Source organism: Podarcis vaucheri, assembly GCF_965113315.1.
Source record: "Podarcis vaucheri genome assembly, chromosome: 7".
NCBI lineage: Eukaryota > Metazoa > Chordata > Lepidosauria > Squamata > Lacertidae > Podarcis > Podarcis vaucheri.
Window position 1 is genome coordinate 22,837,361 of NC_138765.1, and position 144,179 is coordinate 22,981,539.

Below are 144,179 nucleotides of genomic sequence, written 5' to 3' on the forward strand. Positions count from 1 at the left end.
AGTCAATGCAGTTCTCTGTACTTAGAGCTGTTGCCAAAACACTGTGGGTGGGGTATGCAAAATTGGCTTTATTCTTCTTCACAAGAAGCTAAAGGTTCTTTCCATCTCAAAGCAATTCACACATTTGAGTAACATACAAATAGTTTTATTGATTAAGTACTGTAGAACAGACAGCATTAGTCAGAAGATAACATGCAGACAAATGTTTGCATTTAAACATAGCATGCAGACTTGTTGCTCTGTGACTAGCAGGCTAGCACCACCTGCTGTCCCGTGTGCAGGCAGATTTGGGAGGTGAAAGAGCAGGGCCTTTCCCCAGCTGAACATACTAGCACCACAGTGCTTCCTTTTGAGTCAGGAGTGGAGTGATTGGGACAGTGCTGGTAGCTTCCTGGGTTCTGGAGGGCTGGCAAATGAGGCTCTCTGAACACATTTTGCTAAAAATTGCACTTGCTTTCTCTTAACCTGAAAGCGAGGGAATGTTAAGGCAGGAGATGCTCATCTGCCTGCAAGCACACCATGTCAGGATTCGACAATCCCTTTCCACCCAGTCTTTAACATTAGCAAGTAGAAAAAATATATTTTCATCTCTTAAAAATACATTCCACACAATCTGAAGGATTCTCAAGTGTTTATAAATGGCAGGAAGACCGGCGTGCCTTCCCCCTTGTGCAGACGTGGAAGGAGTAGACTGTACTCCCAACAGCCACAGAAAGGTTGAGCAAATCCTTTGGTCTCTAGCCAAGAGGAAAGAGAAAGGGGAGGAAGGATGTGGGCCCTGCACTGCAGTACCTTCACCACTTTATCCCTCTTTGGATATAAAGTTGGGGTTTCAACTGAAGCAGCAAGATCTTTTGTGGGGTTGTCTTCTACTGATGCCCAGGGTAGAGGGGTGGCATCATGTAAGCCTCTCTCATCTCATATACACATTTTGAGAAGGGGAAATGTCAATTCCAAAAAGCCTGTGAGACAATAAATGTCGTGGCTGCTTGCATACGTATGTGTCCCTTCTGAAAAATCTATGGCTAAAACTCTAGGTTCTTGGCACTCTTGACATCTTGTCGTAAAACCAGAGATGCACTAATGGCCTGAGGAAGTATGGCGTTAACCCTACACTGGGCTGGCCTACCCAAGTATTGTCAGTGGACTGTCTGCATGCAAATCATCTGCTCTACCACTGAGCTATGGTCTCTCTCTGGCTTTTCATCGGAGAAGCGGTTCTGCTTTTTGCAATGAAGGGAGGTGAAGGAGCAGATCTTACTAGGCTATGCAACGTTGTACATGAGGGCAATTCTGACCTCCAGGTGGAAGAAGTTGCTTTTTTTTGTTGTTTCTTGACATAAAAAGGAATAATCACATGCAGCACATATAATTACAACACTGGAATTGTTTTTTGTTTTGTTTTTTTACACACAAATTTTCAGCATTAGAAAGTCCCTGGGGGATTCCTACTGTATTTATATGCTACAGTTAAAACAAAAATTAACTTGCCAAAATGCTGGCAAATATTTACAAATACACTTTACAGTTGTTTATTTTCAAAGTGTGCAACTTGAGCCAAACCGTCTCTTGTTTCCTGAACTCACCACTGCTAGTTCAATAATACAATCAGCTCCTATTGCACTCAGGGTTAAGGTCTCCTTAGGGTTTTGTCATCCTTTTTTTATGGGGCCATCAATAAAATAACCCCCAACCGATACTGTGACGGATATTTACATTCATTCCTTATGCTTAGTGAAATGTAAGACTATCAACAGACCCCAGGCCTGAAAAACATAAAAAGGGGGGGGGTGTCCTCTGCCCTGAAGCAATAAACTAGCTAAAATAACTCAGGGCAAATTCATTTCTCTTTTATGGGTAGGTGGGGGATCCATAACGTGCCTTCAGAAAGGAGGCAGCAACCTCATCCATCAAGCCCTATTGCCGAAGCTGAGGCAGATTCCTTGGTTAAGCAAGGCCAGGTGTTACGGTTATAAAAGCTTCCTATCTAATCTGAAGGGGGGGGGGGGACTTGTATTCTTCCTCTTCCCAGCTGCTCAAGTATGTTCTAGGAATGTGGAACCTGTGGCCTTCCAGCAATAGTTGACTCGCAATTCCCCATCAGCCACACCCAGGATGGTGGTCAAACTCTAGCTGGAGGGCTCACAAGGCTCCCCATCTAGGGAACAAAGGCCTAAGACACAGATAACTGGTTCCTTTTAAGTTTTCCCTTTTTGTAAAAATCTGGACTGCCACTGGGTCATTTCTTCCCCAGCAAAGATGAAGAGGACTTTGCTATGTCCACTTGGCAAGGGAAAGGTATCAGTGCAGCTTTCAGAGGTGCTATCAGCCTAGGAACAAGGGACACTTGCCCTCATCCTTCTGTGTATGGCTCAAATGCCCAAACCCTTTATTCTTGGGCGACTTTTACTTGGACCCAGATACCTAGCTTTCTGACCCTGAGCACTCAGTCCTAGAGAAAGCGTTCAGAACGATCTTTTGCGCCAGTGCGTGTATGGTTAAATTTGTGAACGCATTAGTCATGCAGAAAATAGTTTCAAATTCAAGTGAATAATCTCTAGCTCTTATGGTAAATGGAGTGCTCAGAGGGGGTGGAGCATTTTCCAGGTCCTGTGAGAAGTTTGCAGTGTTGAATGTGGACAAGCCAGCTTTCCAACAGGGGGGGAAATTACCTGGGTTGTCGTATGCATGGTGTGGCTTCTTTTGCACCAGAAAATCAGGCAGGCGTTCTAAGGGCCCTCAAAGTGTCACTGCTTTGAACAGGCACAATGAAAATGGCTCCGATTTCATCATGCAGAGGAAGAGAAATGTCCATTAAGGCTGCATTCCCAAGTATAATTACAGACAAACAAGTCCAAGAGGAACTTATTTTCATATAAATAAGTTTCAGTAAGGGGCTATTTTATCACTTTATGAACTAGTGGTCTTGGAGCTGGTGCACGTCACAGGAAATTCTAAGCATTTATGACCCAGCCAAACAAATGGCTCAGATAGCAACACCCCCCTCCCCGTTGGTTGGTGGCTTGCTTTAATTTTCAAGTAGGCTGAGATCCAACATCAGCGTTGAATCGAACTTTTCAGGTGCTAAAGTGCTTTCTTGAATCAACTACGTCATGGCTTTAATTTTTTTTTTTAGCAAAAACAATCACCATCCTACTTTGGATTAAATCACAGCCCCCCGTTGAACGCTAGACAGGCACCATCTGAGCATAACGGGGTGCGCCAGTTCAAAATGGCTGCTTACAGATCAGTTATTGCTGAGACCTTTATGTAAACAGACTACCCATCAATGGAAGCAAGCTAAAATCTGTGAATTGGCCCCCCAGTGAGAGGCCTGTAATTGGTGAATGAAAGTGGGACCACAGATATGCTGTGATTACATCACAAAGAGACGGGAGCATGAAACACAAGGTTCTAGACCTCAACACTGAAAATATGCGTGAAAGAGCATGGGCAATACTTGAGATGATCTCATTGTTTGGCTTCTGTGCCTTCCCCAGTCCACTGACCAGCAGGAGAGCACGTGAAAATGTGAATGATGCATACAAGTTGCAGAAGTTAACTTTTGTTAGCACAGTTCGGGTAATAATTATTTTTAAAAGATGGTGCAAACCCTTCTGCCCACCTCTGCGAGAAATCAGTACGGAACAATGGTGCCTTTTATAGCATTGCTAGCCAAAACCAGGGGCATGTAAACTTATTCTTAGAACACTCATGCTTCAAGGTCCTCCTGAAGCTTGTGAACACTTAACCACTTGGTCCGAAAAATGGCACCATTGTCCGCGTTCTGTGCCTCTCACATCTGAATCAGTTAAAATACGTTTTTTAAAACCTTATCTGAATTAAAAACTGTCGGGTAAAGGATAGAGTAGGAACCACAGCAAACCTCAGTTATTTCTAAAGGTTCACAATGTGTGTGTGTGTGTTTTTAAAAAAAGGCAAAGTAGCGAATTTGGGGTGTTTTTTTCCTAAGCCAGGTTTTCCATCTGAAACCCTGGAAGCCTAGCCTGATGCTCTTGGCTTTTCAACAGTCATAGGCCTCACCTAACTGTGCATGTGTGAACTCCGGACAGAATGAATGCACTTCATGCACCAAACCCATGTGGCGATGCATTGCTAATGCACATTAAACTCTATCTAACTTTTAAAACATTGTTTTGTTCCCAATTCATTTTCACGGGGAGTGAAACTGAGCTGCCTCCTTCTTAAGTCTGAATGGATTACCTCTGCTTGGAGAGTGGCGGGGGCACTGTTCCTTGTGGGAACAGTGCTGTCCAATCTGCCACCAAATGGATACCTAGAAAGGCCTGGCAGGGGAGGTGGGTACAAAACACTTACGTTTACAGCAGCATCTAAGCCTTATGTGCCAAATGCATGGGGGAAGACTGGGAAGACTAGGCCAAGGTGAGCAGCTGCCGTGGCACTGGTGGGGTCCAACGTTCTGTCTGCTGACTCGGGTGCAGAAGAGCGCAAGCGCTGTGTCTCTGGATGAGTCTCCGCTGGTCCCTTTGCCCATGCAAGTGAAGAGTGAGGTAGCAGAAATAAAGGAATAACACACACCCCCCAAGATATGTTGAGGTGCTGAACAAAGGAGCCTCTTCCTCCCCACTTCTCTGAGCAGGCTGTGCCAAATGCCCAGTGGCTGCCCCAGTCCTGAGATGTGGTGCAGCCCACACTGAGGCCTCAGGCTGTTAGTTCAAGTAATGCGCCACAGGCTCTTCCAAGCAAGCAAGGCCCCACGGAGCACTCCGCCTCCTTTGGCTGGGATGACATTGGGCTCGGGGTGTCGGCGAGGTTTCTTGCTCCGCCTGATTTTAGTCTAGCCAGAGTTTGGATCCTGCGAGGCTTGCGGGTGAGGAAGGAAGCGAAGGCAAGAACTCAAGCGTTTGGGGAGGGAAGGGGCTGCTTCCTCAGCACCCGGCCTGCAGAGCGGGAGATGGGTGAAAATCTTGGATGTCATGCTTATTGCTTATGTGTCAGGCTCAGGCAGAAGTACTTGCAAATGGCCAAGCCACTGCAGTGCAGGTATGCTGCAAGAGAGCTATGGCTGGTGGGAAGCAATGGCCTTGGAGTGGGGTTCCTGGAACTGCGTCATTCCCCTCCCCGCACCATCCTTTCCGGAGCGGCATCTCAGAGAGTACTTGCGGCACACGGAAACCAGCTTCAATGTAAACTTCTTTCAGAAGATGGAACAGCAAAAATCCGGCAAGGAATGGAAATTCTCAACGTGCCGTTCTGGGCTCTTGAGATCCGGCAAGCAGGTGTGTCTGGGGCAGTTCTCGCTTCTTGCCGTGGTTACCAACACCCACCCGCACACACAAAAACACCTCTTGCTTCTCCAGGAAAAAGCACGGCAGATGGCAGAGGTCAAGGCTGTTCGCCTCAAAGGTTTGTCCAACCTGATCCAAAGTTATTGGGTACCTCCTAGAGAGATGCAGAGCCATTCACCAGCCATAGGTTACCATTGATTCAAGCTCAATAAGATTTCAGAGTGGGATTCCCCTGAGCGAAGTGTCTGCGGCCTCCTCCAGGGAGGAGAAGGAAAACACAAAGCCACCTTTTAAAAAATAATAAAATCCACCCAAGGCTAGTGGGCAGAAAGGACCTTGAGCACTGAAGGGGTTAAAAGTCAGGCACTGTACATGTCCCTGTGTTGGACTGGCTGCAGGGAAGAGACCAGTGTAGGGATGAAGAATGAAGCTCAGCTTCTGGAGGTCATGCAACTGGAGGGGGAAAGACCCTAGGAAGAGAGAGAAGAAGAAAAGGTCACCACATTAAGCCATCAGACAATAATTCTTTTTCACAGATCACTACTGCTTTGCTCTTCCTCGTCTGCGCAGTCACACCTACGGGCGTCAGAAGAAGAGTACTGCAGGGTCAGATCAAATCCCCATCTAGTGCATCTAGTGTCGTTTTCACAATGGCCAACCAGAAGGGAAACCTGGAAGCAGGACCTGAACACAACAGCACTCTCCACACTTGTGACTCCCAGTAAATATGGGTCGTGGGTGGTACTGTGGTCTATACCACTGAGCCTCTTGGGCTTGCTGATCAGAAGGTCAGCGGTTCAAATCCCTCGACAGGGTGAGCTCCCATTGCTCTGTCCCAGCTCCTGCCAACCTGGCAGTTTGAAAGCACACCAGTGCAAGTAGATAAATAGGTGGGAAGATAAACGGTGTTTCCATGCACTCTGGTTTCCATCATGGTGTTCTGTTGCGCCAGAAGCGGTTTAGTCATGCTGGCCACATGACCTGAAAAGCTGTCTGTGGACAAACGACGGCTCCCACGGCCTGAAAGCGAGAGGAGCGCTGCAACCCCATAGTTGCCTTTGACTGGACTTAACTGTCCAGGGGTCCTTTACCTCCTCCCCCTTTTTTTTACTCCCAGTAAATGTTATACATAGACAGAATGCATACATTTGCAGACCCAATTCAAAGTTCCAGTTCTAAACTACAAAGCCTTTTTACAGATTGGGATCCCAATATGCATCAACCTCTTGGACCCTTATGTTATCTGAGCCTTCCTCTTCATGTCTACTCCAGGAGAAGTACAGAAGGCTGCCAAGAAAGAGGGTCTTGCCAGGAGTGGCCCCTCTGACTGTGGATTGCTCTCCCCCGGAGGCCCACCTGGCATCAACCTTGTAATTCTTTTCAGTGGTAGGTTAAGATTTACCTCTAGGTGGTTTGCTAGTTTTTGTTACTAGCTGTTTTGATGGTGATTATGCTAATGTTTGTGTGGGTGGTTGGAGGTTTTCAGTAATTTGAAGTTGTGGTCAGTTTGTTCTTGGTTTCCTGAAATGGAATCCATTTTTATACACCTTCTGTCCTACACAAACCACCTTGAGATCGTACGGCATGAAGCCATACATGGAGCAATACATTATCATTCATTATCGTCACCATTCATGGAAAGCCTGTGACATTTTTGCACATGCAGGGAGACTTCGATCAGATGCTTTCAAGCAAGTGATTTGCACGTTGCTCCGTCCAACTTAAGCACATGGCTGAGATGGGCACTACCCATAAGATGACAAAGTGGGAACAAGGACCTCTTGTTTAAAACAACACAAACATACCTCAACATCAGCAGGCTCAGTTGTCTTCTGAGCAGCCTTTGGTCCAACGCCTCCGCTCCTCGGCCTTGCTGTCCGACAGCTGGCGTGTCGCCTCCAGCCTGGCGTCTGGCCTCTTCCTCGGTGTGTCGGCCCGGGCAAGCTGCTCAGAGGAGCCAAACGGTTTTCTTCTGGAACTGGGAACAAAATCTTTGTTTTCCTCCTGTACCAGAACCGGGAAAAAGGTTGGGTGCTTTAATATGATGGAGCCCCGCAGGAGATGCTTCCAGACACAGAGCCCTGCCCTCTCACTTCCCCCCAGGGTGAGTTTTCCCTCCCCAAAGCGCGACTCCATGGCTTGGTAGGAAGGCTGTGAGCTTTCTAAAAACATAAGCCACACAGTCCCCAAGTCTCCCTCTCCAGCCCTGCTTTCCCTTTCGGTCAGCCACAGGGCTCTCTCATTTCCTTTCTTCTCCTTGCAGCTAGGATATCAATAGTGGGAAAGTGAGAAACATCCTCAGCCCCCTCCACCGAAAACTGGTACCAGCCGTATTTGATGTCTGGCTTTGATGGAGAAATTACTCATAATTTGAGACTGGCCAAAGGCCAAGCTAAACCAGACACGTTGGAAAATGTGCAGTTTCCATTTCTGACTTTTATTAATTCCACCTCCAAAGGTCTGAAGCCCTCTGCTCTGTATGCTGGCTTTGCGAGAGACTCTGTGCATTTGCATGACTGGTTCACCCTTTTTCTTGTTCTGTATTTGGCACACTGGCTTTGTAGCCCCACCTGCCATGTATCTTAATTCACCGGGGGGGGGGGGAGAATGATATGAGATCTGCATTTGTTCAATTGTACTTTACTGTTCTTTTGTTGATCTTGGATGAAAAATTGCTAAAATGCCTTAAAAAGAAAAAGAAACAAAGAAGGGTAGCTGTGGCCAGTAAGCAGCCCTCCTCTCATTGCCTCCAGTGGATTTAGAAATGCCTATCTGCGCAAATGCAATGTTGAGACACGGAAGTTAAGAACTGCTGCAGCACTCACAAAGTCCTGGGCCAGCAAATAGGAGAGAAATAGGAAGATCAAAACATAATAATAATAATAATAATAATAATAATAATAATAATAATTCTCAACACTGGCTCCGGCCTGGTGGAACGCTCTGTCTCATGAGACCAGGGCCCTGCAGGATCTGATTTCTTTCCGCAGGGCCTGTAAGACAGTGTTGTTCCGCCTGGCCTTTGGCTTAGAATCAGTTTGATTCCCTCCCCCTCTTTCTTTTTCCTTTCTCCTCCTGTGAAGAGGCTGCATCCTAATGTTTTAATGTTGTATTTTAATCTTTTTTAAAAAATTGTATTTTAATCAACATGTTTTTATTATCGGTTGTTAGCTGCCCTGAGCCTGGTCTTGGTTGGGGAGGGCGGGGTATAAATTAAAGTTGTTGTTGTTGCTGCTGTTGTTGTTGCGTGTATATCCCACTTTTTTCTCCAAGGTGCTGAAGGTGGCAAACTTTTTTCTCCCCTCACCTCATTTAATCAACCAGAACCCTGTGAGGCTGGTTGGGTTGGGAGGTAGTGACTGGCCCCAAATCACCCAGCCAGTTTCATGGCCGCATGGGGATTTGAACCCTAGTCTCTCAGGCACTAGTCCAACCAGCGTACCAATGAACCACTCTGGGCATAACAGTCTGACAACTTACAATTTATTAGGTGGTCCAATATTTCCCTCCCTCCCTCTCTTTCTTTTTTCTAAATCATCTTCAACTTCCTTGGAGCACCACATGCAGAAAATGCCTTTTAAAATGCTCTAGGAAGCCAAAATTTTCCAAAGTTTTGAAATTTTGGAATCTAAAGGGGTATAATTATATGTTTTTATTGGATAGGTTGCTTGGTAATAATTATAAAAATTGGGAAACTCGTGAAAGGGAACTTGGGTCGACCTTAGAAAAAGGGGTAAATGTTATGTATTAAAATGAGGTTTAGAAGTCTAAATTCGGTTAATTAAGATGATCTAAGTAAAATGTTAATAAGGGATAATTTGGGGATAAGAACTTGCTGAGTTAATTATTGGAATAGGGATGCAAGAAGGGGAGGTGGGGGAAGTCTGGGAAAGTGGTTAAGAAATTAAGGATTTAAAATTATACTTGTTATTTGTGTGTTGTGTCTGTATGTGGTTGTTTATGTTTTTGTGTTTGTCTAAAAAAAATTCTGAAAACCCTAATAAAATTTTTATAAAAAAAATAAACACAATGCTCTAGGAAGCAACCGCACATCATATTAGGCAGGCCCCCTCCTGGGGTATCATAAGGAGAAAAAGATGTACAGTACCTTTTAGGGGCATTGTATTGAGGGGGAAAGGTGGCTGCCTCCATAAGTTCAAAAGGGGCAGCAATCTTTTTCTCAGGAGGGGACTGCACTTTTGACATCTGCCAGGAGGGCATTCTGCAGGGTGGGTAACAACAAGCAAAATTTCCCTGCAATTTCGCTTCTCACAAAAGACAGAACTGCCAGAAGGCCCTCAAAGCTAGTGCCCAGGCTGAATGATGGAGGTAGAGATGCACCTTCAGGTATACTGGCCCAAAGCCATTTAGGGCTTTAAAGGTCAGCACCAGCACTTTGAATTGAGCTCGGAAATGTACTGGGAGCCAATGTAGATCTTGTAGCACTGGTGTTAGATGGTTCCAGCAGCCACTCCCAGTCACCTGTCTAGCAGCCACATTCTGGATTAGCTGTAGTTTCCAAATCACCTTCAAAGGCAGCCTCATGTAGAGCGCACTGCAGTAATCCAAATGGGACTTCATTGGCGTGTGTGTTTAAAAATAATAATAATAATAATACTGCACTTGCAGGCTACCACCAGCAGAGGGAACTACAGCACAAGGCCGAGCTTTAATTTCAAGCTGGTATTATTCAAGTAGGGGCAGTAGCCAAACCCAGAAACGTTCAAAAATCATTCCGTATGCGTCCCTCAGAATCACATGTCCTTTAAAACAAAAAGTGCATGCACGCACGCACTTTTAATTGTTGCCTTCTGCTTCCTCGAGCATTCGGAAGGCTGTGCGCTTGAGGTCTGCTAAGTCTTCCCTCTACCTGAAATGTTATGAATGTTTCGCTGATTATATTATTTGAACAAATGGCTATCACCAGAAAGGGAAGACCCTCCCTAATGTCAGGGCTTTCCCATTTCCAATTTTTCCTGCACACACGCACACAGGTGGGCAAAATCAACAGGATTTGATTCTCATCTTCCAAGTGTTCAAGAGACAGCTGTGAAACAAGAGATCGTCACTTACGAACACAGGAAGCTGCCTGATACTGATTCAGGCCAGTATCCCCAGGTTTTTAGGGGAAGCGGACATTCTCAGCAGTACCTGGAGGTGCTGGGGACTGAACCCGGGACCTTCTGCATGCAAAGCATGTGTTCTACCACTGAGCTATGGCTCCTCTGCTAAAAGCTTTTGTTTAGGGAAATGGCATAGGAGTGAGTGGAACTACGCGGCCTTTTGATTACAATCAAACTATTTCACTGGAATGTGATTTGTCAAGCTGCCTGGTCTTAGTACTCTGCGCTACCTGTGACAGTACTTTAAAAGGTCATGATTTCCACCAAAGCATCTTGAGAGCTGTAGTTTGTTTAGGATGGAGGGGGTTCTTAAAAGGTAAAGGGACCCCTGACCATTAGGTCCAGTCGCGGACGACTCTGGGGTTGCGGTGCTCATCTTGCTTTATTGGCTGAGGGAGCCGGCGTACAGCTTCCGGATCATGTGGCCAGCATGACTAATCTGCTTCTGGCAAACCAGAGCAGTGCACGGAAATTACGTTTACCTTCCCGCCGGAGTGGTACCTATTTATCTACTTGCACTTTGACGTGCTTTCAAACTGCTAGGTTGGCAGGAGCAGGGACCGAGCAACGGGAGCTCACCCCGTCATGGGGATTTGAACCGCCAACCTTCTGATTGGCAAGCCCTAGGCTCTGTGGTTTAACCCACAGTGCCACCTGTGTTCTTAGGAGACCTCTATTCCCCTCCCTCATAGAGCTACAATTCCCAGAGTTCCCTGGGAAGAGGGACTGTTAAACCACACTGAAAATTGTAGCTTTGTGAAGGGAAAAGGGATATTTCCTAACAAGGGAGTCAGCAAGAGATTCCCCTGCTTCTTAAGATCTTCCAAAAAAACTTTTGGCATATCTCAGTGTCTTCTGCAGCTCCTAAGATACAAATTTCTTAAAAAGTGATAAAACTCAACAAATAAATCCCAGGGCATGACTCTGGTACGGAAGCTGTACTACCCAGGACAGGATGGGGTTGTGCAGGGTTGTTAAGGCAGCAGAGAGCATTGTTGGCTGCCCACTCTCCACCTTAGAGCAGATTTATGCCACAAGGTGCCATAGGAAGGCACTGGACATAGTAAAAGATCCATCGCATCCTGGTCACTGTCTCTTCGAGCTCTTGCCGTCAGGACGGAGATACAGGACGATGAAGACAAGAACGAGCCGTCTTAAGAACAGCTTCTTCTCCAGAGCGATCTCGGCCCTGAATGGGAAGCCCGGACTTTGAAAGTCATCTAATCTCCCTTGATGTATTATACTGTATTATTTAATTAGTGTTTTTATGGAGCAGTCAAGTAATTTCATTGTCCCCAAAGGGGGCAATGACAATAAAGATATTATTATTATTATTATTATTATTATTATTATTATTATTATTATTATTATTGGATACGATGCAGCAACTTCGCTGGTGCTAAGCAGGGCTGGGTCTGGATGAAAGACCGCCGTGGATCACAGAATCGTGGATCACAGAATCGTGGCGTTGGAAGGGACCCTAAGGGTAATCTAGTTCAGCTCCCTGCAGTGCAGGAATCTCAACACAAGCATCCGTGGCAGAAAGAAAGGAAAGCTATAAATGAAATACCGTATTGGCCCGAATATAAGCTGCTCCCGAATGTAAGCCGCACCTTTAAAATTGGAGGGGGGGGGGAGAAAAAAATAAAAAATACCCGTAAGGTTGTGAAAGAAGCCACACTTTAACTTTTCAGTGTTGGAATTTGAGGGAAAAGTGAGGCTTATATTCAGGCCAATATGGTAAATGAAATCCTTCAGTAGCCAATGCTGATTGCGCTTTATGCTCATGATTCAAGCTGTTCTGAGATTGATCAGTTTCCTGTCGAGCTATATAATGCACTGTCGTTAGACCCATTTTCCTATCGTTGATTAATCCGCAGATAACGCCCTTGTAAGCCGGGCGATTAAGACTCTTGTTACACTGTATTTGCTAATGATTTTGAAATACATTTACTTTTGTATCAGTGTATCCTTAATGCATTTATATTTGTGTGCACTTTTTTTTTTGTCCATGCATTATGTATATATGAGGTGTCACTGTGGTTGTTTTTCATTTCCACTGTCAGCAGGTGTTTAAGTCTGAGAAACGATATATATCTCCTACCTGTGACAGTATTGGGGCAATGGAAGGAACTGCCTAGGAGAGTCACAGGATATTTATAGCGCAGGTGTAAAAGAGCACAGAGAGGCAGCAGAGCTGATTTGGGTGGAATAAGTGCTTCCTGCCTTGCTGCATTCTAAATTTAAGGTGCCAAAAGTGTAAGAAGGGTTTAAAATTTCATTTCTCACTGACATGGTTCCTATTAGCACTGTAAATACTGCCTACATAATTTATTTTTAACAGATGGGATGGGAAGTGCTGCAGTCTGGAATGCTCTGTACAGTTACGCCCTCTTCCAGGAAACTCCATTCCACACACAAACACACCCCCAGTTTTGTGTGAACACCCAACAAACAGCCGGTCGTTATTCTGTGCCCAGTGGTGGGGTGTTTTTTTTTCATTCTTTTCTTCTTCAATTAAACTTATAACCCCAAGGCCCATTGATTTCAGTGAAACCTAGGCACACTTTGGGCTGGTTAAGACAAGCCTGCCTTCACACATTAGTCACATGATGGGAGATCACGTGATTACAGGGCCTTGGGACTGCACTGCCACCACTGCTGAAGCAAGGCTCCCCTTGGGTCTACCTGGCTGAAGCAAGAAAGCCTATATGAATAAAAGTCTACATTTTGAATACCATTCTGATCGCCTCGCCTCAAAAAGGATATATTTAGAGTTGGAAAAGGTTCAGGAAAGAGCAACTAGAATTATCAAGGGGATGGAGCAACTCTTCTGGGCTGCATCAACAGAAGTATAGTGTCCAGATCAAAAGAAGTAAGAGTCCCACTCTATTCTGCCTTGGTCAGACCACACCTGGAATACTGTGTCCAGTTCTAGGCACCACAATTGAAGAAGGATGTTGACAAGCTGCAACGTGTGCAGACGAGGGCAACCAAGATGACCAAGGGTCTGGAAACCATGCCTTATGAGGAACGGTTGAAGGAGCTGGGTATGTTTAGCCCGGAGAAGAGGAGACTAGGAGGAGATATGATAGTCATCTTCAAATATATTAAGGACTGCCATATGGAGGAGGGAGCATGCTTGTTTTCTCCTGCTCTGGAGGGTAGGACTTGAACCAATGGCTTCAGGTTGCAAGAAAGGAGATTCTGACTAAACATTCGGGGGGAAATTTCTGATGGGAAGAGCTGTTTGGCAGGGGAACAGACTCCCACGAGAGGTGGTAGACTCTCCTTCCTTGGAGGTTTTTAAACAGAGGTTGGATGGCCATCTGTCAGAGATGCTTTAGCTGAGTTTCCTGCAGTGCAGGGGTTGGACTAGATGACCATTGGGTCTGGGTCAAAAACACTACCAAGCTGGAGTTCCCACGAGTGAAAGGAAAATATGAAGAGGAGCTGCGAAAGGGACATGGAAGAGATTTGAAGGCCTCGGATATAAGATCACCAGGTTAATGTGCCAGACTAATGGGATAAAAAAAAAGGACTGACAATCCTGGGACTGGGGGGAGGGGACGCTGGAAGAAGATTGGATTGTTTTTATTTTCTCTTTTTTTATCATCAGAAATGTTTTATAAATGTTGGAAAAATGTTGAAATGAAATTACTTGGCTCTTGTAAAAATGTTTAAAGAATCAAGTAAAAAGGTTATGGTTATGAGAAGCTGGTAAAAATAAGACTTAAGTTTTAAGGTTTTTTATAAGATAAGATGAAAATAGAGTAAGGTAATGCAATGACAGAATACTATGAATTATGGAAAGGATTTGCTGTGACAATTATTAATCAAGATACAAGAGATGGGAGGAGGAGGAGGTCATGGAAAGAAGGTAATGAAATTGGAGAATTTGAAAATGATGGTCTTATTTTTTCTTTTTCTTTTTCTATTTTTGTCTTTTTTCTTTGTAATTTTGTCTTTTTATTCTTTTGTAATTTTAAAAAAATTCTTTTTTCAATAAATATCATTAAAAAAAAAAGATGACCATTGGGTCTAAGATTCTATGCTCCTATGCATTTGGGCGAGGGGTTTTTTCCCCATTTAGCAGCGGTTCTCAACCTGTGGGTCCCCAGATGTTGTTGGACTGCAACTCCCATCATCCCTGAGCTCTGCCCTTGCTAGCTAGGGGTGATGGGAGTTGTAGTTCAACAACATCTGGGGACCCACAGCTTGAGAAAGGCTGATATAGAGGAAAGGCAAGCAAGAGGTGACACGATAGAATTTTATAAAAATTATGCATACTGTGGAGAAAGTGGGCAGAGGAGAGTTTACTTTGCTCCCTCCTAACACTAGAACTCAAGCGCCAATTAGTTATCTAAATATCGACAAGAATCTCTCCACTAGATTAGATGCTACGCTGATACCACATCCCCAATGAACTGCACACAGAGAATATAAAGCAACTGACTGGATAGGGAGGGCCTGGGGTATTTTGGTGCCTGAGATAAACAATCTGAGTAGAGCTCATTCCCCACCTCCTCCACAGAGCACAATCACTGTATGATGAAGAAAACAACTCATTTCAGTTCATCAAATAAATGTGAAACTCTGTGAAATAGTAAGAATTATTTAAAAGTGCACCCATCTCTCTCTCTCTCTCTCTCTCATTAGCATGGATTATGCTGGAAAGTTCCCCAAGGACCGTGCCCCAACAGGTCAGACATGTTAAGAGTACAGTTCTATAAATGTCTATGCAGAAGAAAATCTCACAAGAATTCACTGAAGCTTAGTCTCAGGTGAATTGGTACAAAACTGTGGCCACAGTCTCTCTCACTTGGCCATCGATGATGACATCCTGGGTTTGTGCTTAGCCAGGCTTCCTCAAACTCGGCCCTCCAGATGTTCTGAGACTACCATTCCCATCATCCCTGACCACTGGTCCTGCTAGCTAGGGATCATGGGAGTTGTAGGCCCAAAACATATGGAGGGCCAAGGCTGAGGAAGCCTGTGCTTAGCTAAGGGATGGGGACAGGTCAGTACAGCACCTGATCCAATGAAGAGGTATGGGTTGCTGGTACTTAAATACATATTTGGTGTTTATTAGAATCTGGGTGACTCTGCTGTTTGGGGTGAGGTAAGGTGGGTAGTGACAGGGCAGGGGGCCTTTTTCAGACGTGGCAACCCATTTACAGAATTCTGTAGCCAAACAGGCTTGCCTTACACACACTTTGTTGTCTTTTGAGAACCAGGCAAACCCAAGAAGTTTCCTTTCCACTGGATTTTTTTTTTTGCGCAAGAAAGGAACAACAGGGCTCCCTTCCGAGCAGTGGGAGCAACTCCCTCTATTTCTTTCATCTCCCATATCCCACGGAAATGAGAAAAGCCCCCGTCTCCCCGATGCCAAATAATGCAGGGAAGGAAAATTACGACAAACACAAGTGACAGCTGGCTCATAAGCCAAGTCAAGATTTGCGGAGCCCTGCCCAAGGTCATGTACAGTGGTACCTCGGGTTACATACGCTTCAGGTTACAGACAGAAACAGTGCTTAAGGTTAAGAACTTTGCTTCAGGATAAGAACAGAAATCAGGCTCCGGTGGCGCGGCGGCAGCAGGAGGCCCCATTAGCTAAAGTGGTGCTTCAGGTTAAAAACAGTTTCAGGTTAAGTACAGACCTCCGGAACAAATTAAGTACCGTATTTTTCGCTCTATAACACGCATCTGACCATAACACGCATGTAGTTTTTAGAGGAGGAAAACAAGGAAAAAATATTCTAAATGAAACAGTGGATGTATGATTTTTATGGTTCATGCTGTGGCCACAGACATGTGATCTGACAGTGAGTTTGGGGTAGCCCAATGCAAAAATCCTGAGGATCCATGTGGATCCGTGCTTTATAACCACGTTTTAAGTGGGGAGGGAAGGAAAAGAACTCAAGGGACAAGGAGCTTTTCCGCGGGGAGGAGGGAGGGAGGGAAAGAGCACTGTTGCTTTAAAGGTATACTTAAGGTATTTGCCCTGTGCCTGTGTTTTTTTTCCATGTAACAGTTTGCAGCCTTTTCCTTCCGCTCCTTGTTTTGAGGCGGAATAGATTTGAGCAAGTGAGGAGGACTTGGATTGCAGGGGATTCGCCATTAGCTGTGTAAAAAGCGCTCCTCCTTGCAGCCTGAACGATAAGCAGCCACCAGCAGCAATAGAATGGAGCACAAAAAAGCGGTAGGGGCACTAGGACCCAGACAATGCTCAAATCTATCCTGCCTGAAAACAAGCTGCTCCATCCCAGCCGATCAGCTGAGACACGGGGATTTGCGAAGTTTTCCCCTCTCCCTCATGCCCTCCCCAGCCTTTTTTTTTACTTCCTGGTTTTCACTGCGCTGGCTCAGAGCTCGAGGTTGGTTTTATTTTGCTGCTGGTTGCTTAAATTTTATCTTTCCTGCCGTCTCTCTGCAGCCTCATTGCTCTGTTTAGAGAGCGCGCAGACCTTTGCTAGCGTCTGTCCCTCCTCCCGTGTAAGCGGCTGCTGCCGGCTTTGCTGCTATGGCTCTCCTTCCCTCCCTCCTTCCTGGCTCCAGGTCGCTTTAAAGAAAGCAAAGTGAGAGCCTCGTAGAGCGTGTAAGTGGCTCCCGCTTTGCCTGACTGACGGCAGCCATGGCTCTGATCCGTGCATTCGCTCCTTAACACGCACAGGCATTTTCCCTTACTTTCTCGGAGCAAAAAAGTGCGTGTTTTGGAGCGAAATTTACGGTACTTAACTTGAGGTACCACTGTATTTTATATTTTACTATTTGACCGTTTTTATAATATAAAAAGAACTCTGCAAGCGGCCTTCTATGAAGCTGCAAAAGGCAAATATATTATACAAATAAACACATACATAAAATATGCCAATGTTATTATTGTATTATTACATATCGAGGGAGGTGGGGAGGCCAAGACTGAGACAGATTCCGACTTTCCTAGCAAGTGTAGCCCATGCCCTCAAAAATGTTTCATCTTCCCCTTGATTTTTTTTTAAAAAGATATTTCCCCACCTGTCTTGATTTAGGAATGCAAAAGTTTTACAGTAAAAGTTCGGAGCACACTTACCGGTAATACTGTGCAGCTCCAAGGGGAAGCAGTCGCAGGATCACTAATGCTGCTCTTCTGGCCAAGCATCTCGGATGCAGTTAAGCTACTTTTGGTCCTTCTAGAGTCTAATTCCAGAGCATTCCAAGAGTTTATACCAGCGCTGGCCCTTCTGGAATTCTGCTCAATTGCATATATGCGTGCACTAGTCCCTTCTGGTTTGTGGGGGTCCGTAGATGACCTATATGGATTTCGAGGGGTTGCATTTGCAACCGCCTTCGTCGCAGAGTCCTCCGAAGATTGCAAGCCCCGTCGCGTTCGCCACGCACTTCTCACCGTGACGTGTTTGGTGTCGGGTGAGTTGGCCTCTGAAGCCCCGTGGCTCTTCCAGTTGATTGTCTCCATGGGCGGCTCGCTGTTCTTCTCGCCGAATTCAGAAGGTTTTATCGTGATGCTGCTTTTCGAGACGACCGTTTCCACCCTGCTCCTAGGAGCAGGGTCCCCGTTCTTCTCAGCCTCGGGTAACTTCAGGGTTATATTGCTCTTGTTAATCGGTATCTCGTAAGGTGTGCTGGTTGCGCTTGTCCCCGGTGAAAGCTCGTTCGGAAGCACTCGGATGTTGCTGGCAGATATGTGCTGCTGCTCTTTTGTGGCATCGCTCACGCTGGTCCTTTGAGTCACAGGCTCAGATGGGTAAATGGTGATGCTGCTCGTCATTTTGTGCGACACCGTCTTAAAGACAGGCTGCTGCTTTTCAGAGCTGGCTTCTGGCCCTGTGCCACCCATGATTTCCTTCACGTCCTTTTCCACAATTGCAGGCTTGATGACGGCTTTAGACCTCAGTGCTTCTCTGGGACTGAACTGCCTTCTCGATTTCGTCCCTGTAAGGGCAGTGGCTGAAGAAGCCCGGGAGGACCTGCTGAGCTCTTCCTCGCTGCTAGTACTTTTATCGTTTTCAAAAGGAGATGTTCGAATACCCCTCTTGGAGCTCGCGAACTCTCTAGATGCAGGTTCCCTTTTCAGCCCTATGTCAGCAATAGCAGAAGCGGTTGCCATTTTACTTGTCTCTTCACTGGTGCTAAATTTTTCATGGCTGTTGGTGTTGATAGCTCTGGCCCTTGCAGAAGTGGGTTTTAGGCCCCCATTGTTAGAGTTTGTGGCTGAGGCGGCGGCCTGATCCATTTCTTCCTTCTGAGGATCTGAGGGACTCTGCAAGAGATCTTCCTGACTTCTTGAAATGAGCCAAGATTTTGCTAAAGGTGAGGGCTTTACCATTTCGTGCGGAGGGTCTCTTTCCTGGGAGTTGACTGCCTTCGGAGAGCTCTCTTCCAAGTGCTGCCTGCGAGATGAGACCAAAGCGGTTTCCATCTTTGAGGTGGTAGGTTCAGCAGCTAACGTTTCCGTAGAGAGGTAATTCCTATAGGACAAAGCAGCTCCATTGGAGGCCCCGCGGTGTGTTTTTGAGATGCGAGTCTCTGTCGAAAGAGCGGGTTGCTCTGCAATGTGCGTCTTAATTCCCTTTTCAGAAGGCAATGTGGAGGTTTCTGTTTTGCTGGGCTTCTCTTCAAGTTCGTCAGACTTACAGTGATGAGCGTCGTTTGGTGATTGGGAGATTTTTTCCGCTTTGCTCCTCAACGCACTCTCGTTCTTGGGTTTCGAAGAGGCTTTCCAAGACTTGTGCTCCTGTGCTGCAGGTGGGTAACGACTAAGCACAGATGGCTGCTCTCTAGATTTCTTTACTTCCGCTGGTGGGTTTCCACTGTCTTTCTGCGAGGAAAAGTGCGTGCCCAGCGTGGATTTGTCTTCTGTCCGTTTAGCATCGGTTGCTAAGGTGTCCAATAACGCTGATGTGCTCGATGCTTTGGCTGCTCTCCTGCTATTCAGGTTAGGGCTTGTGACCCTCTTGCCGCCTTGGCTCTCGCTATTAAATGAGAATTCTCGGTTGCGTATTCTCTCCCGCCTGTGCTGAGGAGAAAGTTCCCGAGACTTATGCTTAGAAATAGCTGACTCCGCTGTGACAGCTCTGTGTTTGGGTCTGTCGTGCTTCACTCGGCTAGGTAAGTTAATTTCCTCTGTTTCTGCCTCACCGTTCTCCAGCTCTTTCTGCTTCTTCATCTGCGCTTTTATTTCTTCAAGTTGGCCTATGAGGAGCTTGTTTTTGTTTTGCTCGCTCAAGTAGCTGTCATGCAGGTCATTATTCTTTGCTCTCAGGGTTTTGAGCTCCTCTTCTAAAGACTCAAAGTGTTTGATTTGAGTCTTTAGCTTCTCAATTTCTTGGTTGAGGTCCTTCACTTTGTTGTCTTCTTGATTCTTATTCTTCTGATTTTCTGATTTATTCCGAGTTTCGTTTTCCACAAGCTTCAGGTATTCCAAACTCCCTTTTCTCCTCGTTTCCTTTGAGGACAGCGCCGAAGTTGTCAAGTCAACTTCAATCCTCAGGTCATTTCTGTCCAGAATACTATTGGATGATCTTTCCAGCAGGTTAGATGTGTTTCGCGTTTGATCTGCCCGGTTCAGTTTATTATTTTGCTCAAGCTTTTGTGTCAGCTCTTGTATTATTTTCTCATTCTGCTTCTCCTTCTCAGTGAAGTGTTTCTTTTCGTTAACGAACGTGAGAGCTAGCGACTTAAGCTTTTCCAGTTCACTCACTAAGCTCTGCTCAGTTTTATCCAGCCTGTCTTCAGATTGCTCAAGTTCTTTCACTTTTGCCCTAAGAACTTCCAGTTCCGTCGAGATTTTCTTCGTCAAGTTTTTCTCCTCGTTGAGGCTGAGGCAGAGCTGAGTACAGTCATTCTTACTTCTGCCAAAAGCTTCCTCCAGTTTCTCCAGCTCTGCCATTCGCTTCTGAAGACGCTCGATTTCGGATTTCAGCTCCCGAGTGAGACTTTCCTCCTCCTCCAGTTTCTCCTTCATCAGCTGGCAAAGCTCTTCCGCTTTCCTGATCTCCTCATCCTTCCCTTCAATTTTCAAGACTCTTTTGCGCAAAACTTCCACATCGGCCAGCATGCTCGAGTTGCTGCCTTCTGCCTGGATAACTTTGTCCTGCAAGTCCAGCAACTCATCCTCAGCTTTCTGGAGGTTTTTCGTCGCTTCCTCTAATTCATCGAGACGGCGGCCGAGACTCTGGAGCTTGAAACGTAAGTGACGATTCGACGTCTCTTTATAAGCTGAATAGTCCGCCATGTTTGTTCTACCCCTCTGCTTTCAGTTTTTTTTTTTCCAAATGGGAGCGAGGAAATGGATTTTTATAGCTCTTTATTCTTCTACTTGTTTCATTAAGTTCCTTGGGATGATGACCAGCACCTGGAAAGAGAAAGCAGGTGGTAAGTATAATGGAAAGGATATTTCTAACTGCTTTTCTTTTCAAGAGCTGTGATTCAAATTGATCTGATTGGTAGAGGAAGGGCTCTTGCACAGTGGCAGAACCCAAGCTTTGCATGCAAAAGGACCCACGTCCAGTCCCTGCCATTTCGAGGCAGGACTGGGAAAGACTAATGTACACCCCCCCCCCAAAAACTGCTGCCGGTCAGTGTGTAGACAATGCCAAGCTAAGTAACAGTTTTCTGTCGCACATGCAGAACAGGTCCCGACGAGCCTGGATAGCTCAGTTGGTTAGAGCGTGGTGCTGATAATGCCAAGGTCACAGGTTTGATCCCTGTAAGCGGCATATTCCTGCATTGCAGGGGCTTAGACAAGATCCTCAGGGTCCCTTCTAAACCAGCAATTCTATGATTCAAGGTTTGCTATATTGTCACCAAGGATGCTGAACAAGGGCGATGCAGAAGCAGCCATCCCTTATGTGTTTATCCTCACAAGAGAAGACTGTCATGAGGCGCATTAAAGGCCATTGCGGCCCCTTTCTGCGAAGCCTGTTTAGAAATGACTCACATCCCGCAGGCAGAAGGTCATTTAGCAGCAACTTGGCCACCTGCGGCCTCTGCGAAAGCAGGCCACGCTCTTTTCCTGAAGTTGCCACTTTGAGCAGAAGGCATAGGCAGTGTTCCATGTCCAGAATTTAAAGATATAATGCAGCCCCTCGCCTCCCCAACTCAGCCTTGAAGGGGTGGGGTGGGCTATGTATTTGCAAAGGGATGCAACATTCTCAGCTCTGATTAATGAGTCCCGTTATGCCAAGGGGAAGGAGGAAAACAACAGAGAAAGCCCCCACAAAAGTGACAAAGGTGGGGGGAGAAGGGAATGCCCAATTTTATGATGACACAACATATACGAGCAAGCCAAAAATATACTCCTGTATCCTCCTTTTATCTGGCAGCAACCTTCCTTTCCAACGGTATCCTGATGCCATCTGTTTGCAAGGGCAGAAGTCTCTGTCCCAATTCCCACCTCAGGTGTGAGTCACAAGGTTATAATGCAGTTCTACAGTTTTTCAAAGGGGAGCTGCTGTTCTTCTCCCAAAAGGGTCGGGAATTTCCTCTTCTCTGCCCGTCACTCAGTACCTGGGGGCTGAGGAAGGTGCAAAAAGGGGGCCTGGAGGAAACGAGAAAGGGGTTGGAGCAATTTGCCTATTGGGAAAGGTTCCTTTTTAGTTTTAGGAACATGGGGAATGTGCTAGAGGTGCATATCATTACAGAAACGAACAGTGGTCTTTGATAGTCCAACTTGGCAGAAGACAACTCCCTATGTCCGTATGTCAGAAGGTGTGCAGCAGTCTTCTGTGACAGCTGAAACTTCCAAGTCATCTTCATGGGTAGCCCCATGTGAAACCAACTGCAGTAATCAAGGCTCAAAGTTTCAGAAGCATGGATTGGCACATAGCAAGGTCTCGCCTTGCCATAAAATGGCCTCCTAATTAGCCCAAGATGGGGGGGGGGGACACACACCTCCTGGCAACAGCTCTTAACGTGAAAACCAAGGATCACAAAAACTGTACTGGTCACCGGTAGGCTGATCCCCTCCAGACTAAGGCTATTTCTCAACTATCCCCACCTCTAGCTTGTCTAGGTTCAATTTTAACTTATTCACCCTCAGCCATTTGAACATGACATTCAGACCCTGGTTCAGGACAAAGATAAAGCTTGTTCACACATTACACTGAACCCAGGTACAAGCTGTCTCTGTACATGTTCAAGTCGTTGTGTGATAGAGTGTAGCTTGTTCATTTGTGCATTTCAACTATTTGTGTACAGTGGTACATCATGTTATGTACCATACTCCTTACGAATGCTTTGGGTTACGCCCTCCACTAACCCGGAAGTAGATGCCCCTTGTTGCGAACTTTGCCCCGGGATGCAAGCGGAAGTCGCGCTCCGGCAGTGCGGCAGGCGCCATTAGCGAAAGCGTACCTCATGTTACGAGCGTTTTCTGGTTACGAACGGACCTCCGGAACTAATTAAGTTCGTAACCAGAGGTACCAATGTACACAGATTGTGCACTCACTATCAGCTGTAAAACAACCCTGTAACTTGATCCTGAATGTTCTGTTATTTTTAACTGTTTCATTTATGGGTCACTTTACACATGAACAGTCCCAAAGCAAACTCAAAATATATTTAGAGTGAGGTCTCATCAGTGTAGCACTATATATTGATCACCCTCCTATCAATGTACATTGACAGATGAAATAAATTGGATAGTTCGGTTGAACTGCTAAAGCAAATCATTTGGAAGGCGTTCCCCTAAACACTTGTCAAATGTAGAAGGCAACGCAACAGAAGATCACGGTCTATGGTACCAAAAGCTACAGGCAGATCCAGCAAGACCAGAAAGGAAGGAATTTCCCTTAACAAGTTCATAGAATCATGAAACTGTAGAGTTGGAAGGGACTCCAAGGGTCATCTAGTCCAACCCCCTGAAATGCAGGAAACTCAGCTAAAGCACCCATGACAGATGGCCACCCAACCTCTGCTTAAAAACTTCCAAGGAGAGTCCACCGCCTCTCGTGGGAGTCTGTTCCACTGCCGAACAGCTCTTACTGTCAGAAAGTTTTTTTCTGAATCTCCTTTCTTCGAACTTGAAGCCATTGGTTCAAAACAAAGCTCAATACAAAGACCATACACTGGGTCAACTAACATCTTCTCCATCTCACAGACGGTGCAGAAACTACATGGGAAAGAATGACTTTCAAATGTGACCTAGAAGGACTCAGCACTTAACAGACACCATGGGGAATGTAACTGCAAGGACCTTTACTCCTAATGTGCTTCTTGACTGAACGCTCCTTCACACAGCTATCCCAGAGGGATCTACCAGGACTAGTCCTCTGCAGCAAATCCCCATTCATTCCTACATAATAAAAGGGGCCATGGCTAGCCTTGTGGTCTGATTAGCCCTGCTGAGATAGCCTTGCAACATTTTGCCTTCAGTTGCCAAAGAGCCAAGTGATGCTATCCCAATGAGCAATCTTGTGGCGCAAATGGCTATTTGTTGTTATTCACAGAGTTCCTTGTCTTTAAGCCGTATGACTACTCAAAATCATTGAGAGCAATTACTGTGTTTATCTTAAGAAACATGGGTAATGATGGCTGGCACCTGTGATTTTAGTAGGAGCCTGTCACAAGTCCATTGCTGTCTGGGCTGTTGTTTCCTTAGGACCTTTGATCTCTTCAAGTGCCAGACAGGGAAAATTCACAGCCAATGAAGGGAAGAAGAACAGAGGGAGAGGGGGCAGGTGATGGACTTGTGACATGCCCCCACTGACATCACCGCCTCTGGTAGAAGAAGAAGAAGAGGAGGAGGAGTTTGGATTTGATATCCTGCCTTTCACTCCCTTTAAGGAGTCTCAAAGCGGCTAACATTCTCCTTTCCCTTCCTCCCCCAAAACACTCTGTGAGGTGAGTGGGGCTGAGAGACTTCAGAGAAGTGTGACTGGCCCAAAGTCACCCAGCAGCTGCATGTGGAGGAGCGGAGACGCGAACCCGGTTCCCCAGATTACGAAACTACCGCTCTTAACCACCACACCACACTGACTCTCGCCAGTGGTACTTTAGGTTTGTGCATTTAAAGTAGATTGAAGCACGACAAATCCACTTTTAAAAAAAAAATACAAAGTGTGGTTTGGAAAGTGACATGGAAATGCATTGAACTAATGATTAACAGGATGGTATATAAACACCCCACAAGCAAATCAGGATGAATGAAAGATTGTAGAGTTGGAATAGAGACCCCAAGGGTCATCTAGTCCAACCCCCCTGCAAAGCAGGAATTTCAGCATGAGGTCTTGCATCCAATTTGAAACCATATCGGACCCTGCTTAAATTTGCAAATGCGCTAGCAGTTTTTGAATGCTTATTGTTATGTAAGTGCCCTGTAAACAAATCAGAACAAATGCTCAATAAAGACCAGACATAATCTAACCGCCATGTAAGCCTTGTGCAAGCAAACTAGGAGGAATACTAAATAAACAGGTCATCTTGAGAAGCCCTCTAAAAATAACCACCATCTGCACACCAACTCCACATTAGTTGAAGGCAGCGACTGATGTTTACACTCTATGAAGCATGAATGCTTTTTAGTGGTAAGAATTATTTCCAACTAAGTTTTACTCAAAGAAGTTCCATTGAAATTAATATGCCTTAGTCGTTAATTAATTTCAGTAGGTCTATGCAGACAAGGACTACCATTAAATATAACCCTAATATTCCCTCTCAAAAGGATCCCAGGATCATCAACATTGGGCTGCTCCCGTCAATATAAGTCACAGTTCTCCGGGGAAAAGGACAGAGTCTGGAAAGGCCCCCTGCACTAGGAAATCAGTGGCGGCAGCAGAACCGTCTTCCATTAGCCACACACCCAATTTCACTTGGAATATCCAGGGAATAAGCATATACTGTATTTTTCGCTCTATAAGACACACCAGACCACAAGATGCACCTAGTTTTTGGAGGAGGAAAACAAGAAAAAAAATATTCTGAATCTCAGAAGCCAGAACAGCAAGAGGGATCGCTGCGCATTGAAAGCAGCAATCCCTTTTGCTGTTCTGGCTTCTGTGGTAGCTGCACAGCCTGCATTCGCTCTGTAAGACGCACACACATATCCCTTTACCTTTTAGGAGGGAAAAGGTGAGTCTTATAGAGCAAAAAATATGGTATATATAGGCTTTGCAGCCACTTTTTTTGTTTGTAGTTCCTTTCACCCAAACAGCATTCTACCAATATTGATCTGCAAATTCTGCGCAATTGTGCAATATGCATCCCTGCAAATTTCGGTTTAATTACTCTTCTGGCCCCTTTTGAATTGATCAGGCACACCTTTCAAAGTTACCTATGCACCCTTAAAGGACAGAAAATAGACAATAATGCTGAGGATGCTGAATTCTTCACTAGCATGGTGTGGTCCCAGAACTGTGGAATACACACAGAGCCCCAATTTCTATAGAAAACTGTAGTGTTAAAGACGGTAGAACAGAGGTAGGGAAATGGGCCTTGGCTGCTCCCCTGTCAATCACCTGGCCACATAATAATGCCAGGTGAGTGTGCAGCTTGAAATCAAACCGTGTTGGCAGAACAGTGGGCAAAACACCAACCATCAACTAGCTGGCGGTGTGTGCAAAGCCCTTTGAGCAGCAGGTCTTCTTCAATGTCGAAGATCAGCTGACTGTCAGTGCGTGAGTAGCCTTACATTGCTTCCCAAGTTCTGAATGTCAGCTTATGCCTAAGGCAGTGTTGGCCAAACTTTGCCCTCCAGCAGTTTTTGGACTACAACTCCCATCTTCCCTAGCTAACAGGACCAGTGGTCAGGCATGATGGGAATTGTAGTCCCAAAACACTGGAGGGCCAAGTTTAGCCAACACTGGCCTAAGGAGTCTTTCAGGCACCGCCAATCAGCTGATTGGTGGTGCCTACAAAGTTCCTCTTGTCCAAGCCTCTTGTTACCTGCCCCACACCTACCGTCATATATGACACTAGGTGTTGTGCAGGTGGGAATGACTTGGTCATAGGACCATCTCAATTCTATGTAAAATACCTATTTGCTGTTTCTCTGTCCAGCAGCTGGTCTTTAAAGTAGCTGATGATAGCTCAGTTGGTTAGAGCATGGTGCTGATAAAGCTAAGGTTGTGTGTCTGATCTCCATCTGGGTCAGCTGCATATTCTGGCATTGCAGGGGGTTGGACTAGATGATCCTCAGGATCCCTTCCAACTCTACAAGTCTATGAGTCTAAGACACAATAAACTTAGCAAGATTTAAATTAAATATAAGGCAACAGTGATTGATGAAGGCAGGGGCGGGAATGGTAAAAAATGTCTTTCTCCCCAGCCCTTAGATGTTACTGCTGCTGCTCTTTAAAGATTCCATGAATTCCAGGGGGAAACAGACTTGGAAGGGTTCTATTTAACAATCCGGGCCATGTACCACCTGATCTTGTCATCCATGGAAGGTGGGGCTTCCCCTCACGAGTCTATGGCTCTTCCCTTAAGTTAAAGGCAGCTAGCAGAGACACCCCCAGCCCAATATTCCTTGTCTAGCTTTCTCTCTTATCCTGAGAACACCAGGAAAATTTGCAGTCACTTATGTCCTGCAAAGGGTGGCACTGTGGGTTAAACCACTGAGCCTAGGACTTGCCAATCAGAAGGTCGGCGGTTCAAATCCCCGCAACGTGGTGAGCTCCCGTTGCTCAGTCCCTGCTTCTGCCAACCTAGCAGTTCGGACGCATGTCAAAGTGCAAGTAGATAAATAGGTACCGTTCTGGCGGGAAGGTAAACGGCGTTTCCGTGCGCTGCTCTGGTTCGCCAGAAGCGGCTTAGTCATGCTGGCCACATGATTCGGAAGCTGTACGCTGGCTCCCTCGGCCAATAAAGTGAGATGAGCGCGCAACCCCCGAGTCGGTCACAACTGGACCTAATGTTCAGGGGTCCCTTTACCTTTATGTCCTGCAAACATAGGCTTAATTGCAGCAGCTTACAGATGATCCACGAAAAGCTAAGTTTTCCTGCTGATCTGATGCCGTTGTAAGGGGTGGGGGTGGGGAATAATAACTGCACCCAAGTTTTTTTTCCCCCAGCTATATGCACACAGCTGCAGCCAACATGGCTGGCTGCAGGAAGAATTTTGGTTAGGCATGTCAAGGTAAGCCAGACGTTTAAAAAGAGAAGGTACTTTCCCGACAATGGAAATAGCCAAGAGATATGCATCCAATCAAACGAAATTGACTGGGATGTTTCACAATGTCATCTCCTCTTAGCACATTCCTCCCATTGCTAAATATATTTCTTGTAAACACACACACACACACACACACACACACACACGGACTAGGAACTTGTTTACAAAACCAGCTTCCCTGCGATAACCTCTTCAATCTTCATTAGAAGGCAAAAGAGTTCAAAGGACTTTAAGGGCTATTTAGTCCAACCTGTGTCGCAAGCATAGCTATTGTCTTGTCTCACACCCCATAAAATCGCCCTTGCAGTGCAGGCTAGAGTATACAGTGGTACCTCGGGTTACATACGCTTCAGGTTACATACGCTTCAGGTTATAGACTCTGCTAACTCAGAAATAATGCTTCAGGTTAATGAGATGAGATGAGAACAGGATGAGAACAGAAATCGTGCTCCAGCGGCGCGGCAGCAGCAGGAGGCCCCATTAGCTAAAGTGTATCTCAGGTTAAGAACAGTTTCAGGTTAAGAAAGGACCTCCGGAACGAATTAAGTACTGTACTTAACCCGAGGTACCACTGTATCTAACACGAGCAGAGAGCAAGCACACCAGCAAAGAGAGGTTAACGGCTCCGCACACATTAAAACCAAGTGAGCTAAGCCAGTTTCCAAAGCAGTGAACTGCCTTGTGCTGACTCACTGGTCCACCTAGCTCAGTACTGTCCACACTAACTGGCAGCAACTGCCCAGTTTGAGGCAGCAGCTTTTCCCCTGCTCTCCCTGGGCTTGAACCGGGGACCTTCTAATACAAGGCAGACTCTCTGCCACTGAACTACACTATAACCAAGGAGAAGGGGGTTTACCAATCTGAGCGGCCAAAAACTGTGAGCGCGCACAGCACTCAGAATGGCTGGCAATGGTTGAAGAGGAGTGAGGGAGATAACCCAAGATGACCTCTAAACACAGAGCCAGCTCCTCTTTGTATGCCAAGTGCAAGCTCTGGGAGCTCGTAGCAGTAGAAGCGACAGAGCAGGTTGCTACTGACTTAAAAAGATGAGCCCAAGCAGCTTGAGAAAGGTGCCGGGGCAAAGAGAGCACCTGCTGGATCAGATTCAGGGCTCATCTAGCTGAGCCATGCACTTCCAACATGGCCAACCACAAACAGGGCACAGAGACAAAACATTTATGTTTGCTTTAGAAGCCACTTAATCTTTTTCAAAAACTCTCCAATGCTGTCCTCCCCGCCCCCGAGTATTCAGATGCTGACAGCAATTCAACATGGAAGTTCCATTAAGGGATCTAACAGCTGTTGACAAACCAATTCTACTCCATGGATAAGCAAACTAAGGCCCAGGGGCCGGATACAGCCCAATCGCCTTCTAAATCCGGCCCACAAGACAGTTCGAGAATCAGCGTGTTTTTACATGAGTAGAATGTGTCCTTTTATTTAAAATGCATCTCTGGGTTATTTGTGGGGCATAGGAATTCGTTCACTTTTTTCCCCCTCCAAAATATAGTCCGGCCCCCCACAAGGTCTGAGGGACAGTGGACCGGCCCCCTGCTGAAAAAGTTTGCTGACCCCTGGTCACTAATCCCTCAGTAAAGCCATCAAATGAATCAGGGTCCATTTTCACATCTCGGGGCACTTCAGCAAGCAATACATTATTCCGTCACCGGTCCAGCCTGGAACCTGAGACAGCCCTGACTTAGCCTAGAAGCCAAGTCAGGCACAGGCCGGTGTACTATGGTCTGGCCTTGAAGGATGTTGTTCTGTACTTTATGTGTTTGCACAGTGACTGGGTTGAAGCAGCCTTCCCCCTTCATGGCAGAGTGTGCTTTATGGCCGAGCTGGGATTTGAAGTCAGGTCTCCCCACTCCTAGTCCACCCCTGAAACAGGTGGGGGTGGGGAACCTGCCTCAGCTCGAGGGCCACATTTCCTTCTGGGAAACTTTCCGGGGGCCACATGCCAATGCTTAAAGTTGAACGCAGCAGCAAATGTGCATTTTACTCTTGCATTGTAGGCCTGTTTCTACACACATTCCCACAGCCCTCTCTATCCACCATTAAGGCAAGCAAGAGGTACGATCAGAGTTCAAGGACATATTCCCGCCAGGCAAAAACACTCAAGGAGCGTGTGAAGCAGGGCTTGTGAGGAAGCTGGCCTGAGGAGAAGGGGTGTGGTCTGAGGAAGGTCCTGGAGGCCAGATAGAGAAGCTTGGGGGCCACATTTGGCCCCTAGGCCTGAGGTTCCCTACTTCTGGTCTAATTCAACTTCAATTTTTGCTCTGTGTGATCCCAACTGCACAGAAGAAACACTTACAACGGGATCCTAGGCTTGCTGACTGAAAAGGGGGTTATACTGCATCTATTGGGGCTCATTCCCAAGTAAGCATGCATAAGACTGCAGCCTTTTGACAGAAACATGGGCTGTTAGCAAGAAGCGGTGTCAGGGTTTTTTGTCTTCAGAGAAAGCAGGACATTCAACAAATAGCGTTTGTCTCTGTGATGGATCATAAGTAGTTAATGCACCAGCTTTGAAAGATGAGGATGGAAGACGCTGGCTATTTGAGGTTTCTCAAACCTGAACTTTGATTTGTTCACATATTATCATCACTTTGGACTGGGCTCCATTGGCAACCTTCGTTCATTGGCTGCAGCCAATGAACGAAGGCCTATTGTCTATTGGCCTATTGTCACCTTACATTTCCCCTAAACCCAAAATATACTTTCAGAAAAGGGAAATACCCCGGTTTGTAACTGTAGTGATCTCACAACATTAAGCATGAGTCTTTCCTGTCCTCCAGGCCCAATTTGCATGTTCAGCCCCTCTGCAGGCTGTTTGAGAGGGCCCTTTGGCCCCTTATCTTTCTCCCCTCTAAAGTTTGTTGTGCTTCCGCAAAGCTTGGAGTTCCCCCCACAGCATGCTAATGCCTACTTTCTTCTGCAAGATAGTGTTTTGGCTACATAAGGATCCACACTTGGGGAAAGAACACATTGCTGGGATGGGGAAGCTGTGGCCTCCCCATCAGCCCTAACCGGAGTGACCAATGGCAAGAAATGATGGGAGTTGTAATACAACAACACAGGGATTGCAGGCGACTCTGGTTTTCTGCCCCTGGTATATGGGGTGACCACTAGAATTTCTCGGATACTACTGCTTACAATGCCTATTCTTATTATTTATTGCAAGAATGTCTAATCCACCTTTCTGCAATGAAATGCATTCAACGCAGTTCACAACAACAACAACCACTAAGTCAATTCAAAGATTTTAAAAGCCAGCACATGCATTTTACTAATTCGGCCTCTTTTATGTCTACTTCAATGGCTGCTATTTATATGTGACTGCTTGCAATTTTTGTCCTTTTAATATCTGCACCAGCTGCTTCAATTGTGTTTTGCTGCAGAAAGAGTGGGTAGAAATCCTGGCCCCAGATGAACTTCTCAAAACAAGCCGATCCAAGGTCTGAGTGCTGTAACTGCAAAGGCCAGCTCACTTGTTTGCTGTACTGCAAAAGCCACTCTTTAGCTGTACATTGAATCAAGGCCACAGCTCCCATCACCTGCATCAAAGCACTCTATATATTCATCATCAATATAAATCCTACCCTTCCTCCCGAATGAGCCAAGGGAGGCAAACAGATCCACAATTATTATTATTTTTGGGGGGACACACAAACATTCTAAAGCAGTTATAATATCTAAATGCAGTTTATGTGTTTGACTTTGACGAAGAGCCTGCTGCAAGTCTTGAAATTCTTTTAGGACAGGGATGGGGAACCTGTGGTCCTCAGGACGTGATTGGACTATAACTCCCATCATTGGCTGGGGCTGATGAGAGCTGAAATCCAGCAACATCTGAAGAGCCACTGGTTCCCCATTCCTGTCTTAGGGGCTTCTCACATGCAGCCATTGACAGGCAACAAGATTTCAGGCCTCTCTCTTCTCTTCTGAGCCCAGCTTGAACCCTTCTCCTTGTTTCATTCAGCAACCGGTTGCCACTGGGAGTGAAGGACAGGCCAAGGGGACAGGCAAGTCAAGTTATGATTTGCACGTCAGGAAGCCCTGTCGTCGAGTTAATCAGAATGACAGATACCCCACCCATTTCAGCCAGACACTGAGTCACAGCTAGGCACCTCGCTAGCTAAATGCCCTCCCGCAATTTCACTGGGACTGCATTTTCGTTAGGCCGGGGACCTAAAATTACCGTATTTTTCGCACCATAGGGCGCACCGGACCATAGGGCGCACCCAGTTTTTAGGGGGGGGGGGGGATCAAGAAAAAAAAATCCCCCCCCAGCCCCAAAGAGCAGCGTACAGGCTGCACACAGCCTCTCCCTGCCAGAGGGGTTGCGCGCAGCTATAGAACAAGCCAAGGCAGCGAGCGGGATGGATCCCGCTCGCTGTTTTGGCTTCCCCTTTAGCCCCGTGTAGCCTCTCCCTCCCGGGAGAGGCTGCGTGAGGCTAAAGAATCCATAGCCCCGTGCAGCCTCTCCTTGCCGGAGGGGTTGCGCACAGCTATGGAAGAAGGCAAGGCAGCGAGTGGGATGGATCCCGCTCACTGTTTTGGCTTCCCCTTTAGCCCCGTGCAGCCTCTCCTTGCCGGGAGACGCTGCGCAGGGCTAAAGAAGCCATAGCCCCGTGCAGCCTCCTTGCGGAGGGGTTGCACGCAGCTATGGAAGAAGGAAAGGCAGCGAGCGGGATGGATCCTGCTCACTGTTTTGGCTTCCCCTTTAGCCCCGTGCAGCCTCTCCTTGCCGGGAGACGCTGCGCAGGGCTAAAGAAGCCATAGCCCCGTGCAGCCTCCTTGCGGAGGGGTTGCACGCAGCTATGGAAGAAGGAAAGGCAGCGAGCGGGATGGATCCTGCTCACTGTTTTGGCTTCCCCTTTAGCCCCGTGCAGCCTCTCCTTGCCGGAGTGGTTGCACACGGCTATGGCACAAGCCTGCATTCGCTCCATAGGACGCACACACATTTCCCCTCAATTTTTGGAGGGGGAAAACTGCGTCCAATAGAGCGAAAAATACGGTATGTGCTATGGCAGGGTGAGTAAACTGCTGTATCCTTGACACTTTACTGCTACGCTCCGGAACTTGGTCGCTTGGCTCCCAGCCTCACACACTCTGCTTATTGTTCTTGTACTTCCTTGTGGCATTCGAATTCCTACTGCGAAAACAATGCCAGGCCCTTGCGATGCAGCTTTAGAAGATGCAGAATTCCTTTCTACAAGTTGCTCAGGGCTGGACGGCTGCAGGGGACACAGACCCACAAGGTTTCATACGGGCAGAAATGCAAATCACGAGCAATGTTGCCAGTGGAACAACAAGGTCTTTCGTTCGCTTTTGCCTACTTTTGGGTTGCCTGTGTGAACTAACCCAACAGATGCATGGAATTTAGTATCTGGAGCAAACGTCAACAACCTCAAAACACACAGCTCTTAGGTTTTGTTTCTTTAAGACCTGCTGGGATTCAGAACATTTGAAGTGCTCACAACTCAAGACCCCAGCCAGGAACCTGTTATACAAAACAGAAAAGACAAACCTAAGGTATCACAGCTCCATTTTTAGCCTTCCTTGCAGGCAGCAGGCAGTGGCTGAATGTGCTTTATTCACAGGACACATCAGAAGGTTGTAATGGCACCCTCACTAAATACCCAATATGTAGCTTTTTTATCTACCATACTGAAAACACATTTAATTATCCCACTGAAAAGGAAACATTACATAATTGAATGTTATATGTTAAAATTATTTTTTAACTGGTAAATGTCCTTAGCACATCACAGTTTTATCAATAGCTATAATTAATTGCAAATATTATAAGCCATGCTATGAAATACAAAGGGAAAGTGTTGCCCTAGTGAAGACATGTTAACTGCCAACTCATAACAAAGCTATGGATTTCAGTTCTTAATGCATTATAAACTGATACTTTACATTTGTCCACATCCGTATATATTTTTTGCTGTACAGTGGTACCTCCGGTTAAGAACTTAATTTGTTCTGGAGGTCCGTTCTTAACCTGAAATTGTTCTTAACCTGAGGTACCACTTTAGCTAATGGGGCCTCCCACTGCCACCACGTGATTTCTGTTTTCATCCTGAAGCAAAGTTCTTAACCTGAGGTACTATCTCTGGGTTAGCGGAGTCTGTAACCTGAAGCGTATATAACCCAAGGTACTACTGTACTTCGCTTTTTAAAATCCATCTTACCACAACGCTTTTGTACCTTTGTTTTTGTTCTCTCTATCTAAGATAATGAGTCGATTTAGCCAACGCAACGAATGCCCAAAGTTTCTCCATTCATTATTTTGATAGATGCATGCATTGCATGCTGCTTTTATTTAAATTGGCACCAAGCAGAGCAGTGAACAGTGGTGGGCCAGGGCATCTCATATTCCACCCTGTGCAATGCCAAAATCCTGTCCGCGCCCCAACCTGGAAGCTCTGCGTCTAGGGCCTAGATCTGCATTTGTGGTGAAAAAGCAGTGACAAGGTCTTGGGAGAACAGAACTCTGTGTGTCCTATGGCCTGCCCTGAGCCCGTGATAGTCTACTGCCCTAACATGTGGGTGGCTGGTGCTGTAGTGCACCAGTGTTGAATTAAGATTCAACGGCCAGGCCAGGCAGTTTCTGGGAGCGGCAGGAGCGCCATCTTGTCTTCCCCAGGCAACAAAATGACTTGGGCCAGCCCTGCAAATTGTCACATGAACCTCACTGCATGGCCCTTGACCACCTAATCATCTCTCAGTCCAGAGGGCTGCTGTGAGAGGGAAAAACAGAATGAGATCACCCACGTCCGCTGCCTTCAGTTCGTGGGAGGAAGGGCAGGGTAAGAACATAACTCCCAAAATCAGGTGGAGAGTGAGAGATGGGAATGGCTCTAATAACCCCGTGACACCTACTAGTTTAGAAATCCAGGGCCTACTTTATCTAGGTTTATAAAACTCTGACTAATCGGAATGGAAGGTAGTTGTTGAGAGCAGGAGCGTGGGCCTGGCCTGTTGTTCCTGTCTTACCATTCACTCTGTCTAACATGTCATTGTTGTTGACGTTGCTACTGCCCTAGGCCAGAAATGATGAGTCTGTAACCTTCTAGATTGTTGTTGGACTCCAACTTCCCGCAGCCCCAGCTGCCAGCATGGCCAACTGTGAGGGTTGAAGGGTGCTGCAGAAACCATCTGGAGAGTGACAAGATTCCCGTAGCTTGGTGTAGATCTGTACCCGGTAACCATCACTGAAATATCCAGGACTGGCAGAACATCACAAGAAGTGCATTCTTGTCTCCCTCTCTGTGGCCCTTCTCAGCACAAGTTGTAGGGCAGGGGTATGAGCTTTTTTTAGGATTTAACCCCGAAGTTGTTGAGCTTCTTTTTAGGATTTTACCCCAAGAAATAAACTGCCACAGGGGCCAGAATAAACCGACCAGTGGCCTGGAGTAAGCCCCCAAAATGGACTTTGGACATACCTGCTGTAGGGGCTTCAAGGTGAGAGAGCAGAAATCAAGGCAAGAGAAGCAAGCACTTGCATCCTCAACTTGGCATTGAGGGCAGAGCGGGGACAGGGAAACTATGGCCTTCCAAATGATAAATAAAAAAATTGTCCAGTAGCACCTTAGAGACCAAATAAGTTTGTTCTGGGTATAACCTTTTGTACGCATGCACACTTCATCGGATACATGCACACGAAATCTTATACCCAGAACAAACTTAGTTGGTCTCTAAGGCGCTACTGGACATTTTTATTTATTTATTTCGACTGCGTCAGACCAACACGGCTACCTACTTGAACCTCCAAATGATGTTTAACTACAACAGCCATCATCCCTGACCACTGGGTAAGCTAGCTGGGGCTGATGGGAACTGGAGCCCAGTAACACCTGGAGAGCCACAAATTCTCCATTCCTGGGTTAGCATGTTGGAGTAGCCCAAACACAAATCTCCTTGCAGCCACAAAACTCACAAATATACTTGAGCAAGTCACCCATCTCTCAGCCTCATCTGCTTCACAGGTTGTTGCAAGGATAAACTAAGGAAGAACAATGTCTACAGCCCTGAGCATCTGGGATGACTATAAATATAATAAATAACTACAAGTGAGTTGGAAGCCTATCATCACCCATCATCCAGCAGAACCAGTGAAACTGCCTGCAGAGACAGATATTCAGAAGTTTTCTGATGATTTCCAAAGTCATCATGTCTTTGCTAATGGAAGTTGCAAATCACGGAGCATGCAATATTTGCAATCCATAGAAACAGAGGTTAGTCCAGGGTTGTGTTTTGTTTTGGAAAGTGGGGTTCTCCTGAAAAGCAATCTCATATTAATTTACATTATTACTGCAAACGTGAAACATACTTGCCTCCAAAGCCAGCTAAAAACGCAGTTTAGATTTTGTTTCTATGTTTTTGCAATCATGCGCTTTGTTTTCTAAGTAGAAAAACTGCTTGTGGAGGAGTTGGATGTGATGACCCCAGCTGCTCAGAGCCAACTTCTTTCTGCAAACTGATACAACTACAGTGGTACCTCGGGTTACAGATGCTTCAGGTTACAGATGCTTCAGGTTACAGACTCTGTTAACCCAGAAATAGTACCTCAGAACTTTGCTTCAGGATGAGAACAGAAATCGCATGGCGGCAGCAGTGGGAGGCCCCATTAGCTAAAGTGGTACCTCAGGTTAAGAACAGTTTCAAGTTAAGAATGGACCTCCAGAACAAATTAAGTTCTTTACCAGAGGTACCACTGTAGTTTGTTTCTCTTGAGCTCAGTCCTCGAGATAATAGAATCACAGCAGTGGAGAAAGACTCATAGAATCACAGCATTGGAGAAAAACTCATCTGATCCAAACTCTCCCATCCCTCTCAATGCAGAAAACCTAGAGCTTGAGCATCCCCAAGAGTTGGTTCCCATGACGAAAAGCCCACAATGAGTTTTGTCCCTCCACAGAAGTCCTACTATTGCTCAAGTTATCTAGGTACACACCCCAAATTTATTTACACCAATTATGCAGCTCACATTGCTCTGGGCCGAATCAAAGAAGGGGACCTATTTGACTAAAAATAATATTTGATCAAAGCCCTTTAGCTTTGTCCTTGGAGCCTGCCACCTGCAAAAATCTAATTACATCCATCCTGTTACATTAGTCTTGACCTTTGAGAGCTTGGGGAAAAATGAAAGCTGTTAAAAATACAAGGGCAACAACAACAAAAAGGCTTATATCTACCAGCCATCAAAATCAGAATCTGATCAGTGTTTACATCTTCAGATCACCCTAGAGCAGTGTTTCCCAACCGGTGTTCCGCGGCACACTACTGTGCCGTGAGACGTTGGCTGGTGTGCCGTGGGAGGGAGGCGGGCGAGTCGGGCGGTGAGAGGCGGCGGCGGCGAGGATCCGCGTCGAGCCGGGGGCGGCTCCACGGTGGTGGTGCCGAGCGGCGGGGCAGCGCGTGCAAAAGGGAGGAGCGCGAGACAGCGGAGGAGGAGGAGGCCGGCATGTCCGGGCAGCAGCAGCAACAACAGCAGCAGCAACTCCCGCCGCCGCCCCCTCCTCCGCCCGCTATCGCCGCCACCACCACAACAGCCGCCGCCGCCTCAGTTGCCGCCGTCCCTCAGTCCCTCGCTCTGCTGCCTCCTCCCACCCCCAAAGCTTGGAGGTTCCCCGGCAAGGGGGAGGGAAAAAACTTTCACTTTCGTGCGTCCCTCCCGGCGTGACGCTGCGCGCTGACGTCACGGGGCTGTGCCGCGGTGGTGTGCCGCGAGATTTTTTCCTTAAACAGGTGTGCCGTTGCCCAAAAAAGTTTGGGAAACACTGCCCTAGAGCAGGAGTAGGGAAACATTTCCAGCCCTCATTCCCTCCTGGGCAAACTTCTGTGGGCCACATGCCACTGCTGGGTGGGGCCAGAGGCAGAATTGGGAAGAGCCATGCATGCAAATTTTACCTTTCTACAGGAAACCAGTTTCTACACACACTCTCTGGCCTCCATCCAGACAAGCCTGGAGCATTCAAAGAGGCTTTCTGACCAGGCATAAACAACTGGGGTGTGAAGAAGGGCCAGAGAGTGGCACGGCCTGTGAAGGGTTCAGAGGGCCAGGTAATGAAGCCTGGAGGGCCACTTTTGCACTCCAGGGTCTGAGGTGCTCCAACCCTACTCCACAGCGTGTGCTGCATTGTCAAAGATACTTGCGACTGAGCTAAACACCTGCCATTTCACATCTTGGCCAAGAACAATCTCCAGGAAGGCAAGACCGTGATTTTTTTTAATGGGGCAAGAGGGAGAGAAAATGAATTATTATTGCTTTCCCCCAACAAGCATCAGATATAGGTTTCAGGTGACTCGCCAAGGGTCCAGAAAACAAACAACAAAATCCCCTGCCCCTAGTAGCAGGAGGCAAGTTCAAGCAAGCTATCTGCAACCAGATAATGCCCCCTGCTGACTCATCAGAAAAGAAGTCCTCTTGTTTTCAGCAGGGACAGGCAGTCTATGGTTTCTGGCTGGAGGCAAAATACGTCTACAAAGCAAATTGCTCTTCCTGAAATGAGGAACGTTCGATCTTCAGTGGGACGGAAGAGCTTGGCTTCAGCTTTATTTCATATCTGTCAGATGCCTGCTATTCTCATCCAGATGAAATGATTAATCTCTTTTTTCCTTCTCAGGCCCACCTGATGGCATCAGGGATTCCCCCCAAAAATCAGAGGGACAGGCGAGACAGTGCAGCCCCTTCCCTCAGCCTGGCGAAGACCAATTGCCAGGTAGCTCCTCCTCTCCCAGAACTTGCCTTCAACTTCGACCATCTGAGTGGAAGTGAGACACTGAGGCCCTCTGCACAAACCTTCCTGGGTCCACGTGACATTTCTCTCCTTCCCTCCCATAACTTTCTTCCTCAGCAACCATTCCACAAGTCGTCATGTCACTTCATTATATAGCAGGATGAATGTTTTGGAAACCTACATTTGCTTATTTTGCCTCTTCCCTTCCAAGTCCTTTTCCCTTTCATGTCATGTCCCTTGGATTGTAAAGACATCATTTTATATTATACAATGCCTTGATTTCTGTGGCAGAAAGACAGCATATTAGTTATTCATTAATTCATTCATCCAGCCATCCAATTTACAGACTATATAATATTTTTTAAAGTCTCTGAGTGGCTCGCAAAGTAACAAAAACAGAAAATCAAGACTAGAATACAAATAAAATGAAAATACATGATGTCAATAAAAATCCAGAATCAAAATATTGAAACAAAATACAGAGCAAGCTAAGAATTAAGTCAGAACATCAGTCTAGAAAGTAAATAAACACTATGTGGCAGTCACACATATTCCAATCAGTAGAGCCTTACTACATAAATTTTAAGCAAGTCTACTAGCATGATTAGATTTATTTATACACACGACTTAATCCTAACCAGTCACATCCAGTATGTAAATGATGGTCTTGTAAGATAAAGCTGAAGCCTTTCTCTCAAATCTACCAATTTTTTAACAAAAACTGGCAATTTATTTAGGGGGGGGGGACAATTTACTTGTGCACAAGGTCAAGTGATGATGTTTATGTGCGCAATAGCCATTCTAGATTAAGCACAACTTCACTTCGAGCACAATGCTTTTCAACAGGGGCGGTTCACATCCGTGGCTGCGAGTCATCAAGTGGATGAGCCATTAACTGATGTACACTTATGTATGAATCAGTCCTTAATTACCAACAACTCAAGCTGTGGTTATTACGCCAATATACGGGTGGGCGGAAGCCACTCTCCTGTTCCTGGTTGAATGCACAAGTGATGCCACCCAAAAGTCAGGTCTGGCTGAACAAGGCAGGAAAGCCAGGCAACCAATAGATCAGGACACTGCCTGTAATCCTAAATGGTGGGTTGCCATTTGTATGGGCTATTGGCGAATTTCAAGAAAACTTACTTTGGCCAGAATTTGCCTAAAATTTAAGCTTTGCTTTGTTCAAAAGATGTTAAGGACACCTCCAACCAGAAACGTCAGGGCAGTCTACAATAGTTAGTGCCAAATACAAAACAGAATAGCAACTAAAATTCAGCAAAGCAGATTAGACTACCAGCCAGCAGCTCACACTAGGTGCTGCAATGCCTGGGGAAATAAAATGTGTCTTTGCCTGGGGCTAGAAAGACATCATGATTGGAACCAAGTAAGGCAAACCTCACAACAGAAGGCATTACATAAAATGAGTGCCATGTCACAGAAGGCCATCCCTGGTCGCAACTCATCTAACTTTAGGAGGTGGCGGGTTCTGGAAGAGAACCTCAAATGAGGTTGTGGTTGGGCAGAACCATGTAGCAATAGAAGGCAACCCCTTAGACACCCAGGGTCAGCAAGCCACTTAAGGCTTTTTAAGTAAGCACCAGCATTTTGAATTATGCTCACAACATTAAGTAGCCCGTATAGTTGCTTAAGACCTGGTAAGATAAACTGCTCCCTGTAAATAGCATAGTAGTTGCATTTTTTACGAACAGGTTTCGCTGTGGGTTAAACCACACAGCGTAGGACTTGCCGATCAGAAGGTCGGCGGTTCAAATCCCCGCGACGGGGTGAGCTCCCGTAGCTCGGTCCCTGCTCCTGCCAACCTAGCAGTTCAAAAGCACGCCAGTGCAAGTAGATAAATAGGTACTGCTCCGGCGGGAAGGTAAACGGTGTTTCTGTGCACTGCTTTGGTTTCGCCAGAAGTGGCTTAGTCATGCTGGCCACATGACCCGGAAGCTGTACGCCAGCTCCCTCGGCCAATAAAGCGAGATGAGCGCCACAACCCCAGAGTCGGTCATGACTGGACCTAATGGTCAGGGGCGCCTTTACCTTCTGGGAAGTCATCAAAGGCGGCCAGCCCCATGCACAATACATTGCAGTAGCCTAGCCTTGAGGTTACCAGGGCATGAAAAAGAGCAGCCAGGATCTCTTTGTGCTGTCATCCCATGAGCTGCCAGAGTTGGCTAAAAGTTAAGACAAAATGCTTGCATGTTCAATGGATTCTGCGGTTGAGAAGTGTGTGCACGGGGGTGGGAATTATTTGGCCCATACCAAGGAATACCTTGAAAGTGAATGAACAGAATACTTTCACAAACCAAAGCAGAACGATTTTTTCCCCCTGCCAGGAGGCGGGGGAAAGGCAACAATGAAATATCACTGACTTTCCAGCTCTCCTTTCTCCTCTGGTATGTTTTGCTAAGGATTACCACATGTAACAACAAGTTCACAAAGAAAATTCATCAGCTATGCGCGTGCACAAACACACACCACACACACACCTTCCAGGTTGCTTTGCACACTTCCATGAGAAAGGGGATGGGCTGGCAAGACATCAGCGAGCAGCTGAAAAGTACTGCAATGGAATCAGGTGACTTGCTTGCATTCCCAGTGTCTGCAATCACCTCTGCTGAGAAAGTCTTTCTCCCTCCCTCCCTCCCTCTCTCCCCGTCCCCCAACCCAGCAAATCACACATACGCAGGCATCCCTTGGCTTTTGGAAGACGGAGTGAATTAAAAGCTTTTAATACAACTGATGACTAAAAGGGAAATAAACAACAACAACAAACAACAAGGGCAGACCCTGGTGTAGGACACAACAAACTCGCGGCACTGCAGCAAAACCAGCTACCCAGAATGCTAAACTGTGTTGCTGAATGCAGTACAGCTACAGCCTGCTAGGAGACAGCTTTACTTGCACAGCCAGCTTGGGAGGAACTCTGCCTTTATATCTGCTGACATCTATACGAAATTTTGCCTTCAACAGTGAGGTGTAGTGACCGTGTCTGTGTCAGTGTCTTGGGTTGCAATTCCGACGCAGCTGTGAAGCTCGCTGGGGTGACCGTGGATCAGTCCCACCCTCTTAGCCTAACTGACTGAGCCTAATTTCGAGCAGATAAAAAGGTTGAAATAACATGTTTTTAAAGCTATCCGTGCACAAATAACTGAAATAAAAAATAGTTCCCACTTTTAATTTAAGGTGAAAGAATTGCCACTGGTGAACTGTGCTGCCATCTAAAGCTCTCCAGATGTTGCTGGACTCCAACTCCCATCATCCCTGATCATTGGCCACGCCAGCTGGGGCTGATGGGAACCGAAGTCCAACAAGATCTGGAGGGTCACATATCCTGCCCCCCTTCCCGGTCGGCCTGACTAGAGTGTTGGTCTATGACCAAGGAGTTCTGGGTTGAAATTCCTATAAAGATCACTCTGGATGACCTTAGTTGAGTTTCTTTTAGCAGCCTAATCTACCTCAAAGGGTTGTTGTGAGGAAAAAAGTGGTTTTAAGTTCATGGTAGGTAGGATGGGAGAGAAAAATGTCATTTATAAAGGCGGAACAATAAAATAAGCATAAAACTCTGGATGCAAAGGAATGGTTTAGAGACTACCTACACACGTTAATCCAGTATTGAATTGGTTTAACTATGGCCCTATTTGCTCCTAACCATTAAAGCAGTAGGTATAACATCACTTTAACAGTCATGGCACCCCAAAAAATCCTGGGAACTGTTTGTTAAGGTGCTCAGAGTTGTCAGGAATTCCCCTATTCCCATCACTGAACTATAATTCTCAGAGTCATTTAACAATCAATCCCTCTTCTCAGGGAACTCTGGGAATTGTAGCACTTTGTGATGGGAATAGGGGTCTTCTAACATGTCTCAAAACCCTTTACAAACCACAGTTCCTGTGATATTTGGGGGGAAGCCATGACTGTTAATAGTGGTGAAACACTCCTTTAAATGTAAGGTGCAGATGCAGAGTGTTTCGGATTCTCAACGCTGGAACCCTGGGAATGTCAAGTTCCCGTAAAGTCTTTTAAAGAAATCTTAGCGCCTATTCAAGGCTATAATTACTAGGGTCAAAGAAAACCACAGGCAGCGAGATGGGTTTCAAAGCAGTTTAAGATTGTAGGCTATAGACACATCCTCAAGATAAAACACATCAGCCCCAAAATAACAATTTTCTCCTGGTGCTTCCTGGAATGATGTGAATAAACCTTGCACCAGAATGGATTTCTTTTTCCCTGCATATTCCATTCTGGTGGTATGTTTATCCATATCATACCAAAAAGCATCCCCATGGATGATGGAAAGATAGATAGATAGATAGATATATAAATCCTGTCTCCCAAACACACACACCCTCTCCAAGCAAAGGCACTGACAACCTCTCCCTTCCTTCCCATTTGCCTTTGCCTGCTGCTTCCCAAACTAGACCAGTTCAAGGGATGCAGTTCAGTGGCTTTCCATGCAGAAGGGTGCAAGCTTCAACCCCAGGTAGGACTGTGAATGTCCCCTGCCTGAAACCTTGGACCGCTGCTGCCAGTCAGGGCAGACAATACTGAGGTAGATGGATAAGCTTCCTATGTTCCTTGTGTTCCTCTGTATCCCCCATCTGCTGAGATCCTGTTTGTTGCAATTTGGACTTCAAATTGGATTTCTCAGGCAAAAGAGCCATCCATGAACCGATCAAATGATGTGACTCACAGCTCAATACACGAAACTCCTTTTTTTTTTTACAAAATACTGCATGAGTATGTACGTATGTATGTGGGATGGGGACAGGAAGGCCTCTTGTCTGCAGCGTCTTATCTGTATCTCGCAAATGCAAGTCATCCCACAATGTGACAGTTACTGACCACATTCAGACAAACACATGAGTTTTCTAGCCACAAACACACACAACCCGTCCCATCCTCCCTTTGCATGTGTGTCTTCCATTCACCATAATTTCCCAGCTTATTATTGGAATAAACCAATATACTAAATCAACTTAAAAACCATGGTCTTACTATTCTGGCTTGTTTGGAAGTACAGTGGTACCTCGGGTTACATGCGCTTCAGGTTACAGACTCTGCTAACCCAGAAATAGTGCTTCAGGTTAAGAACTTTGCTTCAGGATGAGAACAGAAATTGTGCTCCGGCTGCGCAGCGGCAGCAGGAGGACCCATTAGCTAAAGTGGTGCTTCAGGTTAAGAACAGTTTCAGGTTAAGAACGGACCTCCGGAAGGAATTAAGTACTTAACCCAAGGTACCACTGTAGAGTAACCATAGTTTCCCAGCTCATATGAAACAGGAAACCATAGTTAATGGGAGACATCCCTGTTTAGTGGCTGGCTTGCGCAAAGGGGCTGTGTGATCAGCAAAAAAAGCTCCCTGTGAATTCTCCCACCAGTGATGAAGATGTAAATGGCTCAGCTTTCCTAATCTGCAAAAAAGAGAGGGTGGAAGGTGGCCCACCTCACAGGGTTACTCTGAAAGTGAATTATTATCACTCCATCTCCAAACCTCTAGGATAGGACCATCTGTAAGTCTAAATGAGTCATAACATTCCTGTGTCACTCCCTTGAGACAAACGCAGGGAACATCCTGTTCTCTGAAGGGAATGTTTGATTGATGTTGGATAGAATCTAAGTGGTTAACAGCTGTAATGATAAAGATAATTGGGGGAAAAAAGAAGAAAGAAAGGTGTAAAATTAAGTGAAAATTAAGGGTGAGGATTTGCTGAATGAATAATTTGAATTGGAATACAAAAAGGGGAGGTATGAGGAGGTCCGAGAAATAAGTCAAAAGAAAATAAGTGACTGAAATTATATGTTTTTAATTTTTGTATTTTTGTTTTTGGTCTTTTTTGTATAAACTTGGAAAAGTTAATAAATATATATATATATTTTTTTAAAAAGGAACATCCTGTTCTCTGCAGAGGTCAAGCAGGCAGGGCTTGATGCTGCTTAAAAAAAATTAACTGCCCCCTTCCCCAACTGAATGGCAAAGGCTGGTGCATTCTCTCCCCCACCCAAAGTCTCACTTGTCTGTGTGTGCTGAACTTTAAACTTGCTCTGAATAATGCAAAAAAAAAAGGAAAAGGGGGTTAGAGGTGTCACGATCCAACCAGTTTGAATTCCCCTTGATTTCAATGGGAAAGCTATAAAAGACACACACTGCTTCTTCAGTACGACTTCAAAGTGCTTAACTAGGGCTGAAGCATAAACCCACGTCATATTCTGGGTGTGTTTCAACCCACTCCCAATTTTCATGCCAATCAAACTAGCAAGTTGAACAACAACAACCTGGTAGCGGGAAGGCAGAGGAGCAAAAGCAAGGGACTAAGAATGGTACCCAAATTACTGGGTGGGGAGGAGGAGAACCAGAGGGGAAAGACCCCCTCAGCTGATGTTCTTGGAAGGTTACAGGAAGGCTAAGATTTGGCTTTAAAAAATGGAGGGACCACAGGGGGTCAAGAGGATGGGGTTTGTAGATTTCACTAAGCACCCCCTTTCCCCCATAAATGATGCACTGGCCTAGAGGATGGCAGGCATGTTGTGAACTGTATATTGCATGCACTGCACTAGGAATACACTGAATTAAAAACAGGGCACTGCAGTTCTGCAGGAGACAAGTTGCCTTAGCTCTCTCTAGTTCCTCCTGGGAAAGACCCACTGAGCTCAAGCTCAGGACTGGCGCACAAATGCAGAAGAGTGAAGTGAGGATAAGGCGACAGAAAGGGAGGGACAGACAAATCTAATGATTTTGGCTTCTCTCAGTTTCTCATTTCTCCATTCTTAGATTCAGATCTCCACATTTCTAGATCAGTTTGCAGTGTTTTTTTTTTTATTTAAAAAAAAGGCGTCATGACAATTCATCTGCATTTTAATGAAAACTTCTACTACTTTCGGAATGCTACTTTGCCTAATATACACATTTTTGCAAGGTGATTTTCTGTAATGTAATCATGCTTTTGCATGCTATCTTCATTCATATACACACTCCCAAGAATGTGAAATTTTGTTTACATTACTTGGATGGAGAACTGTGCTGCAAAAGTCAGAGAAGTGTGAACTTTGAAGTGTGGCTGCATTTTGGTTTGCGTATTTTTTCAGAGAGTGCAAATTAGGTAGGTTGAACTTTAAATGCAAACTGAACCGAATGTCTCTCCCATCCCTACACAATGGGCCGCTACAAGTGGAAGAAAGCATTTTTCAATACTACACACACACAGGCACGCAAATTAAAAAAACCAAGCACAGTGGGGAAAAGCCTGGGAAATAACCTTCCTCCCTGATATCCTAGTTTTCTCTTTGCAAGGAGTTTATTATGCACAGAAAACCACTGAGACGCTAAACGCTTTCTGCCTTCCAGAGTACACAACATATGGCTAGATGGACAAATATGTCACTCTTCCCCCAGCACAAGCAACAAGCTACTATTCCTGACTCAGTTATGCCCAAAATGGGGATCATTGTTTATTTCACTCCAAACAAACCACAATGTTAAGCCAAGGTTTACTCTTGGCTTGCCAACAGCGGTTTGAGCTAAACAAACCACACACTTCAATTCGGACTTAACGCTAAGTTGGGGATTGGGGGTTTGATGGAGGTGTGAACTCCAGCCTTGTGGAAAACGGTTTGCTATGGTTTCCTATGGCGTGTGAACTGTGCCACTGCCTTGCCTTGAGGAATGGCCACAGCTCAGTGGCAGCACACACGTTTTGCATGCAAACTGTAATCTGGCATCCTCAGCCTGGGCTGGGAAATACTGTCTGAAACCCTGGAGAGCCACTAACTGGAGAGCTGGTTAGCCAAGGCACTTCTATTTTGTTATATCGTCGTATACCTCCAGCTGTGAAACCCAGGAAGTCCCCATCTAATGGGGTAAACCTACAGCAGCACCACAAGTAACAAGTTCAGCCACTGAATCATGAAGCTCGCCACCTCTGAATGCTTTCTGATCCAGCTGTGTCTGCACCACTGCTCACATTTTGGGTTGAGCTGAAACGTTTGGGTTACGTGCTCCTAAAACTGCACATAGTCGCCGGGACAATCCATGCTTGTGTCCTTCCTTTGATTTTTGCAGGAACCTCCATTCAGCCAAGCAAATGCCTCAAATCTTCGCCAGCTGTTGTGTTGCAGAAGCCTAATTAAGAGCAAATGCTCACATGGATCCACCATGCTTGCAAGGCTGTTAGAAATGCATTTTTGTTTTCTGCTGGGGGGGGGGAGACTGGGGTGAAGCTCCAAGCAGATAATTAAAACTCAACTTTATAAGATTACATTACAACATAAGCCTGATATAGCCTATTAAAATCCATTGAGATATATTACACCACAAAGCGCACACATAATCCTCCATCCAGCTTCCAAGCAGCAACAAATTTACCTGGCGAAATGACATCCTAGTGCAACATGGAAGGCACAAAGGCCAAATGACTATGGTGGGACCTTAGTGGAAGAACCAGGGCACCCTATTGCTTTCTCCTAAACTGCAGTCAACAGCAAAAAGAAATGTCTGTGCACAAAAAGACAAAGACTTCCACTCTATAGAATGGATGGCACAAACATACAGTGGTTTATGAACCAGCAAGGCGATACAGGGGTTAGAGTTTTGAACTGGGAGATCCAGGTTCAAATCCCCACTCAACCATGAAGTTCAGATTTGGTCTCTCCTTTCCCCTTTTTCTCTTTTATTGAAGAACAACAGGATATTTTAATGCCATCATCATCACAGAGGTGTCTGTGGAGGGGATATATTCACTGAAAATGTTATCTTGTTTTTCTTTTAGTTTTTTTTAAAAAGGAACCTGTTTGTTAAGTCTGGCACCAGACTTCTATATATATCCCTGCCACTCTGTAGGTTTTCTTAATAATAATTACTATTGTTTATATGCCGCCACCTGACTGGGTTGCCCAGAGAGCCATGTTTTTGACATATTTTTTTATATATATATATATATATATATATATATATATATATATATATATATAAGGTAAAGGTACCCCTGCCCGAACGGGCCAGTCTTGACAGACTCTGGGGTTTGTGCGCCCATCTCACTCAAGAGGCCGGGGGCCAGCGCTGTCCGGAGACACTTCCGGGTCACGTGGCCAGCGTGACAAAGCTGCATCTGGCGAGCCAGCACAGCACACGGAACGCCGTTTACCTTCCCGCTGGTAAGCGGTACCTATTTATCTACTTGCACCCGGGGGTGCTTTCGAACTGCTAGGTTGGCAGGCGCTGGGACCGAGCAGCGGGAGCGCACCCCGCCACGGGGATTCGAACTGCCGACCTTTCGATCGGCAAGCCCTAGGCGCTGAGGCTTTAACCCACAGCGCCACCCGCGTCCCATATATATATATATATATATATATATATATATATATATATATGCAGGTTTTGGTGTCTTCGGGTGTCTTCCCGTGTAAGAGTCGGGGTGTCTGTGCGACGTTTCGACGAGGTCTCACTCGTCATCTTCAGGCTGGTGCTTTCGGCTTCTTGTTACTGGAACAGAGCAGAGTCTGGTGTTTGAGTTCCTATAAATACTGTTGAGGGGTGTGGTGTATAGCCTCCAACGTTCTGGGCAGAGAGGAAGTTCCTAGATTAGTGTGCCTTTTCTTCTTTTGTTCCTTAATTACTTGAGGGATATCTTGAGTGATTTCATGAGTGATATTCTGAATACCACTGGGTGGGTCATTAAGTGTAGATTAGTTGCTAAAGCTTTCGTGTCTTGACCTCTTGAGCTTGTGAAGAGTTTTTCTGAGAAGATGGCTGTGCTGCATTTAGTTGTGCTCTGGCTTGGCTTCGTGTATAGGGGCGAGCTGTGGTTTTGTGCCTTGTGCCAGCCAGATCTGTGTAGGGATTGCAGGGGGGTGCAGCATCCGGAGGTGCCACTATAGTTTGGCTACTGGATGGAGTCTGTAATATGTCTGTGGAGAGGGTCTGGGTTTGGGTCTGGTGTGGTTGATTGGTGACGGCGTTCTGTGTGCCTCTGGTTCTGGTGTCGGTTTTTGTGGGGAGGGCTAATTTCCAGATGTCTGGCAGGCGGGACGTGTCGTCACGCTTGTTCATGTTGTGAGGGTGTTTCTCTATCTCGATGGCTTCCATGATTATTCTCTTGTGGTGATGTTCCATGTTAAAGAGCAATTTGGAATCTGCAAAATTAATTTCGTGTCCTGTTTCTTTCATGTGTTGGAAAAGAGAGGAAGTTTTTTCTTCTTTTTTGACGGCATTCTTGTGTTCTGCGATACGTGCATTTATTCGTCTGTTTGTTTGTCCAATGTACGTGGCTGGGCAGACTTTGCAGGGTATTTCATAGACCCCTTGGTTTTCCAGCTGGATTTTGTCTTTTGGGTTTCTGAGGATATTGGCTATTTTTTGGTTGGTGCAGAAGGCTGTTTTGATATTGTGTTTATGGAGGATTTTGCTGATTTTGTCTGTAGTGCCCTTGATATAAGGAAGGAGGGCCATGCCATTGTTTTCTTCTGTGTCTTGGTTTTTGGGGGGTGTTTCTTTTTGGATTAGCTTTGTAACCCTGTTTTTCTGGTATCCATTGGCGATTAACACATTTGAGAGATTCTGTAACTCAGTTGTCAAGTGGTCTTTGTCAGCCAGGCGTTTGGTTCTGGAGATGAGAGTCTTGGCTACGGAGTTTATTTGTGCAGGGTGGTGGTGTGATTGTGCATGTAAGTAGCGGTTGGTGTGTGTTTTTTTCTGGTAGATAGTGTGTCCTAGGGAGCCATCAATACCTACATCCCGATGACCTACTTGTGAGCTTCGATGTTGTATCTCTCTTCACTCAAGTGCCCATTAATGAAGCCTTGACAGCCATTCAAAACAAATACAACCCCCCCAAATACATCCTGGACCTGACCAACCACTGCCTAACCAACACATACTTCATCCACAATGGACAAAGATACAAACAGATAGAAGGAGCACCTATGGGATCACCCCTCTCACCGGTCATCGCAAATTTGTACATGGAACACTTTGAAACCAATGCTTTAGACAAGTCAGAACACAAACCCAAACTTTGGCTCAGATATGTTGACGACACCTTTGTAATTTGGCCACACGGGAAAGAAAAACTAGATAGCTTCCTCACACATCTCAACAGCCTACACCCCAAAATACAATTCACTATGGAAATAGAAGACAACAACCAACTCCCCTTTCTTGACGTCCTAATCTACAAAAAACCTGATGGCTCCCTAGGACACACTATCTACCAGAAAAAAACACACACCAACCGCTACTTACATGCACAATCACACCACCACCCTGCACAAATAAACTCCGTAGCCAAGACTCTCATCTCCAGAACCAAACGCCCGGCTGACAAAGACCACTTGACAACTGAGTTACAGAATCTCTCAAATGTGTTTTTTTTTTTTATAATCATATTTATTAAAATTTAACAGAGTAGAAAAGATAAAAAAGATAAAGAAAAGAAAGAAAAAGAGAGACTAGCTTAGACCCTTCTTTTCATAACCTTCTTTCTGGGACTTCCTCCTTCCCCTCCCGACTGTATTCCCCTTTCCCTAAGTTGGTTCCACAAGTTCTCATCCCCAAATTTAAGCCTAATATATATTACTCATAAACCAATTTAAATTTACACAATCTTAACATCACTCCTCGTCTTATAATAAAACAAATTTTTCCCCCAAGATCAGCTCTCATTCCTTCCACGAGTTCCCCCTTTCTAAAAAAGGAAAAAACGAAAACATATTAGATCAAAGTTATAAAGAATATAAGATAGAATATATAGAAAAGTTCAAAAAATTGGTTACAAAGCCTTTGGATTCTAGGGTTCCCCCTCCCTTCCCCGGTTTTGATTCCCCATGTCCATTTGTCTGTATGTTGTCGGCCTGGAGATCTTAAGTCCACAGCCAAATTTTTCTCAGTCCATCTTGCCGGTTTCTTCAGATTTGGTTGTTTTAATAATATTTAACTTCATAAATCCAGTCTAATAGAGGCCTTTAATTTTCCTTAATCTTTTGTTGCTCCTCCCGTTGTTCTTTCCGTGTCGTATTTAGTCATTTACTCTTTTGCTTCTTGTTTTCTCCGGTTTCTGTCTTGTTCAGCTGTCAAAACATTCTTGTTTCAAAACTTAGTGTCTCTACAGAGGTTTGTTATTCAGGGACAAGGACTTACGTCCAGTTCCTTTCTTGCTTCAATAGAAGATTCTATTGTATTATGGTCACCTCTGTAGACAAAATAATATTTCAGTTCTGCAGCTTTCCCAAGAGATAAGACCTATGCACATCCCAGAGTAGTTTTCCACATACGACACTTGTAATGTCCCGAAACCCCTCTAGGGGGATTGCAATAACTTTGTATCCTCTAATCCAAAAGTCAATTTGTTGTTTCTTTTTCCCCGACAGTTTATATCCATATTTATATCAAATTGTAGCAAAATTAACCAGCAAAGAAAAACTTGTAGCAAAGTCCTCTTTATATTTTCCAGCTTTGACAGCTCCTTTGGCAGCTGTCAAATTCTCCATCTCTCTTCGCCAGGCTCTCCGAATCGCCCCGGTTCCCAGGGGGGGGGGTTGTCTTTTTCCTCTCACCCTCAACTCTTCTCCTCCAGCACAGTTCTTATAGTTCACATCGTGGAGTTAATAATTTTTGTCATCAATAAACTTCTGAATCGATCTTGGTTTCTCAGTCCTTGTTTTAGCATGTTTACAATCAGGGAGGGGACTGACTTCCTTTTTGGATCCCCTCCCGCTCGTGCCAAATCCGGAAAAAATTTTCTTTTTTCCTCCTTTTATGCCCGGTTACCCAATTACTCACGGGTTGTTGTTAATTGTCCGAATTTTCTTTGGAAGAAGCCAGCGCTCTCCGCCGGATGGCATGCGGCTGCGCCCGGCAGGGGAAGCGGAGGACTCAAAGCACCACGCCACTCCCCGGCGCCCGATCCGTAGCCTTTAAAAAGGCTCCTTCACAAGCCGGGAGGGCGATAACGGTGCCAGCCGAGTCACCATGTCCACGGGATCCGTTCCCGTGGTTTTTGAGGGTCCCCGCGTCGCCGGCGCGGTAGGACCCAACCCCTGCCGAGCCGACTCCCTCCGGAGCTCGGAGGGAGTCCGCCATTCGGCGATGGCGCTAACCCGGAAGTCTCGAATCTCTCAAATGTGTTAATCGCCAATGGATACCAGAAAAACAGGGTTACGAAGCTAATCCAAAAAGAAACACCCCCCAAAAACCAAGACACAGAAGAAAACAATGGCATGGCCCTCCTTCCTTATATCAAGGGCACTACAGACAAAATCAGCAAAATCCTCCATAAACACAATATCAAAACAGCCTTCTGCACCAACCAAAAAATAGCCAATATCCTCAGAAACCCAAAAGACAAAATCCAGCTGGAAAACCAAGGGGTCTATGAAATACCCTGCAAAGTCTGCCCAGCCACGTACATTGGACAAACAAACAGACGAATAAATGCACGTATCGCAGAACACAAGAATGCCGTCAAAAAAGAAGAAAAAACTTCCTCTCTTTTCCAACACATGAAAGAAACAGGACACGAAATTAATTTTGCAGATTCCAAATTGCTCTTTAACATGGAACATCACCACAAGAGAATAATCATGGAAGCCATCGAGATAGAGAAACACCCTCACAACATGAACAAGCGTGACGACACGTCCCGCCTGCCAGACATCTGGAAATTAGCCCTCCCCACAAAAACCGACACCAGAACCAGAGGCACACAGAACGCCATCACCAATCAACCACACCAGACCCAAACCCAGACCCTCTCCACAGACATATTACAGACTCCATCCAGTAGCCAAACTATAGTGGCACCTCCGGATGCTGCACCCCCCTGCAATCCCTACACAGATCTGGCTGGCACAAGGCACAAAACCACAGCTCGCCCCTATACACGAAGCCAAGCCAGAGCACAACTAAATGCAGCACAGCCATCTTCTCAGAAAAACTCTTCACAAGCTCAAGAGGTCAAGACACGAAAGCTTTAGCAACTAATCTACACTTAATGACCCACCCAGTGGTATTCAGAATATCACTCATGAAATCACCCAAGATATCCCTCAAGTAATTAAGGAACAAAAGAAGAAAAGGCACACTAATCTAGGAACTTCCTCTCTGCCCAGAACGTTGGAGGCTATATACCACACCCCTCCACAGTATTTATAGGAACTCAAACACCAGATTCTGCTCTGTTCCAGTAACAAGAAGCCGAAAGCACCAGCCTGAAGATGACGAGTGAGACCTCGTCGAAACGTCGCACAGACACCCCGACTCTTACACGGGAAGACACCCGAAGACACCAAAACCTGCATTCCTGTACCCGTGAAAATCTACGAAAGCAAATATATATATATATATATATATATATATATATATATATATATATATATATATATATATATCCCACCCAGGATTTTAACTGATACCTGCTGCTTTTTGTATTTTTACTGTTGCTACGATAACTGCTTTTGTTTCTGATGTTTCTAATCTGCTTTATATTTGTTTTATGTTTCTATTTAATTAAAAATTTATTTATTTTTAAAGTTCAGCAGCTGATATTGTGGCAGTCACTATCTCAGCCTTATTTTCCTCACAGGAGACAAAATCTTGTGGAGACAAAACGGAGTATCCCTTTATTTAATTTAGCACAGAGATTTCTTGGCTTGTGGAAATTCCTGACCAGGCTCAGATCACATGTAAGCTACCTGGTGTTGCCCTGCGATTAACAACTGGTGCACACAAGGTATGTTATGCCTTCCACATAGCTGGTCCAGCCCATCCGTTACTGCACACATGAATGAAGAAAGCGAAAGGTGGACATATTCAGGTGCCTATATCCAGTGATAAGGAACCTCTGGCCCAACTGGCCTCCCCACTTAGCTTGCAAGTTCCTATGCCTGATGACATTTATAATGGCAAGTTGGGGGAGCAGAGAAATATGCAGCTCCCCCAAGAACAGATTGGCAAGCACTGCTGATCATCAGCAACTGCAAAGGAATATGGGTTGCTTGATATCATTGTGACATCATGTGACTGACAGGTGCGTAACCCTACCCAATGGTCAAACGTGGCCTGTGGGAGTGGCCTACCAGTTGGACCCCATTCCACTCCCTGCATTCTTCTGAATCAGATTATCTGGCCTGTCTAGCTCAGCATTCACTTTTCTGACAGGCAGAAACTCTTTCACCTGATCCTCTTATAGCTAGAGATGCCAGCGGCTGAACCTGGGACATTCAGCATGGATGGCTTTGAGTTACTGGGGGACCAACAATGGGATAGGTCAGTTGGCTTAATGTCCCACAACCCCCACTAAATTCTCTGAACACCTGCATGCCAGCCCTATAAAATTCATCCGATGCAGCATTCTCACTTCCAAGTTAATAATAATAATTTTTATTCGATTGTGGTGTCAAGTTTGGTTTCCTAGAATAAACAAAAGTACGACTTCAACTCTGGCGACTTCCATATGCAACAGCAGTTAAGTGCTCTTTCACTCCACTGAATAGAATTTGCTGTTCTGAATGAAGCTGACTTCTGCCTGATCATGCGAATGAGGACTGAACACAAGAAGTGACCGGAAATAAACACAAAGGAGTCAATGATTGCACCAACAGAGCTCTGAAGAATTACAAGGAGGGTATAAGCGTAGCTCACTTTAATGAAAGTGTAGGTAAATCTAATTAAATAGTTGTGATTGAGAATCTCCCAGCATGCACACACATTATTATTATTATTATTATTATACTATGGTGCCATATGGCTTGAGTTCACATTTACTAGGGCAAAAAGTCTCACCACTCAATCTCCTGAAATTTCAAATACATCCACCTCTCCACAAAAACATCTGATATTCAGTTTCTAGGGGGAAAGACTGAGTTCCCCACTGTGAAGAAAAGGTTACTAAACTGGATGGTTCATTGGTCTGATCTTATGTTCTTACAAATTATGGCTTCTCCCCAGTACTGATGTCTTGGTCTGCATTCTGTTTTTCTCTAAAACATTTCTTTCGACTGAGGATTCCAAGGCAGCTTGTAGATGATTCTGAGTGGCTGAGTCCAGGCCCAAATGCCTTTTGTGAAATACACACTTTTAAGAAAATAAACTATTTGATTTACTACCGTATTTACTCGAGCCTAATGTGCACCTCAATTTTCAGAACCTCGAAACAAAAAGGAAGTATTTGCTGACAAATGTAAATGTGCCTTCGAATCTAATGTGCACCTTACTTTTTGCAACCTAATTTGACCAAAAAAATGTGAGCATTCGATTCGAGTAAATGCAGTATATTTTTAGCCCACTTTCCACCCCATTAATCAAGAAAGGATATAGGAACACAGGAAGCTGCCTTACACTGAGTCATTGGTCCACCTAGCTGAGTATTTTCTACAATGACTGGCAGTTGCTCTCCTGGATTTCAGACAGGAATGTTACCCAACCAACCCTACCAGGAGATGCCAAGGTATAAACTACGAAGGATCTAATGTCTGCTAAAATCACTGACTGAGTGGCCTTCAGCAAGCTAATCTGCCCCTACCCTAGCCTGCAGTACAGTCATCCCTCATGTTGTATCCAGGTTTTGCCACTCGCACCTGCGCAGATGCAGCACTTCGAGTTGTGGGCATTTCACGTTATGGATGGGCCTCCAGAATGGACCCCGTCCATAACATGAGGTACCACTGTATGTAAGGTAAAGGTAAAGGGACCCCTGACCATTAGGTCCAGTCGTGGCCAACTCTGGGGTTGCAGCGCTCATCTCGCTTTATTGGCTGAGGGAGCCAACATACAGCTTCCGGGTCATGTGGCCAGCATGACTAAGCCACTTCTGGCGAACCAGAGCAGCGCACAGAAACACCGTTTACCTTCCCGCCGGAGCGATACCTATTTATCTACTTGCACTTTGACGTGCTTTCGAACTACTAGGTTGGCAGGAGCAGGGACCGAGCAACAGGAGCTCACCCCGTCACGGGGATTCAAACTGCCAACCTTCTGATCGGAAAGTCCTAGGCTCTGTGGTTTAACCCACAACTCCACCCGCGTCCATCCACTGTATGTGGATGGTAGTAATAGCAGCCTACTTGTTGTAAGAACATGAAACCCTGCATTACATACCAATATGACCATTCTAAACACATCTGGCCACCTCCCCACAACCAAACGGTAGATTTTAAAGCAAAACCCTCACGCCAGTGAAGCACATTTATAGTGTAACTACTCTGTAGTTTCTGCTTTGCATTTGCCCCGAGACGTGTTCAGTTATATACAATCTTCGCTCTTATGCAACAAATACCAGAAATATTATATTACCCATATTACTGCAGACAGGAGTGAAAAGAAATAAAAGCGAAAAGGGGGAGAGTGTTGCAGAACGAGGGTGCTGTAGAGATGAAACGCATTAGAAAACAGGGAGCCCACAAAGTCTCCTAAGCCAGGCATGAAAAGTCATGCAAGAGCATGGTTCTGTGCCATTTGCACAGAGTGCATGTTGGAGACATAAGAGACATCACAAGAGAGCATTAGCTGTGATTACCTCTTTGCTGGCCACACAGACCTGCAAAAAATGCATCTCAAAGAGTTTTTAAAAAAGGAGGGACTGTAATGACTCTTGAAGGATTTAGGGCCCAGGCAGAAGACAAACTCCAGGTGGGGGATGGACCACATCATGTAAATTCATGGAGGATTATGCAGATAAAGGTATCCTCACCCAATATCAGGAATGCTTCTATTTAGGGGGGCGGCCAGCCAGCCATGCCTTCCTCTGGTTTCCAAAGGGGGCTCAAGCTTTCAACTCACTGTTCACCCACCTCCATCCAGATAGTCTTTTTCAACGGAGGGCTGGTCTGCACTTCTGCTTGTCCCGTGCCTGGAAAGCACAGGTCCAAGTGGTTTCCCTCTTGCTCTGCTCCTTTTCTAGGGAAAATCAGCTCTTTAGTGCTAAATTGCAGTAAATGGCAATCCAGGAAAAAAAACCCCAATTGCTGCTTGCTCAGCCTGAGCACTTTTCCTTGGTGGAAAGCAGGGGGACGAGGAAGTGCGGGTTAAGTCCCGAAACACAACATCCTTTGCCTTCTGGAGGCCACTTTGAATTCTTTGTCCTCGTTTGGCTGGGGTTTTTTTGGGGGGGGGGCGGAGTGGCTTTTGCTCTTTGAATGCTTTTTTAAAAAGCATGTTTCATACTTTTGCATACATCTCTGCCTGAGATCCCGGAAAGCTCCAGCTCCAGGTAGAAAAGCAATACTGGCCATGTATAAAAAATGACAGGATTGGCTCTGGTGAGGCAAGATTTGGGGTCTTGCTAGAGACCTCCAGGCTCAGAATCTGAGGTAGAAAAATATCTCTGTAAAGCGAAAATAATAATAATGCTGTTCTGGCTTTCAATGGCTTTACACATAGAGAAAAATAAATGTTGCTAGCAATAGCACAGCCCAACTATTCTTGGATGAATTGCAGAACTAGAGCTGTTTTGGGGAAACTGGGGAAGGTTCTTCAGTTCTCAGTGATGGGACCTATTTTACCCTTGCATTTTATTAATGGGAAACAGTAGCCTGCTGAAATCTGCTGGTGACACCAAGTTTGTAGGCGGTCTTGTCACAGAAAGAGATCAGGAAGCTTCCTACACAACAAGTTAGGTGACCTCATGAATGGAGCAAGAACAGAACGAAAAGCAAAATATAAGGTCATGCACTTTTGAGGACTAATGTTACATGGACTCAACAAGAAACTGCAGAGGAGGATGGAATTGTGGAAGGCAACAAAGATGGTGAGCGTCCCAGAGACCAGGGCCACATTTCCACCATCCATTTAAAGCATTATTATACTACCTTAAAAGTCATGGCATCCCCCAGAGAATCCTGGGAACTGTAGTTTCAGGATGCTGCAAGTTGTTAAAGGTAAAGGGACCCCTGACCATTAGGTCCAGTCGTGGCCAACTCTGGGGTTGCGGTGCTCATCTCGTTTTATTGGCCAAGGGAGCCGGCATACTAAGCCGCTGCGAACCAGAGCAGCACATGGAAACGCTGTTTACCTTCCCGCCAGAGCAGTACCTATTTATCTACTTGCACTTTGACGTGCTTTCGAACTGCTAGGTTGGCAGGAGCAGGGACCGAGCAATGGGAGCTCACCCCGTCGCGGGGATTCCAACTGTGGACCTTCTGATTGGCAAATCCTAGGCTCTGTGGTTTAACCCACAGCGCCACCCGCGTTATTAGGAGACCCCTATTTCCCTCATGGAGCTACAATTCTCAGAGCGGTTTAACAATCAATCCTTCTTCCCAGTGAACTTTGGAATTGTAGCTCTGTGAGGGAAACTGGGGTTTCGCGACGCGTCTGAACACCCTTAGCAAACTACAGTTCCCAGGATTCATGAAGGGGAAGCCATGACAGTTAAAGTGGTATAATACATCTCTAAATGTCAGGTATGCTTGTGGCCCTAAGTCCTACTAGGAAAGGTTGAAGGAGCTGAGTGTGTTAACCTGGAATAGAGATTATCAAGAGATGATATGATTGACATTTTCAAATCTCTGAAGGCCTGTCACATAGACAAAGGAATACGTTTGTTTTCTGTTGCTCCAGAGGGAGAATTGATCCAGCAGGTTCAAATGTCCAAAAAAATGAATTTAGGAAGAACCTCAGGAAGAACTTCCTGAAAGTACGACCTGTTTGACAGTGGAACAGACTGGCTCAGGAAGCGATGGGCTTTCCCTCATTAGAGGCTTTTAAGCAGAGGCAAGGGTGTTGAAGTAGCAATTTCCTGCATCAGAATGGGGTTGGTCTAGATGACCTGTGAGGTCCCTTCCAACTCTATGGTTTCGTAAGGTCTACCATATAACACTTCCATTCGGGCCCAATTCACAAAAGCCTTCCCACCCTCCATGTTCTGTCTACATACAGTGAGGTGTAGAAATGAATTTGGGCTCATAACCAACGTCCCCCACCACAGAACATATCCATTAGAGCCACATGCGAGGTCATAGGCATCACTCATGAGATCCAGCAACCCCTTTAATAAACACCATGAACTGATCCAGCTGCCACAAGACGGAATAATGAAATCAACCTGCAGCCCCATCCCTAAAATTCAATCATAGTCTCCAACAAAAAAATATCATTACCAGACCTCATGATTAAAGCAAGCGAGTCCAACAAGGTGATGAAACGAATCTCAAACAAACCATAGTCATTTTGTTTCTTCAATTCACAAATTTTTAGATCCATTTGCTGACAAGATTCTTCAGGGCCAAATCAATGATTGCTATTCAATGTCAGTGTTACGCAGCACAGACCCAATTAAATTAATAAAGGTAAAGGTTAATAAAGGTAAAGGACTGACAGTTAAGTCCAGTTGCAAACGACTCTGGGGTTGCGGTGCTCATCTCGCTTTACTGGCCAAGGGAGCCGATGTTTGTCCACTGACAGTTTTTCCAGGTCATGTGGCCAGCATGACTAAGTGGCCAGCATGACTAAGCCACTTCTGGCAAAACCAGAGCAGCGCATGGAAACACCGTTTACCTTCTTGCTGGAGTGGTACCTATTTATCTACTTGCACTTTGATGTGCTTTCAAACTGCTAGGTTGGCAGGAGCTGGGAATGAGCAAAGGGAGCTCACCCTGTCGTGGGATTCAAACCACCGACCTTCCTATTGGCAAGCCCTAGGCTCAGTGGTTTAGACCACAGTGCCACCCGCGTCCCCGCTAATGAAATTAATAGACATGACTAATTTAGGTTCATTAATCTCTGCGGACCTACGCTGAGTAGGCCTTAGCTGAATGCAACCCAATGTTTTCGACATTCAAAAATATTCCAGAATAAGATTATGCAAGTAATGCAATGTGTCTACAGCCTGTGGACATACCCCATTAATCAAGATGGAAGCTCTAGGTATGTAATTTAATAACTCTCTAAACTCTCAATTATTCTGTTGGCAAAGACAGCCCCATACAATTGTTCCAGTAAGACTGACTTCCAAGTGAGTGTGCTTAAGATCCCAGCTGTGAGGCACCAACCAGATCTTTTCTCTTGCACATTGGGCTGATCTGCCCTTCCACCTTCCCATCACTGCAGGCAGCCAAGCCCTGGAAAAATCCCAAGCATGCCTGGGAGCTAGAGAGAGTGGAGTCACAGAACCACCACCAACACTTCCCCATTCCTGGCTGAGAAGTTTTGCAACTGGTTGAACCAGTCACAACAGCCCCCAGCCTAAGAATAGGGTGCTGCAAGCCTGCAGCTCATGGAATTTTGCTTTCCTGGCCACAAGGCCACAACTCAGTGGTAAAAAGCATGCTTTGCATACAGAAGGTCCTAGATTTGGTCCTTTGCTTCCACGGTCAAAAGGATTGATGATGTGGAAGACCTCTTTTTGCCTTGGAACTGGAGAGCCACTGCCAGTCAGATAATACTGGCCAATATGGACAAATAATCTGACCTGGTATAAGGCAGCTGCTTATGGTTCTAAGTGTTGCTAGAAGAAGCCAGGCCACGCAGCCTCTGGATCCGAGATACAGCTGGGTTTAACTGGTAAAAGGGGCATCTGCACAGGACCTTTCAGTGCTGTGCGGTGCAACAAAGCCATGCATTGGAGCCTGAGACTTTCATTTGACGAACCATGGTTAAGATTGAAAACCGTTTTTTGGAATTAAGAGGACACAAAAAACCCTGCTTAATCGAAAACATAATTTGCAGCTGGTTTGTTTCCACAAACCATAGTTAAATTAAACCACAAGGTTCTTGATAATTTTATCAGGTGTTCCTCAATGACAACATCAGAAACAGCCAACAAGCTTGAAAGTGAGCCCTAAAACTCTTCTGCGATATGCAAGGGTTCATTGGCAGAAACACCAATGCAGAATGTGCCACTGAAGATGCTAAGTTCTTCTTTCTTGAAGGAAAGAAAATGCTGCCACCCCCAACACCATCTGTCCACAGATCCTTAAGGAACTAATTCCAGAGGTCTAGCCAGGTGAGTCTGTTACAGCAAACATTAAGAGAGACTTGTGGCACTTTAAATACAACAAATGTGTTAAGTCTTCAAGGTGCCACAAGACTTTTTACGTGCATTTCCTTAGGCAAATCCATCTCCCAACACAACTCAACCATGTGTGTTTGTGTACATCAAAGAGACTTCTATCTACACCTATCACAATTGTGACCACTTCGCTGGGGAAGAGGGATGGAGAAATGAAGTGATGAAAATCTGATCCTTAAACGGCCTAGGAACTACACACTTTAAAAGCTCGTCCGAGTTTCTTCAATCTGATTTAAAAGCTCCTTTAGCAGAACATCTAAAAATTCTTACCAAAAGCAGAGGGATGAAATTTGAACACGTTCCTTATTATAATCACAAAGACCTTTGTGAACATCCAGGTAATAATAATAATAATAATTTTTATACCCCACCCATCTGGCTGGGTTTCCCCAGCCACTCTGGGCGGCTTCCAACAGAATATTAAAATACAATAGTCTATTAAACATTAAAAGCTTCCCTAAACAGGGCTGCCTTCAGATGTCTTCTAGAAGTCTGGTAGTTTTCTCTTTGACATCTGGTGGGAGGGCGTTCCACAGGGTGGGTGCCACTACCGAGAAGGCCCTCTGCCTGGTTCCCTGTAACTTGGCTTCTTGCAGCGAGGGAACTGCCAGAAGGCCCTCGGCGCTGGACCTCAGTGTCCGGGCAGAACGATGGGGGTGGAGATGCTCCTTCAGGTTCAAAAACAGGATACTGGTGAATACTGATGAACAACATACAAAAGAAGGGATATTGCCCTTGTGTCCCAGTTGTGGGCTTTCTGGAGGCACCTGGTTGGCCATTCTGGGGTGTGGGCTTCTGGACAGGACATTGGCCCAGTCCAGCAGGGCTATTCTTATATTTACTAACAGAGCACTAAAGACCCGCTTCTGGATGGGTGCCTGGATTGCTCTCATCCCTGCAAGCCACTGTCAGCCTCCTGCTGCCCACCACTTGAAAAGTGATGCCAGCATGACTTCACTGGCATGAACTCCCCGTTCCACTCAAGCATGCAAGCAGAAGTGCCTCCAAAAAACCCTAAAATGGGGCTTATCAGGGTGGGCTGAGCCAGCCCCATTCCCATCATATGATTGCATTGTGCAACAGCTTCAGTCTCGCACAATAATCTGCCTGCCCACCACTGTCTTCCACCCCAGCCACTGTGCATGGAAGATGTACAGATGCAGCGATGACTCCATCAAGCCGTGCTGGCCTGAAGTGGTCTGGAAAGGAGTTAGGATTGTTTCCTAATAACTCAATGGGACACTTCCAAAAAGAGATGTTTGGAATCAGGCTATAAAAGAAACAGCACTAATAATTTTGTCGTTTATTTGTGTGTTTGCAATATTTCCTGCTAGATCGATCTTTTAGTCTGATCAAGCAGGACTCTTCATTGAGTTCTTCCATGGTGAAGATGCCTATAATCCACATTGCACAGTAGCTAGTTGTACGGGTGCCATGCCAATGTTGTTTTCCATTATCCTCTATTCCATGCCGATTTTATTTTGTGGAGTTAAACCATGATGATTATTTTCTTAGTATTTGGAACGCACAATACCTGGAACCTTTGTTACTTCAGCCAGCAAGACTGGACTTGTCCACTCTTATTCATGCAGATTGCTAAATACGTGAAGTCAGCTCAGGATGAGTTTGCAAGCTGCCTGCCCCTGATGTGAAGATTAATGAAATAGATAGATTTCCACGTTGCATGACTGTTCACCGCTTAGGTCACGGCAGAGCAAGATGCCCAGCCAATTAGAAGAGGCCCCATCCAAAAAAAAACCCCAATGAAGTTCAAATATCCCTTGTTACCCAATGCATGAACTACATGCTTGAAGTTCCCAGTTCAAATCTCATTAATGCAACTACTTAGGCAAATCCAATCCCTCGCTTAAGAATCTTCAGTCCCTCGAGTGGGCAGATGAAAAGTCACTGGGAAATGGATCATAGTGCAATAGAGGATCATTTGCTTTGAATGCAGAAGGTTTCAGGTTCAACCTCTCCAAGGATGGCTGGAAAAGATGCCCTGGAGAACTCTTGCAGTCCATTTTCCTTTAACCTCAGTAGTGTTTACCAATCTCTCTCTCTCTCTCTCTCTCTCTCTCTCTCTCTCTCTCTCTCTCTCTCTCTCTCTCTGTGTGTGTGTGTGTGTGTACTATATATTTTGGAACTTTGTCCATTGTCTTTGGGTACCTCTTAAGATATTGTAACCAAGTTATGCATGCTGGTACCTGCTTCAAGGAGCAGGTTTTCCTATGTTTGGAAACAACGGGATGCTGTCTAAACCAGAGGTTGACAAGGTTTACCTCGCTTGGGCCGGTTCACTCCAGCGGAGATCCCTCCGTGGGCTGGATCACGCATGTGCCCACGATTTCCGGTGCCACATAAGCAAGTCCCCGCGCAGTGCACGGGGACTCACCGAGTGGGCGGCTCGGTTCGGGGGCGGCTCGGGGGCCTGTTAAACGACCCCCATGGTCCGCTTGTGGCCCATAGGCCTTAGGTTGCTGACCCCTGGTCTAAACCAAGATGGTGGACTGAATCTTTCAAAACTGCACTGATTTTTAACCACTGATTTCAAAACTGCACTGATTTCTTCGGCTTCATAGAATTCCTAAGTAACACCAGGTATGAGGCTACGTGAAACGTGGGATAACCTTTTCTTTCAAAACTGATAGAAGCTAGAGGGATGAGAGGTGGGAGTGCAGAGACTTGTGGTATGGAGAAATAATAAACGTTTTCACTCTTTCCTTGCACTTTTTTTTTGTTTGCACCATTATTCAGCCCTGAAGTCAAGATCCTTATGTGGCACTGACACAAGCAGACTAAAGACTGACAAATGTCATATAGCAGAAGCTTTCATGGTCTACCATCAGATGAAGTCTGAGCAACACAGAGTATGGGGCCTTAAGTGAAACTTGGGATAACACTCCATACATCTGATGAAGTGGTCAGTCGTCCCTGAAAACTACTGACCAAGTTCAGGCATGTTCATGGGACTCAGAATTGAAGCAAAGGTATCTCGTAAGTGGTGGTCCTTGGACGCATTAAGCCGAAGGAGGAAAAAAGCTGGTAACTCTACTTTCCCCTGCAAATGGCCTGAGGCTTTTTCCTGGAATACCAGGGAGCAGAAGGGATTGCTACCTTTTTAAAAACCAGTCCTGCTCCTATGAGTTTAGCAGCAGCAGCAGCCTGATATGCAAAAACTAAGCTGCTGAAACCATGCTCCTAATCTAAAGAGTGAATCCTCTTGAACACAGTGGGTCGAAGCATAAGGTTTTTTTCCCATGCCACAAACAGCTTTCCTTGTTTAATTTCCACATGTCAGGCTGCTGTTAAAAGTAGAGGAACGGGACCAATAGGGGGAAAAATGGCAAGGGGTTGGGAGTGCTCACGCCTACTGTTGGCTCTGCCTATTGTAGCCCCATGTTCCCCCTACCATAATTTGCCTACCTTCCACTCCACCAGGATCAATGGGGACCAGCCGCCACTGACATCTACATTTGCTGAACTTTCCTATTTAAAAGGCGCAAGAGCCTTGTCCTCTTTAGCAGCAAGACGCCCTATCCCTTGTGGGCATTTTGTTGAACAATAAAGGCCTGTCTTTTTAGAAGGGCATTTGGCCTACGGCATCTGTTTTCATAGCCAGCCGATAATGTTTTATGTTGTTGGGATGAGGTGTTAATATAGTTATTTTATTTTCTGCTGCTGCCGTTATCCTTTTATCAGTTGTGTTTTATCTCACGGTTTCACATTGCTTAGCCTTTGTAACTAGGCTTCCCTCCCCCAAAGAATCCTTGGAAGAATAGGTTGCCAACGGTGCTGAGAGTTGTGGGGAGACCCCCATATTCACCTCAGAGCGACAATTCCCAGAGTTCCCTGGGACATTGGATTGACTGTTAAACCACTCTGAGAATTGTAGTTCTGTGAAGGGACTAACAACTGTCAGCACCCTTAACAAACTACAGATCCCAGAACTATTTTGAAGCATCCATAACTGTTTAAAATGATATGATACTGCTTTAAATGTGCAGTGCATATGGGGCTTAAGTTAGTCAACTCAAGTTTTGTTTTTTTCCAATAGGAATGATGTTCAACTAATTTACCAGCCTTGAATTGTTTTTCTAGGCAAAGCAGGGTATAAATCCTGTAGAAATATTGGGATCAATGAGACTTAGTCCCAGGGAAGTGAGTATAAAACTGCAGCCTTAATTAAATAATTAAAGAAAAGTAATGTATGCCTGCTATTATTACAGCAGAGTCGTATTTTCTTAGATTTCTTGCCAAAAACCAGGAAGTTTAAGCAATTCTTCAGAACTACATCTCAAAGCGTCCATGTCGCAAACCAAAAAATTCAATGACTGACATTTAATCGCAGATGGAAGAGAAAATGAATAATGGGGTAACTCATATAGCCTTTATGATTAGATAATTTCAAGATAACTACCATTTCAGAACTGCTGGGTGAATTAATTTAGTCATTGTTGCCCACACTACGGCATATATTTCCTCTTCTCTTCAAATTTGATTTTAAAATGTGGACTTCATTTTCCATAGTGACAAGGCACTATGGTCCTTTAGCGAACAAAAGAGGGAGCTGCAATAAAATGTTGCAGTGTGAAGGCCTGTTCACACTTCTAGTCAGCCTGAAATGCTCCACGATATTCCTCCTCCCCTTTGGATTTCTATTTTTTCCCCACCAGCAAGCCAGTCCTGGGATATTGGTTCATAGCTACCGAGCATGTTCAGCCACCACTGGGTTTTGGGGGTGATTTCTCCCCCTCCTCACAATGTCCCCCCAAGAGCTAAAAAAAAACACACACACTTCTACAACCATATGCCTTCCTCTTGTGCCCAGATGGTGACATTTCCCCTACATAAACTACATGCTTCCCTACATAAGCATCAGCACTCACACCTGGGCACTGGAAACAGGACGAATGGAACAGATAATTTCAAGACGACTACCAGTTCAGAACAAAATGAGTGGATTTTCCTTGCCTACATAATTGTGCAGCTTTGCCCTTATCCATGATAATGATCATGTCCAGTATCTATAAGAAGTATCTCTCTTGTGATCACTTCAAGTGCTTTAGAAAGGTTTTCCAAACATGTGACAGCTATCCCAACAAAAACGGTTGTTAAATTTCAGTTTCTGTTTTCCTTGATTCCTACAGTTAAGATTTTATTATTCTTATTCTTGAATGGGCCTGTTAACTTATGGACACACATACACACCCAGTTCCAATCATCCTATCACCAGCAGCTACATATTTCTGTTGTCTGGTGGAGATCAACTGAGGAATTACTTTTCCATTCCTTTCTCTAATCCTAAAGCATACCCTTGTTCTCTTCTGGTCCTTGCTTTCGCTATTTCCCACCAATCTACTTGCCTCCACACCTTGCAAAATAGTTGGCTTTATCTTCATAGCACAGGTGGGTTGGGATCAAGCTTTTGTTTCTTGACTTGGGAAAGGCTTATTGCAAGAAAGTATGAAAAGCCCAGGTATAACTGGTTGCTGTCCTACAGCCTTCAAAGAAGAAAAAATTCAGAATAGCTATGGAAACATCTTGTTACTCAATCATCCTCTCTTATGCTGAACAGTTCAGCAGATTTTCAGCCAATGTCAAGATCCCACATAGATGCTCAATCAAGCACTTCAGAAGCTTTTCATCTAGACCCCAACACACACCCCATCCTCATCCTCACTATGAATAGCTATACCAGTTTTGGGGCAAAGGCCTTCAGTCATTATGGACCTCAGCTGGCCAATATTCTTTACCCCTCCTCCCAATTGCTGATAGCCAAAGCATCTGATGCTGAGCCCTTACATTTTCCATGCATCTGAGATGCTCGCTTCTATTTGCTTCCACTCACACACAGGAAGCAGCAGCTAAACGGACAAGGGAGGCCTTTGCCCAAAACTATCACACCAGGACCAAAGGGGTTAAAAGAGCCCTTTGCCCATGTCTCAGCTTGTTTAGGACCCAATTCAGCAAGTGAAGCCAATTGAAAGGGGCTGTGGACTCAAAATGAAGTGACTGCCAGTTCCCTGTTGAACGTATGGAGCTAGGGTAGCCAACACGGTGCTCCTCTCCCCCCAATCCAATGTTTTGGACTACAACTCCCATCAGCCCAGCCACCATGGAACGATGGAAATTGTAGTCCAAAACAGCTTGAGGGCACCATGTTGGCCACCCGGTTGCATACAGCAATCAATGCAAATAAAAAAGTGAAAAGAACTAAAGGAATCTGGAGCCTGCCTTTTGTTCCTGCCTCTGTACAGAAGTATTCAAACAAAAACCAAAAACATGTTCCTTTGTTTCATCTTCTACCAGCCACTGCTAGTGGCCTTCAGTATTTGCTCAACTAAAAATATGATTTTGGAACAGATAAATTCAAGATGACAGTTGATGGCCAGTTAAGGAATACACGCATTTTGGGAATCCACCCTTAACCAATGTGCCCCTATGTATTGGCAAACACTACCTGTAGGGACTAGCTGCAGGGCTAACACTGGGGGGGGGGAGCCAGCCCCCAATATTTAGTTGCCTAGAGTAGAGCACAAATGGTACACACACACTTATGATTAGGACCAACACTGCTTTTTTAGAAGTCTTGCCACACCTTTCATATACCAGTTCCTGCTTTCAAAGAGGGTGCCTTATATCAAATCAAACTATTGGTGCCATCTACTTCAGTGCTGTCTGCACGGACTGGCAGCAGCTCTCTAGGGTCTCTGGCGGACATTTGTTCCCACCCTATCTGGAAAATCTGGGGTTTGAACCTGGGACCTTTCACACGGAAATTACATGTACTACTACTGACCTACAACCCTTCCCTATCATCCCTTGCAGCCTGAAGGCGGAATGTGTTGCATGAGAGTGGGGGAAACACCTAAGAACTTTCAGTCTCACAACTGAAATGTGGATGCATGAAAAGGATAAAACAAGCAACCAGTTTATGTGGTCCTTAAAATGAGAAGACCCACAATCATTCCTTGCTTAATATGTGCACGTTCCTCATTTTGTATTACCAGAAAATAGGCACAGAGAACACACAGAACATATAAAGCTGCTTTATACAATGTCAGATCATTTATCTACTGTTGCCTACTCGACTGGCAGCAGCTCTCCAAGGCCTCAGACCAGTGGTGAAGAATGTGTGGCCTCCCAGATGTTGCCAGACTGCAACGCCCATCACTCCTGGCCACTGACCATAGCGGGCAGGGCTGATAGCTGCTGAAGTCCAACAACAACTGGAGAGCCAGATGTGACCCACCACTGCTTTATGCCATCAGTTCCATAGGAACATAAGAAGCTGCCTTATACTACATCCGAGCCAGTGTTAGAAACTGGGATGGAAAAGCTAGGAACTAAAGGCTCCTGCAACCTAGGTTGTGGGCGCCAAAACAGAAACTCTTGTCGCCATTTTTTAGAGCGGGGTAGGCAAGACTTTTTATTTATTATTTTGTTAAGCATGAACTAATATGCAATTCACATAAGAGACACATTGTTAATATCACATTTTTATCAGAAATCATAAATGCATGTTTAATTTGGTGTTTACAATAAAGATATTGGTACCATACTTCGGTTTTCAAAGCACTCTACAGTCGTACCTTGGTTCTCAAACAGAATCCGTTCCAGAAGTCCGTTCGACTTCCGAAAACATTCAGAAACCAAGGCACAGCTTCCGATTGGCTGCAGGAGCCTCCTGCACTCAATCGGAAGCTGCGGAAGCCTCGTTGGATGTCCAGCTTCCAAAAAACGTTCACAAACCGGAACACTCACTTCTGGGTTTGGGGCATTCAAGAGCCAAAATACTCAAGTCACATGGTGTTCAAGAACCAAGGTACAACTGTACTCTTTCTTGTTAAACTCCTTAACATAGTGTCTCTCTTTAACATATTCTTCAAGGCTTCAAAGCACTTACATTTCAGTAATCCTTGAGTGTCAGCCAGGTGCAAAAAAATGGCACCCAGACTTGTTGAGGTGTTCACAAATAGAGAATCTTTAGGTGCAAAATGCGCCTGGCGCCCTGCTAATTTCGAACCCTGCATCAGACCTCTGATCCATCTAGCTCAGTACTGTCTACACTGATTGGCAGCAGCTCTCCAAGGTTTCAGGCAGGATCCCGTCCCAATCCTACCTGTAGATACCTAGGTTGAACCTGGGCCCTTCCGCATTCAAAGCAGATGCCATAACCAGCAACCTACAGCCCGTCCCCACAAGCCTGCCTTTCATCCACTGCAAGTGATATCCTTAGGGTCAAAATCCCTATCTTGCAACACCCATTTTTTTGTCTTGACTCCAACACTAACCAACGATAATAAAGAAAAGGTCTCTTATGTGACTGTCCTTCAAATAAGTGCAGGGTTCTAGCTATGAGAGTGAGGGGGTGCAAGTCCCCACCACAGCCACCCCCAGCCTTGCCTACGGCGTGCTGAGTACCTGTAGTTTACTCCTGTGGCTTTGAATGAGAAACCAGATGCAATTAATAATTAAGGAAAGCAGAAACCCTTGGCCTGCTTTTGCTTGCAGACAATAGCCCGGCCACAGCCAAAAGTGCTAAATTCCATTGCTCTTTAGTGAAAACAAATGCCATGTTTCCTCTTGGAGTAATGAGTCTTCAGTCGGCTCGCTCGTCAGCCCAGAATGAGCAAAAATGGACTTACAAGGCAATAAACATTGCTTAGCTTCACACCCAGAATCTGCCCCTGTGTGCGAGGGAAAGATGGTTTCATTTTAGAAGAAGCTGGAGAAGAAGAAAAATTCCTCGGAGTAAATTGAGCAAAAGCATCTCTACCCTGGGGGTGAAGTCTGATTAAAATAAGTCTTTTTGACGCAGAACAATTCTCGGCTTTCTGGGTTTCCCCAGCCACTCTGGGCGGCTTCCAACAAAATATTAAACATTAAAAGCTTCTCTAAACAGGGCTGCCTTCAGATACACCCGCCTCCCCATTTTCTCCTCAAAACAACATTGCACAGGAAGGTAGACTGAGAGACAGTGGACTGGTCCAAGGTTACCCAGTGAGCTTCACGTTCGAGTAGCGATTTTGAACCCTTGTCTCCTAGATTCTAGTCCATCACTGTAACCACTACACAACACTGCCAACCAAGCAAAGCAAAGACACACACGCAGACATATCCCTACAACTGACAGTGCCTTGCCTAACCAACATTTTCCAGTGCTTTTCCTTACTCCAAAGTACTCTTCTTTGGAGTAGTCCAGCTTCTGTGTTGATTTATTTTTGTTTAAATGGAGGTTGTTTGGAACTGTATCTGAGAGCAAAGAAAACCAGGAGTCCTCACATGTTATTCTGTGTTTGTTTGTTTACCTTAAACCTTAGAGCAAAAGCTGCAGTCACCAAGGCTGGGGCAAGAAGCAACAGGTCTCCTCCACCATTTTCACCCAAATCCTTTCCAAAACTGGTGAAGGGAAAGGTTCAACTCAAGTAGGTGAAGACAAAGTTTGCAGCCCCCACTCAGAGTTTGGCAAGATGTAGCAAAGAAGAGTGGGGAACCTTGGACCTTCAGATGTAGTGAGGCTCCAGCTCCCATCAACCCCAGCCAACATGGCCAGTGGTTGAGGATGATGGGAGCTGTAAAACAACAACATCTGGAGGAGCACAGGCTCCCCATCCATTGACTAAGAACCTTGAGTAGCATTTCTACCACGGGCAGTCTTGCATAGTGGTTAGACTCTAGCTGTTAATGGTGTCAGACTGATCCTGAGTTTGAATCCCTGCTCAACCATGAAGCTTGTGACATGACTGTGCAACATTTGCTTTCTTCCACCCTAGCTTACTTCGCAGGATTGTCACAAGGATAAAAGAGTGGGGAAGAGCCATGTGCCCCAAAGGTCTTTGGAAGAAAGGTGGGATAGAAACACAATAAAGACAGCAGTGCAGAACTACAGAAATATAATCCAGATGAAAAAAGTGTTTCAAAGCCACACTAGCGCTAGCAATGACAAGCCTACCACAGGGAAATCCATCTCCCAAATTCTTAGGCACATAGGCCTGATTGCAAGAGTCCAAACACAATTCAGACAGTAAGATTTAGCATCCTCCTCGTAGCCGTGCACCCATCCTAAATTGCAACCTTTTTTCTAGCTCACCTTCCCTGTACTTTTAACAACTGCACAACAGGCGGAAATTCTACAGATGCAGCTTTTGCTGGCACATATATGCATTCAATGAGGGAAGCTGTATCTGCTGAATGTCTATTGCAACCCTGTGAAAGGCACCAGCAGAAAATAGAAAAGGTGGTGGCAACCATAATGTTATTCCACCCGCACTAATGTTCAACAAACCTGTGAGGTATGAAACACAATTACTCCACTTTTCAGGCCTGGGAAAGTTCGTCCAAGACAAAGGGACTTTTCCAAGGGTACTCAGGAAGTCGATAGCAGAATCACAATATGAGGCAGAAGTTTTTTTTCCAGCGGCTTTGTTCAAATGAGAAGCAACACCCCAAAAGGGTACTTCCTCTGAACGATATTCACCGGATTGCAATGAGGACCTGCTCTAAGTATAGAACATTCAGGATTGCAGCCTTGCAGCCCAATCCTATGCATGTTTATTGAATTCAATGGGGTTCACTTCTACATCATGGTGTGCTGCGATGGTGGGGAGAGCCAGGTTTATATCCTGCTCTGCCTCGCAGTTTACTGGGTGATCACATGCACACACACAGTCTCAGTCCAATCTACCTCACAGGGTTGTTGTGTAGATAAAAAAGTGAAGGAGCCATGTCCATTCCAACTCAACAATTACATAATTTTTTCTTTAGAGAATGGGAATAAGAATAATGATACAAATCTAATCCAACAAGAAGTCTTAAGAAGATGCAACTGAAGCCAATCCCTGCGGCTGTGTAACCCTAAATATCCTTCTAGAGTTAAGCTTCACTGAAATCAGTGGGGTTTACTTCCGAGTAAACCCGCTTACGGTTATGCTACCAAAACGAAAAATCCGATGCGCACCTCCTTGCTCGCAACTCCCACTGCGTGACGTTTACTTCTGAGTAAAGCATGGCTAGGATCGGGCCGGAAGCCGATCCCTTTCGCCTGCGCTTGCATCCTTGGGAACGGTGCACCATCCCCGACTCTTACCGCCAAGCCGTTTTTTCTACGAAGCATTTCCTCTGCAGGAAAGGGCCCGGCCTCTCCTAGAGACACCCGGGCAGAAACTTGGATGCTTGGGAAGTTCCCAGAGCGAGCGAACGAGAGAGCGAGAGCGATCCTCAGCCTTCTCTCTCTCTCTCTCTATCCCAAGCTAAGATTTCAAGGGCAAAAACATAACAAAAAAAGAAAAGTAGTAGTCATCCTTTTTTTTAAAAAAAAAAGATGAAAACGAACCCAGCCACAGGAAACCCTCCCAGTTTCCAGTCGCTAATTAGTTTTTTTAAGGGTCTGTCTACACACACTGGCAACTTGAACAAAGCGGATGCCTTGAATTCCTTCCCAGCCCCAGCTTGGTTTTGGCAGAAGCCCATCTTGGAGCCCAGAAATCAGCCCAGGAGGAGGAGGAGGAGGCGGAAAAGGGCGATCGGGAGGCAGGGAGGAAGAGCCCCCCGCAACTTCCCCTCCTGCCCTGACCCCCAAAGCGCACCCCGATCCCACCCTGACTCAACTCACACATAGCAAACCCCACCCCACCCCACCAAAAAATAAATAAAAAATCCCCTCGCCTACCTCCTTCTTCTCCCCGCCGAATCCGCCACCTTTTTCCTTCCCCTAAGGAACTTAGCCGGGAATCGAAGGATCCAAGTCCGCCAAGGACTTTCTGGAGGAGCGGCGAAGGCGTCGGTAGCAGCCGCGCCGCCAACCAGCAGCAATTGCAGTTGCAGCAGCTGCAGCCCGGAGTTTCGTCGCCTCAGGCTGCGGCAGCGGAGACCCCCGGGGCCCCCCACTCCGCGATGCGCGGCGGCGGCGGCGGCCCGCTTGGATCCGGCCCGCTCGCAGGGCTGCAGTGCTGGGGCTCCTCCTGACAATGAGAGGCGGGGAGCAGCAGCAGCAGCCCCTGCTGGCGGGCGGGCGGGCGGCCCTGACGTCAGGAGGAAGGAGAAGGGTGGATGAGAAGGAGGAGGAGAAAAGGAGGGCCTGGCCGCTCGCCTCGCCTCCGCAGACTTCCCCCCAGCCGCCTTCTCTTGCTTGCTTCCCTCGCCCGCCAAAGTAGGGCCGCCTCGCGCGCCGCATTCGAGCCAGGACTCGCAAGGTCCCGCGCAGAAGCGCGGTCGTGAGGAGGGTTGCCCTCCTCCCCGTGTCAGCGCCACGCGCGGACCGCGGCTCCTTAAAAGGCAACACTTTTCCTCCTCCTCTGAGGAAGGTTTCGCGCGTTCCATTTGCTGCCTTTCCTTTCCTAAGCCCGCCTTCCCCCCCCCCACTCCCTCGGCGTTGCTTCTTTCTTGCTCCTTTCCCTTCCTCGCGCGTTTGTCCTCAGAGTGAGGTAGGTTAGGGTGAGCGAGACTTAGCCGCAAAGTCACGCAAGCGAGCGGGGGGCGGGGGGAGGTTCAGCTCAGGGCTCCTTACTCCCAGGTCGTCTGGATCTCCAGGTGTGGGTGGTTTTCCCATCATCCCTGACCATGGATTGGCCGGTGCTGATGGGAGTCCGAAGGACACCTGGTTCCTCATCTGCACCCTGCTCTTCAACCAGCAGTGTGGGCACTAAAATAAATTGGTACGGCGTTATCTATCACCACTGTGGCAGGTGGGTGGCACCGTGCTGGCTACACTCAGAGCTGCAATATCTGGGACTGTGGCTATTTCAGATCAACCCACCGAGCTTACAAGAGTAGCAAAAGGTATTTTTTTTATAAAGAGAGACACCTTTGATTAAACCTCCCCCCCTTTCTTTTCATACATCAGAAAAGCAGATAGCAAATTTCTCCCACCGGTTTTGCAAACCTGTCTCTGGAGAGCCTATATCGGCCCATTAATGCTCTAGGATTATGTAAAATAACATTATAATCTTAATGCTATGTTTATTTTTTGTGTGGAGACTGTATTAAATTTGATTTAATAAATAAATGAGAAAAGGAGCAATTGTGAGATACAAGAGGCAGAGGCAGACAGTTCTATGCAAAGCGTTAGTACATACCAGCTAAGCACAGTGACCTTTGTTGTATTTGTTTTCCGGGGGGGGGGGACACAACTTAATTTGGAACAGAGCCTACAAGAGCCTACCTTATAACCTATTTCTAATGTTGCCACTCTTACCCCAAAGTCGAATTCTCCTACATCTTCCCAACATTTTATACAGTATATGGAAATCATTCATATGCCACACCTATCCTCACATCAAGATTGATACCTGAGACCACCAACCCTCTTTCTCCATCCTGCTGTGGTTTGTGCTAGCCTGCCTGGCACTGGCTTCCGAAACTGGCCATAACTTCTTTTCTTTTAATAACTTTAATAAAATGATATAACAATTAGTCACAGAAAGGAAAGGAAATCCATATTAGGGCAAAACCTTTATAGGATGGCTGCCGGTCAAAATGTACTCAACAATATTCACTGTTTGGATAGGTGATTATGGGGAGGTGGAAGGGAGGCAAGATAGAGCAGGGGTATTTGGGAAGGTACCATAGCTCAGTATCACAGCACATGGTTTACCTGGTATGTGCAGGAAGTTTGAGGGTCTATCCCTGGCATTTCCAATTACGTAGAAGGATCTCTGCTACCCTAGAGAGCGGCTTCGAGTCATAGTACATATAGCATTGAGAAAGATGGGACAGTGTCATCAGTTAATTCATGTTACTTCATGTGGACTAGAGGCAAGATGCATGCATTACTTATTTGGAGATTTAACTGCTTAAAGACCCAAGAAAAGGGGCTGATTAAAAAAAACCTCCCCAAAAGACAAAACACTGTTTTGCAAGTGGCAGATAACAGAAAGCAGATGTGGCCCCATCAAATAGGAGCAATGTGTACATATGGGCCAGATTCACATTTTCTATCACTTGATTATTCAATCCTTGGGACTAAAATTTAGTACACATAAGAAATTCAGCAGCATTTTGGCAACTGAAAACAACTTTAGCAATTGTTAGCATCTTCCATCTATTGTTTTTGAAATTCAGCTCTTAAGGGACACTTTAAAAAAACAAAAAACCTGCAACCTTGTGATTATTATTCCTTTTCCTGTTCATAGAAGGAAAGGGGTGGGAATCTTGCATAAGATTGTTGCTCTGACAATATACACTGCCCATGAGAGTACAGCTGCTCAAATGAGTAATTATTTGCAGAAGGGAGCAGCAAGTAGATAGTCAGTGCAAGAAGTGAGTTTGCATATTTCTACTCTTCCTTCCACATCCTGATTTTTAGATTGTATGCTCCTTGAGACAGGGTCTTCTCCTTCTTGTAATTTGTAAAGCACCATCTATATGACAGTTCTGAGTCCAATGGGACTTAAACCCAGGTAAGCAGGTAAGCCCTGGATCTCGAGAATGTATTAATACATTACACAAGGCAAGAGGTATACATTGGTTCTTAATACATTTCAAGGAAATGCTTATATCAACCTGTGTGACATAATGGTTGCCACTTTTACACAGATGTTACATACCATGTTGCACTAGTTACGTTTGGAAGGGTGAGACTGTGCGGGACAGGAGAAGATGTTATGGTTATTTCCATGCCAGTGCTGTCTGTCGCCTGGGAGTTGAGGCACTGGAGTAGAAAGTTACAACTTCATTCACCTATCCCATGTGATCTCCCACTTTCAAGCATGACCTGTTTATTGCATAGCTCAATCACACGCAAGCAGCTATCATGCTATACCACAAATGGTGTAAGAATCAGTTGTCAGGATCCTTCCTGTCCTGTTGCAAGTTGATTTTTCTTAGGGTGGCAATAATTGCTGCTGTCATCATGCAGTTTCCTAGACAAGGGATCCAGCCCTAAGGTCTCTCAACTGCCTCTAGGGTCAGATCCTAAGTTGGCTGGCCAAATATCTTCTAATCATTTAGTTCTGGGGTGGGAAAGCTAGTTGCCCTGTGGGTGATTTGAGGAGCAGTCCTTCAGCATCTGCAGGTTCCCCACTCCCTGATTTAGTTAAATAAGGTAAGTACTTGCGGGTCAACTCCTGACATCCAAGAATCATAGAAAAAAAATCAGTGACAAAATTCTAAATATGTAAAGTGTATCTTAGCTTGTATTTCTTTATTTGTTGATATTTTATTTTAAAAAATCAGTGACACGCATCAATATATTGGAAACACAGGTGAGTACCTGAGACAACACCTAAAGCAGCCCAGGTGACTATATAGACACAAGTAAGCCCCAAGCTAAGATGGGGCCGAATATCAGCATTACAACGTAAAAAAAAAAGTGTCTGTCTTCCCCCACCCTCCCCAAAAAAAGCCTTGTAGGACTGAACTCCATTGAAAATGTTTAGAAACTTTTATCAAAATACAAGTTATATTTTAGTCTTGGATGCATGCAGTTTGACAATAGATCCTTCTTAAATTGGTACAGAATTTGTTGTGCACACCACGATGCCATCATTTCCCAAATTGAGAGATACAGCACCAAGCAGACTTCTTAGCAGAACTTTCCCCCATTCCCTTTCCCTATCGCATATTATATATTCCTTTCATTTACCTTCCTTATCTCATTATAAAAGCTCACACCCTTCCACTCATGTACTGTAATAGCAGACATGAGAGGAGGAGGGGTGGGATGAAGAAGATAATACGTTAGATTTGCAGAGTATTAGAACAATGGCTTTATTCAGCATTGACAGAAGAACGTTGCACTTGTCTTGATGCTTTGTAGTAGCCTTAGTTACATGTTAATAGAAGGTTAATAATAGTTAACAGCAAAAAAGGGGGACTAAAATTTTGACATAGAGACTTAATTTGACACTTGTCCCCGCCATTCCAGTATCCCCCATAGTACTGACTGCATGAACTGAGAAGGCATGTCAAAGAGGCAGCTATAATGTTTCTAGAGGAAGGCATTCAATAAAAGGCATTCTGGGAGGCATTCAATAAAAGCAACGTCCTCCCATATGCAATTGTCCCATAAAGTGTCCCAATTTTTATTTTATTTTTAAAAGAACCTATCCAGAAATACAGGTGGGACAGAAAAATGCATTTAAATATTAGCAAATCCAGATCTTTTTGTATGAACTGTCTTGATTTGCTATGCTGAGGTGCATTGTTCCATCCATTGCTAATTCAGCAATATTATTATTTATTTCACTACTTCCCACTCTTGTATAAGCCATGCAACGCATTAGGTGTTTTAGACTGCATTCTCAGTCTGATAGAGGAAAAGATGCTTGAAATGAACCTAAGTATTATTGTAAACTGAAAAAAACACAGCGTATACTCCATAAACTTCAATAAATTCAGTTACATCCATATTACACTGGGTGGATAAGCAATGCAAGGTAGTTTTCTACTAAACCATGCTTGCAGGGTGGGCGGAGTGTATTATTTTATGAAACCACAGAGTTCTGAGTTCTGAAAATCTCCCTGGCAAACCTGTGCAGATAACTTAAGCCATCAAATCCAAATGACTTTATAGAGTAGTCCCACTGAAACTTACTTTGATATATACGAACTGAGGACTGCAGCCTTCTTCACTAGGGAGAATTGTTCCTAAGAGTGCAAACCTACCTGAAAGTAAATCCCATTGAAATCTGTGGGATTTACTCCCATGTAAATCAGGATATTATGGTGCAACACATAAACCTTGGGAGGCTTGCTACTGAGTTCGATTGCAGCCCTGGACTCCTAAAACCCATTCGCTTGGAAGCAATTCTCATTGGCGTGTCAGTCACATATAGCTCTAAGTGTGCTGAATCACAGGGTTCTAAATGGCTCATACAGTACTCTAATATCCTGCTCAGATTACACACACACACACACACACACACACACACACACACGCTACCGTCGTATATTCATAGCATAATGCAGTACAAGAAAGCACAACAGAGAGAAACCACCGGATTTTACAAAAGCCTGTTTTCAACTTGGCAATAGGAAATAAATGGGGGCGGGGTGGGGGAAAAAGCCTCAATAATACCTGGAAGTAGGGTGAAGAAGTCTTGCTTCTAGTCATGCTGGGGCAGGCTGCTGCTGCTGCTGCTGCTTTTGTGAAATGCGGCATTGCACAACGGATCCCAGTATGGAGGCACGGGTGCGCTGCTGCAGTGCAAAATCCTGCCAGCAATTACTTGGTTAAATCTCTGCTCTGATTGCTGATTCCAAAGGCTCAGCATAATTTCTGAGGAAGGGAAAGACAGTCCCTTCTGACTGCTTTGCCAGCTTTTGGAATCCGGATAATCTTCAGAATGGGCAGGTTAGGAATGCACTCACAAAGCCGGGATAGGACAGCTCTTCTTGCCATGAACTCTTCCCAAAGCATTCAGGCTTCATCCGGAATGAGGAAATGTGCTAGCTCTGGCAAACAGGATGCTCTCCACCATTTGAGGAGCAACGCATCATCACACGCTCCCAATACTTGAAAAAGCAAGGAGCATTTCTTGATGACATATACGGTGGCGATGTTGCAGTTTGGCTTCCTTTTGGCACCTCTGCTTTTTAGAGGATTCCTGGTTTTGAAAAATATAACCATGATCCCATGGCAATTATGAGGAAGTGTGATCAGCATGAGGGACGCATACAATTCTGGGCAAGATTCCAAGGGCCACATGCTATTGACAGGCAGAGCCAAGGGCGAAAATGAGCAGAACAATGAATGCAAACGCAACCTTTGTACAGTAGGCTAGTTTCTGCCCACATTCACACACACACAAACACCCAGCTCTATCTGCCATCAAGCAGGAGGTATTATCCTGATTTAAGGACACATTCCAGCCAGGCAACAACACTTGGGAGCGCAAAGCAGAGGGGTGTGGCCTGGGGAGAGGGGTGTGGCCTGAAGAGCGTTCCAAGGACATGATAGAGAAGTGTATAGATCCGTATCCGTCCCCACTGCCCTATGAATTCTATGCCTGTCTCTGGTTCAGTTTAAGGAAAACCTATTATCGCATGATCTCTGGTTAAAATGCCAGTATAAAGCACCTTCATCCATGTTTGTGGCAGCTTGCCATCCATGCAAGTTGGCACATGGAGACATGTATGCTGGTGTGTGGAATTAAGTAATGAGGTTTGAAAATAGGGGAACCAAGCATGTTTACTGTTTATCGAAGTCCTTCCCAGCTTCATCAGACTACCCATAACCTCCCCTTCTCAGGATAGCAGAGCCCAGGATGTTAACAGAGAACTACTGGCAGACATTGTTCTCAACCTGCAGAAGATACCATGTGAGCAATTGCAGTTGGGAAAGATATACCCAAACCTACAGAGGCTGCAATTCTACCTCTACAGTGGTACCTCGGGTTACAGATGCTTCAGGTTACAGACTCCACTAACCCAGAAATAGTACCTCAGGTTAAGAACTTTGCTTCAGGAAGAGAACAGAAATCACGTGGCAGCGGCACAGCAGCAGCGGGAGGCCCCATTCGCTAAAGTGGTACCTCAGGTTAAGAACAGTTTCAGGTTAAGAACGAACCTCCAGAACAAATTAAGTTCTTAACCCGAGGTACCACTGTACTAGTAAATCTCACTAGATCCAGTCACCTTAAGAGTAATGGGATTGGCTGGATGGTACAAATCAGTTTGCGTTTTATTTTTGCTTAGATAAAATGGTTGTGCGGCATTTATGATGGTTGACATGGACCGGGTAAGGTAAGCAGACAGAAAAGTACAGAGATGTGGAAGTATTTAAACAGCCGAATGAAGTTCACATCTAGCAAAGCTCTCAGAAAATGATTCATGTTGGATTGCTGATGTTTTGCAAATGCAGGTCTTCAGCATTTCTACATTCTCCTTACTTGGTGGTTGTTGTTGTTGTTTGCCCTGCCTTCTTCCTTGACAGGACTCAAGGCAGCTTACAGATAAAAACAAGAACCACTAAAAACATAGGAAAAAACCACCATTAAAAACAAACAAACATTAATAGAATGAAAACTATTTATATACAGTGGTACCTCGGGTTAAGTACTTAATTCGTTCCGGAGGTCCGTTCTTAACCTGAAACTGTTCTTAACCTGAAGCACCACTTTAGCTAATGGGGCCTCTTGCTGCTGCCGCCCGATTTCTGTTCTCATCCTGAAGCAAAGTTCTTAACCCGAGGTACTATTTCTGGGTTAGCGGAGTCTGTAACCTGAAGCGTATGTAAGCTGAAGCGTATGTAACCCGAGGTACCACTGTATATAATATCTGTTTGAAATGTACAGATAATTACAATAAAAACTGCATGGCAACAGCCCTTTCATTGAAAGCAGTCAGTTTTCAAAGCCTGTTGGAGAAGAAAGTCCTCACCTGCCGGTGGAAGGACAAGGAGGGAGACAGTCGAGCTTCTCCAGGTAGGGAGTTCCAGAGACTGGGAGCAGCCACTGAGAAGGCCCTTTCCCACCAAGTGGGCCTGTGTGGGTAACTGCACTTAGAGAAGTGTCTCATCTGAAGATCTCAAAACCCCAGCGGGTTCATATGAGGAAATATGATATTTAGGATAGCTTGGACCATAGGGCTTTATAGTTCATAACCAGCCCAGAAACAGACTGATGGAGCTCTTCTGACAAAGGAGTCACCAGCTCCCTATAACCAGCCTTGGTCAGCAATCTGTCTGTAGCTCTTTGAGCCAGCTGAAGTTTGCGAGCACTTTTCAAAGGCAACCCCACATAGAGCACATTACAGTAATCCAAACAGGATGTAACTAAGGCGTGTGTCACTGTGGCCAAATCAGACATCTCAAGGAAAAGGCGCCGCTGGCGCACTAGACTTAAGTGTGCAGATGCACTCCTGGCCACTGCAGAAACCTGGCCATCCAGGTTGCTGCTTCAGTTTTTTGTTCACCACTTAGATATGTTTTGATTATGATGCAGTATATAAATTAAATAAATAAATTACTTATGACAAACACTGGTTCAGAACCAAGACAGCTTCCTTTGATTTAGGTGTAAAGAAAAAATAGAGCCGGGTGTCATCATCATACTGGTGACACCGAACCCTGAAACTTGGGACAACCTCTCCCAGTCCCACCTCTAATTTCCTAAGGCAAGATTAATATACTGCTAGGTACGCTGTGAAGCTACCGTAATTCTTTCACCAGTACAAGCTGCTCAATAAAGGAATCTCCTCACTCACATTTATTCAGCCTTCTGGCGGTTCCCTTGCTGTGTGAAGTGAGGCTGCAGGGAACCAGGCAGAGGGCCTTCTTGGTAGTGGTGCCCGCCCTGTGGAACACCCTCCTACCAGATGTCAAAGAAATAAACAATTATCTGACTTTTTAGAAGACACCTGAAGGCAGCCCTGTTTAGGGAAGCTTTTTATATTTGATGAATTATTGTATTTTAATATTTTGCTGGAAGCCGCCCAGAGTGATTTGGAAAACCCAGCCAGATGGGCAGGGTATAAATATATTATTATTATTATTATTATTATTATTATTATTATTATTATTATTATTATCTCTCTAATTATATAATAAAAAAGGGACGTGGGTGGTGCTGTGGGTTAAACCACAGAGCCTAGGACTTGCTGATCAGAAGGTCGGTGGTTCGAATCCCCGTAGCGGGGTGAGCTCCCGTTGCTCGGTCCCAGCTCCTGCCAACCTAGCAGTTCAAAAGCATATCAAAAAACAAGTAGATAAATAGGTACCACTCCGGTGGGAAGGTAAACAGCGTTTCCGTGCGCTGCTCTGGTTCACCAGAAGTGGCTTAGTCATGCTGGCCACATGACCCAGAAGCTGTACGTCGGCTCCCTCGGCCAATAAAGCAAGATGAGCGCTGCAATCCCAGAGTCGGTCACGACTGGACCTAATGGTCAGGGGTGCCTTTACCTTTTTATAATTTTAAAACACAGGTGCGTGCATATGCAATTTAAGATGTATGCAATGGCAGACTGGAAAGTGCTTTATGCCAAATCAAGACTCCACCGAGCCCCATATCATCTGCCTAGCAGTGACTCTCCAGGGTCACAGATCGCTTGCTGTTTGCCTTATGGCCGTCCTTTTAAACTGGCGATACCTGGAGTTGAACTAGGGCTGCATGCAAAGCACATGCTGTACCACCACTGAACTATTGTTCCCCCTGTAGCAAAGCAGGGCCAGCCCTCCTGTTTTTGTATCCTGAACCAGTTGCCTCAGGTGGCAGATTGCATACTGATCAAAGACAGGGGTTCTGTGGCTTCAGAGCCAGCACCCTGACATCCTTGGGCAATTGCTGGGCCCCTGCACCCTGACATCACCCACTGATGTAGCCTGCCCTGCCTCCACCCTTTCCTGTTTAACCCCAGCCTGGCATTCCAAGCAGTGCCAAGAGCCTGAGATTTTAATTTCCCACAATGCCCCAATACAGCACCGCTCCAGGGTATTATGGGAAATATGAATGGTAGCTAGACCCAGCATCTCAAAACTGCTCATAGCAGGGTCACTTTCATCCTCCATCAAAGTAAGATCACCAGGTGCCACTGGTCCTACCTAAAAGAGACTCCTAGGAGGCCAGAGGGACATTGCTGGAACAACTCTAGTATTCTGCTCTGGTCAGACCTCACCTGGAGTACTGTGTCCAGTTCTGGGCACCACAGTTCAAGAAGGACACTGACAAACTGGAACGTGTCCAGAGGAGGGCAACCAAAATGGTCAAAGGCCTGGAAACGATGCCTTATGAGGTACGGCTAAGGGAGCTGGGCATGTTTAGCCTGGAGAAGAGGAGGTTAAGGGGTGATATGATAGCCATGTTCAAATATATAAAAGGATACATAGAGGAGGGAGAAAGGTTGTTTTCTGCTGCTCCAGAGAAGCGGACACGGAGCAATGGATCCAAACGACAAGAAAGAAGATTCCACCTAAACATTAGGAAGAACTTCCTGACAGTAAGAGCTGTTCGACAGTGGAATTTGCTGCCAAGGAGTGTGGTGGAGTCTCCTACTTTGGAGGTCTTTAAGCAGAGGCTTGACATCCATATGTCAGGAGTGCTCTGATGGTGTTTCCTGCTTGGCAGGGGGTTGGACTCGATGGCCCTTGTGGTCTCTTCCAACTCTATGATTCTATGAACTCTTGGATTGGGGCAACACACAAAAAATGTTTTAAATGGTTCTAATTTTGGTTCCTCCGTTTTGTTTTTGTCAGGTTGATGTTGGTTAAATGTTTAGTTGGGGTTGGCGATTATTTTAATTTGGGTTTAACTGTAAACTGTTTATTCTTGTTATTCTTCTTGTTATTGTTATCTATTTATTGGTTTGTTTGTTGCTCGTATAGGATATTTTGCCTTTTAATGTTTGATGCTTTGTTGTGTTTTTATATGTTGTAAGTGGTTGGGGGAAACCCAGCAAGATAGGCAGGATATAAATGTTAAAAATATTATTATTATTTAAAAGAAGGAACCTCACTAGAAAGTAAGTTGTGCAGCCCCCCCCCTTTTGCCACATGTCCACTTTCAGTGAGAAATCTATATTCATATATGTGGCTGTGTACACACAACATTTTATTTCAGAATCAATGGAAGCTGGAGAATCACTGGAAAAGAATGGAGACTTCTGTTTTCTACGCAATCCACACACAATCTAGATCCATTGCCTATCTCTGTTGCCCCTGAAAAGCACTTCTTGAAAAACTGGTTTCATTCAAAAAAATAAAAGCTCATTGCAGATTGATTCCGCATTTCCTCACAGTGTGTCCATTTGAAGAAGAAAAAAGATGCACACACACAAAGGCGGTCCCAGTAATGAGGTGTTTCCACGCCTGCCCAATGACGTTGTGGGTGGACCTTGATTATTGCAACCGCCACTTCCTCCTTCTCTCACCTGGAGCACGTGCAGGGAAGAAAAGGCATGCATAATCGAATCAAGGTGCGGGCTTTCAAACACGTACCAAACAAACCACACCCACCTTTCTTTGGGCAGCGGTATCTAGAATCAATCTAGATTAAGAGCAGCACGTTGAGGACGAGCTTGAAGAATTCCGGATGGAGGAAAAACTGCATTTTTGTGCTAAGGACGTATTAGCGTGCACACAGCTTGTGTTAAGCGTGATACCCCGTTTGACCTTGGATTTGCTTTTGTAAGGCAGACATGCCTCGCTGTATCTTTGAAAGATAAATGGCAGAAAAAGGATCTATTAACTGCCTTCAATTTTGTTATCTCTGTTTCTCAGTGGGGCACCCCGGCTTCATGCAGTGGAAGAGCAATTTGGTTGGTTTCATTTTTCTTTTCTTTTTTGTCCTTTTCAATCTTGGTAACATTCTTCTCCCACAGCTTGTTGAACAAATGAAGCCCAGTACTCAAAATGCATGCGTATACCGCCCTCTCCTGACACACGACTATTATTACGTTAACTGACAGTAACTTCTTTTCTCAATGTATTTTGTTTTCTGTTTCACAGAATCATGGAATCACCTAGTTCAACTCCCTCAATGCAGGAATATGCAGCTGTCCCATACCTAAATCAACCTGCAACTGTGGTCTTATCAGCATATTTCACATGGGATCAAAGGCATACAAATACAGGGCTCATGTATGTTTAAGAGCATAGGTAGGCAACCTAAGGCCAGGGGGTCAGATCCAGCCCAATCACCTTCTAAATCTGGCCCGCAGATGGTCCAAGTTTGCTGACCCCTGGCTAAGAGAGATGGTTGAACCTATCAGTTCTGGTTTCTCAGTTTCTAACTTTCCAATCTTAGGTTCAGTTTTCCATATTTACACATCAGTTTGGAAATCTATTTGCTTAAATTCCTCATGAAAAATTGTCAGCATTTTACAGCAAATTTCCTCATGCATATATGTGTGTGTGTGCATCTATTTTTGTCTAAAATGCACAATTTTGCAAAGCAATTATCCCCTAATACAATGCATTTCTCTTGGTTTCTCATTTTTCCAGCCTTCAGTTCTCTGCATTTCTATGTCTGTTTGTGATTTTAAAACAGTCCTCATGAAAATTAATTCACACTTTAGCATAAATTTATCCTGATATACAGGATTATGCAAAGCATTTTTCCATAATATAATCCATTTTTGTGTATTTCCCAAAGTATATATGCATTTTACATGCACTATTGTGCATTTTTGTGCACATTAGTTTGCTGAAGAACTGCACTGCAAGATTTGGAAAAGTGTGGATTTCAGAGGGTGGCTGTGTTTCTTTTTGGATATTGTTTCTGAAAGTTTGCATTAGGTAAATCCAGCTCTAAATGCAAACTGAAAAGAATTTCTCCCTCATCCCCATTGCTGAATAGTTGGAAGAATAAATTTTATCAGGTATGACTCTCTTAAGCCATTTTATTATGCTACACAAGAAATACAGAAATGAAACCAAACTTCAGACACAGAGTACTATTTGAAAGTTTATGAACTAGATCTCATAGTCAGATGGAAATGGTTGCCTCAGAAATAAATTAACTGCTTAATGGGAAGGTCATGGGAGATTCTAAAGGTTTCTAAGAGGTATGGGAATTTGGGAGTAGAAACAGATGACACTGTGTTGAATACGGCATTGTCTAAACCTCTGCTGGAAGCCACATCTGCCAGGGTCCAGGAAGCATCTCTGAAGACACTTCTTCAATGGCATTGGACTCCCTGGAGTCGATCTCAGATCAATATGCCCATCTTTCCCCTTTGCTGACGCGGCTGCAATGCTACAAGGACATTTTTAACATGCGCCCCAAAGTGGCAACATTTTGGGAATTGGTAATTTGGGAAATTGCCAATATTATTTGCCAACCATCAACTCCGGAGCTCAAACTGCTGTCACCGGGTACTGATTCTAATCATCTCATGTGAGTAAAGAGCTGCTTTCGCTATTCCAGGCTGCTGCAAGAATAAAAGTTGGTGGATGCTGGAATTTGGTAAAAAGTCCTCCGGGGAGGGGTGGCTAAACAGTGTTTGGGCTATAGCCCTATCTCAGGGGTAATTGTCCTTTGTTTTTTCCGGTGTTATGCTTCGCTGACTAGCTGTACGAGTTAATCTGGTCAGTGACCGTTTAATAAAATTTGATTTGATTTGATATCTCAGGGGTCAGCAAGCTTTATCTCGCCTGGTCCGGTTCCCTCCAGCAGATATCCCTCTGTGGGCCGGATTGCGCGCGCGTATCCACGCACACCCACGATTTCCGGCGTCTGCACAGACCCAATTTTTGACATTTGCGCATGTGCAGATGCGATTTCCATTGCCGTGGAAGCAAGTCCCCACACCATGCCGCACCGGTTTAACGCAGCGCGCGGGGACTCACCGAGCAGGCGGCTCAATTTGGGGGCAGCTCGTGGGCCAGTTAAACGACCCCCGTGGGTTGCTTGTGGCCCATGGGCCTTAGGCTGCCTACCCTTGCCCTATCTGAACACCTCACCCCTCACCAGAGAGGGTGATAAAAGGCGACCAATCTCATAAGAGCATGGCATTCATTTCTCTGCTTTAGGAATGAAAACAGGCAGGCATGTCCACCTCTGCTAACCCAGGTAACCTTCTGGAGGGGCTATTTGAATATGATCTGATTTGGAGGGGTTGAAAATGATAGCATACTACTTTGCAATAGGGCACCTGACCTTAACTTCTGTCCGCCATATGTATGCAAAGAGCATTGTGACTAGTGTTGTTCGTTCACAAAATTAAATCAACAATTGGGGGGGGGGAGGGAAAGACATATATTATGATAAAGGGAAAGGATGGCTTTTGTGGCCTTGAGACAGCAAGCTGCACCTGCCAAGATTCCACCTTCTACACACCTGTACAACATACAGCAGCTGTGGGTCATAGGGAAAAGACCATGGCTCAGGAGCACAACACCTGGTTTGTTTGTAAAAGGTTCCAGGTTCTAATCCTTGGTATGAGGAAAGACCTCTGTCTGTGAGACACCCTGGAATGCTCATGCCAGTCAGTGTGCCTGTAATGCTTTCGGGGCAGCAGCGCTTCTAAATGCCAGGAGCACAGGAGGAGAGAGAGCTCTTGTGCTCATGTTCTGTTCCTTTGTTTCTCCCTGGCATCTGGTTGGACACTGCGAGAACAGGATGCTGGGCTGGGTGGGTTATTGGCCTGATCCATCAGGCTGTTCTGGCTTGGTGACATAAATATATTCTTATGAGCTGGGGGCGATTGGGATGTATGCCTGGGCCCCCTTTCTAATTCCTGGAATAGCCAGGCTAGTTTACTGGTGAGCTAATGGGCCATGAAGGAAACAAAGCAATGGCTCTGGCTGGTAGTCAGAAAAAAAAGGTGAGAGTTGAGTTGAGAGTTGAGCCAGAAGCTGGAGGCAAAGTGGCAAGCTGAGAAGCCAGAGAGTCAGAGAGGCAAGGTCCTTTTGGAGCGTTAATGTTGTGAACCCACCATCATAGGCTCAAGTTGAATATACAGTACAGTGGTACCTCGGGTTAAATACTTAATTCATTCTGGAGGTCCGTTCTTAACCTGAAACTGTTCTTAACCTGAAGCACCACTTTAGCTAATGGGGCCTCCTGCTGCCACCACGCTGCCGGAGCCCGATTTCTGTTCTTATCCTAATCTGGGTTAGCGGAGTGTGTAAACTGAAGCGTATGTAACCTGAGGTACCACTGTATGTGTAAATAAACCATTTATAGTAGTGATGTATGGAAGTGAGAGCTGGACCATAAAGAAGGCTGATCGCCGAAGAATTGATGCTTTTGAATTATGGTGCTGGAGGAGACTCTTGAGAGTCCCATGGACTGCAAGAAGATCAAACCTATCCATTCTTAAGGAAATCAGCCCTGAGTGCTCACTGGAAGGACAGGCTCCAATACTTTGGCCACCTCATAAGAAGACTCCCTGGAAAAGACCCTGATGTTGGGAAAGATGGAGGGCACAAGGAGAAGGGGACGACAGAGGACGAGATGGTTGGACAGTGTTCTTGAAGCTACCAGCATGAGTTTAACTAGACTGCGGGAGGCAGTGGAAGACAGGAGTTCCTGGCGTGCTCTGGTACATGGTGTCACGAAGAGTCGGACACGACTAAACGACTAAACAACAACAAAACCATTTATCTTAAAAGACACCACTCTGCTGTATCTCATTCCAAAGGAGACATGAAGCCTGGGTAAGCATCTGGAAGCTCTGGAATCTTGCAGTGCTCAGAGATTGGGGTGTGGGAGCCATGAAGCCATGGCAAAGGCTTGTAGCGCCACCTGGTGCCTCACTGACCTCGGTGACCTGCATGTCCGTGCCTTGCAGTGTATTAAGTGCATAACCTTATATGGGAATGGGTGGGTTAAAGCCATGACCGGATGTAGGTAACGTGAGACATTGGCAAACGGCCATGCGACAGGAGAGAACAAAGGATAATAAAAGAGACTGGGGAGGAGAGAAGTTCGAAAGGAGCTGCTCATACCATCCTGAAAATATTGCTGGCTCTCTGTGTCTTTATTTTATGCTAAACTGCGCCATTTGTGACGGCTGGCTTCCGTCATTGGGGTGGGGTGCAACAATATTAGTATTTTTGATGGATCTTTTGTGCAAATTTTCCCATCGGATTCTGGGAACCCAACACTTTTGCTGAATATCTCATAAAATCCTGAAGGAATAGTGAAAATTGTTCAAAGCTGCATTGGAGGAAAAGAGAATTTGGGATAGCCAGGAGCAAAGCTTTATACCCATCCCATTTCTCACACTGTAATCTTCCCACAACCAACAATGTACAATTTCTTCTCATAATTTGCACAATGAAATAACAAGAGCAGCAGCAACAACAATAATATATAGTTCTTTGCCCAAATGCTCAAAAGCACTTCATATAATTTGCTCCGTAACCCTTAGAAAACAAACCCTGAAAATTCAGCCAGTGTTTCATTCCCAAATTACAAAAGTGGGTAGGTGAGAAATCTGAGACAAATAATACAGATCTGTTAATTTGTAGTAAAGCAAGAATGAAAAGATTGTGTCGAGCGACACAGTTCATAACAACTCCATTATTTATTTCATCCTGCTTGTTTTGAAATCTTCTTCTGGTTTTGCAGATACATGTATTCAATGCACAGACTAGTAAGTCTTAAAAAGTTATCTTTATCACAGAGAACAAAATAAAAGACAGTGAAAAGTCACACGCAACAATAGACTGGTTTCTTCCACCACATATTTGTTTACTAAGATTTAAATAAGCCTTGTGGGCAGCCCCTTTTCTCCTCCCTTTGCAAGAGGAGTGAACAGACAAGGAACCCTGAAAATAACTATGGTTTCCTGTTTCAACTGACCCAGGAAACTATGGCCAATGGCTTCAGAACAAGCCAGGATATCAGGGCTGCAATCCTACACCTGCTCACATAGGAATAAGTCCCACTGAAATTAATGAGTATTACTCCTGCATAAGACTGCACTGTAGGGTATCTTCAAACCACGAATTCATACATACTGGTTTGTTCTGAAGTCATTAACCACAGTTTCCTGGTTTGGAAGAAATGGAAGACTTCCATTCCGTTACTGTAATACTTCCTAGTTTGTTCAGCCAGAGAGGAAAATGGAGGGGTTGCATGCAAGTTGCCAAAAAGCGTCACTAAGCCGAGTTATAATCAGCTGAATACAGTCAATGAGACCGTCATCATCTACCCCATAGGAAACTATGAGTGCAGGTGGGGTACAGTTTATGCATTGGCAGCTATGTCAAACCCGGAAGGAGTTTCAGGACTAGGAGCACTTCTTAAACCGAATCATTTTCTGAAAAGCCTGTTTGAAGTCTTCGTTAAAGGCAGTATATATCACAGGGTTGATCAGCGAGTTCAGGTAGCCTAGCCATGTGAAAATGTCAAGCAGAATGGGATGAGACCAGCAAGCTTCGTGACAGATAGGCAGGACTAAAGACACCACAAAGAATGGGAGCCAGCAGAAAATGAACGCTCCTAAAATAATCCCCAGAGTTTTTGTGGCTTTTCTTTCCCGGGCCGCTGAAATCCGTTTCCTCTCCAGGATGCTATCGGCGACTTTGATCCTTACGTGGTTGATTAATACTGGGGAGCTGCTGGAATGAGAATGCCCTTCCTGAAGGTTTGAGCTGAGGGAGCAGAGGGAGGAGCCTGCTGAGCCAGTGATCAGGTGGGCCGTGGTAAATCGCTTCCCGTACAGCGATGGCGGCTTAAGAATCCGGGACCGAGCGGCCACGTAAATCCTACCGTAGAGGATGATGAGCAGCACCGTTGGGATATAGAAGGCGCCGCAGGTGGAGTAAATGGTGTAGGAGATCTGATCCGTATTCACGACGCAGTGCAGTATTTCTTCCTGAGCTTTGGCTTGTCTCCAGAAAAGGGGCGGCATGGAGATGCAGATGGAAATGACCCAAACCACAGTGATCATCAAGGCGGCTCTGCTGGCAGTCCGGCGCTTGGTATATTCGAGAGCATCCGTGATGGCCCAGTACCGGTCCAAGGCAATCACGCAAAGGTGCAAGATGGAGGCCGTACAGCAGGTGATGTCTGAGGACAACCAGATGTCGCACATGATTTGGCCAAAGTTCCATTCGTGGCTAATGGTGTAAGCAATGCTGATTGGCATGACCAGGATGGACACTAAAAGGTCAGTGGCAGCCAAAGAGCCAATGAGGTAATTTGCAGGAGTGTGGAGTTTCCTGGTCAGAATGATGGTGATGATCACAAACATATTGAAGAGCATTGTCGCCAGAGTGATCACAGCCAAGATGGCGGCAAGCGAAACCTTTAGGCCTAGCAGCGTCCCCTCATCCCACTCCTCTGGCATTTCACTGGCATTGAGAGATCTGTTTGACATGCTGAGGAGAATAGACTTTGCAGACCAGTTGTACTGGGTCTTCATGGCTGTGTTGGATTCCTCCCCTCCTCTTTTGAACTTAATCCTTTACATATACTTGATAACGTCTGTCTCGGTCTTTAACGAAACCAGGTTTTCTGAACTAGATCTTCGAGGTTGGTAAAAAAAGCACGCCACTGTGAAACAGAAGCAAAGACAATAACGGAAGCATTAACCAAGCATTAACTACAGTGTGCTTTGTGATGCAGACTTTGGTACTATGGAGCCCAGTGCAAGGCCAAAATCTGGTGGACACCCCCCCCCCCCAGACCTCGTGCTGCCTTCCCAAAAGTAAGTAAGGAGGTGGTCGGCTTTGGGAGGTGCCATGAGGTTCTGGCAGGGTCCTAGAGCCCTCCTTCCCAAAGCTGGGAAAGTGCTAACTAGGCTTTGGCAAGGAGGTGGGAGGACTCTAGGACCCTGTCAGAACCTCACACTTCCTTACCAAAGCCCAGAGCCTTGCTTAACTGGCTTTGAGATTGTGCCCCCTTTGCTTGTGGCCAGTGAGTGTGCACCACTCAGACAGCCCTACATACCTGTGGTATGACTTCAGCAGCTAATCCTCAGGGACATATTAACATAGGCTATACAATCAACAGTAATAATTTAATTTCTACTGCAATTCTAACCGTGTTCACTCAAAAGTAAGAGCCAAACTAGACAGTATGTGAAATATGTAATTGCATCTGTCTGTCTGTCTGTCTGTCTGTCTGTCTCTCTCTCTGTGTGTGTGTCTCTCTCACACACATATCAGCTGTTGGAGACAGAATCAGGACCAGGACTATGGCATGTGTATGTCTGTGTGTTAATACTTCCATGCTGTGCTGAAGTCCAACCAAAAATTGCTCTTATTTGACCCAGGATGAAAGCTGCTATTTGTACAAATAGCAGTTTCCATCCTGGGCCAAACAGCAGCTTTGGGGAGGAGGGGATTTTTGTAAGGAGTGCAGTGGTGGAAGTGGGGAAGAGTTGACTCTTCACATTCACACATGTCACGCACCTTCTAGTTTGGCCCCAAGGCTTTACTGGGTTCACTGGAACATACTCCCTAAATCTGGAGTAGCCAACATGGCACCTTCCATCTGTGGTCAGACTTCAACCCTCATCAACCTACGGCAGCATGGCCAATGTCAGGGATGATCATAACTGCAGTCCTTCAAGAACTGGAGGGCACAATAGCTAGCTCTGCCCTAGAAAGCGGTTGGATCCAGAGTTCAGCAAATGCAACTCCCATGTAGCTCCTGTTTGCAAAATATAATGCTGCAGAATGTTCAGGAATGCTTTTACTGCATGGGAGTTAAGGCAGACACTTCAACATACAATTTCCATGAGTTTCTCTGTAAGCTCCTGAACTCTTCTCTTAAACCGATTTAAGAAAGCAAACAAACCCAAACCTTGGATATTCTGGTGTTTGTGAGTTGTATTTTCAATTAGCAAAAGCCTCCACTTTGTGCTTAGATTCTCATCCAAGAAAGAGAAAGGAAAGTGTCCCATCATCACTGTAGTGATTTACCTACCCAACTGTTCTCAGCAAACCATCGTTCCTCTGCCTTCAGGCATTACAGGTTCCAGAGTTAAACAGGTAGAGCTGCCCAAGGAAGGAGGGAAGGACAGTAACAAAGGCCAATCCAGCAACTGGTGCTGCTCAGGCTGTCAAAAGCAATTGCTTCCTTAGCACAGAAAAGTTTGCACTGGCATTTTGCAATGAGTCATGACAGGAAGTCCAAAAGGAATGATGTTCGCTAAAGCGTTAAATCGTTTTCGAATATGTTATTTTCCACTGCTAAGCACCATTAAATTGCAAGGCCTTCAGGGGCAAAGATACTTTTTTTTACCCCCCTTTTCTTTTCAGTATATAATTGTAGAAACTTGGGCAACTTTCTTGAACCCTTTAGGAAATCTATACAACTGAAGAAATACTGAACTATATACATAGAAAAATAAATTCAGTTTTAAATGCCAAGGCACACACACCAAGTCTTTGTGATACCTGAATAGAACAAACAGAGCTCTTCTAGATCAGAGCAAGGGTCTATCTGGTCTACAGTCCTGTTCTGTTGCACACAGTGACTTTCCAGGTGCCTCTGAGATGTCTCCAAGCAGTACAGGGAGGCAACCCCTCTCTCATAACATTAGAACTTGCTTCAGAACAGAAAGTATTTCCTTAGGTACCTCTCTATCCACTTTCTCTCTCCCTCATCATTGTCCGTTCACTGCAACGATGTCATATTGCCGAGCTGCCATCTACCGCCATGCATGGACGAAGGTCTCTGCAGGTTCTGTGATCTTACCTTCTGCAAATAGTTCATGATCAGGCAGAGGATGTTTTATTATTCTTAACTGCAAAGCCACACAGGGATCCCGGAGCAGAGAAAGACCTTGACTAGCTGACCCTGCTCATTATTCTGGGACTGGATCTAAAGGAAGAAACAGAGCGTGTTAGCCCAGGAATATATCGTAAGTGGAGCAGTGACAGAATCACAACTAGCAAGAGATCTTCTGTCCATGACCCCTGTGCTATTCATTTATTTTATTTGGAAGGCACGGACCATCCCATGGCATTGGGGCCCATCTGCAATTTGAAGGATTATTGCCCAGGCTGTGGCCTAGTCTCTCATGGAGGAGTAGGCTAAAGTCAGCCAGAATGAGCCTTGAGACTCCGAGGCCTAGTCCAAACCTCAAATCCACTGGAATCCCCAACCATAATGCTTTTAAATTGTGTCGCTGTCAGGGCAGCTCTCCAATTACCAAGAATGACCTTGTTTCTGAACGACTCTGGGCACATCGCTACACCTTTTGTTGCTAAAAGGTTCTATTATTAAGACATAGAGCCATGCGGTTAATTTAACATTGTCCAGTGAGTCACCCATTAAGCTGGTGACAGGAGAGCGATGACAGAAGCACATTCTTACCTGGCCTTAGAGACGCAGACCCACATCAACAAGGTGAACCGTCTGAGGGTGGAAAATGGAGAGATTGGAAACATAAATTTAAAAGCTTTACTAAGGATGGGAACACCCTTAATTCTTCTAGGGGTAAGCTTTCCTTTTTAATTTTTTTATCTTTAGTAGTTCTCATGGTTCGGGTTTCTAGCCTGTTACATATATAGTTGGTGAAAGTGCATTTTATTTCTCAAGCTTGAGAATGTTTTTGTCTGGCCTTTGTAAGTTCTGATCTTGCAGCCTTAAACTTTTGCTTGCTGATTAATATATGACATTTTACTGTACTCTATTGTATATTTTGTTGTTTTAATATGCTGTACACTGTGGGCCTTTCAGCTGCAGAGCAATATATATTAATAATCTGTAATAATAACTGTCATGATGATGATGGTGATGCTCTGGTAATAATAATTTTTTATACTCTGCCCTCCCCGGCCAAGACCGGGTTTAGGGCGGCTAACACCAAATATATAATACATTAAAAACACAAAATCAAACAATTAGTTTAAAATACAATTCGAATCACATTTAAAATCAAAATAAAATTAAGTGGGAACCCACGAATCATAACCGTAGGGGCTGATAGAAAGAGCCAAGGAGGCCACTTACAGGATCCCATTGAAAGGAGGGGTCAGTCCTTTTCTAGAGGGAAAACTGGCAAGTGCACTGTTGTACCCATGTTCTGCTTTGGTCATCTGGTTGGTTACTGTGGAAACAGAAACCTTTGGTCTGATCCAGCCTGGTTCTCTTATGTTCTTAAACATTAGAAAATCAGGGCCTTTTCAGTGCTGGCACTGCAGTTGTGGCATTTTCTCCCTTGGGAGATTTGCCAAACCCCATTTTTTCCTGCTTTTAGAGGGTAACTGAAACCCTTTTTACACTGGAATTCTATCTCCTTGCATTTGAAAAAGTTACTCTGTTCTGGATATTTTGTTTTCATTTGTTATTTTTGTAAGTCATTTAGGAATATATATTTTTAAGCAGGATATAAACAATTAAAATAAATTCAATCACAGTTCCTTTTGCACTCTGTTGCAGGAAAATTTGATTACAGATACATTATGAAGGTGTTGCTAGGTTTACGTATAAATCAGCTCATCTTGCCTCTCATTTGTTCAGTATAATAATAATAATAATAATAATAATAATAATAATAATAATAATAAAAACAACTCTGGGCAGCTTTCAGCAGAATATAAAAACATAATAGCTGCAACAAAGTACAGAAGGAGCTGAATTTGGAAAGTTTTCAGTGAGCCATTGTGACTTTAACAAATAATGGTGTGTCCTACAAAGGACAAGCAAATCCAAATGATAGAGTGTACTATAACATTGTTGGGAAATTGCTGTTTTGGATCTCATGCCATCGAAATCGTTTCACTTCCGAAAACAGTGCTTTGTACTACGTTTGGTATTTTATCAGTGCCATGCTTACAATCAGCTTTGTTTACAGTTCACGTCAAAAGGATATTTTTATGTTACATGTGTACGTATATGGAGAAAAGTGCAGTAACTTGATTTTTGCAAGGTTAAAGGCTGCCAAGTAAAAGGCTTTTTCCCAGGCCTCTGGTAGTCTGGATTAAATAGTTCCCATTGAATATGTCATGAGTTCTGCAAGAGGGATGAAATAACTCATCTGAGGCAGCTATCAGTATGAACAGTCATGGGCTAGTTATTTCAGCAGCAGTGGAAAAGAGAGTCATGCTTCCCTGTTCTGTTGACATTTGGCAGAAAACAGTCCTGGATTTTGTAAGATTCTGGACTCAAGAGTCTATAAAATTGCTGTCACTGCAACTGGGATTCCAAGGCAATGATAAAAAAAGGAAATAGTTCAGCCAAAATCTAAGACGGTATCCTGACAAAACCCTTCTTCTATACTTTTTTTGTTAAGTGACTAGACATCTCACTTCCATAAATGGCCAATGCTAAAATGTTATATATTATAGTGTTATAAATAAGTCCTCAGGTCTAATTCTGGGTTTGAAGGGGCCCTGGGCAAAAAGCCTTTGGTTGGGTCCTATCCCTGTTGGTGGGTCATAGCGGGTAGTGCTGTGGTCGAAACCACTGAGCCTCTTATGCTTGCCGATCAGAAGGTTGGCGGTTCAAATCCCCACAATAAGGTGGGCTCCTGTTGCTCTGTCCCAGCTCCTGCCAACCTAGCAGTTTGAAAGCATGCCGGTGCAATTAGATAAATAGGTACCGCTGCAGCTGGAAGGTAAACGGCATTTCCGTGCGCTCTGGTTTCCGTCACAGTGTTCCGTTGCGCCAGAAGTGGTTTAATCATGCTGGCCACGTGACCAAGAAACCTGTCTGGATAAACGCCGGCCTGAAAGCAAGATGAGTGCCGCAACCCCATAGTCGCCTTTGACTGGACATAACCATCCAGGGGTCCTTTAGCTTTTTACCTTTACTGCCTGTCCAAATAGTGACAGGCAGCTGGGTCTAGCAACCATTTTCATTTCTCACTGTGGCCCTATCTGGTTATCTTTGGCAGGATAGATGATATGTAGACAATACTAAATTTAATCCCTGCCATCTCTAGTTAACAGGTGGTGGGGACAGACCTCTGTTTTAGACCCAGAAGAGATGCCGCCAGTCAGAATAGCTACATGGACAAATATTACAAGACAATTTCCTGTGTTCCAGATTAACATAATATAAACCCTATAATATAAAGCTAATTGTTCATGTATCCATGCTGATTTATTTTAAAATGCCTATTTTATTTACAAGCTACTTTTTCTCCACAGTGTTCAGAGTACTGTAATGTACAAGTTTCAATCTCTCTCCTGCTGCTGCCATGTTACCCTCACCTAGTAGGAAGGTTAAGACTAACAAAAAATTACAGATTCAAAATCACACAGAAAGCTTCTGCGCTTAAGTGTGTGGATTTGAACCCAGCCCCCGTCCCAGGTCCTAGTTTAACATACTGAGCCACTACTCCATGTTAGCTTTATTTTTATAGCCTGTTCCCCTCCCCCCGCCCGCCACATATCGGTCCAAGGCAGCTTACGAAAACAAGCAAAAAGACTAATTATAAATCTAATATAACCAATCAAACCATAAGCGAAGCAGCATCAGTGCCAACATAACTTTAAAAGGCAGTCATCAGCAATAGTCAAGTAAAGCACCTGGTGGTTAAATGCCTGGACAAAGCACACTGTACACACCTGGAACCAATCAGCTGGTTAGCTCCAGTGAGTGTTGCAAAATAGTGTACCACCTTACAAAAAGTCCTGTCTCATTTTAGCAGGGATGGGAAACCTGTGGTCCGCCATATGTTGTTAGACTTCAATGCCCATCAGTCCCAACTAGCATGAAATGGTATGGGATTATGGGAGTTGTAGTCAAGCAACATCTGGAACGCCACGTGTTCCTTATCTCTGCTCTTTCAGGTCAAACAGGGAAAACTATGGGTACCTAGTAGTCTGCTCGTAAACTAATCCCCCAAGAATTTGTCTAATCCTCTCTTACAACCATCTTTAGCTTAGAGGCGACCTGGATGAATGAGTTGAGGGGATGCACATCAAAATTGCAGATGACATCAAACTGGGAAGGGTAGCTAATACCTACAGAAGATCGAATCAGGATTCAAGATGGCCTTAACAAATTGGAGAACTGGGCCAAGACTATCAAGATGAATTTCAGTAAGGGACAAATGTAAGGTTCTGCACTTAGACAGGAAGAACCAGATGGGGAACATCTGGCTTGCCAGTAGTATGTATGAAAAGGATCTAGGGGTCTGAATAGATCACAAGCTGAACATAAGTCAACTGTGTGATGAAGCAGCAAAAAGAGCTAATGCTATTCTAGGTTGCATCAACAGAAGAATAATGTTTTTAGACCAAGGGAAGTAATAGGACTGCTATATTCTGCCTTGGTCAGACCACACCAGGAGTACTGTGTCCAGTTCTGGGCGCCACAGTTTAAGAAGGTTGTTGACAAGCAAGAACATTCGCAGAGGATGGCAACCAAGATGATCACGGGTCTGTAAATCAAGCCTTATGAGGAATGGTTGATGGGGCTGGGAATGTTTAGCCTAGAAAAGAGGAGACTGAGAGGAGATATGATAACCATCTTCAAGTATCTAAAGGACTGTTGCATGAAAGATACAGCAAGTTTGTTTTCTCCTCTTCCGGAGAAAACCAATGGCTTCAAGTTACAAGAAAGGCAATTCTGACTAAACATCAGGAAGAACTTTCTGACTGTAAGAGCTGTTCAACAGTGGAACAGACTCCCTTGCAAGGTGGCAAACTCTCCTTCATGGGTGAAGGTTTTAAAGCAGAGATTGGACAGCATCTGTCATAGATGCTTTAGTTGAGATTCCTGCATTGCAGTGGGTTAGACTAGATGACCCCTGGGGTCCCTTCCAACTCCACAATTCTATGATTCTATGGACTGGTGGCAAAGAATTTCCCAAGTTAAAAATGAATGGCCCTTTTAAATCACTGCCCGGTTGCTACTGCTATTTCTCTTACCTGGTACTATATGTTTCAGTTGTGTGTTTGTAGATAGTTTTATCTGCATTTTCCTGTTAAATGCTTTATTCTAATTTTGTATATCCCCATACGAAGAACTGAAAGCAGGGTCTAGACTGTGGTTAATGGTGTGTGCGCAGAGTCCAAAAAGGAAGGCTGAAGATCGTTGGTCTATAATGTGACCCCAATCCAAGTGCACATGTTTCTCTGCGTTTGGCTAGGATTTGACGTTAGGGGGCACTGCAGCCTTCGCTTTCAGCTTTGGCAGCGAAAGCTAGATGAAGGAGAAAGCAGATCTCCTAGGCAAGCTGTTAAGCATGGATTCTCATTTAATGATTTGCCTCTATGGGGAAATAGCTATGAGAAACCAATGCTGGAATGTAAAATCCATTAGGTGAAACTGGGTGCTGGCAAGACCCACCTGTTCTTGTCTGTTCCTGTTCATAGGCCTTTCCTGTGAATCTGGCACTCCAGTGCAACCTTTTCACATGTGTTTCTCTTTAGAGTGGGGGTTGAAATTTCATTGCACAGTCCTGCTGATATTTTCCATAGCACATCAGGGGAAGAGCAATACTGTAGCTCAACGACAGAGCAAATGATTTGTGTGCAAAAAGTCCCATGCTCAGCCCCAAAGGATCTTGGTTATAGCAAGGCTAGGGAAAACTCTCCCCAGGCACCTGGAACAGGACTAGTTGGCAGGGTGCACTCCAAATGTTTTGAATTACAATTCCCATCAGCCTCAGCCAGGATGAGAAATGGTTGAGGATGACAAGACTTTGCAGCACATCTGGAGGGCATCTGTGGAATAAGCAGTGTAATGGAGGAGGACTATGGAAAAGGACTTGTAGAGTAATCCTGCCTGTTACATTTCTGGAACTAGAGCCCTGTTGAAGGAGATACTCAGCGCAGACCAGTAAAAGGTTGTAGGGGCCAGGAATGTCAAACTTGCCTGCTTTCAGCTTTGAATTCAGTCACTTCTGTGCCACCGTCTTGCATACAATTCCTCAGAAGTTACTAGTCCATTAAGATAATCTACTTCATATAAGGGCCAAGGTGGACATGATGTTAACTGTGCAGCATCGAGACTGCAGGAGGAGGGAGAGTTTAACATACACACACACACACCACTGTTTTCTTCCGGATAAAAGTAGCGGCTGGGGCAAGTTATTTAGTATGTACCACAATGGGTGTGTCTGTGTGTGTGTGACTCTGTCCCTCCCATATGGTCCCAGTACAGCTTAGCCACCTGCCCCCTATGTGGCTACTACAGTGGTACCTCGGGTTAAGTACTTAATTTGTTCCGGAGGTCAGTTGTTAACCTGAAACTGTTCTTAACCTGAAGAACCACTTTAGCTAATGGGGCCTCCTGCTGCTGCCGCGCCGCCAGAGCACGATTTGTGTTCTCATCCTGAAGCAAAGTTCTTAACCTGAAGCACTATTTCTGGGTTAGTGGAGTCTGTAACCTGAAGCGTATGTAACCTGAAGCGTATGTAACCTGAGGTACCACTGTATTACATTTTTTTATGTTAATTGCATTTATACAATTAACATCACATCTAGTTCAGCCCTTAGTCATTAGTTTTATGGTACCTGCATTGGCCCACAGACTGAGCCAGTGGCACCACACATCCATCTCTCTTAGGATCAGAGAACTGTCTGGGTCTTAAACGAGTGCGTGCTTTTAATGTATTAAATTGCCGGCAAACTTCAATAGGTAAAAGGACTGGACACTTGCATTTTCAAATCCAGCCAAACCTGTCCCAGCACATTGGATTTGCCATGAATCTGCATGTAAAGTCTGAACTGCATTGTGTCCCAGAGTCTTTTTTCTTTGATTTTTAGGTTTGTTCTTGTATTATTTCAAACCTTGCCTGATGCCCCTTAAGGATCAGGGGTAGACAACCTGAAGATCTTCTCAGTAACATTAAATCCCTCTTTCTTCCAAGGTGGCACACATAGTTTTCCATTTCTCCATCTTATCCTTGTTCCAAGGTTTCACAGTAAGTTTCATAACAAATTTAACCCTGAACACCCAAATCCTTGTCCAGTTAACATTCCTTCACCTTATTCTAAATTCTGGAAAAAAGATATAGAAATGAGTAAACTGGGTAAGGTCTCAAAATTTCCCTTTGGACTCAAAATTTATGGGATCCCTTGTTAGGGTCTTTAAAATTAACAGATTCAGGTTGAAATCCTGTACATACTTATCAGCGAGGCTTTGTACAGAGCCTATTATGATTCCCAGCCTAGGGTTGTTTGCTTTCTTTCTACCACTGAGCAACAACCCCTTCCCTATGATTTTGATGGGGGATTTGTTGGAAGAGATAGAGATCAGTAGGTGTGCTGAGAAAGAGTTCCTGACACAGTGGCCAGCAAATGGGCGGGGGGGAGGGGGAGGCAGAGTCATTAAAGGATGCCCGGGATAGTGAATCTGGAAGACAGGACTGGCTCAAGACATTTTGGCACCTGAGGCGAACCACAAAAGGATGCCTTCCTCCCCACCAGGAAAGCAGGGGTGAGTGAAGATCAACACCATAAAGATATACATCGGGATCTGCTGCCTTGGTAGATCCTGCCTGTTATCTGAGGCAGTTACCTCACCTTGCTTCATGGGTGGGAGGGCTAGAAATCCTAGATACAGTTAGAGCAGGATATGAGTGAAGAATAATCACAACCATCATATCAAGGGGGATACGGACTCATACAGAGTGGGGAAACTCAGGCGTAAAAACTGACTCCAAGGGCGACATTCTGATAGCAGAGATAAAAATCTGTCACCAAGACAGCTAATGGCAAACAACAGTCGAAGGCTAAAACCCCACTGATTTAAATGGAATTCATCCCCCACATTAACCAGCCCTAACCAGATCTGCTGGAATAATGCTGGAACATTGTTTTTTGCTTAAGGCAGTGATCTTATACACTCTTACGTGGCAGTAAGTCTCACTGAGCTCAATTGGCCTTGCTTCGCAATTACAGCTTAAGAGGCTAGCCTGACCCTAGCTCCGTGCGCATGGCAGAATTGGCTAATGCAATACTTGAGTATGTAGCAGTAGGACAAGTGATCATTAATAATAATAATAGTAATGGAGCAAGTGGCAATTTTTTGCATGAGGCAACTGGAAGATTGTCCCTGCTTCTCTCCCACTGCAACCAATAGTGGCATAAACTATCGCAGCAAAACCTACAGTCCTGTGGCAACTTAAAAACTAACAAGCTGATTGCAGTGGAAGCTTTTGTGGGTCAGGGAGCCCACATTTTCAGGTACAGGCTCTGGCCCATGGAAGATTATGCCACAATAAGTAAGTTTCAAGGTGTCATGGGACTCCTCCGTTTGCTTCCCTTCCTTAGCCCTTAAGCAGGAGTTTAGCTTGGACACAGCTGTACAAACCAGATCAATGATTTTATGCGGATCTGCTCTATGGGCAAATAGTGGGGTTGGGGGGGGCGGCGGCGGCGATGTCTTAAAGCATCAAGATGTGAGGTCCAGACCCAGTCTACAAAGTGAAAGCTCATGGAAATTTCTTTCCAATCATCCTGGATTTAGCTAGAAGTCGAGTCAGCTCACCAACTCTATTTCTGCCTTGATTCGGAAAGGCAAAACTGCAAGCCGCAGCTCCTAGATCTCATACAGAGTAGCTTGGATTGAATCAGACGATCGCCCATCAAACACTACATTTAGTCGAAGCAAGTTCTCCGTCTACATATGGCACTGTTACCCCACGCTACCAATCGCTTTCTCTCCTCTTCAAGTAGCATTTTGTCACCTAATCTTTGCTGAGTAGCCGTTTCCTCGCGTGCGCCAGAGTATCCCTTGCCCACAACCCCCCTTTCAGTTCCAAAAGTGGTGATTTCAAGGTGGTGGCATCTCTCGCAGCACGAAGGGAAATGGCAAGCCGCGTAGCCCCGTCGAAGTGGCCCGTGGCGTGGATCGCCACTGTCAACAGATTTCACTCCTGAGCTCCAAGTATCCCAAGTTGGACCAGGCAGCTGAAGCGGCTTTTGCTGAATATGTCCCTCCCGGAGCCCTACTCTTTCGCCCCGATCCCCCCGGCACACGCGTGTACACGCACATTCGCACGACTTACGGCAGACGCGGATACAAAACCACGTTCACTCCTGAGTTTCGCAGTCGGTCTGGCAACGCCAAGCCCCGCAAGGGGCTGCTGCTTCTTCAGGGAAAGAGGATCAGACGTTGCGATTAAGTGCGAGCGAGGAGCGCAAAAGTGCCCCGTCCTTCCTTTCCTCCTCCTCTGCCGTAGCTGCTCCTCCTCCACGTGGCGAGCTCCTCCGAACGCGGCGGTTCTCACTCCGGTCCGGCCGGGTCAAAAGGTACGCCCCCCTCGGGTCTCTGCTGACGCCTGAAGCGTACAGTTCTCACTCCGGTCGGAAAATGGAAGCGTCACCGCCTCCGTCCCGGCGCAGGACTGGGAGCCCTTTCAAAAACTCTTTTAAGGCGCCTCTGCCCAGGCAGCTGCGAATTCCCCGACGGCGGAAGGAAAACGTTGAGGAGCAGCAGCAGCAGCAGCTCTCCGGCGAGGGCTCAGCTGCCTGAACTGAGGGAGGTTTGTTTCATTCAGGTGGCGGCGGCAGCGGGTGTGCCGATGGAGGGATCGGCTGTCCGATCCTCTGAGACCTCCTAGATTACATATGGAACTCCCCCCCATCCCCGAGAAATTCGCTGAGCAAGGGAGGGAGGGAAGGAGAGACGGGAGGGCGAGACCCGTTCAAGCTGGTTTCTTCCATGCAACCCCCCCCCCCCGCATGTTTACTGAATCCAGCCCGTTAAAAATCCAGCAATCGTTGCAATGCATGTTTAAAGGGAAATAAAAAATGCCTTTCGTCTATAATTTATCACTTGTTGTTGTTGTTTGTTGATTAAAAAAAACACATATCTTAGAAGAAATGGGATGTGTTGACTGTTTTTCAAATGAAATTTCTGCCTAAACCCACCTATAAATTTCCTTTGTAAAACGATGGAGGGGAGTTTGTTTATATGTGTGCTTCCCATTCTTGTATCTGGGAAATTTGGGGGGAAATTATAATGGAGTAAAAAGGAAAAGGTGAAGGACAAGAAAGGGAGTCTTAATATGACAGTATAACTTGTTGATTTCCTTTAGAAGCACCCAACATAAGGATGCATTATTCGTTTTATAATGCCGAATTCAAGGACGACTAGAAGGATTTGTGCAGTAGTTGTGGAGACCATCACATGGGGAGGACTGTAGAAATAACTTATGGGTTTTGGATAAGCACATTCCTCCTGAGCAAAAGATTGTTGGCTGTTGTGCCATACTTGCTGTCGGGGGAATTGCTTCCCTGGAAGTGGAGAATACGAAAGATGATGCATTTAAATTGTCCCTCATTTCCTCACCCTTCTGAATGAGGATGAGCAAGAAAAAAACTGGGAAAGGCCCAGAGCACAGTGATCAAGCAAACATGCAGAAGGGCCCAAATTCAGGCTACTAATACCATACCACAGAACTCAACTGGAGCTTATTTCTGAGTAGATATGTTACACAATTGCATTGCCCGTCATTTGCATCTTCGCTTAGAAGGATCTCAGCTGTAGCAATGGGAAGGTGACTTCCCCTATGAGTCCCCACAGACCTTCTGCCAGTCAGATTTAGACAATTCTAAGCCAGATGGACCAGTAGCTGAACTCACTATTCTTCAGTATGTTTAAATCTGAACACTAATGGAAGGCCACTTCTTCTTCTGGCAGGGTTGCCAAAAATAGAATGGGTGATGCTGTCTCCACCATTTGCATCTTTATGCTAGAAAAAGTTCTGTCTATTGCTAGTTTCCCCAATCACTTCCACATCATGTGATTAAAGCACACGGCTTTGCCCAAAGAATCCCGGGAACCCTGCACAGAGCTACAGTTCCCAGCACCCTTAATAAACTGCATATCCCAGGATAGTTTAAGAGAAGCCAAGTGTTTTAGATCTGATTTAGATGTACTTTGAACAGTTATTAGTTGTTCCCAGTGCTTTTTTCTGGGGGGATGAAGGGGTACGCATACCCATAAACATTTTGTGAATCTAACGGGAGAAGAAACTATTTTTTTATAAAAGTTTTTTTTTAAAAAAATAGTTTCTTCTCTAGCACGGTGAATTGGAGTCTCAGATGTGTGAAGTAGGAGTTGGAATCTAGCACGGTGATTGGTCAGCTTCATTGTTACCACCTCTGATGGCGGCTTCATTTCGTTTTCCAGTGTTTCCTGAGTCTCAGGCAGAAGCGAGCCTTTAATGTGTGGAGCAGTGTGGAATGTGGATGTGTGGTGTTTTACTGATGAAAGTTTGGCCTCATTAAGGGGCAGCACAGTTCAATATGAGTAGGAAAATCACTAACTATTTTTCATCATCACAGCCAGCAAAGAAGTATAATGTTAAGGATGACTCTGTACTTTTGTCCGTTTCCTGTATTTATTTTCCCCAATTTGAATTATAAAATGGTGATTTTCTTGAGTCAAAATGAGAGTACCCCTAAACATTTTTTAAAGAAAAATAGCACTGGTTGTTCCTATCTACTACCTGGGGCAATTTATCAGACCAGTGGAATAGGTTAGACATTAGAGAGCAAAGGACTCACACAATGTGCAGTTGGCCCAGCCTGGCATGTGGAACCCCGCTAAATCCTACTAGACAATGCAAGATCAATGCAGTATCATGTTACAGACGCCTCAAGTCTGACCCAGTAATTTAGTAATTCTGCTACAACATTCCTCCCCACCAAAAAGAATCAGAAATGGGAGCATAAGTGAATTTTAATTTCCTCCTTTGTTTACGCCTGGTCATGAAAACGTGTGTTCCGCAAGGCAGAGGAGACCAAATGTTGCTTACCTTATGAATGCGCCATCAAGCACATTCCAAAACACAGGTTTTAAGCCAAAAGATTAAATTACTGATAGAATGCAGCGAATGCGGAAGGAGATGTTAACCTCGCCGGTTTTAATTTCCTTGCTCCTGAGGGCGGCCATAAAAGAAAGATTGTTTAGATGAAAGGAAGACGCACAGCAGGAAATTCATAGGAAGAGTTGAAGTTATGAATGTGAGAAGCCGACACCGTCTTTCGAAAAGCCGATGAGTCATAGCATACAAGGATTCCAGAAGACGAGACAAATACCTTAGAGGGCCCCCTCCACCCCACAAACGGCAGATTGTTTTTTAGTGACAGATTTGTTATTAAAAAGCACCTGGGAAAGAAGAAGAGCAACTTTCCTTATGAAAGCAGGAAGATGTTGCTTAACACTCCTGTTTAATGATCTCCTGAGGGAAGTTCTAAGGCATGGGTAGGCAAAGTAAGGCCTTGGCGCCGGATCCGGCCCAATCACCTTCTAAATCCGGCCCGTGGACGTCCGGGAATCAGCATGTTTTTACATGAGCAGAATGTGTGCTTTTATTTAAAATGCATCTCTGGGTTATTTGTGGGGCATAGGAATTTGTTCATTCCCTCCTCCCCAAATATAGTCCAGCCCCCCACAAGGTCTGAGGGACAGTGGATCGGCCCCCTGCTGAAAATGTTTGCTGACCCCTGTTCTAAGGGAAGAGCCCTATTGGGCCAAGGATCCACCTCGTCCAACAAGAGAGGAACAGACCTGTTTGGCCCCTTAGATGCCATTGGATTCCATTTCTCATCAGTCCTGGAACACAACAGCCACTAATTTTTTTGCATATTGCTCTGGTTTGTGGCTTTCAGGGTTCTAGTAAAAAACCAAAATCAATATTGCAAGCCCGAACATCTGCACCTAAGGAACACGAAGCTCTCACAGAATAATTCTGGCATAATACGTACCCCACCCATCAATGCAGGCAAATGTGTTGATCCATACACATACATGCACTCCCTGCCAAAAACAAAAAAAGGGGGGGGGGAGGGAAGAGCGGCAGTAAAATAAAACCCGGTTTATTAGGATCACATGTCAGGATTTTTACAGAATAAACTCAACTTGAATAACATATTGAACTTTAGCAAAAGATCTCCAGCCAGCGGAAATGCAACCTTTAGCTTTTAAATAGCAGTGCAAACAATCTTGCAAAGAAGTGTTACCCTTTAAACCAGGCATAGACAAACTCTGCCCTCCAGATGTTTTGGGACTACAACTCCCATCATCCCTAGCTAACAGGACCAGTGGTCAGGGATGATGGGAGTTGTAGTCCCAAAACATCTGGAGGATGTGTGAAATAGGAGGAACCAGTCAAAGCATGGGGGGCAGAGAGGACCCGGTTTCCATTTGATTATTTCCCCCATTCTCTTGACTTCCTGTATGTCACGGGTAGGGAACCTCACACCCAGACGCCATATGTGTTGCTCTAGGCCTCTCTATCAAGCCCTTTGGGACTTTTTAGCAGAGCTTGAGACTCTTAATCTCAGGTTCGTGGGTTTAAAGCCCCACATTGCGTAGAAGATTCCTGCACTGCAGAGGGTTGGACTAGATGACCCTTGAGGTGTTTTTGTCTGGCTGGAGTAAGTTCTGGGAATCTGATAATGCCTCTTCCTTGCCCCAACGAAAAGATAGAGAGGAATATATGACTGTGTGCAGAAACTTGCCTGCTGTCTAAAATATATACATTGTTCTGCCTGCCTTTGTCCACTACTGGCACGTGGCTCCTAGAAGGTTGCTGTGATGAAAATGTGGCCTTCAAGCTGAAAAAAAACCCTCACTCCTTTTCTATGCTAATCTGCCAAGAACCTTGGTAACCTCACTATCACCTACAAGATCATCATTCCTGCTCTAAAAGCAAAAATCCTGGAACTGTGCTTCCTTTCCACATGCCACTGGAATTGACACTTCTTTTCTAACCGCTACACCCTGCTGGCAAATGCTACTGTTTGCATGGGCCTAGTGCTCAGAAATTATCAGTCTTTTTTATAGGCTTAGCATATTTTTGCTGGGCTTTTGTTCCAAATGCCAGCTCTGTTGCTGCGCCTTTCTAAAGATAGATCAGATGAAGTCTGCTGGATGGATTTCTGACAGAAATCTTTTGATGGCTTGAAGCTGGCCTGAACAACACTCCCGACTGGAGTTGACCTGGGATTTTGACAAGGCCGTTGTGGTTTGCATTGATGTTTCAGATCCTGGGATTAGGTGCAGGTCCTAAAATACCAGGATGGGAGTGGGTGGGTGGGGAACCATGTACTTGGGTCAGAGGTCATCTAAAGACACGTAAGGGGTGGCAACAAAACTTAACAAGGCTGGAGCTTGGTCTGAAGATGAAAAGAGTCTTCGATAATTATCACAAAGTGCTAATTGTCCCTTGCTGTGCTAAGTAGAAAATGGGAATAACCCTCAGGCTGGCAGAAGAGGGAAGGGGAGCTTGTACAACCAGGAATGATCTAAAATAAATTGTTCCCTGTTAGGGCCCACGCCACTTGAAGGCGTGCTCCCATATGTTTTCCAAAGGACACAGCTCTGGCATTGCAAGCCAATGTCCTGTGCTCACACTTTGCTCTGCAGATGGCACTTCAAGCAAAGGTAACTCACCACCTCATGACTGGCTGCTTGGAGTTGCAGGTAAGCCCATCCTGAATAACTCTCCCTGTTGCTCTCCCCCTTGTCCTCTCTTTGGGTCTCCTACCCTCACTCCCTTTTATCGCCTACCACCGAAGCAGCTGGGGAGAGCGGAGTAGCCTTCCTGCAGGCCCCTGGGGTCCCTCATGCTACCCTGTATAAGGTAACAAGAAGATGCTATTCCACACCTATCAGGCTGGTACAAAATGTGCCAAGAGTGGAGGCAGGTTCATTAGGGTGAATGGGGCGCTGCCCCATTGAAATATACTCAGAGTCGAGTGTGGATTTCATGCTCTTTATTCAGCTCATAGTAGTGAGGAATGAAAGTTCCCCCAAAATATCTGCCTTATATACATTATTTACACAATGGGCCGCACATGATTGGCTAATTCTGGGATTCTCCTGTAGGCCAATCAGGTTGAGGATTCACTTCCACCTGGAGCTGGATTGGGTGGCTACTGCAGACCAATCATACTGCTGCATTGTTCTAGGACCAATCAGACTGCTGCATTGTGGACCCTATTTTTCTAGGACCAATCAGACTGCTGCATTCTGAATCCTGTTGTTCTAGGACCAACCAGACTGCTGCATTGTGGACCCTATTTTTCTAGGACCAATCAGACTGCTGCATTCTGAATCCTGTTGTTCTAGGACCAACCAGACTGCTGCATTGTGGACCCTATTTTTCTAGGACCAATCAGACTGCTGCATTCTGAATCCTGTTGTTCTAGGACCAATCAGACTGCTGCCTTTTGGATCCTATTCAACTCAGTACATAACACCCATCAACCTCAGTCAGACCTCATCTGCCTGCTTGCAACCAATCCCAGAGTTGGTTCTGGCTGCTCTGCTTCCTCCATCTCATTGTTGCCTATGTAGAACCTTCATCACACCTGAGGGAACACAGCTTAGGGAGCACAGTACAGACCGCATTTCCTCCAACACCTCACTCCGCCCTGCACCTGCTCATTGATTGCCCTTCCAAATAAAGGCTGCAAAAGCACAGTGCTGCTGGTGGGTGCCAGCATGCAGCAGGTGAGCAGAGCAAGCACTGGACCATGTGGTCCCATCTGTCCCTCTGCCTACCTACTTGCTTGGTCAGGGGCCTTTTCAAATGGAAATGGTTGTGATGTGTTGGGAGAAGGTGACCAGTTGAGACAACATGCCAACAACATGCAAGCGTCATCACCACCTGACTCAGGAGGAGGAAGGTGCATCTCCATATGATGTGCCCAAGGGCTCTTGCTAAGCCCAACAAGTCCTTATATGGACAGTGGGGCTTCGTGTGGGATCTCTCCGATCCTCATTGTTCTTGCGTGAAGCCTCCCATTCTACAGTTACAGGTCATCAACTCATGCGACGTATCGGAGACCTCTGCAGTTACACACAATTCTCTTGTGGGTCAATTTTTGCCTTGCAGAGGTTGCACAAAGAAAGATGGATTTTGAAAAGGCATAGTTCATGTTAATGTTACCTGACTGGTATTGACGTAGCCAAACATGCCTAAATAAATCACTACAAAATCATCATACCTCTCGAGAGAAAATTTACCTGCTAATATGTGGGGGGTAGACAATACCTTGTGCTCTCCAGATGTTGCTGGAGTCCAGTTCTCCATCAGCCCCAGCCAGAATGGCCAGTGGTCAGGGATGATGGGAAATGTAGTCCAATAAGTATTTGGAGGGCACCCCATTGGCCGGCCCTGTATGGTGGTCCTAAGGTCTCCTACCACTTGACAAAGCCCCCCTCCCACCCCCCAAAAAACCCTATGAGTGTCCTGTAGACAATTAAGCAAATACAGTTAAGCAAATAACTTTTGCTTCACAGCACTCCTAAACAAAACTTGATTTCCTGAATTGACATGATATTGACCTCCATTATACAGGAACTATTCTTCATGGCTCCCGGGAGCAGCTCATTTCAATGTGCGTGCCTCAATATTTTTGTTCCTGATTAAAAGTGATAGTTTTGTGTCCCTCGTTCTGGCACTCTGGTGCCTTGCAGCCTAGGTTGCAATTAAATATGTGAGTGGAATCTCAACCCAAAAATACAAAATCCTGGGAAACAATGCGCTTTGATTTTATTGACAAAATGGTGACGTCTGTCAACCATAGCTATGGCCGTAATGATTTGTTTTGACAAGTATGACACCAAAATTCAAAGCATTGTGGAATTAAGATTCCTAGGAAGTATGTGCTTGATGGTTCAAAATATAAACAGCTGCAACACATCAAGCCTGTAAGCCTTAAACCCTTACTCTCTCCTTCTCTCCCTCTCCCTCTGTATCTCATCTTTTACATTAACAGAGAATAGCAGTAACTTCTCCTTAACCACTACAAATGCGATGCAACTCCAAGGGGATTCCCACGAGGTGAGATTATTTATTTAACTGGGTGAGATTACTTATTCAGCATCCTATGGATGTAGGAGTATACAAGCATTTGAGTTACACTGGGCAGAATTCTGCCAAATGAAGAATTCTGTGTGTCCTAGAAGCATGCATATTTCCTGTAACAACAGATGTTTGTTGTTTCGTGGGTGCGTGTGCTTGGCCTCTGTGGGAAGCAGACCACTGCTGGTCCAGATAAATCGGTAGCCTGATCTGGAGAGCGTTTATTATATATTAAAGACAGGAATTACATGTCTTATAGAAGTGTAGCTCACACATCTGATGAAGTAAATTTTGCCTTATATAAGAGAGCACACCATGGTCTTTTAGTTAGTCCGGCTCCAGACCATGCCAAACCATGATCTGTGCAAACTGTAGTTGAGAATGAATTCCATAGTTTCAGTTTCCAAAGGTACAATGGGCAAATCATGGTTGAGAATGGCTCATCGGCTTTCATTTCCCCCCTTCTCAGCACTCAGCACCATAGGTTCACACCTTCCTCTATAGCTTAGAAGCCTGTGGTGACAGAAGAATAGCTAATGAAGATAAAAACACCTAAATACAGTTCATAGAATCATAGAATCATAGAGTTGGAATAGACCACAAGGGCCATCGAGTCCAACCCCCTGCCAAGCAGGAAACACCATCAGAGCACTCCCGACATATGGTTGTCAAGCCTCTGCTTAAAGACCTCCAAAGTAGGAGACTCCACCACACTCCTTGGCAGCAAATTCCACTGTCAAACAGCTCTTACTGTCAGGAAGTTCTTCCTAATGTTTAGGTGGAATTTTCTTTCTTGTCGTTTGGATCCATTGCTCCGTGTCCACTTCTCTGGAGCAGCAGAAAACAACCTTTCTCCCTCCTCTATATGACATCCTTTTATATATATTTGAACATGGCTATCATATCACCCCTTAGCCTCCTCTTCTCCAGGCTAAACATGCCCAGCTCCCTTAGCCGTTCCTCATAAGGCATCGTTTCCAGACCTTTGACCATTTTGGTTGCCCTCCTCTGGACACGTTCCAGTTTGTCAGTGTCCTTCTTGAACTGTGGTGCCCAGAACTGGACACAGTACTCCAGGTGAGGTCTGACCAGAGCAGAATACAATGGCACTATTACTTCCCTAGATCTAGATGCTATACTCCTATTGATGCAGCCCAGAATTGCATTGGCTTTTTTAGCTGCGGCGTCACACTGTTGGCTCATGTCAAGTTTGTGGTCAACCAACAGTTGTACCTCCAACACCATATTATGGTTGGAGGAGACTCTTAAGATCAAACCTATCCATTCTTAAGGAAATCAGCCCTGAGTGCTCACTGGAAGGACAGATCCTGAAGTTGAGACTCCAATACTTTGGCCACCTCATGAGAAGAGAAGACTCCCTGGAAAAGACCCTGATGTTGGGAAAGATGGAGGGCACAAGGAGAAGGGGACGACAGAGGACGAGATGGTTGGACAGTGTTCTCGAAGCTACGAACATGAGTTTGACCAAACTGCAGGAGGCCGTGGAAGACAGGAGTGCCTAGCATGCTCTGGTCCATGGGGTCACGAAGAGTTGGACACGACTAAACAACTAAACAACAACACAGTTGTACCTTTGTTCTCAAATGTCATCCATTCCAGAAGTCCGTTTGATGTCCGAAAACATTGCAAAACCAAGGCACGGCTTCCAATTGGCTGCAGGAGCTTCCTGAACTCAAGTGGAAGTCGTGTTGGATGTTCGGCTTCCAAAATACATTTGAAAACTGGAACACTTCGGGGTTTTCGGCTTTCGGGAGCCAAAATGTATGAATACCAAGGCATTCAGGAACCAAGGTACGACTCTATGATCTGTCAGCTGAGTTATCCCACCAAACCATAGTTAGTACAAACCATGCTTTGCAAATACATTGTAGACCATGGTTTCTGATTCTGGCTGATTGCAAATAATTGTTTGTCAATTCAGACATCACACCAAACTGTAGTTTCACTTCTAATCCGTGAGTTTGGGCATTATCAACAAGTTATGTTTCTGTTCTCATGTGAACAGATCTGATTAAATTTGCAGCCATGTCCTGGCAGGGATGGCTCCAACTGTTATTAGCTCTTCTTGATATTTCAAACATATGGAACACCTGGATATCATTATATTCTATCTGAGCACTCATGCCAGGCCAATATCATATACTACACATGCCTCTCTTTGTTTGCATGAAACTGTGACAAAACGTCCTATATGAATCTTTCACAGCATAGTTGGTCTCAGTGATTTTAGAAGGACAGTTTGTTCTTTTCAGAGTAAAATCCCCTTTTCTCTTGCTAAACTTTTGTCTGGGTTTCAGAAGTCCTTCATTTCCCATGGCATTGAGAATTGGCTTTGGGCCAACATTCTTTCAACATCCTAACCAACTTCCGCATTTTTTCTTATTTTTCTAGTTTGTTCTCTTGTTCCCTCCAGTTTCCCTCCAGTATTTCAGAAGTTCCAACGTGCCATTTGCATCTCCTCTTCCAGATCTTCTTGCACTTTAGTATTTTTCCCAGGAAGAAATATTCAAGATAGAACAGGGAACTTTCCCCCCAATCTGTTTGGCTTCAGATGTTATCATGTAACCGTATCTCATTGAGTACGTGTAGGCATGGGAGGTGGGATAAATTTAATCCAGTTCGCATTTAAAGGCAAACCAAATTCTCTTTCCAAACTACGCCAAACACAGCTGTCCTTCATAATTTGCACTTCTCCAAATTTTGCAGTACCGTTCTCCAGCTAAGAAATGTGCATAGAAATGCATCCTACTAGCGGAAAGTGCTTTGCAAACGTGTGCTAGACAAAATTACATATGAATTTGAAGAGATTAGGAGAAATTCACACAAAAGTGTTGGTGAATTGTCACGAGGACTTAAACCACAAACCGAAGTGGACATGTGAAGAACTGATCCTAAGAATGGAATAATCCAAAAATTAACCTGGCTTCCAAATGTGCTAGCATGCTAGACTACTAACATGACATTACAGATTTTTACACTGATCTAATCTTCTGTTGTCTATCGTTGCGAAAATGGATTGTCAGGGTCTTGTAACAGGGAAGCGGGGACTAGCCGGGGCGGGGCGGGGGGTTGATTAACAAAGCAGTGGGGGTTTGCTTGTTTGCACTGATGTAGTGAGAAGAGGATACAGAGCTGAGGTTTGAGGTGGGTTGAGTGAGAAAGTCCTAGGTTAGTCAGTCAACATCCTCTTTTGGCTGGTTCACTGTAGATATTTTGCTTTGGCTATCTTTTATTATTTCAATGAGTGGCCTAGTGTATTTATTTTGGTATTACTATCCTGTTTACCTGTTTGGGGGCCTTTGGGCCAGAACACAGCATATAAACCATAACATAACATAAACACAGAATTGTTGCTTGGGCAAATGGTAGTGAGGGACCGTACCTAGTCAAATGGGCTGTTGTATCCCCTTGGACAAGAAGAACTGTACAGTGATTTCCTGCTTGGCCCTGCAGATGTTGCTGAACTACAAGCTTGGTCAAAGGCCAGGGTTTATGGGAGTTGTAGTTCATCAACCTCTAGAGCGCCAAAGGTTTGTTGCACCTGCAGTGTAACCTTTGATTGTTCTCTGTTCATGCTTCTGGCTTGCTCTTGGGTACTGCCTTCTGATTTGTCAGAGTTCACAGGTACTCTGGCCCCGATTTTCAGCTTTGCCCCATGCCAATGGCTCTGGATACTCCTCAATTCTGGTTCCGTGAGCTTACTCAATTGAACCCAATTTTCAGCAACAGTTCTCTGGAGGTACTTCATGCTTGCTGCTGGAGATAATCTAATTTGCTTTAACTTTCAGCTTGTAAATTCTGCCTTTCTTCTCACACCGTGTTATGTCTCCCTGGACAAAAAAGGTACAGACAAGCATCTTGGTTTTAGCAATAACAATTCTTCCTCAGCATTCTCTCTACTTGTATAAAAGAAGGCTTGTATATTACAGTGCACAATTCATTACAATTAATAGGCCTGGGCAGTGAGATTAATTCAAGGTTCTATTACCCTAAACATCTTTCAGATTCCCACTAGAGGAAGTGGGGTAAATTAACAAGGCAGGATAATAAAGCAAAAGAGATCTAGCACTAATGGACACATCTTGCTTACATATTTATTAGCTTGGTTTTATTTGCTGTTGTTTGTCATGTTATTGGCTGTTATTATTAATTAATTGTGGGTGCTTTTTATATGTCTCCTTCACCGCCTTGGGAGCTTGGTGGGCTGAAGGTATGGGGTGCAACTGAACAAACAAACTGATACTAATAAAGCAAGGAACGGGCTTAAGCCATCCCACAGACGGTCAGTGACACACATAAAAAAAAGAAGTGTCTCTGCATACATTTTTAAACATTTGCTCAGCAATAAATTGCTCACACATCACCAGCAAAGATGGCACAGATCTGCATAAAATATGCACATGCTAATGTATAACTATCGATGCGGATTTAGGAATAATTCCTATGATTGAAATAGAAGTGCAATCCCCGCCATGGCAGGGAAGACTTTGCTGTGTGCTGTGTGCTGTCCAGGTGCTAAGTTGTTGTTGTTGTTATTTAATCGTTCAGACGTGTCCAACTCTTCGTGACCCATGGACCAGAGCACGCCAGGCACTCCTGTCTTCCAATGCCTCCTGCAGTTTGGTCAAACTCATGCTGGTAGCTTCGAGAACACTGTCCAACCATCTCGTCCTCTGTCGTCCCCTTCTTCTTGTGCCCTCCATCTTTCCCAACATCAGGGTCTTTCCAGGAAGTCTTCTGTTCTCATGAGGTGGCCAAAGTACTGGATCTGTCCTTCCAGTGAGCGCTGATTTCCTTAAGAATGGATAGTTTTAATCTTCTTGCAGTCCACGGGACTCTCAAGAGTCTCCTCCAGCACCATAATTCAAAAGCATCAATTCTTTGGCGATCAACCTTCTTTATGGTCCAGCTAAGTATAGAAGGGCAATTGAAGGGGTTTGCTCTTGGCATGGGTTTAAAGCTTATGCCTTACCCCAAAGGATCCTGCAAACTCTACTTTGTTAAGGATGCTGGGAGTTGTGGTTCTGTGGGGGACAAACTTCCCAGGATTCTTCGTATGGAAGCCATGTGTTTTAAATGGGCTTTGAATGTATGGTGTGTGCATAGCTCCCATTACTTAGAATCCTAGAATTGTACAGTTGGAAGGGACCCTGAGGGTCATCTAGTCCAACCCCTTGCAATGCAGGCATCCTGCCCACAGGCATCCCTGGGTAGGCTTGAACCACGAACCTTCTGGTTGACAGCCAGACGCACTGACCCATTGCGCCAATGAATCTTTATCTTTACATAGGTAAAAGGTAAAGGGACCCCTGACCATTAGGTCCAGTCGTGACCAACTCTGGGGTTGCGGCGCTCATCTCGCTTTATTGGCCGAGGGAGCTGGCGTACAGCTTCCGGGTCATGTGGCCAGCATGACTAAACCACTTCTGGCGAACCAGAGCAGCTCATGGAAACGCCGTTTACCTTCCTGCTGGAGTGGTACCTATTTATCTACTTGCACTGGCATGCTTTCGAACTGCTAGGTTGGCAGGAGCAGGGACCGAACAACGGGAGCTCACCCCGTTGCGGGGATTCGAACTGCCAACCTTCCGATCGGCAAGTCCTAGGCTCTGTGGTTTAACCCACAGCACCACCCGCGTCCCTTTCTTTACATAGGACTTGGACCTAAATAGAGGAATGTCCCTCTGCCATGCAGCCACCCTAGAAATAAGTTCTGCCAAGCTCAAGGCAACTTATTCCTTAGTTAGCAAGTATTACCAAATGAAGCCATATGTTTTGAACCTTCATCGAAAAGAAAGCACATTCTGCTCAGGAGAACAGTAGGCAAGCAATTGTACGATAAATGATCATAGAAATGTCACAGGAGTGATAGAGTTACGACGGCAGACACTTTCTTGGCAGTCTCTCTGTGTTAGTAAGAACATGAGTATGAAAGCATATTCATCTATTTGTTTGTAAGAGTTCTTTCTTACCCACCCTTCACCATAAGATGCGAGGGTGGGTTACAACAACATAATATACAATTAGAATAACAGTCATAATTATGACAACAAATAAAGCTGTTCCAACCAGAACAGGACAGTATCAGTCCACCAAGAATGCTGCTGCCACAAAGCGAAATAACCATCCAATGCCAGGGTTAAAGAGGTGCATCTTCAGAATCTGATGGCAGCTATAAAACTAAGGTGCTAAGATGCATCTCTGCAGGGAGGGAGTTCTACAGTTTAGGGGCTGCTACAAAGAAAGCCTCGGGACATGGGTGGCGCTGTGGGTTAAACCACAGAGCCTAGGACTTGCTGATCAGAAGGTCGGCGGTTCAAATCCCTGCGACGGGGTGAGCTCCCGTTGCTCGGTCCCTGCTCCTGCCAACCTAGCAGTTCGAAAGCACATCAAAGTGCAAGTAGATAAATAGGTACCGCTCCAGCGGGAAGGTAAATGGCGTTTCCGTGCGCTGCTCTGGTTCTCCAGAAGCGGCTTAGTCATGCTGGCCACGTGACCCGGAAGCTGTACGCCAGCTCCCTCAGCCAGTAAAGCGAGATGAGCGCCGCAACCCCAGAGTCGGTCACGACTGGACCCTAATGGTCAGGGGCCCCTTTACCTTTACCTTACAAAGAAAGCTCCACCCTTGAGTGCCATTCCCCACACTTCTGAGGGTAGTGGGACTACCAAGAGAGCTCCCTCGGCTGATTTTAACACCCTATGATCAGTGATCTTTCCGATATTTTGTGGGTTGCGCTGCAAGCTGAAGAGGCAGGAATACCCCACTGCAAGTGGACCTCATGGAGGAAGAGGAGCCCACATCTGCCATGCAGGAAACCGAGTGGTAATGTAGGGCACAGCTGTCCTTTGTTACCCTCTACCCGTGAATAAGAACATTAACTTTATCCTTCAATTGCTATTTACATGTAAATCAATTCCAAAGTAATTTGCTTTATTGAACACTACTGAGCGGCATAAGACCGGGAAATTAAACTGGGTAGATATGCAAATGCTGGAAATTCCAGGTGGCTCTGTCTAGCGGATGGGGGTAAGCTTGAGTTATCTTGCCTTACAGGAGTGAGCAACCTGTTTTCCACTGCACAATGCATATCCAGAGCACGAGGGCCCACAGCTGATTTTAGCGACAGGCAATTAAAACCATTTGAATATCATTTTCATGATTGTGTGGGATGCCAAGTCACAGACAAGAGTTACCACTTCTTATTTTTATTTTTTCCCTGGCAGCAGCTCAGTACGTTTGATTTCTGCAGATGGCAGGCAGAAATTCAACAGATGCTTCTTTTTGCACCATAGTGATGCAGTTTTGCTACACCAGTGATGGAACTGTTACATTTTTAAAACACCAACAAAATGTGTACAAGGTTAAGAGCACCAGCTCTTTCATAGATCCATCAGATACCACAAAGTTTTGTGTGAAGTAATGACACTGGATGGTTATGTTGGTTCAAGGGAAAAATAGGGATGAAAAGAAGAATTCTTAGATGCTAAGATCTAAGTTTCCTGGGCAAGTACTCTTTGGTGAGAGAACTCCAACAGAGATTTAAAATGCAGCAAAGTAAAACATGGAAATATAAGCTGTTAGACGTTTAAAATATATCTTGTGCTTTCCAAAACTTTCCTCTTTCCCCAGCATAGAGGGGGGAAACCACATGTTTGGTAAATTAAAAATGGTTTACTTACAAACTCCTCAAAGGTCAGATTCATGTGCTTCAGAAAGTTGCACAGGCAGTAAAACTTGGCTTAGTTTCAAAATGGTGAAAGTTCTTAAATTATTGGTATAGGAACTCAAACAGTGGCTTGTGAGAGCCATGTGGAGCAACCAGCTCAATCATTTTCACACAGGGAGCTTCTCATATAGACTGAGGGGAATGAAAGCTTGATTACGTAGTTCCTCCCAAGGTAAACTAAGCCTGGCAGGACAGCTTACGTCATGGTCTCAACCTCTTCATGCATTAATTAGACTTAAGTATGTTGGTTATATGAAGTTGGTTATTCCACAGATTACACACATGAGAGATAGAAGCAATTTCAGATTAAAACCCAGTGCAGTGTGGTGGTTAGCGTGTGGGCCTAGGAGACCACTCTGCCATGAAGCTAACTTGTTGACCTTGGACCAGTCGCTGTGACTTGGCCAGACCTACTAGCTCACAGCGTTGCTATGAGAATAAAATGGGTGAAATAAATATGAAGTATGCGCTGTGGGTTAAACCACAGAGCCTAGGACTTGCTGATCAGAAGGTCGGCGGTTCAAATCCCCGCAACGGGGTGAGCTCCCGTTGCTCGGTCCCTGCTCCTGCCAACCTAGCAGTTCTAAAGCACGTCAAAGTGCAAGTAGATAAATAGGTACTGCTCCAGCGGGAAGATAAACAGCGTTTCCGTGTGCTGCTCTGGTTCTCCAGAAGCGGCTTAGTCATGCTGGCCACATGACCCAGAAGCTGTACGCTGGCTCCCTCGGCCAATAAAGCGAGATGAGCGCCGCAACCCCAGAGTCAGCCACGACTGGACCTAACGGTCAGGGGTTCCTTTACCTTTACGCTATCTTGAGCTCCTTAGCAAAAAGGTGTGATGATGATGATGATGATACAAACATTGATAGGCTCAAGGAGTCATGGTGTTTACATCAAGGTGAATGTATTGGCTGTTCCCATCAAAAAGACCATACACTGAGTGATGGAAATCAAATTGTGGCTAGTTTGAATGAATGTAAGAAAGATGGGTCTTTCTTGTCTGAAAGTTGTAACCACTCAGAGTTTCTGACTAGCGCTAACAACCAAAACAAAACCTCTGACATTTACTGGGAGCCAAGCAGAGCCTCTGAGTGGGTACCAAAAGCAATATATTATATATTCCACGCAGTTGTTCTTTGTTTTGTGCACTAATTTATGTAGGCTGTTTTCTTTGAAAAAAATCAATCCACACATTTAAAATAAAACAGCAACAGGGCTTTCTCTCACATACCATGCCATCTGCTGACCCACTCCAATCTGACTTCAGGCCTGAGTTCGGGATCAAAGCAGCCTTGGCTGCCCTGACAGATGACATGTATCTCAATGTGTGAGTGTAGTTTCCTCCTGAGGGATTAGAAAGCAATAGTAAAAAAAGTTTTGAAAAATGTATTGTGTCAAAGCAATTGATCATAAATACCCTGTTGTTCAGGGGACGCGGGTGGCACTGTGGGTTAAACCACAGAGCCTAGGACTTGCCAATCAGTAGGTCGGCAGTTCGAATGCCTGTGACGGGGTGAGCTCCCGTTGCTCGGTCCCTGCTCCTGCCAACCTAGCAGTTCAAAAGTACGTCATGTGCAAGTAGATAAATAGGTACTGCTCCGGCGGGAAGGTAAACGGTGTTTCTGTGCGCTGCTCTGATTCGCCAGAAGCAGCTTAGTCATGCTGGCCACATGACCCAGAAAAACTGTCTGAGGACAAAATTCAGCTCCCTCGGCCAGTAAAGCGAGATGAGCGCCACAACCCCAGAGTTGTTTGCGACTGGACTTAACTGTCAGGGGTCCTTTACCTATACCTTTATAATCTCTTTTGTCTAGGCTGTACACCAGCTCCCTCGGCCAATAAGGCAAGATGAGTGCCGCAACCCTAGAGTCAGTTACGACTGGACCTAATGTTCAGGGGTCCCTTTACCTTTACTCTGTTGTTCTGGATAATTTTATGCTTTGTTGTAATTACTATACAAGGGAATGTTTTTCAGGCCAATTCTGGATGACTTATAGTATGACTGTAATAAATTAAGTACCAGAATTTGTATATGGCTTCAGTTGTAAAAGCAAAAACCCCCCTTTTACATAAAATATAAATTAAAACTATCAAGAAAAAGCCAGATGCTTAAAAACAAGTAGACATAGATTATTTTCTAAATATAAATAAAATCAGCAGTTGAAAATGTGTGTGTGTGTGAACTTTATAAATCTCAGTTGGATTGCCTAGACACCCGAACTCACCCCGTCATGGGGATTCGAACCGCCGACCTTTCGATCGGCAAGTCCTAGGCTCTGTGGTTTAGACCACAGTGCCACATGCATCTCAAAGAGATTATAGCAGGTGCCAAAAACAGTACAGCAAATGCACCTGCCTAATCTCAACGGGCAAGGGGTTCCACAGTGTGGGTTCTGCCACACTTGAAGATAATTTCCTTACAAGAGCAGAACTAGTGCTAGATATCTTGTTTGTGAGCAAAGTATACCACCATTTTATATGTGCTCGGATCTCACATTTGTTCTGGGTTTGGCCATTGTAATCCAGCTCTATGCGGAGGTTCACAACTTCCCCATCCCTGTTTTTAATGGTTGATTGTAGGACAATCAAATTTTAAAATATAAAATTAACCCAAAGAACCATCACTCCCCTTTGGATTTTAAATCAGTGGAGGACAAGGCTACTTCAGAATAAATGAATTAACAGAGCCAACATACATGAATGAATGCAAACAGCTGCCATTGTCATCAGTGGTGTGTAGGGGAAGAGGGCTCCTTAGCATGACAATTGGTATGTTACAAACACGTAAAATATCGGGCAATACAGCTTTCTAGGGAGAAGTCCATTTTCAGCAAGATTTGCTTTCATATCACGATTCTCCTCCCAGGGTGTGCATTATTTCATATGTCTGAAATTGTTGCATGTGTCGTTCCTAGCTGCTAAAGGAAGAGGTGGTGGTCTGCTGGGTGCTATTCATTAAAAACTCCTCTAACGGCACAGAAATCACTTTACAGAGATGTCATGATTTGGGGGCATGTTTCTAATTTAGTTTTGAACACAGCAGGGAATCATACAAAAGTAGCCCAAGCCTTCCTTTCCGACATGGGAGCGATGGGCACAATGGCCTTTACCAAATGAATGGAACTATCAATTGTAGAGAAGGAGCGAGAGGGAGCACAGATCCTTCCTTCCATTCATTGTGACAATTTGATTTTAAGAGGATTTAATCACTGAGGTTTTCTCTTCAGGGAGGAGGGCACCAGCTTGCTAGGCTAGCTGTATGGATGTTTAAACAAGCCGAGAATATAATATGAGAAGGGAAATTTCTTCAGCCATGCATCAGGGCAGCTGTATTAAGCATACCAGTGCAAGTAGATAAATAGGTACTACTGCGGCAGGAAGGTAAATGGTGTTTCCGTGCACTCTGGCACTTGTCACAGTCCTCCATGCGGCAGTAGCGGTTTAGTCATGCTGGCCACATGACCCGGAAAGCTGTCTGTGGACAAACGCCAGCTCCCTTGGCCTGAAGCGAGATGAGCACAGCACCCCATAGTCATCTTTGGCTGGACCTAACCATCCAGGGGTCCTTTACCTTACCCACCTTTTTACCTATTAGTAAAAAGTTTCCCCCTTCTTACGGAGAATTGCATGTGTGAAGAATTATTAGGGGTGGTAGGGCGCTAGAGTTTCGTTTTATGATAAGTAAATTGCAGAAGGGAACTGGAAACATAGAGAGTCCCCCCTTCCTTTTACAAACTGTCCACTGGTGTGTGTGTGTGTGTGTGTGTGTGTGTGTGGCCCAGTGATGGCTGATCCATTTGGGCAAGGAGGGCACTACCCCACCAACCTCAGTCTGCCTTCAGCCAGCCTGCCTGCCTCCATGTTTGCAACCAAGCCAGTCTTAGTAGAACTAAGAATTAGTCTTTGTTAGGGCTGCCATATGTCCAGATTTTCCCGGGATTTCAATGGCGGAAGTGCCGTCCAGGGGGAAATTCCTGAAGGCAGTGGATTGTCTTGGATCTTCGCCAAGGAAACCCCAAAACAGCAGGGTTGGTTTTTTTTGAGTTTTCGTAAGAAAAAGCTCAACAACTTTCAGGGTGTCCTGGTTTTTACTTTTTGAAATATGGCAGCCCTATCTTTATAGAACTCAGCAATGAGAAGAACGGGGGCAGAACTAGCATTAGTTAGCTCCGCCTGTCATTGCCTCTGCCTCTACCTACCATTGGTCTCTCTGCCTTCCACCCATCAGGCCCCGTGCGAGAGCCAGTGTGGTGTAGTGGTTAAGAGCGGTAGTCTCGTAATCTGGTGAACCGGGTTCGCGTCTCCGCTCCTCCACATGCAGCTGCTGGGTGACCTTGGGCCAGTCACACTTCTTTGAAGTCTCTCAGCCTCACACACCTCACAGAGTGTTTGTTGTGGGAGAGGAAGGGAAAGGAGAATGTTAGCCGCTTTGAGACTCCTGAAGGGGAGTGAAAGGCGGGATATCAAATCCAAACTCTTCAAATCCAAACTCTTCAATTACCACTACGGTGTCCATAATAATTTTGAATGGAGTCTATCAGGTGAGAATAAACTCTTTGGGCTTCCCATAGGCATCTTGTGGGCCACTAAAAGAACATAATGCTGAGCCTTTCATCTGATCTAGCAGGACTCTTCTTCTTACACTTTTCAAGTTCATTTAGTATTTATGAATTATTACTGCTTGCAAGTGGAACCACATGAAGGGTAACTGTAGCCTAACACTTTCTCTTCAAGTACCTCAATACTTTTTTGTTTTGTTATTGTTATTATTATGATTAAATTTATTTCCCACCAAGGTAAAAACACGCCCAGGGTAAAAACACAAAAAAGTAGAACGATACCCTTAAAAAACATTTAAAAACAATTAGATTAAAAAAAACAATTAAAGAAATCAAAAAACATCTAAAAGCATTTTAAAAATCACCCTCCAGGCTAGTCATTTCAAAGTTACCATTAACAGTATCTTTCAGCCATCAAATTATTGGGTAAACAAAGTTGTTTTAAAATTCCTCCCAAACATTAATAATGAGGGAAACGGATGTGTGGGGAACTGCCACACAGAAGCTCTGTAATGGGTGAAGTTCAGCCGGGCAGTAGCCATTAAAAATATAGTTATATTTTATATGGAAGTCTCCGCTCACTGAAAACTGGAGAGGGAAGATTAACAGAGCAGTCCTGTGCATGTTTGTTCATGTTTACCGCATTCAACTGGGACTCACTCTTACGGGTTGTGGCTTCCGCTTCAGAGTTCTTAGCCCCTTTTTCTCTTGCCCTCAAGCTTTTTTCTCCAGATAAAAACTTAGTTCTCCACACCTATGTTTGAGGGCCAACGAGTTGTGTCCCGGAGATGCACTTTGTTCGAGGAAACTGCTGTCTCTTACCATTTCAGTCACGGTAGCTGTAACACAGACGGAAAAGGCCTAATGAAGGGCAGTGAAGTCCTGGGGAGAAATGGGACTTTAAAAACACAGTTACCTGCCACATTAGGAATTGTGCCACATATCACAGGCATCAAACCCTTCAGCTATAAAAATGGCAGCTGAAGTAAGAAAGAAACAGGGGGCTTCCCTGGTATTTACATGATAAATCTGTTAAGGAGTCAGCAGAACATCATCATCGTCGTGTTATATATTTAACAAAGCCATCTTTCCCCAACCCAGTGTGCCCCAGATATTTTGGACTACAACTCCCATCAGCCCCACCCATCACCATCACAGGTTGATGGCAGCTTTTATGCAGCCTAAAGGAAGTTTTAGTCCAAAACCTATGGATGGCACTAGATTGGGGAAGGCTGAACCAGAGGTACAGAAGACCACCATGTAATGTATAAATCAGATGTTGACAATCTTTTGTGAGCACACTTGGAATTTTGAATACAATATTGGGAGGGTGAGGTAAGCTCCACTCTGCATAATCAATAACATGATGTGGCGCGCACGCACACACACACACACACACACACACGAGGCATCTGATCAATATCTGTATTATGAGGCATCTGATCAAGATCTGCATTTTAAAATGAGCTTAAAAAATATATTTGTAAATGCTTTGTATTTCTCATGCCAGGCAGAAACCAGCTGGGTGCTTTGGCAGATGTTTATCTTCCTAAACAGGGCCCCTCTGATTTGTATTAGCATTAGCAGGAGACAAGTGCCTCAGGGTTGTAAAAGGAAATTACAGGCTAGGAGCAAAAGGTCACACTGACCATACAAATTACAGAATACAATCAAGCTGCAAAGACACAATTAAGAGTTGGTAAATAGTGAGATTTATTGTTTAACAGAAATACCCTGTGCCTCCCATTAAACTTGAGCCACATCTTCCTAAGGTTAAAGGGCAAAAGCTAATAGAAACAGCAGCTGGCTAGGAAAAGGAGTTGTAAACTAAAGAGGCTGCTTTCGAAGATGTTTTACTGAGTCCTTTTTACTTTGAAAAGACCTTTCCTTCTAAAAATCTATCTATGTTATGTATGAAATATATTGGCTTAAATGTAACTATGCAAAGGATTTAGAAAGTAAGAAATGTTAGATTCTTATGTTAGATTCTTATTTCATTGATGGTGTGTGAGAAGGTGAACCCAAGATCTCTGTTTAAGATAAAATTAGAACCATTAACCATCTGTTTTGGAGCGAATAGGGTAATAGGGCAGCAGGGGCCAAAGGTTATCTGGTAATTAAGGTGCCTGGTCGAGGCAAATGTAAGATATATGGCTACTTGTCTGCCATTTATGGATAGAAGGAAATATAGCTCTTTGTCTCCCATAAAAGGTAATAGGAAATGGGTGTATCTTTTATGATTGGTTCTAGCAAACAACCAATAGGAATTTCAACCAGGCTGATTGGACAGAGGCAGCCAAAGGAGGAGCAAGGGGGCTGGGCTGAGGGAATATAAGTGCTGGCCAACAGGGCTGGAGTGGGCAGAGCTTTGGTATCCATATACCACTGTGTCTCTCATTTATTTGTCTGACAAATAAATTATTATTTTAATTTCTCTATTGCTGCGTTGAATATTTCATTCCAGCTAAGCGTTAACCACAAGCAGGGTGCTACAACACCATTTGAATGTCAATGCCCATCAACTTTGGGGGAGGCGGCCCCCTCAAATATTTTATAGCGGGTGCTGAAGGGACCTCTGCCCCTAGGAGTTGGCTCTTATGCACCAGTTACATAAAGGCTGCCATGGAGTGTGGGTGGGTGTGTAAGAACACAAAATGGCTGCTGTGCGAGTGTGGCGTAACTCAAAATGGCTACCACATCTAAAAGGGCGCTAAAAGAGACAGGGCCACAAAATGGTGCAGGCATCTCCCCTGTCAACCGCACCCATCGATTGGTCGGTGGGGAGGAGAAGCACCTATATCAGGCACTGCTGCCCCCAAACACAGAGAGAAGTTATTTCTACCTTTTTTGGCAATGTTTCAGTGCCCACCTTGCCTCCTTCTACCAGCAGCCCATTTGTTTTATTTCAGATCTTCTTATTGTCCTGATTGTGCTTACATAGAACGATTGCATAATTACACAGTTGTTGTGTTTGATATAAACAAAAAACCAAAGTCAATACAATTTGAAGGGAAGAGTTGGATCAGACACAATGGTCCATCCCATCCAAAACTGTGCTCCCTACAAGCTACGCCCTTCCAAAAAGCCCATCAGCAGAGCATGAAAACAGCTCTTCCCTGCTGGATGTCCCCAAAATCATCTGCTATTCAGATGTACACTGTGTTGCAGTCAGCGTTAGCCCTACTCAGAGTAGATCCATTGAAATTCAGGGACATGACTATCTTAGGCCCATTAATGTTAGTGGGTCTACTCTGAGTAGGACCAGCACTGCTACAGCTCTTTCTCTGAATGTTGAAGTTCTTTTTCTGCTCTCATGCCTAATAACTGCAGCTGCATCTATTCTTCACAGCTTTGTCTAATCCGCTTTTAAAACCATCTAAGACAGTGCTCATCACTGGATCTTGGGGCAAGCAAATTCCATAAATTAATAATGCATTGTGTCAAGAAGTACTTTCTTATAAGAACACTGGTCTGGCTCTCAAGCAGAGTTTTGATGCTGCCTTTGAAATTGGAATATATTTCCAGCTCTGGTGCCAGAGAGATCCAAAATATTAGGTGGGGGGGGGAGGCAGGTTGCAGGAGGCAGGAAGAGCCACACTATGTATTGAACGTTAATCCTACTGAAAGTGGACTTATTTAAATGAATGGGCATGACTTAGGTCCATTAATTTCAATGGGTCTACTGTGTATATAATTTAGTTGGCTACAACCAAGTATATATTTTACTTGGGTGGCTGCTGTTCAAATGCCCCCAATACCTTTAAAACCAGTCTTTGAAATTTCATCTGCCCCAGCTGCAGCCAAACATGTTTCTCCTACATTGGTTTCTACAGCCACAGCAGGTGTTGCTACCGTCTAGCAGCTTGACCTCACCAGCAAAGGCACACTCCTCCATTGTCACCTATGACAGGTGGATGCTAATGAACCAGCTTTAATTATTACTACAGTGGTGCCTCGCAAGACAAAATTAATTCGTTCCGCGAGTTTTTTCATCTAGCGAATTTTTCGTCTTGCGAAGCACGGTGTCGGAAAAGTTTTGGAAAAGCTTCAAAAATCGCCAAAAACCTCAAAAAAGGCTACCACACCGCGTTCTATGAGTTGCTCCTCGAAGTCAAGTCGCAACTGTATTAAGGGTGTTAAGAAAAAGGAAACAAACTTGCAAAAAACGCAAGACGTTTTCGTATTGCAAAGCAAGCCCATAGGGAAATTCGTCTTGCGAAGCAGCTCAAAAACCGTCTAGCGAGTTTTTCGTCTTGCGAGGCACCACTGTACAGTCATACCTCGGGATAAATACGCTTCAGGTTGAGCGCATTCGGGTTGCACTCCGTGGTGACCCAGAAGTAACGGAGCTCGTTACTTCCGGGTTTCGCCGTTCGCGCATGTGCAGACGGTCAAAATTACACCACGCGCATGCGCGGAAGCGGCGAAACGCAACCCGCACATGCAGACGCGCTGTCGTGTCTTACGTTTTGTTCAGGATGCGAACAGGGCTCCGGAACGGATCCCGTTCGCATCCCAAGGTACCACTGTACTTGGAGAAATAACAGAATATGGGGAATAGAAATAGACAGGTAACCAGTTTGGTGTGGTGGTTAGAGTGTTGGACTTGAGAGACCAAAGTTCAAATCTCCACTCAGCCATAAAGATCATGAGATGACCTTAGAGCAGACCCTGCCTCTCAGCCTAACCTCCATCACAGGGTTGTTGTGAGGATAAAATGCGGACGGGGAGAACCATGCATGCCACCTTGAGTTCATGGAAGGAAAGTTAAGCTATAAATGTAATACAGTGGTACCTCGGGTACCAGCCCTGGGCACGCTGCCCCAAGCGCCCAACCGGCTTCCTCCGCCGCTGGGGGGAGGAGCTGCTTAACCCCTTTTCTCTTTTCACCTTTGGCATGGAAAAGCACCTTAAAGTGTGAAAAGAAAGAAAGAAAGAAATGAATTAAACAGCTCTCCCTGCACCCCTATAACAAACTGGCAGCCTTCTGCAGCAGAAAGCACTCCAATATCCTTGAACACACTGTGAGCTGTTCCTGACACTTACACAAGATGAAGAGATCTTTTAAAAACTTTATGCCATTTCCTTTTGAATGTGTGTTATAGACTGACTATAATGAGTACATCAGTAAAAGCATCAAGTTATTATTGTCAAGCTCTTGTGGGCATGCTTAAAAGCCAATGAGCTTCAATCAGTGGGTTAGTACAAATGGCTTGTTTACCAAGGCTCTTCCACGGAATTATCCAGTAGTTTGGGAGACACTTCTCTGCGGAGGGATACCAGGGCTTCTAGAGTGTGTGTGTGTATCCATTTTCTAAGCACATCGGCAAGGTCCAGTCTCAAAAACCCTTTCTTAATAGAGTGTAGGGATGGGGGGGGTTGAGTCAGTATGCATTCAAAGGCAAACCTACCAAATTTGCCTTTTCTGAAACAGTACACGATCCGAAGCACAGCCAACCTTTTAAATTTACAGGTCGCCAAATGGTGCAGTGCAATTCTCCAGTCACACAAAGCAACAAAAATGTACATACTAGGGTAAATTGTGCATAAAATTGCATATATCAGTGAAAATAACATTTAAAATGTATTATATTAGGGTAAATTGCTTTGCAAAAATCTGTGCATGAGGCAGAATTGTATACAAACACTTGTATGTTACAAGAAGTCTGCTGATGAATATTCATGATGACTTTATAAAAAGTATCACAAAATGGCGTAGAAATGTGGAGAACTGAATTTAACACTGAAAAAAATGAGAAACTGAGGGAAACTGAAACTGACAGATACACCATCCCTAGCAGAGTGTCAAGTGCAAGGGAAAGGATCACCCAATCAACTCCAGCCACCTTCTTTGTAGCATCTGGTTCCAGGGACCGCACATTTTCTCCAGAAGCATAGGATGGCATTAAAATATTGCAATGCTGATAGGAATCTACACTGGCCATAGAGGATTTTACTTGCTGGCCTGGCTTTGGACCAGGTTATCTCAATGACCACCTTCACCCATATCTGCCCTAAGGCCTTGAGATCAGTGTCAGAAGCCCTTCTCTCTTGCCTATCATTTGGAAAGATCTTCAGAGAGGGCCACCTGTGGTGGCGGCATCCCAAATGTGAAATTCTCTCTCTTTGAAGAGGTTCAAAAAGCACCCCCCCTTTTCTGTTTTTAGAAGGATGCTCAATTCTCCTCCCCACCCATCAGTCATTTTATCTTGGTTTTCCATTGGTGTCACACTGTTTTGCACTGTTTTAAGTACAACTCTGTTTTGCACTTCTTTTACTTGGTTTATTTTAATCTGTGCTCCAAGGAACTCGAGGTGGTGTACAGAGTTCTCCTCCCCATTTTACCCTCACAACAGCCCTGTGAGGTGGGTTAGGCTGAGAGGCAGTGATTGGCCCAAGGTCATCCAGTGCGCATCATGACCCAAGTGGGGATTTGAATTCTAGTCTGCCAGGTCCTAGTCCCAGCTACATCACACTGTGGCTATCTTTATGGTTTTATTTTGCAAATCTCTTTGAGAAAACACTCCCACACACAAATCAGGGTTAAAAATATTACAGTTCCTCTTGTTATGTGAGTCTTTAGAAGGGACAGTCCTGCACTTGAAGATGGAACTACTGATAAATTTGTTCGATCTTGCAAGAACATTAATTAAAGGCTCAGCGAGCGATATGCAATGGTCTCATCCATTAAAGTTGCAGAGGGGGCTCGGTGGATTCAAGGGGGCATTGCATGAGTGACAGCTTGGCACAGTTTGTGTTTCCATCGTTCAGTCCCAATCTCTCCTCATCGGTCCTTATTCCCATCACACCTCCTCCACACTGGCTCATCCCTTATTTCACTTACGCAGCTCATTCTCTCAAACACATCACCCTTCAAATCATCTCCCATGCTTCTGAAAATACTTAAAGAGCTTAAAGGTCATTTGCCACACAAAGGAGGATAATAGGCTAAAACCACCCAGGAAAAAATGAGCGCCTATTACCAGCATTCGGCTTCTGCTAGACTATAAAAGGGTGAACATGGCCCCTGGAATAAATTTTAGTTGGCCCAGATTAGCTACCCTGGGTTTGAGGAAATGACCCATCACCTCTCACACAATCCTTTTAGTGAGAGATGCCAGGGTCTGAACTCAGGACCAATATGCAAAGCTTGGTCCTGGCCTCTCCCCCAGATGGGTGGCACTGTGGGTTAAACCACAGAGCCTAGGACTTGCCGATCAGAAGGTCGGCGGTTCGAATCCCCGCGACGGGGTGAGCTCCCGTTGCTCGGTCCCTGCTCCTGCTAACCTTGCAGTTCGAAAGCATGTCAAAGTGCAAGTAGATAAATAGGTACCGCTCCGGTGGGAAGGTAAACAGCGTTTGCATTTGCTGCTCTGGTTCGCCAGAAGTGGCTTAGTCATGCTGGCCACATGACCCGGAAGCTGTCTGCGGACAAACGGCGGCTCCCTCGGCCAATAAAGCGAGATGTCGGTCACGACTGGACCTAATGGTCAGGGGTCCCTTTACCTTTAAAGAGAAGGTATGGCTCTTTAGGAGGGCATTTTGGTGACTGCATAGCTTGATGCCCAGCAAAGGCTTTCTGTTGTTGCCAATCTGTTTCTGTTGTTGGTTTATTTAAAGACCATAAAAGAAACTACTTATTCTAAGCCAGGAGTTGGCAACCTAAGGCCCATGGGCCACAAGCAGCCCACGGGGGTTGTTTAACCAGCCCCAAACCAAGCCACCTGCTTGGCGAGTCCCCGCATGCTGCACTAAACTGGTGCGGCGCAGCGACTTGCTTCTGTGGTGCCGGAAATCGCTTCTGCACATGTGCAGGCGCCGGAAATTGCATCAGTGTGGTGTAGTAGTTAAGAGCGGTAGACTCGTAATCTGGGGAACCGGGTTCGCGTCTCCGCTCCTCCACATGCAGCTGCTGGGTGACCTTGGGCCAGTCACACTTCTATGAAGTCTCTCAGCCCCACTCACCTCACAAAGTGTTTGTTGTGGGGGAGGAAGGGAAAGGATAATGTTAGCCGCTTTGAGACTCCTTAGGGTAGTGATAAAGCGGGATATCAAATCCAAACTCTTCTCTTCTCTTCTCTTCTCTTCATCTGCGCATGTGCAGACACCGGAAATCACGCCTACGCAGAGGCCAGAAATTGTGTCTGCGCAAACACAGATGCCGGAAATCGTGAGTGTGCGTGCAATCCAGCCTACAGAGGGATCTCCGCTGGAGTGAACTGGCCCAGGCGAGGTAAACCTTGCCAACCCCTATTCTAAATGATGATTGTTTAGCTAACTTAGATTTTCTGCAGGTGTGCAAGGTGGGATATAAGTATTTCAAACACAAAAATGAATGACTAAATTCTAAGTAGCATATATTGAGTACCCTGATCCACTGGAAGTCACCCTCTGAGTCAATAATAATAATAATAATAATAATAATAATATTTTTTTTTATATCCTGCTCTCCCCAGCCAAAGCCGGGCTCAGAGCGGCTTAGGTTCAGGGTTGCAGCTCTGCATGCTAAGCATACACTGGTTTTTTACTTTCAAGAACATTCCAACAGAGGACAGTGGGGTTTACACCAAAGAAAGCATGAATAGGATTGTGGCCTCAGTCTAATGAACGCGTCACTTGTCCTGTTCATGCAAGAACAACTGTAAGAGAGAGACTCATTATAAGCACGGATGTGCATTCCAACCCAATCTTGACTTTACCTCTGAATCACTAATGTGGGAAATGCAGAGAGGTAATCTCTTGTTAAATGGCCCAGATTTGCTGCTGCTTCTCTGTCCATCCAGCGTTTAGCTATCACTGGTTTTACTGGAGAGCACCGAGGCAGACATCCCCTAAGGATGGCGAGTATTACCTTGACGCTCTGAATTTCAGGTTATTTCATTTCTAGAGGGAATGATAATGTTATTAACTGAAAGCCTCAGTGAATTCTTAAAGAGTCTCAGTGCTCTCCTACTTTCCCCCTTGTTCTCTACATTACTAAAAGAGCAGAAAAGCTTTTAAAAGTGTGCTCACAGTGGGTGTTTGCCATGGTAACTAAGCAATGCAAACTGTGGTCTTCTCCATTCTACCCCCTAAACTTTGTTTAACCCTTTACAGTTGCTTGAGGAACATGTAGTGGTTTGTGTGTGACTGTCATGGCTGGTCCAAGATATGAGCACAAAGATCCCAAATTTGATCCTCCTGGTGCGGCTGGGAGAGAACCCTGCCTGTATTCTTGGAGAGCCACAAACAATATTGAATTAGATGGACCAATGATCTCACTCAATAAAAAGCTGCTTCCTGTGTTCTAGCTCACAGAGTCACCCAGATGCCGTTCAGAGATCATGCATTGTGCCCAGCAACAAAGGTTGGCATTGTTGGGCAACTGCCAAAGATCACACCAAAGGAGGATGCTCACTGCCCAACCCTGGACCTGTTCCCCCCCCCTTGCTGTTACTGCCAGTGTGGTGTAGTGGTTAAGAGCGGTAGTCTTGTAATCTGGGGAACCGGGTTCGTGTCTCCGCTCCTCCACATGCAGCTGCTGGGTGACCTTGGGCCAGTCACACTTCTTTGAAGTCTCTCAGCCCCACTCACCTCACAGAGTGTTTCTTGTGGGGGAGGAAGGGAAAGGAGAATGTTAGCCGCTTTGAGACTCCTTTGGGTAGTGATAAAGTGGGATATCAACTCCAAACTCTTCTTCTTCTTCTTCTTTACCTGCGCCTATTTTTTTTTTTTTAGCAAAGAATTGTGTGGCTAGGAAAGTACAAAAAAATAAGAGTGAGGTGGAGCTGGAGAATATGATCTCTAAGAAAATACGACTAGATGTCAGGCAAAAATGGAACCCCAACTCTCTGGATCCCAAAGTCTTTCCCCAACATGAGGACTAGGATCCTGTGTTTTTAAACAAACAAGTAAGAGGCCTGGCTTACAGTTTTCAAACACCCCTGCAAAATATGGAATGGCATCATTCATTCGCTGAGGCTGACATTGCAAGGTATAGAAAAAAGCCCAAAATGTATTGCTGTCTTCAGCTATGAGCAAAACGCACTTTATATAGATATATCCTGACTTTGCTGAGAATTTTCATCAACCCCCCTCCTGCTCCTGCTCCAAAGGTAACTCTAAAGAAAACACACACTTTACTCGGGGTTCGGTTTTGGTTTTTGCCAGAGATTTATGAAAGAGAGAGAAAGAATGAGGAACACATGCAGATGTCAGATTACATGTTGGAAGGTGTTCAAATGCTGTGACAATGACAGCCATTAGAAAAGCATAACCTTGAATAGATGGGGAAAGAATCGGAGCGACAAATGCTTGAACAATGGTGGTGTCTATCAAACTGCTTCTGCAGTGCTGCTATGGGGAGGGAGATGGTTTGCGGCAGCATCAACAGGTGTCAGTAGAGCGGCAATCCAGATATCATCACTCTCTAACAGCCTTTCTCAACCTTGGGTCCCCAGATGTTGTTGAACTACAACTCCCATCACCCCTAGCTAGCAAGGCCAGAGCTCAGGGATGATGGGAGTTGTAGTCCAACAACATCTGGGGACCCAAGGTTGAGAAACAAACTCCCCAGCAGAAAAAACAAACAAACCCAGTCAGTAAGAGAGATTAAGCCCCTGGCTAGCAAGGTTTGGGTCTTTCCAGTGTTGGCCCCATTTTTACGCCATGAACTGTGCATAGTCCCTTCGTCTGTGACTTTAAGAAACGTTCCAAAAGAAGTTTTTATTTCAGTCACTTGCTCTTGATTGCTGTGTCTTACTGTCTCGTTTTTAAAGGTGGTGGTGGGCTCACTGCTTAATTTTGAAAGTGATCAGACCTATGGCAAAACTTATCTTAAAGTTTATCATCCTCTGGAGGAGGTTTGCTGGGCGAGGAAGTGGATGGCAGAGGGAGATAAGGGGGTGGCCCCATTCACTCTTTGCTCTGGTCCTGCCCACTGTTAAGCTTCAGCTTTACTCACCTGCATACTCCCTCCCTGCACCGAAAATTACACCCTCCAGGAGAGGATGCAGTTCTTGGAAGGGGGAAAAAAAGGTTGCTCGCCCCTGTTTAAAGGGGTGAATCTAGGTTTGAAATTGTTGGTTTTATAAATGCTTTATGATATGGTCTTGAGCCACCACCTTGCAAGAGCACTTGCCTTGAAATGTTCTGATAAAGAAATACAGTGGTACCACGGGTTACAGATGCTTCAGGTTACAGACGCTTCAGGTTACAGACTCCGCTAACCCAGAAATAGTACCTCGGGTTAAGAACTTTGCTTCAGGATGAGAACAGAAATTGTGTGGCGGCAGCAGGAGACCCCATTAGCTAAAGTGGTACCTCAGGTTAAGAACAGTTTTAGGTTAAGAACGGACCTCCAGAACGAATTAAGTTCTTAACCCGAGGTACCACTGTAAAGGTAAATAAAAATGAACAAGGCCAGAGGGCTGGCAGTGCCCCCTTCCCAGCTGGAGCATGGACTTCTTTGGGTGTCTGGTAAGGGTGACCTATAACCAGCCTCGTCTCTCTCCCCCCCCCCCGGGTCCCAAAAAGTTGAAGCTGCAAGTGTTATGTGGGTGGGTGCATCTTGTCTAATGTGCACACATGTATTTCAGTTGCTTGAAAGCTTCGTATGCCACCCACCTTTCTGCCACAGTACACAGCATTCAAGGGAGCTTAGTAAAGTTTCATTAAAACCATCAACATCACCACAAAAAAAACCCACCCCACAGCTGACAGCAATGAAACAAAACAGCAATGGAAACACTTCTGTAGTATAAACTGTTTCTACAAGCCAAATTGACCATATAGTAAAATTAAACATCTGCCTGCCTGTCGGTCTATTATGCAACCTGGTTTACAAAAACAAAATAAAATACATTAGGTGGTGGTGAGGGATCCATTAGCAGTGGGATCCTCTACTCAAAAGTAAGTTATTATTTTTATTCTATTATTTATTCAACTTATACACCGCCCTACACCTGGAGCTCTCAAGGCGGTTCAAAACTCCCCTGGGTCCCCAGTTCCACTGAGTTCCAGGATTATGCAGCAATCCTAACCTGCCACGTACCCTCCACCTTCGGAGCCATTGTCATATCCACAGCCTGGCCACTCATGGTGGCTGCTGCAGAAGGCTTGTGTGTGTGTGGAGGATGATTTAGCCTGATCCCTGCACCAGCTCCAGTGTGGCCTGGAACAGGCCAGCAATATTTGTGAGACTGGCTTGGGATCTAGAGCAGGAGTCAGCAACATTTTTCAGCCGTGGGCCGGTCCACTGTCCCTCAGACCATGTGGTGGGCCGGACTATATGTTGAGGGGGGGGGGAAATAAACAAATTCCTATGCCCCACAAATAACCCAGAGATGCATTTTAAATAAAAGGACACATTCTACTCATGTAAAAACACAATGATTCACAGACCGTCCAAGGGCCGGATTGAGAAGGCGATTGGGCTGCATCCGGCCCCCGAGGCCTTAGGTTGCCTACGCATGATCTAGAGGTTCCTGGGATGGCTCAGTCTCCACCCTAGAACAGCTTTCTATAAGACCTCTTGTATCACCCTGAGTGGAGGGGCACGTATACTCAATCCGCACACCCCACATCCCAGTATGTGGGGAGTGGGCGGATTACTCTGTGCCCTATATAGGCTGAACTCCCTATATCTCCTTACAGTGCAGTCCTTCCCCGCCACCACACATCCCCCTTGACGTCGCAACAATGTCAGGTGGCGATTGTCAGGGCTTCAAGCTTCCTTCCTGCCTAACGGTAGGGCCGGCCCTCAGTTGTTTGTGCCTACTCTCCCCCCACCCCCGCCCTTGTGCATTATTTGGCTTCTCAAAAACAAAGCCATCAAAGCTTTCAGAGTTAAAAGCAGATCTCTCGACAAAAGAATACACGGGAGGGAAGGATGCAAGGTGATGCTAGCAGGCGTGGGTGACACAATAAGGAATTTCTGAGAGGAAAGGAGGGGTTTTTTTAAAAAAAATCAAACAAATTATTCCGTGTATCTGTGGGTAGCAGTTATGGGAATTATTAAATTTTACTTCCTGGCATAAGAAGATAGGGAAAACCTGAAGGCCTCCCGGTCTCCTCCAGTTTCACAGTTCTGTTGTACTTTGGCTTTGATTGGCATTAAAAACATTGTGTACAATATAGAGAGGCCAATAATTCTCTCTCAAGCACACTAGAACTTGGGGTGACTCTGCGAAATTGATAGGTTGGCAGCAGGTCTGGGACAGAAGTGTTTCTTCCTGCAATGCATAATTGATGGATTTCCATTGCCTCAAGATTTGGCGACGGCCCACTCTCTTAGATGAAGGATTCAACCAGCTTTAGCCAACCCGATGGCCTCTAGATGTTTTGGGCTACTGCTCCCAGCTTCCTAGGCAGCACAGGATACTTGATTCGCTCCCTTCCTCCCAGTTTTCCATTCATTTCTCCCAACACTCAGTCCTCATTCTATGCCCACTGAATATGTCCGGTAGTCCTCAGGCCATTTTGATTCCTCTTCCTTCACCTCCACCCAGGACTGAGGAAAAAATTAGCAGAAAACAACTTTCTAACAATTTTTTGAATATGCCCTTTTTTCAAATGTCCTCCCCTAAAAAAAAAAAAAAAATCTTCAAAATTTGACTTTTTTTTTTTTAGGATATTCAAGAGATTACCTCTTGAACTGCTGGAGAATTTCAATTCTTCCCGGAGGACACTCAGATAAATGGCCTCCCCAATTTCACCATCCATCAATTTTGGGAGCAACTGATCATCCGATTGTAATATCGTTTACTATTATTTTAATATTGTTGCAGGAAGTATTGGGCTTGGTCCCCATCAGGATCCAATTTTAATATTGTTGTTCAATGTTATTTTAATATTGCTGCTTGGCCTCTTCCAGTCCCCTCTTATTAGTTCTTTGCTTCGTTCAACCACTAATAAGATCTAATAACAGAGATTCACTCAACACCGAGAGAGACGAAAAGAGAGTTTTCTGAGAAAAACAGTTGGGAAAATTCCCTACCTCCCTGCAAAAATATTTGGCAAAACAGCCCCACCCCTATTTCGCTGCCCACAAATAGTGCAGATTTATTTTATTACAGATTTATTTTATTAATTTGCTTAGCCTTTTCTACCTATTTATGGGGTTCCCCTAAAGATTTTTCATACTTCTGCAAACTCCAGAGTTTCCCTGACCATGCTAACACCTTCCTCTTGTATACAGTCAGTGCCAGTTTGGCTCTATAAGGACTGGCTCTTAAAAAATTGAGACCATTATTGATGCAGCTTTCATATTCAAAGACAGTATACCTGATACTGCAAACAGATAACTAAAGATGGTTATATCACTACCATGCCTGCTTGTGGCATTCTCATGACGTCTCTGACAGGTCACCGTAGGAGACAGTATATGACCTTTGGTCTGACCCAGCAAATCAGTTTCTGTGCTGGGCATTTTGGGATGGGTATATTCCCATTGCTGTTAACAAGGTGGCCAGACATTCCACATGCCAAGCGGCAGAAACTTTTACTCCAAGGCTTTGCCAATTTTGCGGGTTGCCAAGGTCAGCTTGAGGTATTTTGCTGGTTCCCATGAAGGGCAAAATGGCATCCCTTCCTTTGCACAGACAGAAACTGACCAGACCAGCAGATGAATGTTAGTTCAACACTTGTTTCAGGGTAGCATTCCCCACCACACCTAACAGGCTAGTTAAGGCAGTGCAGGGCAAACTGCATGGCCTACACAGCTCGGGCCTTCATTGCTAGCACATTTGCAAAGCTAAGCAGGGTCCAGTATGGTTTCAAATTGGATGGAGGACCGGGTGTTGAGATTCCTTCATTGCAGGGGGCTGAACTAGATTGGGTCACTCTATGGTTATGTTATTACGATTCTATTGTCTTCATCTCGCAACACTTCCCTGCTACCTCACTCTACCTATCGGTAGGCCCAGCCCTCAAGTGATGCAGAACCACTTTCAAGTGACACTGAAATATATTCAGAGTCGAGAGTGGATTTCATGCTCTTTATTCAGCTCATAGTGGTGAGGAGGAATGAAAGTTCCCCCAAAGTATCTGCTGTGTATACATTATTTACACAATGGGCTGCACGTGATTGGCTAATTCCGGAATTCTTCTGTAGGCAAATCAGGTTGTGGATTCACTTCCATCTGGAGCTGGATTGGGTGACTCTTGCAGACCAATCATACTGCTGCATTGTTCTAGGACCAATCAGACTGCTGCATTTTGAATCCTATTGTTCTAGGACCAATCAGACTGCTGCATTTTGGATCCTATTCAACTCAGTACATAACAGACACAAAACTCTTCCTGGAGAGCGGTGTGATCCTGCATGCCTTGATTTCCTCCTTGCCATTTTTTTGTCCCAGCTGTTCCTGTTTGTGGCTTTCCCCCACCTACCTAGTCATCCAGGATGAAGTGAAGCTATCTGCCAAGCCCCGAGGTTCACTCAATGGGATCTCTTTTATGCCGTGTGGATGAAGAGGAAGAGATGATTAAAACTGGTAACCTTGCCCCTTTTCGGCACAAGATGAAGGGAACACTTCCATCCTACATACGAGGCACTGTGCGAGCTCAAAGAGGAGATGGCTGACAGCGAAGACAATCAAAGCGCTTTTGTCAGTCAAAAAGGGAATAGTTTGTTCTCAAGGAAGGAACAGCAGCGGGGAATCTGCTTTGTGGATAAGTTTCTTTTGCAGAGGAGGCAGCTGAGAGGCAAATGGGTACCCTGTGGGATATCAGAGAAGATTTGGATGGGGGAGATGGAGCAGACACAACCTGCGAGTCTCTTTCCTGCTTCTCCAAGCAAGAGACAGTTTTGCCCCTTGCGTTGCTACTATCCAGTTGAGACAACTGGGGATACATAAAATAGGATTGGACAGAATCATGGGAGTGTTGGGTTTGAAGATACCCCTAAGGATCATCTCGTCCAACCACCTGCAGTGCAGGAATCACAGCTAAATAATCCCTGGCAGATGGTCCTCCAACCTCTGTTTCAAACCCTCCATTGAAAGAGAATCCGTCACCTTATGAGGTAGTCCCTTCCATGGTCAAACAGCTCTTACCACCAGGAAGTTCTTCCCAATTATTTACTCAGAATCTCCTTTCTTGTCATCCAAATCCACTATTTTGGGTCCTTGCCTACTAGAGCAGCAGAAAACAAGCTTGCTCCATCATCCGCTCGACAGCCCTTCAGATATTTGAAGGTGGCTATCATATCACTTCTCAGTTTTCTCTTCTCCAAGCTAAACATACCCAACTGCCACCACCACCATCTTGGGACACAGCCGCTGTGTGGTGGCTGGCAAGTCTATCCGTCACCATCCAACCACAGCCTTGCTGTCTGCTTTCAGGGACTGAGACCAGCCGGGTGACCAACCCCAGCATGATAGCTAAGTGGCGAAAGAAGCGAATACGCAGGCTGAAGCACAAAAGGAGAAAGATGAGCCGGAGGGCCAAGTAAATGTCTCACAGTCAGAGCTATTTTTCTAGAAGAAGAGGTGCCAGAACTCATCATGAACGCCTCCCTTGTTGTCTTCTAATGGCAATGGCACCCACCTGAGAGGGGCTGAAACTGAGTTTTGGTAAGTTCTGGCTGAAAAAAAGCCCTGCTCACAGTGCTGCTGAAGCTGCAGAACAGAGCGTGGAAGCGTGGGCCTTGAAAAGCTGATTTCCAGATAATGCCAATTTCTGCACCCACCGCACCCCACTTCCTACGCCACCGGATAGAAGACTCCTTGCCTATCTTCAGGAGATTCAATCTTAAAGCTGTGATATTTCAAGAGGGTTGTGGGTCCCTGAGCTTTAATCTTCTGGACTGATCTTGTTCTTTGTAGCATGATGTAGTGATTGTATACAATAAAATTCCTTTTTTTGTGGGGCAGGGGGAGAAATAAAGCAGGATTGTCAACTTTTTAATTGGCTCCTGAAAGCTGCACCATTAACAGGACAAGATGGGGAGGTTTTATCTTCAAATGTGAGTGGGTGAGATTTTTTACTGCATGGAGCTAAGTAAGCAAGATTACCTGATAATTCCTGCACTGTTTAGGGAAGTTTTAAATGACTAATGTTTTAATTTATTTTTAATCTCTGGTGGAAGGTGCCCAGAGTGGCTGGGGAAACCCAGCCACATGGGTGGGGTACAAATAAATTATTATTATTATTATTATTATTATTATGCACACTGCATCTTGCCATCATGGCCACAGTTAAAAGGCATAGCTGCAGGGGCTAGTTGAAAAGTTGGCAACCCTGTGATCGAAGCAGTGGTCTTGGCCCCGATAGCTGGGCATTGTTCACTCTTCGTTTAGAAATCATGCTCTGGCAGCATCTAATAAAGTCATATCTAATCTCTCTGTGGAGATGAGTGCATCTTCCTCTTTCTTCAGAAGGAAATGAAAAAGATGAAACAGAGTCTTAGGAAAGTATGATGAAAAGCCAAGCTGAGTTTCCTTCTAAGCACCGGTGCCATCAGAGCAGGACTTTAGGGGAAAAGCCCAAAGACCCACTCAGAAAAATGAGCAGGAGGTCCCCTCCCCAAAAAAAGCCAACACAGAAGGGCTGACTGAGCACCTCTTGATGTAAGTGATGATGATTATACACTCTAAAGATGAAGCCCCCAAAGACCAGCGAAGTCTAAAATCACCCCACAACACTTCTGCTTCCAACTTAGGATCTGAGCTCCTGTGTCCTGGCAAAAAGGAGCAAAATGAGGCAGTTACCAAGGTGATATGAACTCGGGGGAAAGAGAGCGAAAACCAGTCATTGAGCACCAGGACCCTGGAGAACGTTTTCTCCATTTTGCACTCTGATAATCATTGGAGGCCACATGTAAGGGTTGCTGTCTTCTCCTTGTATGGCGCATCATTGGGTCCACCTGCTGTTTGGGCTCTCTGCTTTCCACCCCACAAGTCACAGTGGGCACCAACCGCCACCGCTGAGACTGCACTGAGATCAGTGAGGTTTACTCTCAAGTTACTAGGGAGGAAGTGCTGCTGAGCTTAGAGATTTACACCAGCGTGAAGATACATATGGCTGCCCTGCTTAAAAAGTCTTACCAGGTATTTAAATGCACAGTCGGGGTGGGGTGTGTTGCATTCAGGTGTCACAGCTGTCATGTTATTCATTGAAAAATTAATTACTCAGGAGGAAGACAGTCAAGAAGAGCACCTCAAATTATCCTATCCGACTGTTTTCATGCACTGAATCAGCCATGCTTCTTATTGAACCTTAACTAATTGTGTAGCAGAGAGACAGGTGGTGTTATATGGGGAAATGGCTTGTTAGAAAGCCTTGGAGGTAGAGACATCTGGGTGTAGAGTTGGATGAGTAGAAGGTACTCTGGGTTGCAGATTTATTTAAATCAGGCTGTAGTGGCAATTTCGCAAGCCCCAAATTGTGAGTTTTTTGGAAAACAAACTTTTGGAATATAGTTATTCCACGTAGTAGAGCATTGGTATGCAGGCAGAGAAATCCACACACATGAACAGCATTTGAGTGGTTTCAGGAGCCATCAAAAGATCCCTAAGATTTATGAATATATGCACTGGAGCATCACAATAGGCCATCATTTGTGGCAGGGGTGGAGACCAGTCACCTTCCACGCGTTGATGGACTTCAGCTATCCTATCAGCCAGCATAGCCAACAGTCAGAGTTGATGGGAGTTGTAGTCCAGTAATATCTGATAGGACACCAGTTCCGCAGCCCTGGTGACAGACACAAAGCTAGCCCACTGTGGTAAGATGTACTGTATTTCTATTTAAGTGGTAGCCATTGGTCCTAAACAGTGTGTGTGTGTGTGTTAGCATATGCAAATATGCCCTTTCATCCTGTTGTTTTTTTAAAATAAATTTTTATTGGGTTTTCACAATTTATATAAACACACACAATACAGACATACAAACACAAAAATAAACACGTATAGTTTCAAATCCTTAATTTCTTAACCGCTTTCCCTGACTTCCCCACACCTCCCCTTCTTGCATCCCAATTCCATAATTAACTTAGCAAGTTCTTATCTCCTACTTTTACCTTATTAATATTTTATTTAATTCTTCTTAATTAACCAAATTTAACTTATAAACATCAATTAAACAACAATACCATCTTTTACCTCCTTTTCTAAGGTCGACCCAAGTTCCCTTCCACAAATTTCCCAATTTTTATATTAATTACAAAACAAAATAACAAAAAAACAACATATAATTATACACCCTTTGGATTCCAAAACTCTCACCCCCCCCCTTTCCCGGTTTCGATCCCCAAAGAATATCCATCAGTCTATCAGTTCTCAGCCCGGATCCCTCACGTCCGAGGCTCTTAAATCTCTTTCAGTCCCTCTCTGCCGGTTTTGTTGGTAGTCCTTTATGGTAAACATCAAATCTCGGAGAAGCTCTGTCCCAATGGGGTCTACGTATCTTCCAACCAGACCTCCATATTCAAAAGTGGAGCCCCAATCATATTTCTTCTTCCTTTTAAGTCCAAATGTCCCAAATGTCCCAAAAGCTCCAACTTTCACCTTGATCAAATTTGTAATCCATAGATCTTCCGATCGCCCCATGGGGAGATCTCTCCAATCATTCTCAAATTCACGCTAAATTTTCACCATCCAGATCTTGTTTCCTTTGTAATCCATTTTTTTAGGCCTCTGGTTGTCTTTTTTCACCTGCAACGTTTCAGCTTCTCCTTCCCACTCTCTGAGTCTGCCCTTATCTCTTCTTGTTCGGCTGCAAGATTTTCTTGAGTAAAGTCCTTGGCACCATCAACAAGATTATTTACTTCAGAATTCAAGGTCATAACATCTGTGGCCAGAGCTTCACTCTGATCTTGTAATTTTCCCAAGAGAAAGAACATTCTATCCAGCTCAGCCTGTAATTTTCCATCTGCAGCCATTGTAATGTCTCAGAACCCCCTCTAGAGGGGTTCTGGTTACTTAGTATTCTTTCTCCAACAGTCTAGTTACTTTGTTTTCATTTTTTCTTTATTTTCAAGCGTCTTAAAGCCAAATGTATCAAAAATAACCAGCAGAAATAACAAAAAGCAAATTTTCCTGACTTTGACAGCTCGTTTGACAGCTGTCAAAGTCTTTGTATCTCTTCAACAGGCTCTCTCACGGATCGCTCCCGGCTCCTGGGGGGTTGCACATCAGCTCCTTAAAATCAGGTTTTATCCTCCAGCAGAATACTTATAGTGCCAAATCGTGGAATTAAAAACTTTTATCTCACAAAGAGAGAGATGGTCTTTCGACCTTAGTTATCCAATTCTTGCTTTAAATTGTCTACAAGACGGGGGCGGACTTCCTTTTAACGCATCCCCCGGTCGTGCCGAATTCAAAAATAGGATTTTAAAGTCCAATTTCCGTACTACTCACGGGTTGTTACTTTTGCAGTCCAAATGTTCAAAGGAAGAAGTCAGCGCTCTCCGGCCATGGCTCGCGGCTTCACTCCGTAGAAGAAGCGGTCTACTCACAGCACCACGCCACTCTCCGTCACCCACTCCGAAGCCTTTAAAAAGGCTTCTTCGTGGGTCGGGGAGGGCGCAAATGGTGCCCACCAAGTCACCAAGTCCACAGGCTTCCGCGCCTGTGGTTTCTAAGGGTCCCCGCGTCGCCGCCGTGGCAGGACCCGTCTTCCACGAAGCCGATTCCCTCCGGAGCTCGGAGGGAATCCGCCATTAGCCGATCGCGCTAACCCGGAAGTCCCTTTCATCCTGTTTTTTTGGCAATGCATAAGCAGCCACAGTGATCCCTCCTTATGATTGTCTCTACAGAACAGAAAAGCTGAACAGCCATCCTGCAATGGAGGTGGCAGGCCAGAGGTTTCTCATTCCTGATGTAGACAGTAATGAGCAAGACAGACATACCGTGTTACTTAGTGCTGTATGAGATGGCTCCTTATATAATCCCAGTGTAACAATGTGGGTGAGATATGGTGATCTTGTTTTTATTGTAATTATATATGTATGTTCTGACTTCTGAGAGTCCCATGGACTGCAAGAAGATCAAACCTATCCATTCTTAAGGAAATCAGCCCTGAGTGCTCACTGGAAGGACAGATCCTGAAGCTGAAGCTCCAATATTTTGGCCACCTCCTGAGAAGAGAAGACTCCCTGGAAATGACCCTGATGTTGGGAAAGATGGAGGGCACAAGGAGAAGGGGACGACAGAGGACGAGATGGTTGGACAGTGTTCTCAAAGCTACCAGCATGAGTTTGACCAAACTGTGGGAGGCAGTGGAAGACAGGAGTGCCTGGTGTGCTCTGGTCCATGGGGTCACAAAGAGTCGGACACGACTAAACAACTAAACAACAACAATATGTATGTTTTAATAGATCTCATATTTGTGTGTGAGAGTCCTTGTCAGGGAAAAAGGCAGGATATATATTGATTATACAACACTAGAGGAACCTGTGGCCCTCCAGATACTGCTGGACTACAACTCCCATCATCCTTGAGCACTGGCTATACAATGGCCAGGGCTGATAAGATTTGAATCCAAAAACACCTGGAGGGTCACAGGCTTCCCATGGCTGTTTTAGGGTTCCTCAAGATGACCTGTTTATTCAGCATTCATCCTGATTCATTTACACAAAGCTTATGTAGAGGTTAGACTTTGTATGTTCTTTGTTAGACATATTGTTGTGATTTATTTACAGGGCCATTGTATGACAGAGAACATTCCCTTCGGAGACATCCTGATTTGTGGATCATTTGCACATCTTCCTGTTAATCATTCATTCATTTCACACTTTTTTGTGCATTTCCTCATCACTTTCCTAACAGCAAAAAGTCAGGGTTTTTTATATAGTGGATTTGTTGTGCTAGGGCAGCAGAGCACTTCAGTTACAAACCTAAAGATCCATGTTTGAATTCCTCCTACATAGTATGCTGGCTAGGTCTTATGGGAATTGTGTTCTAAAAGAGCTGGAGGGCACCAGGTTTGCAAATATGGTCTAGAGACACTCTTAAACAACCAAGGTAAGATTTAAATGGGTGGCACCAAAGTGAATTGCAGCGTTTCTGTTCCTCCTTCTTTATCTGCCAGCAGGTGGCAGTATCTGCTTTGTTTAGCTGTTGTAATAAAAAAAGGAATGTCATCTCAGTGGGGTCCCTAAAGCACCAGGTGTGATTAGTCTGCTCCTACAGCTGTGGGATCCCTCAGAGCCCATCCTTTCGGTTGAATGCCGATCCACAGTTCATCGGGCACAAATGGCTGTCCTGGTGACTGGCAACCAATTAAGGTGTCGAAATTTTCAGCATGGAAAAGAAATGTTCTCACAGAAGCACTTGTGTAACTCAGACAATTATATTATTTGAAGAAACCTATTTTGAGTTCTCTTTGAGATGCCAATTGCAGAAAGCTTAAACTGCCTTTAGTGGAGGGCGTCAGAGAGCTGCATTAATACACTTCTGGCTATCATCAGTCAGCATCAAGAAAAAACATCCTAACAGCTTTATGGAGGATGTGGGCAGATCTGTGTGGGAACAAGGGGCACAAACCACAGCAAAGATTATTCCAGTTTCTCATAAGTTAGAAACGTCACTGCTTTGGTTCCGACTGTCAATAAGGAACA

At 45.1% G+C, this 144,179-nt stretch overlaps 2 protein-coding genes across 8 annotated transcripts; both read right to left on the bottom strand.

Moving 5' to 3' along the window:
* Positions 1 to 1,386: 1,386 nt before the first annotated feature.
* LUZP1 (leucine zipper protein 1) lies at positions 1,387 to 72,232 on the bottom strand. 2 transcript variants are annotated; one of them, XM_082231522.1, is made up of 4 exons: positions 71,936 to 72,232; positions 17,466 to 20,747; positions 7,076 to 7,274; positions 1,387 to 5,740 (listed from the first exon to the last, which is right to left on the bottom strand). In XM_082231522.1, exons 2-3 carry the CDS (start codon positions 20,625 to 20,627, stop codon positions 7,092 to 7,094), a joined length of 3,345 nt encoding a protein of 1,114 aa, XP_082087648.1. In that variant the 5' UTR covers positions 20,628 to 20,747; positions 71,936 to 72,232; the 3' UTR covers positions 1,387 to 5,740; positions 7,076 to 7,091. The 2 variants fall into 2 exon arrangements, with proteins under 2 accessions (XP_082087648.1, XP_082087649.1); XM_082231523.1 differs by lacking the exon at positions 71,936 to 72,232 and adding an exon at positions 43,265 to 43,290.
* Positions 72,233 to 88,159: 15,927 nt separating this feature from the next.
* HTR1D (5-hydroxytryptamine receptor 1D) lies at positions 88,160 to 102,307 on the bottom strand. Of its 6 annotated transcripts, none has more exons than XM_082231851.1 (4): positions 101,515 to 102,307; positions 92,919 to 92,960; positions 92,298 to 92,423; positions 88,160 to 90,146 (listed from the first exon to the last, which is right to left on the bottom strand). In XM_082231851.1, the coding sequence occupies exon 4, from the start codon at positions 90,013 to 90,015 to the stop codon at positions 88,879 to 88,881; it is 1,137 nt and encodes a 378-aa protein (XP_082087977.1). In that variant the 5' UTR covers positions 90,016 to 90,146; positions 92,298 to 92,423; positions 92,919 to 92,960; positions 101,515 to 102,307; the 3' UTR covers positions 88,160 to 88,878. The 6 variants fall into 6 exon arrangements, with proteins under 6 accessions (XP_082087977.1, XP_082087980.1, XP_082087975.1 ...); XM_082231854.1 differs by lacking the exon at positions 101,515 to 102,307 and adding an exon at positions 101,194 to 101,507; XM_082231849.1 differs by lacking the exon at positions 92,919 to 92,960.
* Positions 102,308 to 144,179: the final 41,872 nt, after the last annotated feature.

Excerpts from the sequence above, each read along its gene's own strand:
- LUZP1 (XM_082231522.1), bottom strand. The coding sequence starts at position 20,627 with ATGGCGGACTATTCAGCTTATAAAGAGACGTCGAATCGTCACTTACGT. Across the intron at positions 7,275-17,465 it reads GGAGCTGCACAGTATTACCG|GAGGAAAACAAAGATTTTGT; the intron begins GTAAGTGTGCTC and ends GTTCTGGTACAG.
- HTR1D (XM_082231849.1), bottom strand. The coding sequence starts at position 90,015 with ATGAAGACCCAGTACAACTGGTCTGCAAAGTCTATTCTCCTCAGCATG.